Genomic DNA, 144,179 nt, shown 5'->3' with positions numbered 1-144,179 from the left:
ATATGTTCTAAAGCGCTTTTTGGCGTTCATTAGTGGCAAAAAAATATATATTACTTGCCGTTCTGCGGTGCAGTTATATGTTCTAAAGCCCTTTTTGGCGTATATTAGTGTAAAACAAAATATATATTATTTGCCGTTCAGTGGTGCAGTTATATGTTATAAAGCCCTTCTTGGCGTGTATTAGTGGCAAAAAAATATCTATTATTTGCTGTTCAGTGGTGCAGTTATATGTTCTAAAGCCCTTTTTGGCGTATATTAGTGTAAAAAATATATATATTATTTGCCGTTCTGCGGTACAGTTATATGTTCTAAAGCCCTTTATGGCGTGTATAAGTGGAAAAAAGTAAGGACCTATTTGCCTTCAGCGGTGCAGTTATATGTTCTAAAGCCTTTTGTGGTGTATATAAGTGGAGAAAAGTAATGGCCTATTTGACATTCAGCGGTGCAGTGATATGTTATAAAGCCCTTTTTTGTCGTGTATTAGTGGCAAAATATTTTAGCTTTATAAGACGCATCGGATAAGACGCACCTAGGGTTTTGAGGAGAACAATAAGGAAAAAAATATTTTGAACCAAAAGGTGTGCTTTTGGTGGGTTTTGAACTAATGGTGGTTTGTGGATGACACTATTACAGGGGTCTGTAAATGACACTGTTATGGAGGGGATCTGTGGATGATGCACTGTTATGCGGGCATCTGTGGATGACGCATTGTTATGGGGGGGCTGTGGATGACACACTGTTATGGGGGATCTGTGGATGATGCACTGCTATGAGGGCATCTGTGGATGACACTGTTATGGGGGATCTGTGGATGACACACTGATATGGGTGGAGCTGTGGATAGCACTGTTATAGGGGATCTGTGGATGAAACTGTTATGGGGGATCTGTGGCTGACATTGTTATGGGGGGATCTGTGGATGACACTGTTATGAAGGGGATCTGTGGTTGATACACTGTTATGGGGGAATCTGTGGATGACACTGTTATGGGGGGATCTGTGGATGACACATAGCATCTTATAGTGACCTCGTTACACCAGGCCCCACTCACAGCAGTCTTACATGTAAAGTCTGTTTATTCAATCCTTAACCATTGGCTCTGGTTTGTTAAACTAGCATAATCTTCTGCAGTAGTATTCACTATCAAAGCGGCGGGCAGGCTGGCAGCATAACCTCACTCACTCATTCATGCTCCTCCCACTTCATGAATGGAACAGGAGGAGCGTGAATGAATGAGTGACGTTGCACTGCCGGCCTGCCCGCCTCTTTGATAGTGAGTACTACTACAGACGATTACCTAGTTTAACAAACCAGAGCCACTGGTTGAGGATCCTCAACCAATGGCTCACCTGATATATGTGAGAATCCCTATAACTTCCTGTCGTCTGTCGTTACAGATGCAGTGTGGGGTAAGGCTGGGGTCTCAGCTGTCCTTCTCAGAGCCGGGATGATGAAGAGGATGCTCCAGCTGGACGCGAACGGTGTGGAGAACACAGTGGCTGGTAGCGAGCAGTGCACAGACCCTCTCCTCCTCCTCTCGCCCCCCACTCCTGCCCATTATCACAATGCGCCTGGTAGTGATGGACGAACATCAGCCGGGACGATTCTCGAATGTGATCAAATGTTCGCGAACCGCAAGTTCACAGCGGACCCCATTCACTTTAACTGCAGGTGAACCTGAAAGATCTTCAGTTCATATTTGCAACCACCAAATACTTACAAGAAGTGCGCAAATCGTCCCACAACAGGGACAGTGACATACCAGAGGGGAATCAATGGCAAAAATTCCCCCAAAAAATATGTATTTTAATCAAGGGCCATTTTTATGTGTCTTAAAGGGAAATTCTCAGAAAAGTGCCCTGATGGAGCCTATGAAAATTTTATTTTAGGCCACAGGAGTACGGTCCTTAAAAATTTGGTATTCACCTGACATAAAATAAATTCTGCTTATGTGGCTCGAGGTACATTATGCGGTCAATGGATACAATTTTTAATGTAGGCCACTGGAGTACAAGCTCCAAACATTAGGCATTCCCCGGACAGAAAAGAACAAGTAATTATGTGGCTGGAGGTATATTAGACGGTCATTAGATTTAAATTAAATCTAAAATTTAAATTTTACTGCAGGCCAGTACAAATAGATGTCAAATACATATGTTTAAAAGAACAAAAAATATAAAATTGAATTAAAATCCCCCCTCTTGAAAAAAACCCAAATGATAATAGTTGAAATTTGATAACACGTGGTCGTCACAGGTGTTGAATTCCTCCGAGGTCCCAAACATTAGGCATTCACCCGACAGAAAAGAAACAAGTAATTATGTGGCTGGAGGTATATTAGAAGGTCATTCAATATCAATTTTACTGCAGGCCAGTGTACTACAGGCCCCAAAAATTATTCATTTACTGTACAGAAAAGAACAATTGATAATGTGGCTGGAGGTACATTAGGTGGTCACCGTATAACAATTTTACTGTTGGCCAGTTAGATTACAGGCCCCAAAAATTATGCGTTCAATGTACATAAATGATCAAGTGATTATGTGGCCAGAGGTATTTTAGACGGTCAATGGATATCAATTTTACAGCAGGCCAGTGGACTACAGGCCCAAAAAATTATTCATTTACCATACAGAAAAGAACAATTGATAATGTGGCTAGAGGTACATTAGGCGGTCACCGTATAACAATTTTACTGTTGGCCAGTGAGAATTCAGGCCCCAAAAATTATGCATTCAACGTACATAAATGATCAAGTGATTATGTGGCCATTATGTGGCTGGAGGTATATTAGACGGTCAATGGATATCAATTTTACTGCAGGCCAGTGGACTAAAGGCCCCAAAAATTATTCATTCACCGTACAGAAAAGAACATTTAATAATGTGGCTGGAGGTACATTAGACAGTCTCTGTATAACAATTTTAATGTTGGCCAGTTAGATTACAGGCCCCAAAAATTATGCATTCAATGTACATCAATGATCAAGTGATTATGTGGCTGGAGGTATATTAGACGGCCATTCAATATCAATTTTACTGCAGGCCAGTGTAGTATAGGCCGCAAACATTAGGCATTCACAGGACAGAAAAGAACAAGTAATTATGTGGCTGGAGGTATATTAGACAGTCATTGGATATCAATTTTACTGCAGGCCAGTACAAATAGATGTCAAATACATATGTTTAAAAGAACAAAAAATATAAAATTGGATTAAAAACATGTCTAGCAAAATGATAATAGTTGAAATTCGATATTCGAATCGGATTTTTGAGAAATTTGCTCATCTGTAGTTAGGATCTTAACTCTTTGGGAGTCTAGGGTGCTAGGCAAAAACTGGGATTTGACCGAAGTCTGAGATGATGTCTAAAGCAGTACATAAGGAGTTCTCTGGGTCAGTGAGTATACGAATCACATCATCAGCATAAAGACTTATAGAATGTGTACGATCACCAATATTAACACCTTGTATTCTATCATTTAGTCTAATGGCTTGGGCAAGGGGTTCTATAAATAAAATGAACATTAGGGGTGAAAAAGGGCAGCCCTGTCGGGTTCTATTTAGAAAGGGTTCTGATAAGGCCCCATTAACCCATACTCTTGGGGACAGACTGGAGTATAGGGCTTTGATTGAAGATAGGATGGGCCCTGAGAAACCCATTTGGGAAAGGAAGGAGAAGGGGAACGACCAATTAATGCTGTCGAACGCCTTCTCCGCATCTAATGTAATGAACACAGCTAGATCTCTCATTCTTTGCAGGTGGTCTAGTATGTTAAGGACCCTTCTAGAGTTTTCCTGTATTTATCGACCCTTGACAAAACCTACCTGGTCTTTGTTAACTAATAAGGGGGATCAATAGGGTTAGTCTGTTTGCTAAGGCTTTGGCGAATATTTTAATGTCAGTGTTTAAAAGGGAGATCGGACGGTAATTTTTAGGGTCATCCATAGGCTTATCCGGTTTTGGAATTGTAACAATAGTTGCTTCTAACATCTCCCATGGGAAATCTCCAGTAGTCATCGCGGAGTGAAAAGTCTGGATTAGGTGAGTGGAGAGTTGAGGAATGAAAGCTTTATAATAAATGTTAGATAGGCCATCTGTGCCAGGGGCCTTATGACAGGGGAGAGATTTAATAATGGATTCAATTTCCCGTACTGTGAAAGGGGCATTGATATCTTGCAATTGGGATTTAGAGATACTGGCTAGACTTAAAGGGTTTCTATCACTTCGTATGACATAATTAGCTGTCAGACACTAGCGATCTGCTAGTGTCTGCTCTGGCCAACCATCCTACTATAATCACTTGTGGGGCAGCGGTTTTGCTAAAAAACGAACTTTTATAAATATGCTAATGAGCCTCTAGGTGCTATGTGGGCGTCATTAGCACCTAGAGGCTCCGTCTACCTTCATACACAGCCGCCGCCCAGCGCGTCCCTCCAGCCCGCCCATGTCCTCCTCCGTGTGACGCAGCGGCCGAATTCTCGCGCATGCGCCGTGCGCGGCTGTATTCGGCGCATTTGAGATGTCTGAGCTCGGAGCGGTCAGACATTCAATGCGCATGCGCGGATGTATTCGGCGCATGCTCATTGAATGTCTGACCGCTCCGAGCTCACATCTCAAATGCGCCGAATACAGCCGCGCACGGCGCATGCGCGAGAATTCGGCCGCTGCGTCACACGGAGGAGGACATGGGCGGCGGCTGTGTATGAAGGTAGACGGAGCCTCTAGGTGCTAATGACGCCCACATAGCACCTAGAGGCTCATTAGCATATTTATAAAAGTTAGTTTTTTAGCAAAACCGCTGCCCCACAGGTGATTATAGTAGGATGGTTGGCCAGAGCAGACACTAGCAGATCGCTAGTGTCTGACAGCTAATTATGTCATACCAAGTGATAGAAACCCTTTAAGGTGTTTAGAAAGTTGGAGATGGCTTCTTGTGAGGGGGGTTACTTTATTTTGGAGTGCCAAATTGTATATTAAAGCATAGAATTCACCAAAGGAATTGGCTATGTCTTGTGGGGACATAATTCTGGAGCCAGAGCGTGGGTCAGTAATATGTGGAATTGTGTTTCAAGCGCTGTGCTAATAACCGCCCCGCTTTGTTGTCCTAAGAGTAGAAGTTGGCTTTAACAGCTTTCAAGAGAAATTCATGTTTGTGCAGTAAACATTCTCTAAGTAGAAGTCTGAGAGTTTCAATCTTTCTAAATGTGTCTGAGAAATTGAGTTCTTGGGATTCGAGAGCTCTTATTTCCTTCAATATATCATCTATTCTCTTATTTCTTTCTTTTTTGGTTCTGCACCCCAGTTTAATAATATGCCTCTCATAAAGGCTTTGTGGGCACACCAGAGCGGAAAGGGGTCAGAAATAGTGTTGAGCGTGAATATTCTAATCGTGAATTTTTATTGCGAATATCGGCACTTCGAGAATTCGCGAAGATCTAGAAAATAGTGCTATAGCTTCGTAATTGGGAATATTCTAGATTTTTTTTTAGCACTAGATATACCTATAATCTTTTTTCACTTATTGTATATAGCTTCTCTTCATCCTTATTATGCTATCTATCATCCATACTTTTTTTATAGTTATTATTCTACCTAATAATAGGTAATTAATAAACTTTTATTAGAAGTATTTTACTACCTATCATTAATAATTTCTTTTTATAGATGCTATATTATTTAACTTTTAAAATAAATCATTACTTATAACAACATATAACAATCATACAAAGGCCGTATGCCAAAAGTCGGGTATATGCAAACCAACAACCTATCCATGAGACAGGTACAGTCAGCATACCTTACAATGGCAGCCTTGGGACATTCAAGACCAGCTATTTTTTTTTTCTCAGTTAGGAATATTTATGATCTATCACTTATAAACATTCCATCCCATCATTATCAAACTTTATTGCATACTTTATCAAGTTCTATCACTCCTAAACGTTCCATCCCGTCTGAGGCATTCCAAACCAGCTCTCATCTGACTGAGAGCCAGTAAGCCTCATAGTTGCTTGATTTGAGTTGGATGGCTTAGTGGATCAACGCCCCAAGATCATTATCATTAGGGTGACAAAAATTTTAATTATTTTTTTTGGATGTCTCACTGCTTAGGAGGGATGCTTAAAAATTTTCAGTTTTCTAATTGTCCAAACATTTATATTCAATAACCTTTGTATACTGTTTTGCAATGTAAACTCATTTGCATAAACATAGGCATATGGGAAAAACATGCAAATAGTGTTTTAGCTGAAAAACAAGGAACATTCTGCTAATTTGCATGTCTTTCCCATATGCCCATGTTTATGTATGAGATTATTATGAGAAGAGTTAGCTGGCATCCAAAAAATAATAATGTAGAATTTTTGTCACTATAATGATAATGATCTAGGGGCACAGGTCCCCCAAGCCATCAAACTCTAATCAATCAACTTTGAGGCTTGCTGGCTTTCTCCTTTTTTTTGATAGAGAGCTGGCCTGGCTGCCTTTTGCCTAAGACTTCTGGGTTGACTGGACTTGGGCAAGGGGTTGTCAGAGCATCATAGTGATGACTTGGAAGGCGATTAGCCAGCTGAAGGATGGCAGCATATATGTCAAATGTCGGCTTCACAAATCAAGTTGAATTGAAGATCTGAAATTCCGTGCAGATTGAAAATTTTGATAGAAGAAGAAAAAGAGAAAGGTGAGCTATTTTTCTTTGTGAATAACATTCTACTAAAGACTTTGAATGTGAAGACACACATACAATCCCTTTGTTTCCTTATATGACTTTGAATTTTTTCTTTTACGATATTGTTTAACTTTGAAATCTGTCCGGAAGCTTATGACTAAAGTGGACTTATGGACCGGAAACTACAGTATAAATTTATTACATTTATTAAACTATTCAGACCTAAGGGAAAGTTGGACACAGGGCCCTTCATTGTGGTCTGGAGACAACAATAACAAAGCTGCTGGAGTTGGAATACTATTCAATGGAAATAGTTGCCAAATCATTTCATACATACAATTGATTCCAGGAAGAGCTTTATTAGTAAATATCAACTTTAATGGCAGAGGAATCAAATTACTAAGTGTATATGCTTCACCTAAACTTCATGAAAGAGCTGAGATGCTAGAGGACATACAACCTTTCTTAGCTGGTCAATCACTAGTGATCATGGCCAGAGACTTTAATTGTTCCCTAAAAGAGGAAGACAGAACTGGTGTCACGGCCTCGGTGTTATATGCTGTGACACCTTTGCCGTACATGCCGGTTGCCAGGGGCAACGCGTGGTTGTCTCCATGTGTGTTCTTTGTTCCTATTCTCCTGGTTCCTCCTCTATCTGGTGCTAGAAGGGTTAACTCCCTGGATGGGTGTGGTCACTTGGGTTTTATTACCTGTGGCTCTCTGGCTGGAGTCAGTTGTGCTCCAGCCGTCGTTAGTGCGGGAGCTCTGCTCCAGTCCAGGGTGTTCTGTCTGCCCAGTCCTTGAGGGCCACCTAGTGGGACATCGATGTCTCCTGCGATGTCTCTCTGTTGTCATCCCTCTGTCCTCCCTTCACTACCCTTGAATACGTTTGGTGATGTTTATGTATTGGTGGTTGTTGTCTTGTCTAGTGGTTGTTACATGTCTGGTCCCTTGGTGTTTGTAGTCCAGCATGTTTGCTAGACTTGTTCCTGTGTTGTGAACCTCTGGAAGGGGGCTGGTTTCCCAGAGAGGTGAACCATAAGCCTGTATGCAGCACTGCAGTATCTGGTGTGCTGGATACCTATGTGTGGGTGTTGTTGGTACGGTGTCCTGTTTGGTGTGTGGGCTCTTGTACTTATGCATGGGTTCCAGTTATGGTGGCTGTGGCAGGTAAGTGTGTTTCTGTTAACCTACCTGCCAATTTAGTTACTGTATACAGTCTCCTACTTTTCCTTGCAACTAGGCCATTTGAGACTCCTGTTCTTCCGTTTCTTGGAAGAACAGGTCGTCTCTCCCCTGCTCCTATGAAAGGGATTATAAGGGCGACTCAGGGCCAAAGGTATCCTGGGTATGAGCCGTCCTACCATCCAGGTCCGCTCATACTGTGACGAGTTAGGGCGAGGATTAGGGACGCTTTAGGAGGTGACCTGCTCTCTGATCCCGGCGTCCTGGCCTAGCTGCTTCCCCTTTATACCTGACATTGTACCGTGGGGGGTTTCCCCCACTCCCCACCATGACAACTGGTGAGCAAGTAAGAACAAGGAACAAAACAGTGCAGCAACTTAAAAATATGATTTTGGACTTTAATTTAATTGACATTTGGACAAATATAAAGGACAATGACCCAGGATATACATGGAGTAACTCTTTAGTTCAATCAAGACTGGAATTTTTCTTCATTTCAAAAGTCCTGAAGCCTGTGACAATGTCCCTGGAGGGTAATATCTTCTCTGATCATAAGTTGCTTTTAGCGCAAATTCAAGTAACTGAAGGTGGAAAAGGCAAAGGAGTATGGAGGGTCAATGTGGATCTATTGAATTATCAAGATGTAAAGAAGGTATTCGTTCAAAACTACAAAAAAAGGATTTGTTATAAAGAATAGTTCACGTCAATATTGCTATGTGGAAATATGTAAAAAAAAAAAAACTAACAAATTTTTCCTCAAAATTGGAATTAAAAAAGCAAAAGAGAAAAAACAGTGGTTCAAAAATCTTAATACCAAACTATAGACTTACCTGAAGATGAGAAATGGAGGCATCGATGTCTCAGACCTGATAGAGAAAACAAAAGGAGAAATTAAAGGCAATTTACCAGAAAGGCAAAGAAATAATATTTAATACCAAAGTGAAGCAGCTTGAAGCTGATGAAAAATGTTCAAGATTCTTCTTAAAAAAAAACAACTGGGCAAAAAACAGTAATATCAAATATCGGTAGTGAAACAAAGAAAGAAGAAATGCTTAAAAAAGTCAAACAATTCTATCAAGAGCTGTTTAATAAAAAACACATATATAAAACCTTTGTTGATGATGCCTTAAACTCAATAGAAAACAAGCTGGAGAGAGAGGAGCAAGAAATGCTCTGCAAGGACATCTCGCTAGAAGAATTGCATGCTGTCTTTAAAGGTTTCAAAAAAAACGCCAGGGTCTGATGGACTTACAGTAGAATTTTACTTAACATTCTGGAATGTGTTGAAAGGAGAACTGATGGCTATCTTCAAGGAAGCTTTAAATACAGAAGTGACGCCAGAATCTTGGAGGAAAGGTATTGTGACATTACTATACATGGATGTTGTCACAATCTTGTGTACAACAATACAGTAGGTGAACCCGATTTTGTGTCAATCTCGCTGTATTTCTCGGCGAGATTGAGCACATACGAGCCCCATCGCGGGAGCCAGCGCCGAGCTGGCTTGCCGCGATGGAGACAGAGCCGTCATAGAAGCGACGGGAGATCCGACTTGGATTCCCGCCAATTCTACACGTGTGCGGCGTTTGTTATGAATCCTGAGGGGGAAGTCCCCGCTGGATTTTAAATAAAAATCCGGCCTGGGTCCCGCCCTCAGGAGCATACCGGGCCCTTAGGTCTGTTATGGGTTGTAAGGAGAGCCCCCCCTACGCCGAAAAAAACGGCGTAGGGGGTCCCCCTACAATCCATACCAGACCCGTATCCAAAGCACGCTACCCGGCCAGCCAGGAAGGGAGTGGGGACGAGCGAGCGCCCCCCCCCCCTCCTGAGCCGTACCAGGCTGCATGCCCTCAACATGGGGGGTTGGGTGCTCTGGGGCAGGGGGCGCACTGCGGCCCCCCCACCTCAGAGCACCCTGTCCCCATGTTGATGAGGACAGGGCCCCTTCCCGACAACCCTGGCCGTTGGTTGTCGGGGTATGCGGGCGGGAGGCTTATCGGAATCTGGGAGCCCCCTTTAATAAGGGGGCCCCCAGATACCGGCCCCCCACCCTAAGTGAATGAGTATGGGGTACATCGTACCCCTACCCATTCACCTGCAAGAAAAGTGGTAAAAACACAAATAAACCACACAGTGTATTAAAATATTTTATTTTTCTGCTCCGGAGGCCGCCCCCTGTCTTCTTTATTAGCTCTTTTACCAGGGGGGGGCTCTTCTTCTTCCGATATCCCGACGGGTCTTCTCCGCTATCCGAGGGGGTCTTCTCAACTCTCCGGGGTTCTCCTTCTGTCTTCTTCTTCTGTCTTGTTGTCTCCTTCTGTCTTCTGTCTCCGGGGTTCTCCTTCTGTCTTCTCCGCTATCCGGGGGGGTCTTCTCAACTCTCCGGGGTTCTCCTTCTGTCTTCTCCTTCTGTCTTGTTGTCTCCTTCTGTCTTCTCCTTCTGTCTTGTTGTCTCCTTCTGTCTTCTGTCTCCGGGGTTCTCCTTCTGTTTTCGCCTCTCTCTGTTGTTGACTCGGCGCACCCCGATTCTTCGTCTCGCGAGACTCGGCGCACCCCGATTCTTCGTCTCGCGAGACGTCTCGCGAGACGTCTCGCGAGACGAAGAACCGGGGTGCGCCGAGTCAACAACAGAGAGAGGCGAAAACAGAAGGAGAACCCCGGAGACAGAAGACAGAAGGAGACAACAAGACAGAAGGAGAAGACAGAAGGAGACAACAAGACAGAAGGAGAAGACAGAAGGAGAACCCCGGAGAGTTGAGAAGACCCCCCGGATAGCGGAGAAGACCCGTCGGGATATCGGAAGAAGAAGAGCCCCCCCCTGGTAAAAGAGCTAATAAAGAAGACAGGGGGCGGCCTCCGGAGCAGAAAAATAAAATATTTTAATACACTGTGTGGTTTATTTGTGTTTTTACCACTTTTCTTGCAGGTGAATGGGTAGGGGTACGATGTACCCCATACTCATTCACTTAGGGTGGGGGGCCTGTATCTGGGGGCCCCCTTATTAAAGGGGGCTCCCAGATTCCGATAAGCCTCCCGCCCGCATACCCCGACAACCAACGGCCAGGGTTGTCGGGAAGGGGCCCTGTCCTCATCAACATGGGGACAGGGTGCTCTGAGGTGGGGGGGCCGCAGTGCGCCCCCTGCCCCAGAGCACCCAACCCCCCATGTTGAGGGCATGCAGCCTGGTACGGCTCAGGAGGGGGGGGGGGGCGCTCGCTCGTCCCCACTCCCTTCCTGGCTGGCCGGGTAGCGTGCTTTGGATACGGGTCTGGTATGGATTGTAGGGGGACCCCCTACGCCGTTTTTTTCGGCGTAGGGGGGGCTCTCCTTACAACCCATAACAGACCTAAGGGCCCGGTATGCTCCTGAGGGCGGGACCCAGGCCGGATTTTTATTTAAAATCCGGCGGGGACTTCCCCCTCAGGATTCATAACAAACGCCGCACACGTGTAGAATTGGCGGGAATCCAAGTCGGATCTCCCGTCGCTTCTATGACGCGCTTGCTGGGATGTGCTGTCACTATCCCAGTGAGTGCGAGATCTCGGCACCATGTTGCCGAGTATCAGCGCGACGCTGTCGTGCTAAAAACACAATGTCAGAAACACCTACTGTACCTGCATTGAGAAGAGCTGTACAAATTACAGAATTATTTTGCCAAGCTTCTGCCTTTCGTCTTATTAGAACAAAGTGTGATTGCTTTGCCATAGGAGACTGGAGAGAAGCAAATATCCCGGATCTAAAAATACAAAAAGAGCAGATAAAAATACTTGGAGAAATTTTTTATGACATTAACAACGGTCACAAGAGAGAAAGTCAAAGCAAAAGTCCAAAAGAAAGTGTAGCTTTGGAAGCTGCGCAAATTAACAATAAAAGGAAAAAAATTGATCATTAAAGCCCTAATAATCCCAATTATACTGTACTTGAATGTAGTCTTCCCTCTAAGTGAACAGTGTCTGAAATATCTTCAGAGAGTAATCTTTCAGTGTATTTGGAGCTCAAAAAAGGAGAAAGTCAACAGGGAGACAATGTATAAACAAAAAAGTTTGAAGGCAAAAAGATACCTAATATTAAGAAAATTCTGTACCTGCATTTATTTTCCCCGTGCTTCAGGATGATTAAAAGAACTGAGAAAACCTGGTCCTTTTTCCTATAGTATGCAGCAGGACATTTGTTCCGGAAACGCCAAAGGATGCAAATTCTTTTAACAGTACCAGTGTTGCTTGTCCCACCAAGGCAATATGTATTAATTGAGAAAATCATTTGACAGTACTCCCTAGAGAATTGTGAAAGAGACTGTTTGGATAATGTTAAAAAAAATAATACATCTGAATAATAAGGAACAAGTCAGTCAGTCTCAAATTATACAGAAGCCAAGTCTTTGGAATGTTGGAAGCTGTGAAATTGTGCTTACCCCTCGAACTGTTTAAAAGACTTAGCCTGGATGGTAATGCAGGATTATCTACCGACAAGAGCCTTTCAGCACAGGATGGACTAGTGTCAACGGCAAAGTGTCCAAGAAGTGATTGTGTTATGGATGAAACCTCTTTCCACGTAATGTGGAAGTATGCACAGAACTTATGGAGGAGGGTGGGTGTGTTGCTGAAGCATACTTGTGATTTGGGCTTCTTGAATCACGAACTAGGAATGTATGGACTTTGTACTGTGCCGCAGACAGGTATGAAGCAGGTATTATGAACTATGGTGTCCTAAGTGTCATATCTTTAGTGTTGTCCCATTAAAATATATAATAAAATATTTACAAAAATGTGAGGGGTGTACTTACTTTTGTGCGATACTGTATTTCCAAGGTAGACTATGCACACATACCTGGATGCCTACATTCCCATTTTAGAGGCCTTCAGTGGTCGACAGGGGTAAGCATGGTGACTTTGATCGGTGTACAGCTACATAGCCCCATATACAACAAGATGTGTTGCAGAGATCTCCCCATTCATTGCTCTGCTAGATTTATATCAAGCTGAAAGCTCAAGGGAGTGTCTTTTCTGCTGCAGATAAGGGGGCTTTCTCAGCTCTCCCTATCACAACTCAGGAGGCAGTTGAAGGATGAAAACGGGCATATGTCAGTGAGCAGGTAAAAAAAATAATAATAATAACAAACAGCAGGTGGCGCTGTACAGATACACTTTATTAAATAAGTCAGTGGCTATGTTAAATTTTTAATTACATACAATTACAATATTGAGATCCAGGTATGATTTGAAAACTGTACAATATGTTTCACGGGGCAACCCCTAAACTTTATACAAGCCCTCAGAGCTGATAGGACAGAAATGCAGAACATCTTGAACTCCAGTCTTGAACAAATATCTCAGCAATTCTCTTCAAACGAGCAGAGATCTGTAGTAGGGTAGAATTAGTCCCAACCTCAAAAAAAATTATAGCCAGTAAAGTCAGCTGCTGGTACTTCAGGAAGAGGAACTTTACTCTGGGCACTTAACAGAACTGGATTCACTAGCACAATATTGGTAGGACTGAAGATGTGTTGAGACAGCACCTCCTGATCGGCTGGGTCAACAGCTTTTCTTATAATACCTCTCTTAACATTTCCTCAGACATGCTCAGACTTAGTTTAAGTTTCAGGCACAGATGGAGAGTAAACTCAACCCTGGGGTGGAGTGGTACCCAGGACCAGATCAAAAGTACAATCAGTGGGATGATGTGGAGGCAGGTTTTTAAACATTTTCCTGATGAAGACATCAGTAAATATAACAGGCATATGCAGAAGGCAGATCTTGCAGTTGTTGAGGTTCAGGTGGATTTTGGACAGGCTGTCGGGCATCAGGAGTGATAGGCAGAACACCAACAAAGAATCTGCCCACTGTTGCATTTGAGAACCAGACTGTATAAACAGAGCCAAGACAGTCCCAGCAGGAATGGACAGCTAGACATAGGTAGAGCACACAGGGAAATGTTTTCTGATTGAAGCATACCCACTTGAAGCTTTTCAGAGGTACCCATTAAGGGATTTTCAGCAGCTCAAAGGGTATATAGTACTGGTTCATCAATGCCTTAATGGTAAACTGCATACCACCCCAAGACAAATATACTGGTAAAGTCAATTTTTGATAGAGCTGGTCTTCACCTAGGGCAGGCATGGCCAACCTGCGGCTCTCCAGCTGTTGTAAAACTACAACTCCCACAATGCCCTGCTGTAAGCTGATAGCTGCTGGCAGTCTGGGAATGATGGGAGTTGTAGTTTTGCAACAGCTGGAGAGCCTCAGGTTGGCCATCCCTGACCTAGGGCCATATCTACTATGGTCACTAGGCTCATGAGCGCCACCTTGTGAGGACAAGTGCAGACATATTGGGTCATTTATCAAACGTGTAAAGTAAAACTGGCTTATGTGCCCATAGCAACCAATCAGATTCCAACTTTCATGTTTGACAGCTCCTTTGGAATATGAAAAGTGGAATCTAATTGGTTGCTGTGGGCAACTAGGCCAGTTCTACTTTGCACCATTTTGATAAATGACCTCAATAGTGTTTATGGACACTGAAATACAGGCATAAATCTATGCAGATGTCTATGTCTACGCAGATGTTCCCTTTCAGACAATTTTATTCTATCCACTTGCATGGGTTCTGGTGCAGGTGGAAGGAGAAGTAATTAGGGATCCCTGGAAAGAAGACACCAACTGAGTAAGTCTTTTCTCAATGACTGCCTTGGCACGTTCTTGGAACTGGAAATCGAGTAGAAAGAGAAATCAAGCCCTCCAGACTAACCGGGACTTCACGACCTGCCAGTACATCCTTAATATGAACTTATAGACACTCCCAGAATACTGCTACTAAAGCCTCATTGTTCCAGGCCACCTCGGAAGACAGAGTGTGGAATTGTATAGCATATTGCCCAACTGAAAGATTGCCTTTGTGAAGTTGGAAAAAAGGAGATGGCAGCAGAAGAGATGCAAAAAGGAATAGGCGGTTTTCTTACAGATGATTCTCGGCATATTTGCCAGAATGCGGCCGGATCCCCAATGATCCCCATTATAATGAACGAGGCCAGACGTAACCTTGCAAACCTTCCGGCAATTCCGGAGTGCACAGAGGTCCGGAAAGCTGTTCCTTCTCGGAACAGCCTATCGGATCTCTGACACTAGTATGCAAATAGCCTTAACTGGTGAAGGACTGCCCACTGCATATACTGTATACAGCAGGCAGTCCAGATCTCTAAAGCCCAAGACATAGCATATCTATGGGGCTGACTTTTGCTGGCAGCTTCAGTGATTCGGTAGCAAAATGTATCCCCCACTATCACAGACTGCATTGGACCCACGATAGAAGACAGATACAGTTTTCAGAGAATCAGTCTTCTCTATTTTCACCTTCACAGTGTTTAGCACATTGTATAGAATAGAGGCAGTAGCTGCGGTCCACTGAATAGTTACATAATCACCAGGACTACCTAGACCCGGTAAAATCCTAACAGTGTCAGTTGTCACTACAACTGGGCAGAGCACCAGATATAGCCTGCAGTTTTGCTGTAAAAAATATGAAATTGTAGAGTCAATGGTCTTTTCTGAAACCCCCCAACTGAAGGGACAATAAAAAAGTTTCAGTAAAAAAAAAAGTGTACCAACTAAAGAAAACAGTACAGGGTGAGGCAAAAGTCCGGATACAAACTTTTAAATGGTACATTTTGTAGAAAATTGATATGTCAAAGTATTTATTGGGAGGATGGCTGCATTATTTGGTGGTGGAAAAAGATTGCGGCCACCATTTTGACATGTTTCAGCATTTAAGATGAGCTAAATTGCGCAATATGGCTCACTTGAAATGGCATATCCTACAGTGCTGTGAAGAAGTATCACCTGTAGTTATATCACATGACCCCCTTCCCATTAGAAAAAAAACCTGAGCTGAATTCAGTATGGTGGATTTCAAAATGGCGGCCGGAAATGTTTCTTCCACCAAATAAAGCAACCTCCCTCCAAATTAATAATTTCACACATTGGAAGTCAATGAAAGGGTGTTATTGGGAGTGTCAAGACTTTTGCCTCACCCTTTCTTTGTACAAAGCAAACCATAACCTCATGTAATTTATTAAGAGTAGGCAAAACAATAAAGTTGCCAATTTAAAATACGATATGGAACTATAGATTTTGGGTTTTCTGAAATGGTTTTGGCCCCAGAGTGGTTACACTAGAGCGATGGAACATTGAAAAGGTGTAAGGGTTTATTTCTTTATTTCATACCTCCGCCTGCTATGTGCTAAGATTTTAAATAAAGTTCATAACACATACATAATTCCGCAAGCTAAAATACAAACCAGACAAAGATTTGGAGAGACAGCCTGCTATATTATCTTATTTTTTTTTAGAACTTGTTTTGTCATTAAGAAAAGCAAACAATGGAAATCGATGTAGATTTGGCAACACATTGGATAATAAATATTCACTGTTTAAAAAACAATTATATAGTTCATTTACAAAGCTCTAATTGTTTTTCTTTTATGCTACATAAAATACTATTTTGCTCAATTCCGCTCACAGGTTATTCATAGTGATAAATGTGACTGTTTCATCTTTATACAGAACATGTCTCAGCCAATTTGCTTCTGTAGAATAGGATACGTTAAAAGGGCTGAAAATATCCTGCTTGGCTTATTAAAGCTAATCATTTGCAATAAAAAACACGAAGAAAGTAACAGCTTTAAGACTCAATGCCAGATGAACCATGTCATACAGTTTAAGATGATTTCATGTGTATTGTAAGCTGGCCTTCCCATTTATGTCTATATCACTTCATTTTGCCTTGAATGAGAGGGATTTTCATACTCCGCACATACCCAGGCAGTTCATTAAAGCTATTCTCCCTCTATTTTGCCATGCAAGCTAAACATATAGCCGTAATGTGCAGCGTTCAATAATATTCAGAAACAAAACTGCAGTGGGATCAGTAATCGATTTTCTTGTCAAATTTCTCGATATTGTAAGAAACACCAACAAGGCAGTGTAAGGGAGCAATGCAAACTGGTGCCGAGAACTGTCTAGACAGAGACAGATGGGATTACCTTCAGCCAATGTCATTCAGACCCGATGTGTAGAAAAGCCTCTCAGTTCAAGCTAAAGTCAAAATCCCAATCAGGATGCTAAAGCCTGTGCAGTTCAGTCCTATTCCCTCGGGATTGTGTTGAGGTAATAAACGATTTATGACCCAGAACACATTTCAAGTGTTCAGGGTTCTAGTTGCTTCAATTGCTGAGGCTATAATTGTATTCATACTGTACAAACATAATCTGATTTGTTAGGAACTGTAATCAGAAAATTCCCCCTACTTTGTTCTGGCAGAATATCTTGTCACACATCCCACACTCCAAAGTAACCTATACGCTTTGTTAGAACAGAGTCAGAAAGACATTCATATTTTATTTCTCCTTTCAAGAAGAGATAATTGAATCAATTCCCACTTGTCTCCTACATGTATTTTTTTGTCTTCTGGAAAGAACAACCACATGCAACTTTTAATTTTCTAATGCTGGTGCCTTGTGCAATATAGACGGGGCACAGATTACTTCTTTCTCAATTCCCTTTCTACTCTCCTGCACAAACCATATCACATAAAATGTTTTATGTAAGTAAGCAGCTGCAGATCAGGGTTCATCGATGTGCACTGTGCATAATATTAAACTGCTCTGTGCTTACAGTGAATCAGGCTCAATGTGTATGCATTAGAACAATTTTAGAGGTGAGCTATTGTCTTGAATCATTGCACTCCGGTTGACTGCGCATATTTCATTACAGAACAATTTAAGCAAATATATGTAACCCATGCCTTTCAGTGTCCTTAAAAAAAAAATCAATGGCTAAATTTGCATCCTGCTGTGCAAATTCGTTCCTCTGCATGAGGTGAACAATTTTCACAATATTTAGTCCATGATTGCACCTGAAATTTAGATAATTGTGGTCAATACTTGGAGAAGTGAACATAAAAATGACATAAAATATGTATATATGGATCAGAGGTCACAAATGATATAAAGCTATGTGTCATTTTATTTTTAATTCTTAAACATATGACTCAATGTAATAATTTTTTCTATAAAATTTACATGCTAATAATCTTTAGATACATTTTGTTTCTTAAATTGACCATCCTATAGACATGGCTGCTTTCTGATTAACTTATTGGTAGGTGAATTTTATTAAAGACTAGCTGAAGGACCCGGTTTTGCTCGGGTATATTTAATCTATTTCATTTAATATTTGTGTGTGTCATTAAAAGATATCAACACTATCCACTATAACAGTGACATCTACAGCACCCCTCCCCTTAACAGTGACCTCCACAGCCCCCACCGCTTAACAATGACCCCCCCCCCACAGTGCCTTGTCTTTTTAAAATGGGACCTCCACAGCAGCCCTTAACTTTGACCTTTAAAGCAGCCTGCCCCTTTAACAGTGAGATCCACAGAACCCCACCCCCTTGACACTGACCTCCACCATTCCCGGCCTTAACAGAGACCTCCACAGCGACTGCCCCTTTAACAGTGACTGCCACAGTATCCCGCTCCCTTAATAGTGAAACACTCGGTAACACTGACATGGAAAAGGATCTAGGAATTTTAATAAACAGCAAACTAAGCTGCAAAAAACAGTGTCAGGCAGCTGCTGCCAAGGCCAATAAGATAATGGGTTGCATCAAAAGGGGCATAGATGCCCGTGATGAGAACATATTCCTACTACTTTACAAATCATTAGTCAGACCACACATGGAGTACTGTGTACAGTTCTGGGCTCCAGTGAACAAGGCAGACATAGCAGAGCTGGAGAGGGTCCAGAGGAGGGCAACTAAAGTAATAACTGGAATGGGGCAACTACAGTACCCTGAAAGATTATCAAAATTAGGGTTATTCACGTTAGAAAAATGACGACTGAGGGGAGATCTAATTACTATGTATAAATATATCAGGGGTCAGTACAGAGATCTATCCCGTCATCTATTTATCCCCTTAATAGTAACGGCCACTGTACCCCGCTAGCTTAAAAGTGAACTCACAGTACCCTGGTGCCTCAACAGTGACCCCACAGTACAGGGTGGGCCATTTATATGGATGCACCTTAATAAAATGGGAATGGTTGGTGATATTAACTTCCTGTTTGTGGCACATTAGTATATGTGAGGGGAGAAACTTTTCAAGATGGGTGGTGACCATGGCGGCCATTTTGAAGTCGGCCATTTTGAATCCAACTTTTGTTTTTTCAATAGGAAGAGGGTCATGTGACACATCAAACTTATTGGGAATTTCACACAAAAAACAATGGTGTGCTTGGTTTTAACATAACTTTATTCTTTCATGAGTTATTTACAAGTTTCTCTTTGTTTACAGCCATTGACATGTCGCCGAGGTTAACACGTGAGGAGCGGATAGAAATTGTGTTCATGTCTGGTGAACGCAGTAACCGGGTCATTGCAGCAGATTTCAATGCAAGACACCCTACGAGACCACCCATCTCCCATGCTACAGTTAGCAAACTGCTTGCTAAGTTTCGTGAAACTGGTTCAGTGTTTGATTTGCCAAAATGTGGACTCATGAAATCTGTCTCTAATGAAGAAACATCAGTGGCTGTCCTAGCTTCATTCAGCAAGAGCCCACAGCGTAGCACTCGCCGCATGTCACTGGAGAGTGGCATTAGTCGAACATTAGTAAAACACTAGGTAACACTGACATGGAAAAGGATCTAGGAATTTTTATAAACAGCAAACTAAGCTGCAAAAAACAGTGTCAGGCAGCTGCTGCCAAGGCCAATAAGATAATGGGTTGCATCAAAAGGGGCATAGATGCCCGTGATGAGAACATATTCCTACTTCTTTACAAATCATTAGTCAGACCACACATGGAGTACTGTGTACAGTTCTGGGCTCCAGTGAACAAGGCAGACATAGCAGAGCTGGAGAGGGTCCAGAGGAGGGCAACTAAAGTAATAACTGGAATGGGGCAACTACAGTACCCTGAAAGATTATCAAAATTAGGGTTATTCACTTTAGAAAAATGACGACTGAGGGGAGATCTAATTACTATGTATAAATATATCAGGGGTCAGTACAGAGATCTATCCCGTCATCTATTTATCCCCAGGACTGTAACTGTGACGAGGGGACATCCTCTGCGTTTGGAGGAAAGAAGGTTTGTACACAAACATAGAAAAGGATTCTTTACGGTAAGAGCAGTGAGACTATGGAACTCTCTGCCTGAGGAGGTGGTGATGGTGAGTACAATAAAGGAATTCAAGAGGGGCCTGGATGTATTTCTGGAGTGTAATAATATTACAGGATATAGCTACTAGAAAGGGGTCGTTGATCCAGGGAGATATTCTGATTGCCTGATTGGAGTCGGGAAGGAATTTTTTATTCCCCTAAAGTGAGGAAAATTGGCTTCTACCTCACAGGGTTTTTTTGCCTTCCTCTGGCTCAACTTGCAGTATGACAGGCCGAACTGGATGGACAAATGTATTTTTTCGGCCTTATGTACTATGTTACTATCCCTTCGGCGGATATTAGCTACTCACAAATGGCACCCTTACAAACTCCAGCTACTGCAGCATCTCAATGAGGATGACCCAGATCGGCGCACTGAATTTGCAGAATGGGCAAAACAAAAATTGGAACAGGACCCTCAGTTTACGCAGAAGATTTTGTTCAGTGATGAGGCAAACTTTTATGTGAATGGTGAAGTTAACAAACAAAACCACCGCTATTGGTCTGACACTAACCCACATTGGATAGATCCTTCCAAGACTGTTGGAACAAAAAAATTGATGGTATGGTGTGGTATATGGGGTACAAAGATAGTGGCGCTATTCTTCATCAATGGAAACCTCAAGGCCACTGGATATGCAAAATTGCTACATGATGATGTGTTTCCCTCTTTATGCACTGAAGCTGGCACGTTCCCTGAGTTTTTCCAGCAAGATGGTGCACCACCACATTATGGGTGTCAGGTCCGAGCATTCCTAGATGAACAGTTTCCTGGAAAGTGGATTGGTCGTTGTGGGCCAGTTGAATGGCCCCCAAGGTCTCCCGATCTGACCCCCTTAGACTTTTATCTTTGGGGTCATCTGAAGGCAATTGTCTATGCTGTGAAGATACGAGATGTGCAGCACCTGAAACTACGGATACTGGAAGCCTGTGCTAGCATTTCTCCTGTGGTGTTGCTATCAGTGTGTGAAGAGTGGGAGAAGAGGGTTGCATTGACAATCCAACACAATGGGCAGAACATTGAACACATTTTATAAGTGGTCATAAACTTGTAAATAACTCATGAAAGAATAAAGTTACGTTAAAACCAAGCACACCATTGTTTTTCTTGTGAAATTCCCAATAAGTTTGATGTTTCACATGACCCTCTTCCTATTGAAAAAACAAAAGTTGGATTCAAAATGGCTGACTTCAAAATGGCCGCCATGGTCACCACTCATCTTGAAAAGTTTCCCCCCTCACATATACTAATGTGCCACATACAGGAAGTTAATATCACCAACCATTCCCATTTTATTAAGGTGTATCCAGATAAATGGCCCACCCTGTACTCCGCTGCCCCTTTAATAGTGGCCTCCACAGTCCCTTCCTCCCTTAACAGTGACCTCCACAGCGGCCTGCCCCCTTAACAGTAGAATCCACAGCTCCCTCCCTTTTTAACAGTGACCTCCACAGCGGCCACCACTTTATTAGTGACCTCCACAGTACCCAGTTTTGTTAAAATTGATTTCCACAATAACCAGCCCCTTTAACAGTGACCTCCACAGAGCTCCATTCCCTTAAAATGTGACTTCACAACACCACACCCCCTTAACAGTGACCTCTACAGCACCCCGCCCCTTAACACTGACCTCCATATCGGACCATCCCCTTAACTGTGACCACCACCGTTCCCTGCCCCCTTAACAGAGACCTCCACAGTGCCCACTTATTTAACAGTGACCTCCACAGCAGCCAGCCCCCTTAACAGTGACCTCCACAGTGGCCATCCCATTATTAGTGACCTCCACAGTACCCCGTCTCCTTAACAGTGATTTCCACAACACCCCGCCCCCTTAACACTGACCTCCATAGCGGACAGTCCTCTTAACGTGACCTCCACAGCTTGTGATTTATGGACATTATTTATATGGACTCATATCGTGTAGCTGTTTATGCAATGTGTTGGATAAAGTTTGAATGCTGAAAAAGACTACAGTATTTCGATACTGGGGCGTTTTTTTCTACTTTAACAATATCAATCATCCAGGTGACTACAGCACTGATCAGACGCGATCAGTGTAAGAATAAACATTTCCACTTAGAGACTTACAGGTGACGCCTCCATCCGATTCAGACCGATTCAGACCACGATCAGACATTCTCCCAGACATACAGTAACTTGTCTCTGCAGATTTTGCAAACCAGGTCTCTTTAGGTTCTCTCTTTCCCAACACATCAGTACCCTATATACTAAAACAAACTCCTCTTAGTGCCACATGCTGTGACCTGAATATAATAGCAACATACACTGTGCCCCTGAATGTCACATATGTTCTCCAAAAATAAAGTCACACATGCAGTGCCCCAATGGTATTGCCAGACGCACTGTGTCCTCTGTGCATGCTTGGTGTTCCATGTAGATAGTGCCACACACTCTGTGAAGCTCATATATAGTGCCTCAAGCTATGTGTTGCCTGTATATCATCTGTATGCATCTTATCTGTGCCCTATATATATATATATATATATATATATATATATATATATATATATATATACATACATACATACATACATACATACATATACATATACATTTACATATACATACATACATATACATATATATATATATATACATATATACATACATACATACATACATATACATATACACATACACATATATACATACATATATACACTGAACAAAAATATAAACGCAACACTTTTGGTTTTGCTCCCATTTTGCATGAGCTGAATTAAAAAATCTGAAACATTTTCTACATACACAAAAGACTCAGTTTGTGCAGAAATTATTTGGTTATGAAAACCGATTGTTGCTGCAGCTGTCCGGGTGTCTGGTCTCAGACAATCATGGAGGTGAACATGCTGGAAGTGGAGGTCCTGGGCTGGTGTGGTTACACATGGGCTTCGGTTGTGAGGCCGGTTGTATGTACTGCCAAATTCTCTGAAACGCCTTTGAAGACGGCTTATGATAGAGAAATGAACATTAATTGCACAGGCAACAGCTCTGGTAGACATTCCTGCAGTCAGCATGCCAATTGCACGCTCCCTCAAACGTTGCGACATCTATGGCATTGTGCTGTGTGATCAAACTGCACATTTCAGAATGGCATTTTATTGTGGGCAGTCTAAGGCACAACTGTGCAATGTTCATGCTGTCTAATCAGCACCTTGATATGCCACACCTGTGAGGTGGGATGGATTATCTCGGCAAAGGAGAAGTGCTCACTAACACAGATTTAGACAGATTTGTGAACAATATTTGAGAGTAATGGGTCTTTTGTGTATGTAGAAAATATTTCAGATCTTCAAGTTTAGCTCATGCACAATGGGAGCAAAACCAAAAGTGTTGTGTTTATATTTTTGTTCAGAGTGTATATATATATATATATATATGTATATATATATATACAGTACAGACCAAAAGTTTGGACACACCTTCTCATTCAAAGAGTTTTCTTTATTTTCATGACTACGAAGGCATCAAAACTATGTGGAATTATATACATAACGAACAAGTGTGAAACAACTGAAAATATGTCATATTCTAGGTTCTTCAAAGTAGCCACCTTTTGCTTTGATTACTGCTTTGCACACTCTTGGCATTCTCTTGATGAGCTTCAAGAGGTAGTCCCCTGAAATGGTCTTCCAACCGTCTTGAATGTGTTCCCAGAGATGCTTAGCACTTGTTGGCCCTTTTGCCTTCACTCTGCGGTCCAGCTCACCCCAAACCATCTCGATTGGGTTCAGGTCCGGTGACTGTGGAGGCCAGGTCATCTGGCGCAGCACCCCATCACTCTCCTTCATGGTCAAATAGCCCTTACTTTCAAAGTTTTCCCAATTTTTCGGCTGACTGACTGACCTTCATTTCTTAAAGTAATGATGGCCACTTGTTTTTCTTTACTTAGCTGCTTTTTTCTTGCCATAATACAAATTCTAACAGTCTATTCAGTAGGACTATCAGCTGTGTATCCACCTGACTTCTCCTCAACGCAACTGATGGTCCCAACTCCATTTATAAGGCAAGAAATCCCACTTATTAAACCTGACAGGGCACACCTGTGAAGTGAAAACCATTTCAGGGGACTACCTCTTGAAGCTCATCAAGAGAATGCCAAGAGTGTGCAAAGCAGTAATCAAAGCAAAATGTGGTTACTTTGAAGTACCTAAAATATGACATATTTTCAGTTGTTTCACACTTGTTTGTTATGTATATAATTCCACATGTGTTAATTCATAGTTTTGATGCCTTCAGTGTGAATCTACAATTTTCATAGTCATGAAAATAAAGAAAACTCTTTGAGGTGTGTCCAAACTTTTGGTCTGTACTGTATATATATATATATTACCCCTGAATGTGCTAACCTTATGTACATAGTACTTCTGACTATGCCCCCTTATATACTGTATATATAGTGCCTCTGAATGTGCCCCTTATATATAGTACCTCTGACTGTGCCCCTTATATATAGCACCTCTGACTGTGCCCCTTTATGTATATAGTACCTCTGACTATGCCCCTTTCTATATATATTACCTCTGACTGTGCCCCCTTATATGTAGTACCTTCTTATATATAGCACCTCTTCTATATGCCCGCTTATATATAATTCCATCTTGTCTGTGCCCTTTATATATAATGTAAACTTGTCTGAACCCCTTTATGTATAATGCAACTTTTTCTGTGCCCTTAAGTGTAACAACTCTTCTGTGGGCCCCCTTTATAGTGCAGTCTCCATATACTCAGTGTTCTATGTCTCTTTGCAGTGGGTTCAGCTGCCAGTCTTGTCAGTAGCTGCCTCCTGCAGGACTGGTCCTTGCTGGCTTTGGCCTCTTCCTTTTACTCATTGGGCGCACATACATGTTCCTTACTGCTCTGAAAGGGCCAGTGCGTACCCTAATTCTCTCCAGTCTATGGCTGCCACTTCAGGGTATTTAAGGCACCATTCCTAGTGGGATGGTGCCTTAGCAATAGTTACCTGTCTTGCTAGCTCCTGCAAAGGTGTGCTGAATCTGTTTGTCTGCCCAAGTGCTGACTTCTGCCACTGCCTGACCAGACCTATGCTTAACCTCCTTTTTTACTTAAAGGGTGAATACTAGGGAACTGTCAGCATAAAGCCCTTAGGATTAGCCTTAATTCAAATCTGTTGGTTGACGCATTGGTTCCTGCCATAACACTTATCAAAAGAGAACTTAAAGAGAAAGTACAGTAATTTGTATGGCCAAGAGGAAAGAAGGGAAGAGAGCAGCATGATCAAAACCTTTAAACACATTAATGGCTTAAGTAAGCTTCAGGAGAGATGTGTTTTAATAAGAAATTAAACCTGAGAAGGAGGCACAATTTGAAATTAGTTGGGGGAAATCAGAAGCAATGTCAGAAAATATTATTTTACTGAAAGAATATTGGAACAAACTTCCCACAGATATGGATTAAAAATCAATAGTAAATTAATTTAAACATGCATGAGATAAACATTGTGACACAGTAAAGAGAGTTGTATAGGGAGGCAGGTATTTTCCTCCCAGTGTGTGCTGCTGGACTGATAAGTGGCCAGGAGGACTGGACTCATGTGCAGGTCTGGGTTTTGACAACACCTAGCTGCCTTTAAAAGACATCAGGGATCAGCAGAAAGGATCTCTGTATTGGGATCTGAGGCTTGTGCTGGGCTTGAAGGTCTGAGACCAGTGTGAGGGGAAACAGGCCGCCTAGAATCTGTTCATGGACTCTTTGAGGCATAACTGCCAGCTGGGTGTAAACTAATAGAGATGGCCTTGGGGTTAGCCCGGCGGTTGGTTTGCGGCAAACTTTGTGGACAAACACTATTGGAACAAATCATTTCTACTGGTGTGATTTACCAGTTGCCCCCTAAAAAACCTGATTAAGGGAGGGGTGTTATTTACCAATAATATACGTTCTATATAGTGCATTTAGGTAGTGCAGCATTTGTCTGCGGTTTTGCTGCGTTACCGCATCTACACAGAGTGAAAAACACAATTTGAAGAAATAATTTCTACTGGTGTGATTTACCAGTTGCCCCCCCCCCCCCCAAAAATGATTGAAGCAGGGATTTTATATACCAATAATATACGTTCTATATAGTGCATTTAGGTAGCGCAGCATTTGTCTGCGGTTTTGCTGCATTACCGCATCTACACAGAGTGACAAACACTATTTGAAGAAATAATTTCTACTGGTGTGATTTACCAGTTGCCCCCCAAAAAACTGATTGAAGCAGGGATTTTATATACCAAAAATATACATTCTATATAGTGCATTTAGGTAGATCAGCATTTGTCTGCGGTTTTGCTGCGTTTTACCACATCTACACAGAGTTAAAAACAATATTTGAAGAAATAATTTCTACGGGTGTGATTTACCAGTTGCCCCCCCAAAAAACTGATTGAAGCAGGGATTTTATATACCAATAAACTTTGAGGCAGGGGTGTGATATACCTTCTTCCAAAAATACTGCTCTTCTATAAGTACTTTTGTTACAGGGTCATTTTGAAAATGACAAGCAGAGGAAGAGGCAGGCCATTCCGCAGGGGTGGTAGGGGTCGGGTAGGTGCACCAGGCCGGAGCCTGAATAGGAAGTTGCAAAAGGTGCGTGCGATTACGTCAAATGACGCACCAGACTTGGTTGAGTGGCTCACTCAGCCTTCCGCTTCTGCACCCTCTTCACTCTCTGTTGTGTCCACCCCCAAAGACACCACCACCATATCCCCTCCGCTCGAGTCAGAGGTATTATTTTCCCATACATTCCAATACCTTACTGATGCGCAGCCATTCTTGGCATCGGATCAGGAAGAGGAGGTATCAACGGTCGCCACCCAGAAGACTGACAACAGTACCCAGATCAGCCCAAAGAGGGTGGTCCCCGCTGTTGCTGCCTACTCCGAGATCTCTAATGTCAGTGGTGGTAAAGGTGACAAATCCGATGATGAAGTGTAGATGGACATCACGTGGGAGCCCACAAGAGAGGAAGAGGAGGGGAGTTCAGAGGGAGAGACGGAGCAGCAGATAGGGAGGAGAATCAGGCAGAACTTACAGTGCACAGGAGGCAAAAATCAGACTGCTAATGTATCTGCAAAAAAACATCTACCATGCATGGTCACATCTGGCGCTCCCAGAATGCTGGCACCTGGCTTCGAAGTGTGGGCTTTTTTAATGTGTCCGCTGCTGACAATAGTGTTGCCATCTGCAGCCTGTGCTGTCAACGCATAAGTCGCAGTAAGCCCAACACTCACCTAGGGACGACCGCCTTAAGAAGGTACCTGGCCTCCCATAACCGAGACCAGTGGGAGCAACACCGTCAGAACCCACAAAGCCACACTCCCGGCGCTCACCGTCCTGCCTCTTCTCCTTCTCCTCTCTCCTCCCAGTTATCCTCCACTCCACCTTCCACCGTGCCGTTGTCGCGTTCATCTAGCAAAAGGCAGACTTCCTTGCTCCAAATGTTCGAGCGAAAAAAGATGATGACGACGGATAACCCTCTTGCCCAACGGCTGACGTCTGGCTTGTCAGAACCACTAGCCCGCCAACTACTGCTATGTAAACTGGTGGACTCGGAGGCCTTTAGAAAATTTGTGGCCATTGGAACACCGCAATGGAAGGTCCTCGGAAGGAAATATTTCTCCCAGATGGGCATCCCAGAGCTATATGGCCATGTTCAGCGGCAAGTGAATGTATCTCTGGCACACAGTGTCGGTGCCAAGATACATTGACCATAGACACATGGTCTAGCAAACACGGGCAAGGAAGGTACATAACTTTTACTGACCACTGGGTGAACCTTCTGACGGCCGTCAAGCATGCAACCCGTGGCACCCGTGTAGATTTGGTGTTACTGCCACGGATTTCATGCAGGCCTGCATCTTCTTCTACTCCTCCTACTCCATCCTCCCTCTCCTCCTCAGCTGACTCCTCCTTTTCCGCTGCTACCGTCTCTTCCGCTGCGCCCCCCAAGCTCCCCAGAACCTATTTGACGTGCCATATGAGACGTTGCCATGCTGTGCTATGTCTGTTATGCCTGGAAGCCAAGAGCCACACCGGTCCTGCACTCCTTTCAGCTTTGCTTTTACAGGCAGATCAGTGGCTAACCCCGCTCAATTTGACAGTTGGTAAAGTGGTGTGCGACAACAGTGCCAATCTGCTGAGCGTGCTGAAACAGGGCAAAATTACACACGTGCCGTATATGGCACACGTCCTGAACTTAGTTGTTCAGCGATTTGTTGCCAAATACCCCGGGGTCCAGGACGTCTTGCCACAGGCCAGGAAAATCTCTTGCCATTTTAGAAGATCTTACACGGCCATGGCTCGCCTTGCTGACGTTCAGCGGCGACACCACTTGCCCGTAAGACGTCTGATTTGTGACTGCCTGACGCGATGGAACTCCACCTTGTATATGCTTGATAAGATGCTCCACCAGAAATGTGCAGTTAATGACTACCTGTACAAACTCTGTGGCAGGACAGGTTCTGGGAGCTTGTTTTTTGTTCACCGCGCCAGTGACTGCTCATGCGCGACATATGCAGACTTCTGCGGCCAATTGATGAGATCACCAAACTGGCAGCCAGGGCGCCATCAGTGACATCGTACCTTACGCCTTCTTTCTGGAGCATGCATTGCGTTGTGTCATTGATCAAGCTATCAAGGAGCTGGAGCAGGAAGATGAGGAAGTCGCATTGCTGGATGAATTCCCAGGGGGGCTACTCTATCTGAGACAAGTCAACAACAGGAGTTTGAAGAGGAGTCAGAGGAGGATGGTGTCAGGGAGGAGGAGGAGCAAGAAGAGCATGCTTTAAACGTTTCTGGGATCCCTGGTGTTGTCCGTGGATGGGGGGAGGAGAACGAGGACGACATTATCTTGGATGATGAGCAGGAGCCAGGCCACTCCACCACTTCCAGTTTAGTGCAAATGGGGGCCTTCATGCTCCAGTGTTTGAAGAGGGACCCCCGTACAAAAACATAAAGGGCAAGGACCATTACTGGGTGGCAACGTACTTAGACCCCCGGTACAAACACAAAATGACGGAAATGTTACCACCATCACAGAGGGCTGTCAGAATGTAGCACTTCCAGCCCTTGCTTCGAGAAATGCTGCATTCTGCTTTTGCGGGCGCTGGCAAAGGAATTTCCACTCACAGAGAAACAGTTGCGGGTACCAATCCAACAGCGCATCGAAGAAGAGGAGGGTTTAAAGATGTTTTGGTCACTTCGAATATGAGATCATTCTTGCAACCAACCAATCGACAGCCTTCCTCCGGGTCCGACAGGTGTCTGACAACATCGGGTTAACTGCCGATGTGGACGCTCTAAGAAGTGATGAAGCATGTATTTAGTATATTGGGCAGACTGGATGGGCCAAATGGTTCTTATCTGCCGACACATTCTATGTTTCTATGTTTCTAACCCCTGGACTACTGGATGTGCAGGCTTGACCTGTGGCCAGAGCTGTCACAATTTGCCATGGAACTGCTGGCTTGCCACTCGTCCAGTGACCACAGCAGGGGGGATCGTGACCGATAAGCACACTCACCTAGCTCACGACAGTTCGCCTATTGGCAAATTTTTGGGGCCTGTACTGGCCGACAGTTACATATTTATCCTGTGACCGCCTAATGTACCTCCAGACAGAGAATCCAAAGTTCTTTGCTGTCAGGTGAATGCCTATTGGCTAATTTTTGGGGCCTGTACTGGCCTACAATTACTTATATATCCTGTGAACGCCTAATGTACCCCCAGCCACAGAATCCAAAGTTCTTTGCTGTCAGGTGAATGCCTATTGGCAATTTTTGGGGCCTGTACTGGCCGACAGTTACATATTTATCCTGTAACCGCCTAATGTACCTCCAGCCAGAGAATCTAAAGTTCTTTGCTGTCAGGTGAATGCCTATTGGCTAATTTTTGGGGCCTGTACTGGCCTACAATTACTTATATATCCTGTGAACGCCTAATGTACCTCCAGCCACAGAATACAAAGTTCTTTGCTGTCAGGTGAACGCCTATTGGCAATTTTTGGGGCCTGTACTGGCCGACAGTTACATATTTATCCTGTGAACGCCTAATGTACATCCAGCCATAGAATCCAAAGTTCTTTGCTGTCAGGTGAATGCCTATTGGCTAAATTTTGGGGCCTGTGCTGGCCGACAGTTACATATTTATCCTGTTACCGCCTAATGTACCTCCAGCCACAGAATCCAAAGTTCTTTGCTGTCAGGTGAATGCCTATTGGCTAATTTTGGGGCCTGTACTGGAGTGGCAAGTTCTCACAACAATATTTAGTGCACCAATCACCAATATCTCATGAGACCTTATAAAAAAATTGCATGGCCCTGTCTCAACTTTTTCGTGATGTGTTGCTGCCATCAAGTTCTAATTGAATACATTTTCTTCATGAAATGGTAAAATGTCTCACTTTCAACATCTGATCTGTGTTCTATGATCTACTGTATTATGAATGAAATCTGGGTCTCTGAGATTTACAAACCATTGCATTCTGTTTTTATTTACATTTTACACAGCGGCCCAACTTTTTTAAAATTGGGGTTGTAATATGAACACAAAGAAGATAGACCATATGGTTTTATTCTATAGTCATTCTTCTGTGTTTCTATGCTTCTGTAATGAGAATGAATTGAAGTTCCAGCATAATTTTCTGACATTCAATTGTTTAGTAGTCTCAGTACTTTTTTCACTTGCCATCTTGATGAATACAGTATATAGAATGAGGTCCTATAAAATATGTGTGTATCCCCCTCATATTTCGAATTCTGCATTTTGTGACTGAACCCATGTCATGTCCTTCTGATCAACAAGTTACTGCAGGTGTACTTAGCAATCCATTTCCTGTGTGTGAATCATGAATCCGTCTGTCATCACCCATTTCCAGTTGTCATTATTTTGAAGTCACTACATTTTCTGTTAGCTCAAAATGTATTCTTGCTTCCACTAGATACAGGGAGTGCAGAATTATTAGGCAAGTTGTATTTTTGAGGATTAATTTTATTATTGAACAACAACCATGTTCTCAATGAACCCAAAAAACTCATTAATATCAAAGCTGAATATTTTTGGAAGTAGATTTTAGTTTGTTTTTAGTTTTAGCTATTTTAGGGGGATATCTGTGTGTGCAGGTGACTATTACTGTGCATAATTATTAGGCAACTTAACAAAAAACAAATATATACCCATTTCAATTATTTATTTTTACCAGTGAAACCAATATAACATCTCAACATTCACAAATATACATTTCTGACATTCAAAAACAAAACAAAAACAAATCAGTGACCAATATAGCCACCTTTCTTTGCAAGGACACTCAAAAGCCTGCCATCCATGGATTCTGTCAGTGTTTTGATCTGTTCACCATCAACATTGCGTGCAGCAGCAACCACAGCCTCCCAGACACTGTTCAGAGAGGTGTACTGTTTTCCCTCCTTGTAAATCTCACATTTGATGATGGACCACAGGTTCTCAATGGGGTTCAGATCAGGTGAACAAGGAGGCCATGTCATTAGATTTTCTTCTTTTATACCCTTTCTTTTCAGCCACGCTGTGGAGTACTTGGACGCGTGTGATGGAGCATTGTCCTGCATGAAAATCATGTTTTTCTTGAAGGATGCAGACTTCTTCCTGTACCACTGCTTGAAGAAGGTGTCTTCCAGAAACTGGCAGTAAAACTGGGAGTTGAGCTTGACTCCATCCTCAACCCGAAAAGGCCCCACAAGCTCATCTTTGATGATACCAGCCCAAACCAGTACTCCACCTCCACCTTGCTGGCGTCTGAGTCGGACTGGAGCTCTCTGCCCTTTACCAATCCAGCCACGGGCCCATCCATCTGGCCCATCAAGACTCACTCTCATTTCATCAGTCCATAAAACCTTAGAAAAATCAGTCTTGAGATATTTCTTGGCCCAGTCTTGACGTTTCAGCTTGTGAGTCTTGTTCAGTGGTGGTCGTCTTTCAGCCTTTCTTACCTTGGCCATGTCTCTGAGTATTGCACACCTTGTGCTTTTGGGCACTCCAGTGATGTTGCAGCTCTGAAATATGGCCAAACTGGTGGCAAGTGGCATCTTGGCAGCTGCACGCTTGACTTTTCTCAGTTCATGGGCAGTTTTTTTGCACCTTGGTTTTTCCACACGCTTCTTGCGACCCTGTTGACTATTTTGAATGAAACGCTTGATTGTTCGATGATCACGCTTCAGAAGCTTTGCAATTTTAAGAGTGCTGCATCCCTCTGCAAGATATCTCACTATTTTTGACTTTTCTGAGCCTGTCAAGTCCTTCTTTTGACCCATTTTGCCAAAGGAAAGGAAGTTGCCTAATAATTATGCACACCTAATATAGGGTGTTGATGTCATTAGACCACACCCCTTCTCATTACAGAGATGCACATCACCTAATATGCTTAATTGGTAGTAGGCTTTCGAGCCTATACAGCTTGGAGTAAGACAACATGCATAAAGAGGATGATGTGGTCAAAATACTCATTTGCCTAATAATTCTGCACGCAGTGTATATACAGTATGATTTGTCCTGTATGCAATTAGCAGGACTGGGTATGGCTTGTTATTAATGAATACCTGTGATTACACACAAATGCATAAGCGGACTTTTCTGGTCAAACTAAGCAGTAAATATCATTACTCTCTTAATACTAAATATCCTATGTGAAATGCCATATATATAGGGAAAGCTTGACATTTTAGTCTGTAATCTTATATGTCCAACATGCTTTAAATTGTGTCAAATCACTATTAGTCCAAATTACAAACCAAATTTTTCCATTTCTTTAACCCGTTCATCTTGATTTTCTCTCCTCCTCTTGGTTTCACACAGATTTTTCTATTCTTTGCTCCTACAGAATTGTGTAGAAAATACACTTTTGAAAGTACAAGATTAATCTTTGTTTGGTGTAGTATCCTGTGTCTAATACTAGGAGTGAATTTATTAACGTTCTATGATTAATGTTTACTGTGAGTGGTAAATTGCAATGGTTCTGTAGTTTATTACACCTGTTTGCTTTACTTTTGTGTCTTTAAAATCCTTTGAATTAGTGTTGAGCGATTCAGGTTTGGATTACTGTATCTGAACCTGATTTGTTTGAAAACTTTGTTAACAATATAGCCTCCGTCCTACCGTAAAATGTATGGGCTCCGCAGATGTCTTTGCGAACTTGCAGCAAATATCACAAGACTTGCTTTGTCTCACGTCTATGACGTGGCACTTTGTTTACTCGCATAAATTACAGTTTCCAAATCCAAAGCTGAAGTAGGCTTTATTAATGAGGCAGGAAGCCGAGTTCAGCTTTGGATTTTGACACTGTCATTTATGTGAATAAACAAAGTGTCACGTGATAGAAGCGAGACGAAGCAAGTCTTGCGATATTGCCGCAAGTTCGCAAAGACCTCAGCGGAGACCATACATGTTACGGTAGGACGTAGGCTACATTGTTAACAAAGTTTACAAATGAATTGGGTCCGAATACAGCAATCCAAACCTGATTCGCTAAGCACTATTCTGAATCATGAAAGCTTAAGCATGGTTGAATACTATGGGCAACATAGCTGATTTTCAAAATCACAAGCAGCAATATACAAAACTATCATATAGGAACAATATAAGAAAGATTATTGCATTGCTGGTCAAGAAAATCACTGCTGTCAATATCAATCTCATAACTGGAGAATCAAGGAGTGGACAATGAGTGGACAATGAGAAAGGAATGACCAAAAGGCAGTTTTCTTTTTACTCTGAGAAAGTTTTGATACATGAAGCTTAAAGAGTCGCTGTACTTTCACATAAAATAATGTGTAATTAGCAAATTTCAAAATTGCTTCATTTAAAAAATCTGCCTGCAAACCCATGAAACAAGGCTGTAAAATCATGGGATCTCACTTCTACCTACTTTGCAGTCCACTGTTTGTTGTTAGCCAAAGTCTGTCTCCAGCAACAGAGAGGTAGGAGCCCTGATAGATTCACTACCTCATCATAGCTGTTCAAGAACAGAGGAGCATCCTGTCTTTCTATGTGTTCTCCCTCCCCTCTTTTGCTGTGTGTGCTCCCTAGATGAAAAGAAACATGGTGGGAAGGAAGGAAATGGAAGTCACTGTCAGTATAGTATTGGCAGATAGTGATGGACGAACATTGGCCGTGACGGTTCGCGAACGCGATTGCGTGAACAAATGTTCGCAAACCGCAAGTTTGCGGCAGGCTCCATTCACTTTAATGGCAGGCGAACCTGAAAAACTATCAGATCATATTTGCAGCCACCAAATACTTAGTAGAAGTGTACAAATAGTCCCACAACATGGACAGTGACATACTAGAGTGGGATCAATGACAAAAATTCCAACAAAAAATATGTATCTTAATCAGCGGACATTTTTATACGTCTTAAAGGGAAATTCTCTGAAATGTGCCCTGTTGGAGCCTAGAAAATTTTTATTTTAGGCCATGGGAGTACGGGCCTTAAAAATTAGGCATTCACCTGACATAAAAGAAATTCTGATTATGTGGCTCGAGGTACATTATGCGGTCAATGGATAAAATTTTTACTGTAGGCCACTGGACTACAGGCTCCAAACATTAGGCATTGACCGCACAGAAAAGATCAAGTGATTATGTGGTGGAGGTATATTACACGGTCAATGGATATCAATTATACTGCAGGCCAGTACAAATACAGGTCAAATACATAAGTTTAAAAGAACTAAAAATATAAAATTGGATTAAAAACATGGCTAACGAAATCCTCCCTCTTGAAAAAAACCCTAATGATAATAGTTGCAATTCGATAACACGTGGTCGTCCCTGGTGTTGAATTCCTCCGAGGACACAACAATTATTCATTCACCGTACAGAAAAGAACAAGTAAGTAAGTAGCTAGAGGAAGATTACATGGTCATTGGATATCAATTTTACAGCAGGCCAGTGTACTACAGGCCCCAACAATTATGCATTCACCGTACAGAAAAGAACACATAAGCATGTTGCTGGAGGTAGATTACATGGTCATTGGATATACACTTTACAGCAGGCCAGTGTACTACAGGACCCAAAAATTATGCATTCAGCGTAAATAAAAGAACAAGTAAGTGTGTGGCTGGAGGTCTATTAGACGGTCAATGGATATCAATTTTACTGAAGGCCAGTACAAATACAGGTCAAATACAGTTTAAATACAGGTTTAAAAGAACTAAAAATAAAAAAATTGGATAAAAAACATGGCTAACGAAATCCCCCCTCTTGAAAAAAACCCTAATGATAATAGTTGAATCAAGTGGTCATCACAAGTGTTGAATTCCTCCGAGGCCCAAAAAATTAGGCATTCAGCGGGCAGAAAAGGCCTTTTATGCCGTTGTATTTACCTAAAACAGGGACCATTATTTGTTCAGAAGTCTGCATGCATCGCGCATGAGCTGCCACTGGCTCGGTGAAAAAAAATAAAGCTCCCAGAACCTGTCCTGCCGCAGAGTTCGTATAGGAAGTCGCTAACTGCACTTTTCTGCTGGAGCAGCCTATCAAGCATATACAAAGTGGAGTTCCATTGCGTCGGGCAGTCACAAATCAGACGTCTGACGGACAGGTGGAGTCATCGCTGAACGTCAGCAAGGCGAGCCATGGCCGTGTAAGATCTTCTAAAATGGTCAGAGATTTTCCTGGCCTGCCGCAAGATGTCCTAGACCCCGGGGTATTTTGCAACGAATCGCTGCAAGACTTAGTTCAGGACGTGTGCCATACATGGCACATGGCGTTAATTTGCCCTGTTTCAGTTCGCTCAGCAGATTGGCACCGTTGTCGCACACCACTTTACCAACTGTAAAATTGAGTGTGGTTAGCCACTGATTGGCCTGTGACCGCAAAGCTGAAAGGAATGCAGGATCGGTGTGGCTCTTGGGTTCCAGGCACAACAGCCGCAGCACAGCATGGTAACGTCTCCTAAAGGAATTAAGTAATGTCATAGCCAGACCCTTATTTCTGATATTTGCAGACTCTATACTGACAGGGAATGTCCCACAGGATTGGCGCGTGGCATATGTGGTGCCAATATTCAAAAAGGGGCCAAAAACAGAGCCTGGAAACTATAGGCCGGTAAGTTTAACATCTGTTGTGGGTAAACTGTTTGAAGGTTTTCTGAGAGATACTATATTAGAGCATCTCAACGGAAATAAGCAAATAACACCATATCAGCATGGCTTCGTGAGGGATCGGTCATGTCAGACTAATTTAATCAGTTTCTATGAGGAGGTAAGTTCCAGACTTTTCAGCGGCGAATCAATGGATGTCGTATATCTGGACTTCTCCAAAGCATTTGACACTGTACCACATAAAAGGTTAGTATATAAAATGAGAATGCTCGGACTGGGAGAAAACATCTGTATGTGGGTAAGTAACTGGCTGAGTGATAGAAAACAGAGGGTGGTTATTAACGGTGCACACTCAGATTGGGTCACTGTTACTAGTGGAGTACCTCAGGGGTCAGTATTGGGCCCTATTCTCTTCAATATATTTATTAATGATCTTGTAGAAGGCTTGCATAGTAAAGTATCAATTTTCGCAGATGACACTAAACTGTGTAAAGTAATTTACACTGATGAGGACAGTATACTACTACAGAGGGATCTGGATAGATTGGAGGCTTGGGCAGATAAGTGGCAGATGAGGTTTAACACTGATAAATGTAAAGTTATGCACATGGGAAGGAAAAATGCAAGTCACCCGTACATACTAAATGATAAAACACTCGGTAACACTGACATGGAAAAGGATCTAGGAATTTTAATAAACAGCAAACTAAGCAGCAAAAACCAGTGTCAGGCAGCTGCTGCCAAGGCCAACAAGATAATGGGTTGCATCAGAAGGGGCATAGATTCCCGTCATATGAACATAGTCCTACCACTTTACAAATCGCTAGTCAGACCACACATGGAGTACTGTGTACAGTTCTGGGCTCCTGTAAACAAGGCAGACATAGCAGAGCTGGAGAGGGTCCAGAGGAGGGCAACTAAAGTAATAACTGGAATGGGGCAACTACAGTACCCTCAAAGATTATCAAAATTAGGGTTATTCACTTTAGAAAAAAGACGACTGAGGGGAGATCTAATTAATATGTATAAATATATCAGGGGTCAGTACAGAGATCTATCCCATCAGCTATTTATCCCCAGGACTGTAACTGTGACGAGGGGACATCCTCTGCGTCTGGAGGAAAGAAAGTTTGTACACAAACATAGAAGAGGATTCTTTACGGTAAGAGCAGTGAGACTATGGAACTCTCTGCCTGAGGAGGTGATGATGGTGAGTACAATAAAGGAATTCAAGAGGGGCCTGGACGTATTTCTGGAGCTTAATAATATTACAGGCTATAGCTACTAGAGAGGGGTCGTTGATCCAGGGAGTTATTCTGATTGCATGATTGGAGTCGGAAAGGAATTTTTTATTCCCCTAAAGTGGAGAAAATTGGCTTCTACCTCACAGGGTTTTTTGCCTTCCTCTGGATCAACTTGCAGGATAACAGGCCGAACTGGATGGACAAATGTCTTTTTTCGGCCTTATGTACTATGTTACTATGTTACTATGTTACTATGTCTCACCTGGCAAGTCAAATAGGTTCTGGGGAGCTTGGGTTGCACAGCGGAAGAGGCAGTGGAAAAGGAGGAGTCACCCTAGGAGGAGATGGAGTAGGAGGAGGAGAAGAAGAGGCAGGCCTGCATGCAATCCGTGGCGATAACACAAAATCTACACGGGTGCCACGGGTTGCATGCTTGACGGCCATCAGAAGGTTCACCCAGTGGGCAGTAAAAGTTATGTACCTTTTTTGCCGTGTTTGCTAGACCACGTGTCTGTGGTCAGATGTATCTTGGCACCGACACTGTGTGCCAGAGATACATTCACTTGCCGCTGAACGTGGCCATATAGCTCTGGCATGCCCTTCTGGGAGAAATATTTCCTTCCTGGGACCTTCCATTGTGGCGTTCCAATGGCCACAAATTTTCTAAAGGCCTTCGAGTCCACCAGTTTATATGGCAGTAGTTGGCGGGCTAGCAGTTCTGACAAGCCAGCAGTCAGCCGTTGGGCAAGAGGATTATCCGGCGTCATCATCTTTCTTTGCTCAAACATTTGGGCCACGGAAGCCTGCCTTTTGCCAGATGAATGCGGTGACGGTGGAAGGTGGAGTGGAGGACAAATGGGAGGAGAGAGGAGAAGGAGAAGAGGCAGGACGTGGAGCACCGGGAGTGTGGCTTTGTGGGTTCTGATGGCGTTGCTCTCACTGGGCTCGGTGATGGGAGGCCAGGTGCCTTCTTAAGGCTGTCGTCCCTAGGTGAGTGTTGGGCTTACCGCGACTTATGCGTTGACAGCGCAGGCTGCAGATGGCAAAACTATTGTCAGCAGCGGACACATTAAAAAAGCCCACACTTCGGAGCCATGTGTCGTCGTCCTGGGAGCGCCAGATGTGGCTGTGCATGGTGGATGTCTCGTTCCAGATACATTAGCAGTCTGCTTTTTGCCTCCTGTGCACTGTAAGTTCTGCCTGCTTCTCCTCCTTCTTCTCCCTATCTGCTGCTCCGTCTCTCCCTCTGAACTCCCCTCCTCTTCCTTTCTTGGGGGTACCCACGTGAAGTCCATTGACACGTTAACATCGTCACATTCACCACCACTGACATTAGAGATCTCAGAGTAAGCAGCAACAGCGGGGACCACCCTCCTTGGGCTGATCTTGGTATTGTCGTCAGACTGCTGGGCGGTGACTGTTGCTATCTCCTCTTCCTGATTCGATGCCAAGAATGGCTGCACATCAGTAAGGTCTGGGAATGGATGGGAAGATAATTCCTCTGACTCAAGCGGAGGAGATATGGTGGTGGTGGTGGTGTCTTTGGGGGTGCACACAGCAGAGAGCAAAGAGGGTGCAGATAGAGAGAATGAGGAGGGTGCAGAAGCGGAAGGCTAAGTGAGCCACTCAACCAAGTCTGGTGTGTCATTTGATTTAATCGCACGCACCTTCTGCAACTTCGCACTTAGGCTCCGATTTGGTGCAACTGCCCAACCCCTACCACCCCTGTGGATTGGCCTGCCTCTTCCTCTGCCTGTCATTTTCAAAATGACCCTCTAACAAAAGTCCCCATAGACGATCAGTATTTGTGGAAGAAGGTATATCACACGCCTGCCTCAATTCGTTTTTTGGGGGGCAACTGGTATATCACACCAGTAGAAATTATTTGTTCCAATAGCGCTTGTCACTCTAGTAGATGCGGTAACGCAGCAAAACCGCAAACAAATGCTGCACTACCCAAATGCACTATATAGAAAGAATAATATTGGTATATCAAACCCCTGCTTCAATCACTTTTTGGGGGCAACTGGTATATCACACCAGTAGAAATTATTTGTTCCAATAGCGTTTGTCACTCTGTGTAGCTTCGGTATCGCAGCAGAACCACAAACAAATGCTGCACTACTCAAATCTATATATATAAAAAAAGACGTATGTATGTATGTATGTATGTATGTATGTATGTATGTATGTATGTTCCGCGAAAACTCAAAAATGCAACCATCCATTTCAACGAAACTTGGTATACACATCCATTGCTACCTGGAAAGAAATCTTGCGGGGGTTTCAGCTCTCTAGGACGTACCGTTCCCGAGATATTCCCCCAAAAATTACCTGCATTATCCCATACAAGCCTGCCAGCCTTTCAATTAAATCCTAACTGCCATACACACGGTCATATGTCCCTTATCAGCCAATAGAAGCTCACAGGTCCTACTCCAGGTTGCCATAACAACTGAACACAGGTTTTAGCAGTTCGCAGGTCCTGAAATATTCAGTCATATGAAGTATGACGGCACAACTACACTGCTACATGCATGGGGGGAAAGGGGCCACTGTTAAAAGGGCGGTCACTGTTAAAGGGGAGGCCACTGTACAAGTCACTGTTAAAGGGGCGGTCACTGTGAAAGTCACTGTTAAAGGGACGGTCACTGTGAAATTCACTGTTAAAGGGGCGGTCACTGTGAAAGTCACTGTTAAAGGGGCGGTCACTGTTAAATGGGCGGTCACTTTGAAAGTCACTGTTAAAGGGGCGGTCACTGTGAAAGTCATTGTTAAAGGGGTGGTCACTGTGAAAGTCACTGTTAAAGGGCAGTCACTGTGAAAGTCACTGTTAAAGGGGCGGTCACTGTTAAAGGGGAGGCCACTGTAAAAGTCACTGTTAAAGGTGCGGTCACTGAGAAAGTCACTGTTAAAGGGGCGGTCACTGTGAAAGTCACTGTTAAAGGGACGGTCACTGTGAAATTCACTGCTAAAGGGGCGGTCACTGTTAAAGGGACGTTCACTGTGAAAGTCACTGTTAAAGGGGTGGTCACTGTGAAAGTCACTGTTAAAGGGGTGGTCACTGTTAAAGGGGAGGTCACTGTGAAAGTCACTGTTAAAGGGCAGTCACTGTGAAAGTCACTGTTAACCACCTCAGCCCCCAGTGCTTAAACACCCTGAAAGACCAGGCCACTTTTTACACTTCTGACCTACACTACTTTCACCGTTTATTGCTCGGTCATGCAACTTACCACCCAAATTAATTTTACCTCCTTTTCTTCTCACTAATAGAGCTTTCATTTGGTGGTATTTCATTGCTGCTGACATTTTTACTTTTTTTGTTATTAATCGAAATTTAACGATTTTTTTGCAAAAAAATGACATTTTTCACTTTCAGTTGTAAAATTTTGCAAAAAAAACGACATCCATATATAAATTTTGCTCTAAATTTATTGTTCTACATGTCTTTGATAAAAAAAAAATATTTGGGTAAAAAAAAAATGGTTTGGGTAAAAGTTATAGCGTTTACAAACTATGGTACAAAAATGTGAATTTCCGCTTTTTGAAGCAGCTCTGACTTTCTGAGCACCTGTCATGTTTCCTGAGGTTCTACAATGCCCAGACAGTACAAACACCCCACAAATGACCCCATTTCGGAAAGTACACACCCTAAGGTATTCGCTGATGGGCATAGTGAGTTCATAGAACTTTTTATTTTTTGTCACAAGTTAGCGGAAAATTATGATTTTTTTTTTTTTCTTACAAAGTCTCATATTCCACTAACTTGTGACAAAAAATAAAAAGTTCTATGAACTCACTATGCCCATCACGAAATACCTTGGGGTCTCTTCTTTCCAAAATGGGGTCACTTGTGGGGTAGTTATACTGCCCTGGCATTCTAGGGGCCCAAATGTGTGGTAAGGAGTTTGAAATCAAATTCAGTAAAAAATGACCTGTGAAATCCGAAAGGTGCTCTTTGGAATGTGGGCCCCTTTGCCCACCTAGGCTGCAAAAAAGTGTCACACATCTGGTATCTCTGTATTCAGGAGAAGTTGAGGAATGTGTTTTGGGGTGTCTTTTTTCATATACCCATGCTGGGTGAGATAAATATCTTGGTCAAATGCCAACTTTGTATAAAAAAATGGGAAAAGTTGTATTTTGCCAAGATATTTCTCTCACCCAGCATGGGTATATGTAAAATGACACCCCAAAACACATTCCCCACCTTCTCCTGAGTACGGAGATACCAGACGTGTGACACTTTTTTGCAGCCTAGGTGGGCAAAGGGGCCCATATTCCAAAGAGCACCTTTCGGATTTCACAGGTCATTTTTTACAGAATTTGATTTCAAACTCCTTACCACACATTTGGGCCCCTAGAATGCCAGGGCAGTATAACTACCCCACAAGTGACCCCATTTTGGAAAGAAGAGACCCCAAGGTATTCGCTGATGGGCATAGTGAGTTCATGGAAGTTTTTATTTTTTGTCACAAGTTAGTGGAATATGAGACTTTGTATGAAAAAAAAAAATCATCATTTTCCACTAACTTGTGACAAAAAATAAAAAATTCTAGGAACTTGCCATGCCCCTCACGGAATACCTTGGGGTGTCTTCTTTCCAAAATGGGGTCACTTGTGGGGTAGTTATACTGCCCTGGCATTTTCCAGGGGCCCTAATGTGTGGTAAGTAGGTAAATGACCTGGGAAATCCGAAAGGTGCTCTTTGGAATGTGGCCCCCTTTGCCCACCTAGGCTGCAAAAAAGTGTCACACATCTGGTATCTCCGTACTCAGGAGAAGGTGGGGAATGTGTTTTGTGGTGTCATTTTACATATACCCATGCTGGGTGAGAGAAATATCTTGGCAAAAGACAACTTTTCCCATTTTTTTTATACAAAGTTGGCATTTGACCAAGATATTTATCTCACCCAGCATGGGTATATGTAAAAAGACACCCCAAAACACATTCCTCAACTTCTCCTGAATACAGAGATACCAGATGTGTGACACTTTTTTGCAGCCTAGGTGGGCAAAGGTGCCCAAATTCCTTTTAGGAGGGCATTTTTAGACATTTGGATACCAGACTTCTTCTCACACTTTGGGGCCCCTAAAATGCCAGGGCAGTATAAATACCCCACATGTGATCTCATTTTGGAAAGAAGACACCCCAAGGTATTCAATGAGGGGCATGGCGAGTTCATAGAAAAAAATAATTTTTGGCACAAGTTAGCGGAAATTGATTTTTTTTTATTTTGTTCTCACAAAGTCTCCCTTTCCGCTAACTTGGGGCAAAAATTTCAATCTTTCATGGACTCAATATGCCCCTCAGCGAATACCTTGGGGTGTCTTCTTTCCAAAATGGTGTTATTTGTGGGGTGTTTGTACTGCCCTGGCATTTGAGGGTCTCCACAATCATTACATGTATGCCCAGCATTAGGAGTTTCTGCTATTCTCCTTATATTGAGCATACAGGTAATGAGATTTTTTTTTTCCGTTCAGCCTCTGGGCTGAAAGAAAAAATGAACGGCACAGATTTCTTCATTCGCATCGATCAATGTGGATGAAAAAATCTCTGCCAAGAAAAGAAAAAGGAGGGGAAAGGCGTCTGCCAGGACATAGGAGCTCCGCCCAACATCCATACCCACTTAGCTCGTATGCCCTGGCAAACCCGATTTCTCCATTCACATCAATCGATGTGGATGAATAAATCATTGCCGGGATTTTTTTTTTTATATATACAAAGTGTTTGCCAAAGTATATGAACACCGCCACCTCCTCAGCTCATATGCCTCGGCAAACGTATCTTTTACTGCAGAGGAGAAATCTCGTCTTGCAGCGCCGCATACACCGACTTGCGTGTAATCTGACAGCAGCGCAATGCTTCTGTCCGAATGCACATCAGTGCTGCAGCTAGTCGATCGGTTGGTCCACCTGAAAGGTAAAAAAAACAAAACAAAAAAGAAAAAACCAGGCCGCAACGCAATAACTTTATTAACTTTAGAACAGAACATATTAACTTTTTTTAAACTTTTTAAACTTTTTTACTTACCGGTAATTTTTTTTTTGTTTAGTTTTTTTTACCTTTATAGAACAAACCTCTCCTTCCCCATGGGACAATGTGCAAAGCGCAAATCGCCCAAAGATGTGGCGAAGTACGTTATGCACTTTATCCCAGGTGAAAGGAGAGGTTTGCAGCAGCTGTGAGTAAAAGGGCCCTAATAGCCCTGTGTGCCTGTCCTGTGAGATGCAATCCCTATGCTAGGTGTACCTGTGTGTGGTACTTCCGGAAACACTCACCTAAGCATAGGGCAGGGTGGTCAGGGCAGTCAGGACAGAAATAGCGGGTGTCACGCCTTATTCCACTCCTGCTACAGACACGACATTTTTTTCGGGGTGGCGGTTGGGTTGAGGTACCAGCAACGACACTGGGGAAATGTCGCTCGTGTAGACGGCTAACTACACTGGTGGATGGGGCCACGGAACCTCCTGGGTAAAGGAGGTTCGCGATGATCTCTTCCTGGAATTTGAGGAAGGATCCTGTTCTCCCAGCCTTACTGTAGAGAACAAAACTATTATACAGCGCCAATTGAATTAAATATACAGACACCTTCTTATACCAGCGTCTGGTTCTGGAAACTAAATAGTGAGCCAACATCTGGTCATTGAAGTCCACCCCTCCCATGAGCGCATTATAGTCGTGGACTGAGAGGGGCTTTTCAATGACACGGGTTGCCCTTTCAATTTGGATTGTCGTGTCTGCGTGAATGGAGGAGAGCATGTAAACGTCACGCTTGTCTCTCCATTATACCACGAGCAGTTCTTCGTTACACAAGGTGTCACACACACAAAAAAGTGTCACACATCTTGTATCTCTGTATTCAGGAGAAGTTGAGGAATGTGTTTTGGGGTGTCTTTTTACATATACCCATGCTGGGTGAGATAAATATCTTGGTCAAATGCCAACTTTGTATAAAAAAATGGGAAAAGCTGTCTTTTGCCAAGATATTTCTCTCACCCAGCATGGGTATATGTAAAATGACACCCCAAAACACATTCCCCACCTTCTCCTGAGTACGGAGATACCAGATGTGTGACACTTTTTTGCAGCCTAGGTGGGCAAAGGGGCCCATATTCCAAAGAGCACCTTTCGGATTTCACAGGTCATTTTTTACAGAATTTGATTTCAAACTCCTTACCACACATTTGGGCCCCTAGAATGCCAGGGCAGTATAACTACCCCACAAGTGACCCCATTTTGGAAAGAAGACACCCCAAGGTATTCCGTGAGGGGCATGGCGTGTTCCTAGAATTTTTTATTTTTTGTCACAAGTTAGTGGAAAATGATGATTTATTTTTTTTTATTTTTTTTCATACAAAGTCTCATATTCCACTAACTTGTGACAAAAAATAAAAACTTCCATGAACTCACTATGCCCATCAGCGAATACCTTGGGGTCTCTTCTTTCCAAAATGGGGTCACTTGTGGGGTAGTTATACTGCCCTGGCATTCTAGGGGCCCAAATGTGTGGTAAGGAGTTTGAAATCAAATTCAGTAAAAAATGACCTGTGAAATCCGAAAGGTGCTCTTTGGAATGTGGGCCCCTTTGCCCACCTAGGCTGCAAAAAAGTGTCACACATCTGGTATCTCTGTATTCAGGAGAAGTTGAGGAATGTGTTTTGGGGTGTCTTTTTTCATATACCCATGCTGGGTGAGATAAATATCTTGGTCAAATGCCAACTTTGTATAAAAAAATGGGAAAAGTTGTCTTTTGCCAAGATATTTCTCTTACCCAGCATGGGTATATGTAAAATGACACCCCAAAACACATTCCCCACCTTCTCCTGAGTACGGAGATACCAGATGTGTGACACTTTTTTGCAGCCTAGGTGGGCAAAGGGGCCCATATTCCAAAGAGCACCTTTCGGATTTCACAGGTCATTTTTTACAGAATTTGATTTCAAACTCCTTACCACACATTTGGGCCCCTAGAATGCCAGGGCAGTATAACTACCCCACAAGTGACCCCATTTTGGAAAGAAGAGACCTCAAGGTATTCGCTGATGTGCATAGTGAGTTCATGGAAGTTTTTATTTTTTGTCACAAGTTAGTGGAATATGAGACTTTGTATGAAAAAAAAAAAATCATCATTTTCCACTAACTTGTGACAAAAAATAAAAATTCTAGGAACTTGCCATGCCCCTCACGAAATACCTTGGGGTGTCTTCTTTCCAAAATGGGGTCACTTGTGGGGTAGTTATACTGCCCTGGCATTATTTTCCAGGGGCCCTAATGTGTGGTAAGTAGGTAAATGACCTGTGAAATCCGAAAGGTGCTCTTTGGAATGTGGCCCCCTTTGCCCACCTAGGCTGCAAAAAAGTGTCACACATCTGGTATCTCCGTACTCAGGAGAAGGTGGGGAATGTGTTTTGTGGTGTCATTTTACATATACCCATGCTGGGTGAGAGAAATATCTTGGCAAAAGACAACTTTTCCCATTTTTTTTATACAAAGTTGGCATTTGACCAAGATATTTATCTCACCCAGCATGGGTATATGTAAAAAGACACCCCAAAACACATTCCTCAACTTCTCCTGAATACAGAGATACCAGATGTGTGACACTTTTTTGCAGCCTAGGTGGGCAAAGGTGCCCAAATTCCTTTTAGGAGGGCATTTTTAGACATTTGGATACCAGACTTCTTCTCACACTTTGGGGCCCCTAAAATGCCAGGGCAGTATAAATACCCCACATGTGACCCCATTTTGGAAAGAAGACACCCCAAGGTATTTAATGAGGGGCATGGCGAGTTCATAAAAAAAAAAAATTTTTTGGCACAAGTTAGCGGAAATAGATTTTTTTGATTTTGTTCTCACAAAGTCTCCCTTTCCGCTAACTTGGGACAAAAATTTCAATCTTTCATGGACTCAATATGCCCCTCAGCGAATACCTTGGGGTGTCTTCTTTCCAAAATGGTGTTATTTGTGGGGTGTTTGTACTGCCCTGGCATTTGAGGGTCTCCACAATCATTACATGTATGCCCAGCATTAGGAGTTTCTGCTATTCTCCTTATATTGAGCATACAGGTAATGAGATTTTTTTTTTCCGTTCAGCCTCTGGGCTGAAAGAAAAAATGAACGGCACAGATTTCTTCATTCGCATCGATCAATGTGGATGAAAAAATCTCTGCCAAAAAAAGAAAAAGGAGGGGAAAGGCGTCTGCCAGGACATAGGAGCTCCGCCCAACATCCATACCCACTTAGCTCGTATGCCCTGGCAAACCCGATTTCTCCATTCACATCAATCGATGTGGATGAATAAATCATTGCCGGGATTTTTTTTTTTATATATACAAAGTGTTTGCCAAAGTATATGAACACCGCCACCTCCTCAGCTCATATGCCTCGGCAAACGTATCTTTTACTGCAGAGGAGAAATCTCATCTTGCAGCGCCGCATACACCGACTTGCGTGTAATCTGACAGCAGCGCAATGCTTCTGTCCGAATGCACATCAGTGCTGCAGCTAGTCGATCGGTTGGTCCACCTGAAAGGTAAAAAAAACAAAACAAAAAAGAAAAGAAAAAACCAGGCCGCAACGCAATAACTTTATTAACTTTAGAACAGAACATATTAACTTTTTTTAAACTTTTTAAACTTTTTTACTTACCGGTAATTTTTTTTTTGTTTAGTTTTTTTTACCTTTATAGAACAAACCTCTCCTTCCCCATGGGACAATGTGCAAAGCGCAAATCGCCCAAAGATGTGGCGAAGTACGTTATGCACTTTATCCCAGGTGAAAGGAGAGGTTTGCAGCAGCTGTGAGTAAAAGGGCCCTAATAGCCCTGTGTGCCTGTCCTGTGAGATGCAATCCCTATGCTAGGTGTACCTGTGTGTGGTACTTCCGGAAACACTCACCTAAGCATAGGGCAGGGTGGTCAGGGCAGTCAGGACAGAAATAGCGGGTGTCACGCCTTATTCCACTCCTGCTACAGACACGACATTTTTTTCGGGGTGGCGGTTGGGTTGAGGTACCAGCAACGACACTGGGGAAATGTCGCTCGTGTAGACGGCTAACTACACTGGTGGATGGGGCCACGGAACCTCCTGGGTAAAGGAGGTTCGCGATGATCTCTTCCTGGAATTTGAGGAAGGATCCTGTTCTCCCAGCCTTACTGTAGAGAACAAAACTATTATACAGCGCCAATTGAATTAAATATACAGACACCTTCTTATACCAGCGTCTGGTTCTGCGGGAAACTAAATAGGGAGCCAACATCTGGTCATTGAAGTCCACCCCTCCCATGAGCGCATTATAGTCGTGGACTGAGAGGGGCTTTTCAATGACACGGGTTGCCCTTTCAATTTGGATTGTCGTGTCTGCATGAATGGAGGAGAGCATGTAAACGTCACGCTTGTCTCTCCATTTCACCACGAGCAGTTCTTCGTTACACAAGGCAGCCCTCTCCCCCCTTGCAAGACGGGTGGTTACAAGCCGTTGGGGGAAGCCCACGCGACTAGTTCGCGCGGTGCCACAGGCGCAAATCCGTTCTAGAAACAAATGCCTAAAGAGGGCCACACTTGTGTAAAAATTGTCCACATAAAGATGGTACCCCTTGCCAAATAAGGGTGACACCAAGTCCCAGACTGTCTTCCCACTGCTCCCCAGGTAGTCAGGGCAACCGACCGGCTCCAGGGTCTGATCTTTTCCCTCATAGATCCGAAATTTGTGGGTATAGCCTGTGGCCGTTTCACAGAGCTTATACAATTTGACCCCATACCGGGCACGCTTGCTTGGGATGTATTGTTTGAAGCCAAGGCGCCCGGTAAAATGTATTAGGGACTCGTCTACGCAGACGTTTTGCTCAGGGGTATACAAATCTGCAAATTTCTGGTTGAAATGGTCTATGAGGGGCCGAATTTTGTGGAGCCGGTCAAAAGCTGGGTGGCCTCTGGGACGGGAGGTGGTGTTGTCGCTAAAATGCAGAAAACGCAGGATGGTCTCAAATCGTGTCCTGGACATAGCAGCAGAGAACATGGGCATGTGATGAATTGGGTTCGTGGACCAATATGACCGCAATTCATGCTTTTTTGTCAGGCCCATGTTGAGGAGAAGGCCCAGAAAAATTTTAAGTTCGGAAACTTGGACTGGTTTCCACCGGAAAGGCTGGGCATAATAGCTTTCCGGGTTTGCGGTTATAAATTGTGTGGCATACCGGTTTGTCTCTGCCACGACTAAGTCCAAGAGCTCCGCAGTCAAGAACAGCTCAAAAAATCCCAGGGCCGAACCGATTTGAGCCGTCTCAACCCGAACTCCAGACTGGGCGGTGAAAGGGGGAACTACAGGTGCGGCTGAAGTTGGTGACTGCCAATCAGGGTTTGCCAGCACCTCAGGGATTCTAGGGGCTCTACGGGCCTGTCTGCGCGGTGGCTGCGACGGGGTAACTACTGCACGTGCCACCGTACCAGCTTCAACTGCCCTTCTGGTGCTCGCTACTTCACCAGGTTGTACGGCAGTGCTGGTACTAGGTCCAGGAAGGGCTGCGCTGCTGGTGTATGCCTCACCACGTGATCCGGCAGCGACAGCCCCACTCTGCTGCTCTTGAAGCGGATCCTGCGTAACCTGTGGTCTAGCGACACGGGGCCGGGTACGCTTGGTGCTGCCAGGGACCTCCAGCTCCTCGTCCGAACTTTGGGTCAGAGAGCCACTGCTTTCCACAGGTTCATATTCTGACCCGCTAGATTCGTCAGATGAGGGTTCCCACTCCTCATCCGACTGGGTCAGAATCCTGTAGGCCTCTTCAGAAGAATACCCCCTGTTTGACATTTTGGACTACTAAATTTAGGGGTATTCCCTGAGACTACCCAAGAAAAAAAGCAAGCCTGTCTTACAAAGGGGAGGCTAGCGAAGTACCGGAGGCCGCTGCGGTTGATAAAAAATATCAAAACTGATTTTTTTATCGCCGCAGTGCGTGTAAAGTGAATGTGCAGTGATCAAAAAATAATAATTTTTTGTCACTGCGGTGGGGCGGGCGTGGGTGAACGCACGTGTGGGCGACCGATCAGGCCTGATCGGGCAAACACTGCGTTTTGGGTGGAGGGCGAACTAAAGTGACACTAATACTATTATAGATCTGACCGTGATCAGTTTTGATCACTTACAGATACTATAAAAGTACAAATGCTGATTAGCGATACGCTAATCAGCGAATAAAAGTGACTGCGGTGCAGTGGGGTGGACGCTAACTGACGCTAACTACCTAACCAAGGGGCCTAAACTATCCCTAAAACCTAACAGTCAATACCAGTGAAAAAAAAAAAGTGACAGTTTACACCGATCACTTTTTTTCCTTTCACTAGTGATTGACAGGGGCGATCAAAGGGGTGATCAAAGGGTTAATTGGGGTGCAGGGGGGTGATCTGGGGCTAAGGTGTAGTGTTTGGTGTACTCACAGTTCAGTCTGCTCCTGTGCTGGATCCAACCGACGAAAAGGACCAGCACAGGAGCAGACAAGCCATATAACAGATCATATTTACTAATTTGATCTGTTATATGGCTTGTGATTCGATTTTTTAAAAATCAGCAAGCTGCCAGCGACGATCATTGGCTGGCAGGTTGCTGATGCAATTCTCCTCGAACTTTTGCCGGCCCGCGATGCGCATGCGCGGGCCGGCTGTGACCGAAATCTCGCGTCTCGCGAGAGGACGCGCCGGCGCGTCCACTCGGAATGAAACAACCACCTCCAGGACGCGTCTGTGCGTACAGCGGTCCGGAGGTGGTTAAAGGGGCAGTCTCTGTGAGAGTCACAGTTCAAGGGGCGGTCACTGTGAAAGTCACAGTTAAGGGGGTGGTCACAGTGAAATTCACTGTTAAAGGGGCCGTCACTGTGAAAGTCACTGTTAAAGGGGCGATCACTGTAAAATTCACTGTTAAAGGGGCGGTCAATGTGAAAATCACTGTTAAAGGGGCAGTTTCTGTTAAAAGGGCAGTCACTGTTAAAGTCACTGTTAAAGAGGAGGTTGCTGTTAAAGGGGCAGCCACTGTGAAAGTCACTGTTAAAGGTGCGGTCACTGTGAAAGTCACTGTTAAATCGGCAGTCACTGTTAAAGGAGCGGTCACTGTTAAAGGGGCAGCCACTGTGAAAGTCACTGTTAAAGTGGCGGCCACTGAGAAAGTCACTGTTAAAGAGGCGGTCACTATTAATGGGGCGGCCACTGTGAAAGTCACTGTTAAAGTCACTGTTAAAATGGCGGTCACTGTTAAAGGGGCAGTCACTGTGAAATTCACGGTTAAAGGGGCGGTCACCGTTAATGAGGCTGTCATTGTGAAAGTCACTGTTACTTAATATAAAATTGCAATAAATAAATACCCGAGCAACGCCAGGTCATCAGCTAGTGCACTATATAGAAAGTATATTATTTGTATATAACACCCCTGCTTCTATAAGTGTTTTGGGGGGGCAACTGGTACATCACACAAGTAGAAATTGTTTGTTCCAATGGCATTTTTCACTCTGTGTAGCTGCGGTAACGCAGCAAAACCGCAAACAAATGCTGCACTACCCAAATGCAATATATAGAAAGTATATTATTGGTATATCACACCCCTGCTTCATACATTTTTTTGGGGGGAAACTGGTATTTCACACCAGTAGAAATTATTTGTTCCAATAGCATTTGTCACTCTGTGAGCTGAGGCAATGCAGCAAAACCGCAAACAAATGCTGCACTACCTAAATGCACTATATAGAAAGTATATAATTAGTATAGCACACCCCTGCTTCAATCCGTTTTTTTGGGGGGCAACTGGTATATCACACCAGTAGAAATTATTTGTTTCAATAGCATTTGTCACTCTGTGTAGCTGCAGTAACTCAGCAAAACCGCAAACAAATGCTGCTCTACCCAAATGCACTATATAGAAAGTATATTATTGATATATCACACCCCTGCTTCAAATAGTTTTTTTGGGGGGAAACTAGTATATTACACCAGTAGAAATTATTTGTTCCAATAGCATTTGGCACTCTGTGTAGCTGCAGTATGTCACACCTATCGATAACACACCTATTCCAGTCTTTAAAAGGACTTTTGTGGCCCTATTAGCTAGCGTTTGGGGTCCTTAACAGTCTGTCTCTGCTCCACACAGCAACCTCTCCCTACACTGGCAAAAGACTGAATGTAAAATGGCGGCCAGATCAGGTTTATTTATAAGGTAGGGGGTATGTCCATGTGCTGAAATGTCTCAATTGGCTGTCCTGTACCACCTGATGGATGTGTCATGGGTCAAAGTTCTTCACAATGCAAAAGAATATGGAGCCGGCGGACATCGCCATATGTTCGCCCACTCGGCGAACCGCAAACGAGCAAAGTTCGCCGCAAAACCACTGCCGGGCGAACCGCAAGGCCATCCCTGTTGGCAGACTTCCACAGAAGAGGTGCGACGCCAACTGCTTCTAAGACAAATGCATTTGGCTGTGCAGGTGAAGCAGGGAATTACTTGACCCAGGAAGACATTAGGGAAGCGGAAAAAAAATGACCTACTCCTTCACAGCTATGATTGTACAATAAAGCACAGCCATCTTGCATATTATTATTATTTTTTTTTTAAAGACAGGTACACATGAAATGAGCACAAGTTATATATGACTGATCTGCATCTATAGAAAGCCTGTACTGTAGTTGGATGTTAGATGTTTGTTAATGCCTATTCCTGGTCGTATATACAGGGACATAGCTGGTGGGGCCATTTTGCCTGGACCAGAGTATCTAGATATATAGTTGGGGCACTGAACTGAACTTTTTCCCTGGGGGAAGGAAAGCCTAGCTACAGCTGTGATTATATATACAGGTTATTAATAACTAAAGTTGAAAGAATTGTTATATGAAGAGTGTTTTTCTGTTTTCTATTCAGCCGTGCATGCATATGTCCTGAATAGAGAGAGGTGAGAAAGCAGCTGCCAGGCACCTTCCTGAGAACTACAGAATAGGATATATTGGGGAAGAATTGCATAGATATTTGGCTGGTCCTGCTGAAATAGGCAGGTTCGGCTAACATTAATCTAATTTGTACGGCCATCTTAAAGTGGTTGTCTCATTTCAGCAAATGGTATTTATCATGTAGATAAGGTTAATACAAGGCACTTACTAATGTATTGTGATTGTCAATGTAGCCTCCTTTGCTGGGTGGATTCATTTTGCCATCTTATTATACACTGCTCGTTTCCATGGTTACGACCCCCCTGCAATCCAACAGCAGTGGCCGTGCTTAAACACTATAGGAAAAGGTGACGGCCTCTCTGGTGGACGAGACAGCTGGAGGCACACAGGCCGGTGCTTTTTCCTAGTGTACAGGCACAGCCACCGCTGCTGGACTGCAGGCTGGTCAAAACCCCTGGAAACCAGCAGTGTATAATGTGATGGAAAAATGAATCCAGCCAGCAAAGGAAGCAATATGGACAATCACAGTACATTAGTAAGTGTCTTGTATTAACTTTGTCTGCATGATACATGCCACTTGCTGAAGTGAGGAAACCCCATTTGATGCCTCTTTCACACAGTCAGTGTTCGATTAGTGATTTCCGTCAGTCATTGTGAACCACAACCAGAAGTAGATTCTGTACAGAGATGGGGTATAATGGAAAGCTTTGCATCTGTACTTTGTTGTTTGATCCGTTCCTGGTTTTAGCTCAGAATAACTGATGGAAATCACTGATCAAACACTGACTGTGTGAAAGCAGCCTAACAGGCAAAAGAGATAAAGATGTGAGTATAGGAACTATATTCACAAGATTGACTAATAGGAGTAAAGGGGGTGAGAGAAAGTAGAAGAATTAGAACTAGTGTCTGCATTTGTTTATGTCGAGCTGCATGACTAAGTGAATAGTTGGCACTGGTTGAAATTTAAGGTCCGTTAGTTATAGTAGGATGAACAGCTCTGAAGAGCAAGATGCTGCTCTAAAAAGCTAAAAAGTGAAATACTGTGAAGATGTTAAGAAGGAACATTAATTGTGTTTCGTAATGCTTTTTAAGAGGAACATTCACCAATGTACAATATATATATATATGATTTGATGTATAAAAGGAACAATTAAAGAGATGTCTCAAAATAAACTGAAATCACAAAAGTCTTTTCTCCAGATGTTATGTCTTTGTAAATAATTCAAAGACAAATAGTAAAATATTCATGTAAGTTGGAATTATAAACATACTCTTTGTAAAGAGGTTTAACTGCACTGAAACTCCTCTTATTGTATTATTTACTTATGTCTTTTGTATTTATTGCACATAGGTTAATTTTTAAGTCCTACTCACACATACACAGACATTTAATTGCGTCTATGTAATTACAGGAAATTTAAAAGCATTACATATTTAATTTTTTCCCTTCACATTAGCTGAGTTTGTACATCCAAATATCCTGGACACTGCACAATTTTTATTGTCAGACTTCCCTCTTGCTACCTTAAGCCAATTACCCTCACAGAAATATGCCTTATTACTGTATACAAGACCCACTGGGGTATATTACTTAATACATGAAAGTCATCATCATTTGTTAATACTCATTCATGTAAATGAATATTAATGACTGTATATTAGCAATTATGGTTTAATAAATGGGCCCCATTGACTAATGTATTGCTGCACCACAGTTTGCATGTATCACACGATTCAAAAGGTTATGACTTGCAAATTGTATGTTGTGATGCACAAAGCGACAAAATTATTATAATAATACATTTATTGGCTAACTAGAAAAATGATGTATCTAAGCTGTCAGAACACAGAGGTCCCTTCATCAAACAAGATTACAACCATTTCTTTATGTATCTGTGCTCTTACATCTTACAAATATATATTTTTTTATCTTTTTTCTTGCTAACATGGTACACACTGTGTCTGTATATCACAATTTGTATCTTCAGGATGTAAAAACTCTCCCAAATACTGTACTAATCTATTAAACATTAGAATCATTGTGATATGTACTTATTAGTAATAGAAACTGAAGCTGGTTGTTACTCATATTGAATACATTTTGTAGGCCTAGGCACTGGAGAAAGAGATGAGCCTCCTGTTGTTTAAAGGTAAAGTGAACGTTATGTTTCAAGGTGCTCTGTACATTATAAGTTCTTAACACTACAGGGAATAATACTGTAAAACTGTGGTGTGTTAGAGGGCTGCACCGGCTAAATTGCCAAAATGATGCACCTTTCTCTTACATCATTTACTTCGAAAATATATTCCGAAGTTGCTCCTCATAGACTTCCTGTTCCAAACCTATCTGAAAGTAAGGCGAAAGGAATGTTGCCAAGATGTTCTGTAGAGAACAGCAAAGTTTTGAAACATTTAATTTGGCCGATTCACCGAAGTTAGCCAAGAAATTTGATTAGTTCTGAATTAATATGTACTGAAAAAAGTGATCTGTAGTTACTTAATAATAAAACTTAGCTTTTAACAGTTGCCTTCTAATAAAATAATTGGCCCTAAAATAGTTACTGATAATACATATACTCAAACAAAGTACAATATATGGAACTACTGTCAAACTAAGTCCCCACTATTTAATCAAATCCTGGAAGACAAAATCACTTCGTGGAGTAGGAATATAAGTGCATGGCGGCATTTTGGATGGAAAACCATTTGTCCTACCGCTCCGTAGATTGGTTCCTGTGTGCAGCAGTTTCTTCTCAGAGACTTGATGTGAATAATCCTCGGGAAAGTGGAATTGCTGCAAAAGTATAGGGGTCCGGACTAGATCTCCTTAATAATGCCCTACAGGGGGGTGCTATACTGGCCCTGATAGCCTAACCACAGAGCACCCGCCCTGACAAGAGCGACCCCGTCCGGAACCTAACCGTGGAATTGATTGACCCTGGTTAGCCCTCTCCTACTGGATGCAGTAGTGATCCAGAAGTGATTTTGTCCTCCAGGATTTGATTATATAGTGGGGACTGACTTCGACAGTAGCTCCATATATTGTACTTTGTTTGAGTATATGTATTATCAGTAACTATTTTAGGGCCAATTATTTTATTAGAAGGCAACTATTAAAAGCTAAGTTAATAAAGCTATTAAGTAACTACAGATCACTTTTTTCTGTATATTTTGAGTAAGACTGGTGATCTATTGAAAATATTTGCTTCCTTACTTTCATTCTTTGAATTAATATGTCACAAATAACTATAAATCAGATATACCCATATGTCATGGTGGCAAAGGAAATGTATGGAGTGGGCTGTTGCAGTGAGACCTCTCCATACACGGCGGGTGACGGCTGTATCGTACAGCAGACATCCCGCCACAATGATGGGAAATGACGATCCCCGCTGAACCCCACCATTTAACCCCTCAGATGCCGCGAGCAACACTGACCGCAGCATCTGTGAGGTAAGGCAGAGAGATTGCGGCTCCCTCTGCCTTCCGATCAGAGCCCCCGCAGTGAAATCACGGGGCTCCAGTCAGTTACCATTGCAGCATGGACACTTTTGAAGCTTCCTATGGCTGCCATGGTCCTGTCGACAGGACTGTTTTTTCCGTCTTACATAACAGAACAAAACAGAGACATTCTTTGTGCCCATAGATGGATCAAAATAGAATCTCTAACGGTTTGTGTTTTGGATTCTGTCCTTAAATTCTGTTATATTCCGTTATACCCTGTTATTACGGAACAATAAAATGGAATATACAAAGCATATGTGAACCCACCCTAAAGAATTTTTTTTTTTCCATTTTCCAATAACAGACATGGTAAATTGAGTTGCTTAAATAGTACAACTTATCCCCCAGAAATGATGCTGTCATATGGCTATATGAATGGAAAAAATGGAAATAGTTATGACTATTGAAAAATTGGGAGAAAAAAACAAAAATGCAAAACAAAAAATGGGCCCCGTACTATAATACAAAGAATGAAGAACTGAGAATAACAAAAAATATGTACAGCTGGATTGTTGGTCAATTTAACCATGGTCTAATACTGATGCTATGTAATGCAACTAGAGATGAGCGAATCGAAGTTGATGAAGTGGAATTCGATACGAATTTCAGGTTTTATTCGATGTGCACCCGAATCCAAATTTCCTCGTGATTTGTGGTAACAGATCACATTTTTTTACTAAAATGGCTGCTGCACGTGTGAGGACATGGAGCATGGAATTCTGGGAAGGTGGGATCACCTATAATGCCATGCATGCAGCCAATCAGCAGCCAGCCCTGTGATGTCACAGCCCTATAAATAGCCTCAGCCATCTTGGATTCTTCCAGTGCACTTAGTGCAGGTAGAGACGTCAGCAGGCGCTAGGGAAAGTGCTAGGAAAGACTTCATTGTGCTAAAAAAGTGATTTAAAAGTGCAGGGAAAGATTATTCAAGGTGTAGGGAAAGGATAGGGAGGGATCATTACACAGCATTTATGTTGAACAGGGTTCAGTAGGGGAGGTTACAGTCTGAGTAATAGGAACAATCCTATTACACCTTGCTGCACTGACTGGGGACCCAAATTGCCATTATACAGCTCTGTAATTCCAGCAAACCGTTCTTGTTATTGGGGTGTTACAGCCATTAACAGGGTTTATTACAAGGAAATATTTCTACGTCTTAGTTGCTCTTGTGTGGTGCAATTATATGTTCTAAAGCATTTTTTGGCTTGTATTAGTGGGACAAAAAGGGCTCATTAGCCATTGTGTGGTGAAGTGCTACAATTACAGCCCTTTTTGTCGTGTATTAGTGGCAACAGTAAAATATATTTGCCATTCAGCGGTGCAGTTATATGTTCTAAAGCCTTTTGTGGCGTGTATTAGTGAAAAAAGAAAAAATATATTTGCCATTCAGCTGTGCAGTTATACAGTTAGGTCCATATATATTTGGACATAGACAACATTTTTCAAATTTTTGTTCTGTACATTACCAAAATGGATTTTGAACCAAACAATTCAGATGCAGTTGAAGTTCAGACTTTCAGCTTTAATTCAGCGGGTTGAACAAAATGATTGCATAAAAATGTGAGGAAGTATAGCATTTTTTAAACTCAATCCCTTCATTTCAGAGGGTAACAAGTAATTGGACAAATTAAATAATTGTAAATAAAATGTTAAGTTCTTATACTTGGTTGAAAACCTTTTGTTGGCAATGAATGTCTGAAGTCTTGAACTCATGGATATCACCAGACGCTGTGTTTCCTCCTTTTTAATGCTCTGCCAGGCCTTCCACTTCTTTGCTTTAATAAACTCCTGGGTTGCTTTGGCTTTATGTTTTGGGTCATTGTCCATCTGTATTATGAAACGCCGACCAATCAGTTTGGCTGCATTTGGCTGGATTTGAGCAAACAGTATGTCTCTGAAAACCCCAGAATTCATAAACACTAGGGACCCAGTACCACTGGCAGCCATGCATGCCCAAGCCATCACACTGCCTCCACCATGTTTTACAGATGATGTGGTATGCTTTGGATCATGAGCTGTACCATGCATTCGCCATACTTTTTTCTTTCCATAATTCTGGTAGAGGTTGATCTTGGTTTAATCTGTCCAAAGAATGTTCTTCTAGAAGTGTGCTGGTTTTTAAGATGTTTTTTTAGCAAATTCCAATCTAGCCTTCTTATTCTTGAGGCTTATGAGTGGCTTGCACCGTGCATTGAACCCTCTGTATTTTCTTTCATGCAGTCTTCTCTTTATGGTAGATTTGGATATTGATACGCCTATATCCTGGAGAGTGTTGTTCACTTGGTTAGCTGTTCTGAAGGGATTTCTCTTCACCATGGTAATTATTCTGAGATCATACACCACTGTTGTCTTCCGTGGGCGTCCATGTCTTTTTGCATTGTTGAGGTCACCAGTGCTTTCTTTCTTTCTCGGGATGTACCAAACTGTAGATTTTTCCACTCCTAATAGTGATGGACAAACATCGGCCGGGACGATTCGCGAATGCGAGTTCGCGATCAAATGTTCGCGAACCGTGTGTTTGCGGCGGGCCCAGTTGACTTTAAGCAGGAACTTGGCACTTGGCAGACGAACATTTACTTTTAGCAGGGACTTGGCACTTGGCAGGCGAACCTGAAAAACCTTCAGGTCATATTTGCAGCCCTCAAACACTTACTAGAAGTACACAAATAGTCCCACAACATGGACAGTGATATACCAGAGGGGAATCATTGGCAAAAATTCCCACAAAAATATGTATTTTAATCAGGGGCCATTTTTATGCGTCTTAAAGGGAACTCTCAAAAATGTGCCTTGCTGGAGCCTAGAAAAAATGTATTTCCTATCGGTCTGATGTATACAAATGTGCAACACATTATATTTGTAAATATGATTTGTTAAATGGCTTCTCTGCTGGTCCTTTTCGTCGGTTGGTTCCAGCAGAGGAGCAGACTTCACAGTGAGTACACACAACAGTACACTTAGCCCCAGATCACCCCCCATCACCCCAATTAACCCCTTGATCACCCCTTGCTCACCCCTGTCAATCACTTACTGAAAGGAAAAAAGTGATCAGTGTAAACTGTCACTTTTTTTTTTCACTGGTATTGACTGATAGGTTTTAGAATAGTTTAGGTCCCTTGGTTAGGTAGTTTAGCGTCAGTTAGCGCCCAGCCCACCGCACCACAGTCACTGATTCGCTGATTAGCGTATCGCTAATCAGCATTTGTACATTTATAGTATCTGTAAGTGATCAAAACTGATCACAGTCAGATCTATAATTGTATTAGTGTCACCTTAGCTCGCCCTCCACCCAAAACGCAGTGTTTGCCCGATCAGGCCTGATCGGTCGCCCACACGTGCGTTCACCCACGACCGCCCCGTCGCAGTGACAAAAATATATATTTTTTTGATCACTGCACAATCACTTTCCAAGCGCTGCGGCGATAAAAAAAAATCAGTTTTGATATTTTTTATCAATCGCAGCGGCCTCCGGTACTTCGCTAGCCTCCCATTTGTAAGACAGGCTTGCTTTTTTTCTTGGGTAGTCTCAGGGAATACCCCTAAATTTAGTAGTCTAAATGTCAAACAGGGGGTATTCTTCTGAAGAGGCCTACAGGATTCTGACCCAGTCGGATGAGGAATGGGAACCCTCATCTGACGAATCTAGCGGGTCAGAATATGAACCTGTAGAAAGCAGTGGCAGTCTGACCCAAAGTTCGGACGAGGAGGTTGAGGTCCCTGATAGCACCAGGCGTACCCGGCCCCGTGTCGCTAGACCACAGGTTGCGCAGGATCTGCTTCAAGAGCAGCAGAGTGGGGCTGGCGCTGTCGGATCACGTGGTGAGGCACACACCAGCAGCGCAGCCCTCCCTGGACCTAGTACCAGCACTGCCGTACAACATGGTGAAGTGGCGAGCACCAGAAGGGCAGTTGAAGCTGGTATGGTGGCACGTGCAATAGTTACCCGTCGCAGCCACCGCACAGACAGGCCCGTAGACCCCCTAGAGTCCCTGAGGTGCTGGCAAATCCTGATTGTCAGTCCCCAACTTCAGCCACACCTGTAGTTCCCCCTTTCACCGCCCAGTCTGGAGTTCGGGTTGAGACAGCTCAGATCGGTTCGGCCCTGGGATTTTTTGAGCTGTTCTTGACTGCGGAGCTCTTGGACTTAGTCGTGGCAGAAACAAATCGGTATGCCACTCAATTTATATCCGCCAACCCGGGAAGCTTTTATGCCCAGCCTTTCCGGTGGAAACCAGTCCAAGTTTCCGAATTAAAAAAATTTCTGGGCCTTCTCCTCAACATGGGTCTAACCAAAAAGCATGAATTGCGTTCATATTGGCCCACGAACCCGATTCATCACATGCCCATGTTCTCTGCTGCTATGTCCAGGGCACGATTTGAGGCCATCCTGCGTTTCCTGCACTTTAGCGACAACACCACCTCCCGTCCCAGAGGCCACCCAGCTTTTGACTGGCTCCACAAAATTCGGCCCCTCATAGACCACTTCAACCAGAAATTTGCAGATTTGTATACCCCTGAGCAAAACATCTGCGTAGACGAGTCCCTAATACATTTTACCGGGTGCCTTGGCTTCAAACAATACATCCCAAGCAAGCGCGCACGGTATGGGGTCAAATTGTATAAGCTCTGTGAAAGGGCCACAGGCTATACCCACAAATTTCGGATCTATGAGGGAAAAGATCAGATCCTGGACCCGGTCGGTTGCCCTGACTACCTGGGGAGCAGTGGGAAGACAGTCTGGGACTTGGTGTCACCCTTATTTGGCAAGGGGTACCATCTTTATGTGGACAATTTCTACACAAGTGTGGCCCTCTTCAGGCATTTGTTCCTAGAACAGATTGGCTGCTGTGGCACCGCGCAAACTAGTCGCGTGGCCTTCCCCCAACGGCTCGTTACCACCCGTCTTGCAAGGGGGGAGAGGGCTGCCTTGTGTAACGAAGAACTGCTCGGGTGAAATTGAGAGACAAGCGTGACGTTTACATGCTCTCCTCCATTCACGCAGACACAACAATACAAATTGAGCGAGCAACCCGTGTCATTGAAAAGCCCCTCTGTGTCCACGACTATAATTTGCTCATGGGAGGGGTGGACTTCAATGACCAGATGTTGTCTCCGTATTTAGTTTCCCGACGCACCAGACGCTGGTATAAGAAGGTGTCTGTATATTTAATTCAATTGGCTGCATATAATAGTTTTGTTCTCTACAGTAAGGTTGGGAGAACACGATCCTTCCTCAAATTTCAGGAAGAGATCATCGAGAACCTCCTGTATCCAGGAGGTTCCATGGCCCCATCCACCAGTGTAGTTAGCCGTCTACACGAGCGACATTTGCCCAATGTCGTTGCCGGTACCTCAACCCAACCGTCACCCCGAAAAAGATGTTGTGTCTGTAGCAGGAGTGGAATAAGGCGTGACACCCGCTATTTCTGTCCTGACTGCCCTGACCACCCTGCCCTATGCTTTGGAGAGTGTTTCCGGAAGTACCACACACAGGTACACTTAGCATAGGGATTGCATCTCACAGGACAGGCACACAGGGCTATTAGGTCCCTTTCACTCACAGCTGCTGCAAACCTCTCCTTTCACCTGGGATAAAGTGCATAATGTACTTTTACAAACTAAGAAGACAGGTTGGCATTAGCAGGAGGTGCTTCAAACCCACATGCAGTTGTGCATATATATAGGGGAGCAGATCCTGCACTTGTGGCCCGTTGCTAATGGCAATCCCCAGCAAAATGCATACAATGGAGGATGCCCGCAGCGAACCACAAGTACCACAATAGACATCCTACACAAGGTAACAAGTGCGGATGTAATAATTAATATAACAATATAACAAAACAATAACAAACACAGGTGCACTCTGCAGTATTACTAAATCCTCAAACTGTTTTTAAAATTGAGAGATTAGTCAACATGTCCTACGGTGTAGAACATGTCTAAGCCCGGACACCGCGACAAGGTTTCTCAAGTAGCCCGGGACCCTACACTCTCCTACCTGAGCCATATGGGCGATACCAGGAGCCAGTGGGCAAATTACAGGAGCATAAGGCCGACTCACAAACAACTCACCAGTTACCTCCAGCATGTGGCCATGCTTGCAATGGGAGGAGGGAGGAGTCTGTGAGTCCCACTCAAGACTTGCTGATATGTCCCAGGCCTCACAGGTGCACCTTAATGTGACCTGTAGATGGAAAACAGGCACATTTAAATAGGAGTTTATACACCTCCAGAAATCTATATATACAAACTAAGAAGACAGGTTGGCATTAGCAGGAGGTGCTTCAAACCCACATGCAGTTGTGCATATATATAGGGGAGTATAATGTACTTTGCCACATCTTTGGGCGATTTGCGCTTTGCACATTGTCCCATGGGGAAGGAGAGGTTTGTCCTATAAAAGGTAAAAAAAACAAAAACAAAAAAAAAACACCAGTAAGCAAAAAAGTTAACGTTCAGTTCAAAAAGTTAAAAAAAAGTTTATATGTTCTGTTCAAAAGTTATTATAAAGTTAATAAAACTTATTGCGTTGCGGCCTGGTTTTTTCTTTTTTGTTTTGTTTTTTTTATCTTCCAGGTGGACCAACCGATCGACTAGCTGCAGCACTGATGTGCATTCTGACAGAAGCATTGCGCTGCTGTCAGATTACACACAAGTCGGTGTATGCGGAGCTGCAAGACGAGATTTCTCCTCTGCAGTAAAAGATACGTTTGCTGAGGCATATGAGCTGAGGAGGCGGCGGTGTTCCTATACTTTGGCAAACACTTTGTATATAAAAAAAAAAATCCCGGCAATGATTTATTCATTCACATCGATTGATGTGAATGGAGAAATCGGGTTTCCAGGGCATACGATCTAAGTGGGTATGGATGTTGGGCGGAGCTCCTATGTCCTGGCAGACGCCTTTCCTCTCCTTTTTTTTTTTTGGCAGAGAGTTTTTCATCCACATTTATCGATGCGAATGAAGAAATCTGTGCCGTTCATTTTTTCCTTCAGCCCAGAGGCTAAACGAAAAAAATAAATCTCATTACCCGTATGCTCAATATTTTGGAAAGAAGACACCCCAAGGTATACACTGAGGGGCATATTGAGTCCATGAAAGATTGAAATTTTTGTCTCAAGTTAGCGGAAAGGGAGACTTTGTGAGAAAAAAAAATCAATTTCCGCTAACTTGTGCCAAATTTTTTTTTTTCTATGAACTCGCCATGCCCCTCATTGAATACCTTGGGGTGTCTTATTTCTAAAATGGGGTCACATGTGGGGTATTTATACTGCCCTGGCTTTTTAGGGGCCCTAAAGCGTGAGAAGAAGTCTGGGATCCAAATGTCTAAAAATGCCCTCCTAAAAGGAATTTGGGCCCCTTTGCCCACCTAGGCTGCAAAAAAGTGTCACACATGTGGTATCACCGTACTCAGGAGAAGTTGGGGAATGTGTTTTGGGGTGTCATTTTACATATACCCATGCTGGGTGAGATAAATATCTTGGTCAAATGCCAACTTTGTATAAAAAAATGGGAAAAGTTGTCTTTTGCCAAGATATTTCTCTCACCCAGCATGGGTATATGTAAAATGACACCCCAAAACACATTTCCCAACTTCTCCTGAGTACGGCAATACCACATGTGTGACACTTTTTTGCAGCCTAGGTGGGCAAAGGGGCCCACATTCCAAAGAGCACCTTTAGGATTTCACCGGCCATTTTTTACAGATTTTGATTTCAAACTACTTACCACACATTAGGGCCCCTAGAATGCCAGGGCAGTATAACTACCCCACAAGTGACCCCATTTTGGAAAGAAGACATCCCAAGGTATTTCGTGATGGGCATAGTGAGTTCATGGAAGTTTTTATTTTTTTGTCACAAGTTAGTGGAATATGAGACTTTGTAAGAAAAAAATAAAAAAAATAAAAAATCATTTTCCGCTAACTTGTGACAAAAAATTAAAAGTTCTATGAACTCACTATGCCCATCAGCGAATACCTTAGGGTGTCTACTTTCCGAAATGGGGTCATTTGTGAGGTGTTTATACTGTCTGGCCATTGTAGAACCTCAGGAAACATGACAGGTGCTCAGAAAGTCAGAACTGCTTCAAAAAGTGGAAATTTACATTTTTGTACCATAGTTTGTAAACGCTATAACTTTTACCCAAACCATTTTTTTTTTACCCAAACATTTTTTTTTAATCAAAGACATGTAGAACAATAAATTTAGAGAAAAATGTATATATGGATGTAGTTTTTTTTGCAAGATTTTACAACTGAAATTGAAAAATGTCATTTTTTTGCAAAAAAATAGTTAAATTTCGATTAATAGCAAAAAATGTAAAAATGTCAGCAGCAATGAAATACCACCAAATTGAAGCTCTATTAGTGAGAAGAAAAGGAGGTAAAATTCATTTGGGTGGTAAGTTGCATGACCGAGCAATAAACGGTGAAAGTAGTGTAGTGCAAAAGTGTAAAAGTGGCCTGGTCATTAAGGGTGTTTAAGCTAGGGGGGCTGAGGTGGTTAAAAAAATGCACATGTTAATGCAAAAAAATTTTCTACCATGGAACTGTATGGTGAACGGACAACACTGTACAGCATCAGTCTGAGGCATCTGTTAACGCATACATTTTTGGTATGCATTAAATGGATGGCAAAAATAGGATGTGAATCCAGCCCTAATATCAGAATAAGCACCAGTACACAGCGGAGCAGCATGGCGGAGAGGGGAGGCTGCCATGTACTGACAGAGCGCTACCTGATACTGGTGGTTAGGGATGAGGACTGTGTTTCCCAAGGATTATTTTCTACTGCGAAATATAGGGCACAGTATAATACACTAGAATCTATATAATATAAAGATATTAGCCCTACCTCCGAATAATAATACAATTAGGTGGTCATTTATTATCTAGAAATATGTTAGGCGTATTTCTGACACAGATTGTGGCGCAAAGGTCCTTAGGACCGCAATCTTCATATTTTTCCCGCTCATGCCAGGTCTAAAAAAAGATGGAGTGGGCAGGGAAAGGGAAACAGTTATGGCCATCCAGTTGTTGGATATCACCGCCATACATTGACCGGATAACACCTCTGTACAGTGACCAGATAATACCGCCATACCGTGACCAGATAAGAGGGCACAGTACATAAAATGACTAGGGGCACTGCACAGGGTATGGTAAGAGGGCACAATGCAGGGTATAAGGGGGCACAGTATGGGGTGAGGGCAGTCACATGACCCTGTGACATTATAAGGTCCTTATGGTGAATGCGGTTCATATGCCACCATAATGAGAGGCAAAGGAGTGAGACAAGGGTGTAATTATGTGGCTAGAGATAAAAAAAAAAATACTATAGGCCAGTACAGGCCCCAAAAAATAGCCAATAGGCATTTACCTGACATCAGAGAACTTTGGATTCTGTGGCTGGAGGTACATTAGGCAGTCACAGGTATAAAAATGTAACTGTCGGCCAGTACAGACCCCAAAAATTAGGCAATAGGTATTCACCTGACAGTAAAGAACTTTGGATTCTGTGGCTAGAGGTACATTAGGCGGTCACAGGATAAATATGTAACTGTCGGCCAGTATAGGCCCCAAAAATTAAACAATAGGCATTCACCTGACAGCAAAGAACTTTGGATTCTGTGGCTGGAGGCTCATTAGGCGGTCACAGGATAAATATGTAACTGTCGGCCAGTACAGGCCCCAAAAATTAGTCATTCACCTGACATAAAAAGCCTTTTATGCAGCTGTATATCCATAAGGCAAGGACCATTCTTTGTTCTGGGTGGTGGCGGATATGTGTGGGCTGGCATGACGAAATTGAATTACACGTGGTCATCACAGGTGTTGAATTCCTCCGAGATCCATGCCTCATTAATTTAAAAAAATGTGAGGTAGTCGTGACTGTCGTGAGCTAGGCAAGTGCGCTTATCGTTCACGATCCACCCTGCTGTGCTGAACGTCCCTCCGGACAGGACACTGGACGAGGGGCAAGTCAAGAGTTCCATGGCAAATTGTGCCAACTCTGGCCACAGGTCAAGCCTGCACATCCAGTGGTCAAGGGGTTCTTCGCTTCTCAGAGCATCCACATCGGCCATTAACCAGATGTAGTCGGACACCTGTCGGTCTAGTCATTCCCTGAGGCTGGATCCGGAGGGCGGCTGTCGATGGGTTGGCTGGAAGAATGATCTCATATCCGAAGTGACCAACACATCTTCAAACCCCCCTCTTTTTGAATACGAAGTAGGATTGGTACCCACACCTGTTTTGCTGTTGGTGGGAATTCCTCTGCCAGTACCTGCAACAGCAGAATGCAGCATCTCTCGCAGCAAGGCCTGGAAATGCTGCATTCTGACAGCCCTCTGTGATGCTGGTAATATGTCTGCCATTTTTTTTGTACCGGGGGTCTAAGTACGTTGCCACCCAGTACAGGTCCTTGACCTTTATGCTTTTTATACAGGGGTCCCTCTTCAAACACTGGAGCTTAAATGCCCCCATTTGCACTAAATTGCAAGAGAATGTCGTCCTCGGTCTCCTCCCCCCAGCCACGGACAACACCAGGGATCCACGAAAAGTTTAAAGCCTGCTCTTCTTGCTCCTCCTCCCCCTAGCCAACATCCTCTGACTCCTCTTCAGACTCCTGTTGACTTGTCTCAGATGGAGTAGCCACCCTGGGAATTCATTCAGCATTGCAACTTCCTCATCTTCTTGCTCCATCTCCTTGACGGCTTGATCAATGACACGACGCAATGCACGCCACAGAAAGAAGGTGTAAGGTACGATGTCACTGATGGTGCCCTGGCTGCAACTGACCAGTTTGGTGATCTCATCAAATGACCGCAGGAGTCTCCATACGTCTCGCATGAGCAGCCACTGGCGCGGTGAAAAGAAACCAAGCTCCCCAGAACCAGTCCTGCTGCAAAGTTTGTACAGGTAGTCGTTAACGGCACGTTTCTGCTGGAGCAGCTTATCAAGCATATGCTTGGGGGTGCAGGGGAAGAGGCGGTAGCAGTGGAAAAGGAGGAGTCAGCCAAGGAGGAGACAGAGAATGAAGTAGGAGAAGGAGAAGAAGAGGCCGGCCTGAATGCAATCCGTGGCGGTAACACCAAATCCACACGGGTGCCACGGGTTACATGCTTAATGGCCGACAGAAGGTTTACCCAGTGGGCAGTAAAAGTTATGTACCTTCCCTGCCCGTGTTTACTAGACCACGTGTCTGTGGTCAGATGTATCTTGGTACCAACACTGTGTGACAGAGATATATTAACTTGCCGCTGAACGTGGCCATATAGATCAGGGATGCCCTTCTGAGAGAAATATTACAGGTCTGTGCTATAAGCAATGCGCCGCACAGACCTTTCACTTACAAGTAGGAGGAGCTCCCGGCCGGTCACAGACATCGCAGCTCGCAGATAAGTATAATGCTTCTATTTATTGCTAAGTAACCATGGCAGCCAAGACTGCAATAGCGTCTTGGCTGCCATGGTAACCGATCGGAGCCCCAGCGATTAAACTGGGACTCCGATCGGAACTCTCCGCTGCCACCAATGATGGGGGGGTGATTTTAATTAGGTGGGGGGGAAGAGGGGAGGCCGCACTGGTCACATTTAATACTGGGAATCCGCACTGGCCACCAATGAATATGGAGGGAGGGGGGCTGCACTGGTCACATTTAATACTGGGGAGGGAGGGAGGCGGGGCCGCACTGGCCACCAATGAATATAGAGGGAAGGGGGCCGCACTGGTCACATTTAATACTGGGGAGGGGGGGCCGCACTGGCCAGCAATGAATATAGAGGCAGGGGGGCCGCACTGGTCACATTTAATACTGGGGAGGGAGGGGGGCCGCACTGGCCACTAATGAGTTAAATACAGGGGGGAGGGGGGGTCTGCCCCCTGCTGCCTGGCAGCACCTGCCAGGCAGCAGGGGGCAGTCATGTACACAGTTCTCACTATATTCTAACTTGAAGCGTCCCCATCACCATGGGAACGCCTCTGTGTTAGAATATACTGTCGGATCTGAGTTTCACGATCTAACTCAAATCCGATGGTATATTCTAACATAGAGGTGCTCCCATGGTGATGGGGACGCTTCAAGTTAAAATATACCATCGGATTGGAGAAAACTCTGATCTGATGGTATATTAATAGGGGACTCCTGACTTTACATTGAAAGTCAATGGGGGACGGATCCGTTTGAAATTGCACCATATTGTGTCAACGTCAAATGGATCCGTCCCCATTGACTTGCATTGTAAGTCTGGACGGATCCGTTTGGCTCCGCACGGCCAGGCGGACACAAAAACGCTGCAAGCTGCGTTCGGGTGTCCGCCTGCTGAGCGGAACGGAGGCCAAACGGTGCCAAACTGATGCATTCTGAGCGGATCCGCATCCACTCAGAATGCATTGGGGCTGTACGGATCCGTTCGGAGACGCTTTTGAGAGCCTTCAAATGGAACTCACAAGCGGAACCCCGAACGCAAGTGTGAAAGTAGCCTTAGTTGAAGCAGGTATTTCAAAACCCGCAATCTATATTTTGTGGACGCAGGTATATGGAAAACCTCTATCACTATTTTGTGGAAGCTGATATATGGAAGGCCTCAATCAGTTGTTAGTTGAAGCTGGTATATCACCCTCAAGCAGAAATTTTGTGGATGCAAGTATATGGAAAACTTGTATCACTATTTTGTCGAAGCTGATATATGGCAGGCCTCAATCAGTTGTTAGTTGAAGCAGGTATATCAAAACCAGCAATCTGTATTTTGTGGACGCAGATATATGGAAAACCTCTATCACTATTTTGTGGAAGCTGATATATGGAAGGCCTCAATCAGTTGTTAGTTGAAGCTGGTATATCACCCTCAAGCAGTCATTTTGTAAACGCAGGTATATGAAAAACCTCAATCACTATTTTGTGGAAGCTGATATATGGCAGGCCTCAATCAGTTTTTAGTTGAAGCTGGTATATCACCCTCAAGCAGTAATTTTGTGGACGCAGGTACAGTATATGGAAAACCTCTATCACTATTTTGTGGAAGCTGATATATGGAAGGCCTCAATCAGTTGTTAGTTGAAGCAGGTATATCAAAACCTGCAATCTGTATTTCGTGGATGCAGGTATATGGAAAACCTCTATCACTATTTTGTGGAAGCTGATATATGGCAGGCCTCAATCAGTTGTTAGTTGAAGCAGGTATATCACCCTCAAGCAGTAATTTTGTGGATGCAGGCTTATGGAAAACCTCAATTACTATTTTGTGGTGATATATGTCAGGCCTCAATCAGTATTTTCTGGAAGCATAGAAATGCACTATAATATACTTTCTATGTTAGAAAGTATATAAGTATATCACACCACTCTGTGTATCACACATATTGATAGCACAATGTTACCAGTCCTTAAAAGGACTTTTGTGGCCCTATTAGCTAGCGTTTGGTGTCCCTAACAGCCTGTCCCTGCTCCAAAATACAACATCTCCCTACACTGGCAAAACACATAATGTAAATTGGCTGCCAGATCGGGTTCTGTTATAGGCTTGGGAGTGTGTCCATGTGCTGAAACGTCTCAATTTTCTGTCCTGTCCCACCTGATGGATGTGTCATGGATCAAAGTTCGGCACAATGCAAAAGAATATGGCGCACGCGGACATTGCCATATGTTAGCATGTTTGGCGGATCGTGAACACGCAGAGTTCGCAACGAAATGACCGCCAGGCAAACCCCAAGGCCATCACTAACTACTAATAGTGTAGCAATTTCTCGAATGTTTTTTTTCAGTTTTCGCAGATGAAGGATGGCTTGTTTCACCTGCATGGAGAGCTCCTTTGACTGCATGTTTACTTCTCAGCAAAATCTTCAAAATGCAAGCACCACACCTCAAATCAACTCCAAGCCTTTTATGTGCTTAATTGAGAATGAAACAATGAAGGAATTGCCCACACCTGCCCATGAAACAGCCTTTGAGCCAATTGTCCAGTTACTTTTGGCCTACTATTGGCATGGCTGTGATTGGCCAACTGCAGCATGTGACCCAGCCTCTATTTAAGCTGAAGTCACGTAACGTCGCCCGTCACTCTGCTCGGATTAGTGTAGGGAGAGGCTGCAGCTGCTGTGAGGGAGAGATATGGGAGAAATCTTATCAAGAACTGTTTTTTGTACTCAGCGATCTACAGCAAAAGTGTTTTGTGGGTGCAGTGCACAATTTTTTTAAGCCTGCCCTGAGCCAACTACTGCTGAAGACAAACTTTTTATTCTTCAGTTAGTCAATATCAATAAATGATCGGCAGCCATTTTATGTAACGATAGTGCACCAGCACAGGCTATCTGCATGTCTGCAAGTACAGAAATACAGCTTTTTGCTTACTGGGGTTAAAAAAATACATCTGTTAAATATAGTGCACATCTGGGATTACACGTGCATAAGTGACTGTCACATTTAGGCCAGAAATACAGCTTTTTGGTTACTGGGGTGAAAAAGGCTCTAAAATACTGCACATCTGGGATTACACGTGCATAAGTGACTGTCACAGTTAGGCCACAAATACGGCGTTTTGGTTAATGGGGTGAAAAAAGCCTCTAATATATTGCACATCTGGGATTACACGTGCATAAGTGACTGTCACATTTAGGCCATAAATACGACTTTGGCATACTGGGGTGAAAAAAGCCTCTGATATACTGCACATCTGGGATTACATGTGCATCAGTGACTGTCACATTTAGGCCAGAAATACGGCTTTTTGGTTACTGGGGTGAGAAAACCCTCTAATATACTGCACATCTGGGATTACACCTGCATAAGTGACTGTCACATTTAGGCCACAAATACGGCTTTTTGGTTACTGGGGTGAAAAAACCCTCTAATATACTGCACATCTGGGATTAGACAAGCATAAGTGACTGTCACATTTAGGCCAGAAATACGGCTTTTTGGTTACTGGGGTGAAAAAAGCCTCTGATATACTGCACATCTGTGATTACATGTGCATAGGTGACTGTCACATTTAGGCCACAAATACGGTTATTAGGTTACTGTTAAAAAAAATCCTTTTTTTCATATACTGCACATCTGCGATTACACATGCATAGGTGACTGTCACATTTTGGCCACAATTAAGGCTTTTAGGATACTGTGGTGAAAAATCCCTCTGATATACTGCACATCTGGGATTACACTTGCATAGGTGACTGTCACATTTAGGCCACAAATACGGCTATTAGGTTACTGTTGTTAAAAGAAACCTTTTTTTCATATACTGCACATCTGTGATTACACGTGCATAGGTGACTGTCACATTTAGGCCACAAATAAGGCTTTTAGGATACTGTGGTGAAAAATCCCTCTGATATACTGCACTTCTGTGATTACACAAGCATAGGTGACTGTCACATTTAGGCCACAAATATGGCTTTTAGGATACTGTGGTAAAAAAAAAACAACTTTTTTTTCATATACTGCACATCTGTGATTACACGTGCATAGGTGACTGTCACATTTAGGCCACAAATAAGGCTTTTAGGATACTGTGGTGAAAAATCCCTCTGATATACTTCACTTGTGGGATTACACTTGCATATGTGACTGTCACATTTAGGCCACAAATAAGGCTTATAGGATACTGTGGTGAAAAAACCCTCTGATATAGTGCATATCTGTGATTACACGTGCATAGGTGACTGTCACATTTAGGCCACAAATATGGCTATTAGGTTACTGTTGTTAAAAGAAACCTTTTTTTCATATACTACACATCTGTGATAACACGTGCATAGGTGACTGTGACATTTAGGCCACAAATAAGGCTTTTAGGATACTGTGGTGAAAAAAACTTTTTTTTTCATATACTGCACTTCTGTGATTACACTTGCATAGGTGACTGTGACATATAGGCCACAAATATGGCTTTTAGGATACTGTGGTGAAAAAAAAAACCTTTTTTTCATATACTGCACATCTGTGATTACACTTGTATAGGTGACTGTCACATTTAGGCCACAAATACCACTGTCTTATAGAGTTTAAAAAAAAAATTGAGTGCAATACCCTACATCAGGGTTTTTATTGGCGGTTAATTATTTTTAACAGACTTAACCACTTTTTACTTTGCTTTGTGAACGCTAACTATGAGGCAAACATCTAATAAGGGACGCGGTCATGGTCGTGGTGGTGGTGTTGGTAAAGCCTCTGGTGCAGGGAGAGGACGTGGCCGTTCTGCCACAGCTACATGTCCTACTGAACCTACTACCTCAGGTCCCAGTAGCCGCCAGAATCTACAGCGATATTTGGTCGGGCCTAATGCCGTTCTAAGGATGGTAAGGCCTGAGCAAGTACAGGCGCTAGTCAATTGGGTGGCCGACAGTGGATCCAGCACGTTCACATTATTTCCCACCCAGTCTTCTGCATAAAGCGCACAGGTGGCGCCTGAAACCCATGCCCATCAGTCTGTCACATCACCCCCGTGCATATCGGGGAACCTGTCTGAGCCTCAAGTCATGCAGCAGTCTCTTATGCTGTTTGAAGACTCTGCTGGCAGGGTTTCCCAAGGGCATCCACCTAGCCCTTCCCCAGGGGTGGAAGACATAGAATGCACTGACGCACAACCACTTATGTTTCCTGAGGAGGACATGGGAATACCATTTCAGCACGTCTCTGATGATGACGAAACACAGGTGCCAACTGCTGCATCTTTCTGCAGTGTGCAGACTGAAAAGGAGGTCAGGGAGGAAGACTGGGTGGAAGATGGTGCACGGGACGGTGAGGTCCTAGACCCCACATGGAATGAAGGTTGTGCCACTGCCTTTCAGAGTTCAGCGGAAGAGGCAGTGGTGAGACCGAGCCAACAGCGTAGCAAAAGCTGGAGCAGGGTGCAAAAGCAGAGCAGCCGTCGCCAAACCAGTTTGCCTGCTACTGGCCACCGTCAACAGGGACCGAGCACACCAAAGGCAGCTTCAAGGAGTTCCTTGGCATGGCACTTCTTCACACAATGTGCTGACGATCCAAATGGTTTGCACGCTGTGCCATCAGAGCCTGAAGCGAGGCATTAACGTTCTAAACCTTAGCACAACCTGCATGACCAGGCATCTACATGCGAGACACGGGCTGCAGTGTAGTAAGCACCTTCAAAACCAAGAAAGGGCTCAGGCCTCACCTGCTCCCTCTTCTGCTGCTGCCTCGGCCTCTTCCCCCGACTCTGGAGGAACGTTGGCACCTGCCGCCCAGCAAACAGAGGATGTGCCACCAACAACACCACCTCCGTCACCAAGCATATCCATCATGTCACACGGAAGCGTTCAGCTCTCCATCTCACAAACCTTTGAGAGAAAGCGTAAATTCACACCTAGCCACCCTCGATCCCTGGCCCTGAATGCCAACATTTCTAAACTACTGGCCTTTGAAATGCTGTCATTCAGGCTGGTGGAATCGGACAGCTTCAAACAACTCATGTCGCTTGCTGTCCCACAGTACGTCGTTCCCAGCCACCACTACTTCTCCAGGAGAGCCGTGCCCTCCCTGCACAACCAAGTATCAGATAAAATCAAGTGTGCACTGAGCAACACCATCTGTGGCAAGGTCCACCTAACCACAGATACGTGGACCAGTAAGCACGGCCAGGGATCTCCCTAACTGCACACTGGGTAAATGTAGTGGCGGCTGGGCCCAAGGCGCAGAGCTGTTTGGCGCACGTCCTTCCGCCGCCAAGGATCGCAGGGCATCATTCTTTGCCTCCTGTTGCCTCCTCCCCCTCTTCTACCACCTCCTCATCCGGTCAGCGACAGACCTTCACCAACAACTTCAGCACAGCCAGGGGTAAACGTCAGCAGGCCGTTCTGAAACTAATGTGTTTGGGTAACAGGCCCCACACCGCGCAGGAGTTGTGGCGGGGTATAGAACAACAGACCGACAAGTGGTTGCTGCCAGTGAGCCTCAAGCCCGGCCTGGTGGTGTGCGATAATGGGCGAAATCTCGTTGAAGCTCTGGGACTAGCCGGTTTGACGCACATCCCTTGCCTGGCGCATTTACTGAATTTGGTGGTGCAGGAATTCATTCACAACTACCCCGACATGTCTGAGCTGATGCATAAAGTGCGGGAAGTCTGTGCGCGCTTCCGGCGTTCTCATCCTGCCGCCGCTCGGCTGTCTGCTCTACAGCGTAACTTCGGCCTTCCCGCTCACCGCCTCATATGCAACGTGCCCACCAGATGGAACTCCACCTTGCACATGCTGGAGAGACTGTGCGAGCAGCAGCAGGCCATAGTGGAGTTTCAGCTGCAGCACGCACGGGTGAGTCGCACTGCGGAACAGCACCACTTCACCACCAATGAATGGGCCTCCATGCGAGACCTGTGTGCCCTGTTACGCTGTTTCGAGTACGCCACCAACATGGCCAGTGGCGATGACGCCATTATCAGCGCTACAATACCACTTCTATGTCTCCTTGAGAAAACACTTAGGGCGATGATGGAAGAGGATGTGGCCCAGAACGAGGAGGAGGTCATATCTAACACTTTCAGGCCAGTCTTTTAGAAGTGGCTCAGAAAGAGGATTTTTGCAACAGCAGAGGCCAGATATAAATTTGGCCAGCCAGGGTCCACTACTGGAGATCGAGGAGGATGAGGAGGAGGAGGAGAATGGGGATGAAGCATGTTCACAGCGGGGTGGCATCCAACGCAGCTCAGGCCCATCACTGGTGCGTGGCTGGGGGTATACGGAGGACGCAGACAATACGCCTCCCAAAGAGGACAGCTTGTCCTTACCTCTGGGCAGCCTGGCACACATGAGCGACTACATGCTGCAGTGCCTGCGCAACGACTGCAGAGTTGCCCACATTTTAACGTGTGCTGACTACTGGGTGGCCACCTTGCTGGATCCCCGTTACAAAGACAATGTGCCGTCCTTAGTTCCCTCACTGGAGCGTGATCAGAAGATGCGCGACTACAGTCGCACGCTGGTAGACGCGCTCCTGAGAGCATTCCCGACTGACGCCGGGGGACAAGTTGAAGCACAAGGCGAAGGCAGGGGAGGAGGAAGAGGTTGCCAACTCAGCTGTGTCAGCGCCAGCACCTCAGAAGGCAGGGTTAGCATGGCCGACATGTGGAAAAGCTTTGTCACCAACTGCTGATATGGAGCATGTTAGCAGGAGGCAGCATTTGAACAAAATGGTGGAACAGTACCTGTGCACACGCCTACAAGTACTGACTGATGGTTCTGCCCCATTCAACTTCTGGGTCTCCAAATTGTCCACATGGCCAGAGCTTGCCCTGTATGCCTTGGAGGTGCTGGCCTGCCCTGCAGCCAGTGTACTCTCTGAACGTGTATTTAGCACGCAGGAGGCCTCATTACAGACAGACGCAGCCGCCTGTCCACAGCCATCGTGGACAAGCTGACGTTCATTAAAATGAACCAGGCTTGGATCCCACAAGACTTGTCTGTACCTTGTGCAGAATAGACATTTATACCACCATCAAACATACATTCTTGTACTCAAGTCAAGTGCAATGATTCTTTGTTTTCTTTTTATTTTTATTTGTCCCAATATTTTGGGGGCTACCAACCCCAATAAAAAATAAAAAAAAACATTGTTGGCTACCTCCTCCTCCTCCATTGCTGCCTCCACCTACAAAACCACCTTAACCGCCTCCTCAACCTCTGACTCCATATCCACCTCCTTCTCAGAGTTGCAGGTTAATAATTTGTAATTTTTAGCTATTTTATTTCATTTTAAGTTATTTCCCTATCCACATTTGTTTGCAGAGCAGTTGCCATGCTCTGAAGCACATTTTACTGCCCTTTACATCCCTCTAGCCTTTTCAAGGACTATTTTAGAGCCATTTTAATTTAAAAAAGTGCTTAATTTTGTGCCCTAAATTGAAAAAAATCTTATTTTCAATTGTTGGGTGACATTTTACCATTTTTGGCGTATACAAACCGCTGCTGTGCCTGGGTGACAGGTGCCTAAATCTCTCAAAATCGTCTGTTGTATTGCTGGGTGACAAGAACCCCCTTTTGCCGTGAATGAATCCCTGCTGTGCCTGGGTGACAGGGGCCTAAATCTCTCAAAATCCTCTGTTCTATTGCTGGGTGACAAGATCCCCCTTTTGCCGTGAATGAACCCCTGCTGTGCCTGGGTGACAGGGGCCTAAATCTCTCAAAATAATCTGTTCTATTGCTGGGTGACATGAACCCCCTTTTGCCGTGAATGAACCCCTGCTGTGCCTGGGTGACAGGGGCCTAAATCTCTCAAAATCCTCTGTTCTATTGCTGGGTGACATCAACCCCCTTTTGCCGTGAATGAACCCCTGCTCTGCATTGCTGACAAGGAACTAAATTTAGTGAAAACATCTGTTACTGATCGGAAGATGCGCGACTACAAGCGCACGCAGCTGATGGCATTCCCATCTGACAGCGGGGGCACAGTGGAAGCACAAGATGAAGCATGGCCCAAATGTGGAAAAGCTTTGTCAGCCTTGGAGGTGCTGACCTGCCCTGCAGCCAGTGTATAGTGTGAACGTGTGTTTAGCACGGCAGAGAGCATTATCATAGGCCGCAGCCAATGTGGACAAGCTTACGTTTATTAAAATGAACCAGGCATGGATCCCACAGGACTTGTCCGTACCTTATGCAGAATAGACATTTATACCAGCCTCAACCATCCATTCTTGTACTCAAGTGCACTTATTCTTTGTTTTATTTTGTTATATGTCCCAATATTTTGGGGGATACCCCAATTTAAAAATAAAAAATAACACAAATCAGTATTGGCTACCTATTCCTCCTTCACCGCCGCTTCCACCTACACCGCCACGTCAACCTACACCGCCACATCCACCCATTTACCGCCTCCTCAACCTCCTACTCCTAGATCCAGATTTTTATTTTTTATTTTTCTGTATTTTATGTTATTTTAAGTCATTTCCCTATCCACATTTGTTTGCAGAACAATTGCCATGCTCTTAAGCACATTTTGATGCCTTTTGCAGCCCTCTAGCCCTTTCCAGGACTATTTTAGAGCCATTTTAGTGGCCAAAAGTTCGGGTCCCCATTGACTTCAATGGGGTTCGGGGTCAAGTTCGGGTCAAGTTCGGGTCCCGAACCCGAACTTTCTTTTCAAGTTCGGCCGAACTTGCCGAACCCGAACATTAAGGTGTCCGCTCAACTCTAATTGTAATCTGATGGTCATTAATGTTAAGATCCATTCAATTTTTTTGTAAAATCCAAAAGAGGAATCTGTTCCACCCATAATAAAGTGCCAATTTTAGTGCTCTAAATTGAAAAAATTCTTATTTTCAATTGTCGGGTGACATTTTACTATTATTGGCGTATACAAACCCCTGCTGTGCCTGGGTGACAGGGGCCTAAATCTCTCAAAATACTCTGTTGTATTGCTGGGTGACAAGATCCTCCTTTTGCCGTGAATGAACCACTGCTGTGCCTGGGTGACAGGGGCCTAAATCTCTCAAAATCCTCTGTTCTATTGCTGGGTGACATTAACCCCCTTTTTCCGTGAATGTCCCAATATTTTGGGGGATACCCCAATAAAAAAAAATAATAATAACACAAATCAGTGTTGGCTACCTATTCCTCCTTCACCGCCACTTCCACCTACACCACCACGTGAACCTACACCGCCACATTCACCCATCCACCGCCTCCTCAACCTCCTACTCCTAGATCCAGATTGTTATTTTGAATTTTTCTGTATTTTATGTTATTTCCAGGACTATTTTAGAGCCATTTTAGTGGCCAAAAGTTCGGGTCCCCGGGTTCGGGGTCAAGTTCGGGTCAGGTTCGCGTCCCGAACCCAAACTTTTTTCCCGAACCTGCCGAACTCGAACATCCAGGTTCTAGTAAACAGGTAATAAAAACAAAATTTGTGTCCGTGTCAAAATATATATGGACCTAACTGTATGTTCTAAACCCTTATATGGCATTTAATAATGGCAAAACAAAAATATATTTGCCGTTAAACGGTGCAGTTATGTGTTCTAAAGCCCTTTTTGTTGTGTAATATTGGCAAAATAAAAATATATTTGCCGTTCAGCGGTGCAGTTATATGTTCTAAAGCCATTTTTGTTGCTTAATAGTGGCAAAATAAAAATATATTTGCCGCTCAGCTGTTCATTTACATGTCCTAAAGCCCTTTTTGTCATGTAATAGTGGCAAAATAAAAATATATTTGTCATTTAGTGGTGCAGTTATATGTTCTGAAGCCTTTTGTGGCGTGTATAAGTGGAAAAACAAAAAAAATATGTTTGCTGTTCAGCGATGCAGTTATATGTTCTAAAGTGTTTTGTGGCGTGTATTAGTGGCAAAATAAAAATATATTTGCCGTTCAGCGGTGCAGTTATATTTTCTAAAGCAGTGATGGCTAACCTTGGCACTCCAGCTGTGGTGAAACTACGACTCCCAGCATGCTCCGTTTATTTCTACAGAGTTCTGAGAGCAGCCAAGCAAGGGGGGCATCTTGGGAGTTGTAGTTTTACCACAGCTGGAGTGCCAAGGTTAGCCATCATTGTTCTAAAGCCTTTTGTGGCGTGTATTAGTGGAAAAAGAAAATATATATTTGCCGTTCAGTGGTGCAGTTATATAATATAGTAACATAGTTTATAAGGCCGAAAAAAGACATCTGTCCATTTAGTTAAGCCTGTTATCCTGCAAGTTGATCCAGAGGAAAGCAAAAAAAATCCCTGTGAGGTAGAAGCCAATTTTCCCCACTTAAAAAATTCCTTCCTGACTCCAATCAGGCAATCAGAAAAACTCCCTGTATCCCTGTGAACTCACCATCACCACATCCTCAGGCAGAGAGTTCCATAGTCTCACTGCTTTTCTGTAAAGAATCCTCTTCTATGTTTGTGTACAAACCTTCTTTCCTCCAGACGCAGAGGATGTCCCCTCGTCACAGTCACAGTCCTGGGGTTAAATAGATGATGGGAGAGATCTCTGTACTGACCCCTGATATATTTATACAGTCAGGTCCATAAATACTGGGACATCAACACAATTCTAACATTTTTGACTCTATACACCACCACAATGGATTTGAAATGAAACAAACAAGATGTGCTTTAACTGCAGACTGTCAGCTTTAATTTAAGGGTATTTACATCCAAATCAGGTGAACGGTGTAGTAATTACAACAGTTTGCATATGTGCCTCCTACTTGTTAAGGAACCAAAAGTAATGGGACAGAATAATAATCATAAATCAAACTTTCTCCTTTTAATACTTGGTTGCAAATCCTTTGCAGTCAATTACAGCATGAAGTCTGGAACGCATAGACATCACCAGACGCTGGGTTTCATCCCTGGTGATGCTCTGCCAGGCCTCTACTGCAACTGTCTTCAGTTCCTGCTTGTTCTTGGGGCATTTTCCCTTCAGTTTTGTCTTCAGCAAGTGAAATGCATGCTCAATCGGATTCAGGTCAGGTGATTGACTTGGCCATTGCATAACTTTCCACTTCTTTCCCTTAAAAAACTCCTTGGTTGCTTTTGCAGTATGCTTTGGGTCATTGTCCATCTGCACTGTGAAGCGCCGTCCAATGAGTTCTGAAGCATTTGGCTGAATATGAGCAGATAATATTGCCGAAACACTTCAGAATTCATTCTGCTGCTTTTGTCAGCAGTCACATTATCAATAAATACTAGAGAACCTGTTCCATTGGCAGCCATACATGCCCACACCATGACACTACCACCACCATGCTTCACTGATGAGGTGGTATGCTTAGGATCATGAACAGTTCCTTTCCTTCTCCATACTCTTCTCTTCCCATCACTCTAGTACAAGTTGATCTTGGTCTCATCTGTCCATAGGATGTTGTTCCAGAACTGTGAAGGCTTTTTTAGATGTCGTTTGGCAAACTCTAATCTGGCCTTCCTGTTTTTGAGGCTCACCAATGGTTTACATCTTTTGGTGAACCCTCTGTATTCACTCTGGTGAAGTCTTCTCTTGATTGTTGACTTTGACACACATACACCTACCTCCTGGAGAGTGTTTGTCATCTGGCCAACTGTTGTGAAGGGTGTTTTCTTCACCAGGGAAATAATTCTCCGGTCATCCACCACAGTTGTTTTCTGTGGTCTTCCGGGTCTTTTGGTGTTGCCGAGGTCACCAGTGCATTCCTTCTTTTTAAGAATGTTCCAAACAGTTGTTTTGGCCATGCCTAATGTTTTTGCTATCTCTCTGATGGGTTTGTTGTGTTTTTTTTCAGCCTAATGATGGCTTGCTTCACTGATAGTGACAGCTCTTTGGATCTCATCTTGAGAGTTGACAGGAACAGATTCCAAATGCAAATAGCACACTTGAAATGAACTCTGGACCTTTTATCTGCTCATTGTAATTGGGATAATGAGGGAATAACACACACCTGGCCATGGAACAGCTGAGAAGCCAATTGTCCCATTACTTTTGGTTCCTTAACAAGTGGGAGGCACATATGCAAACTGTTGCAATTCCTACACCGTTCACCTGATTTGGATGTAAATACCCTCAAATTAAAGCTGACAGTCTGCAGTTAAAGCACATCTTGTTTGTTTCATTACAAATCCTTTGTGGTGGTGTATAGAGCCAAAAATGTTAGAATTGTGTCGATGTCCCAATATTTATGGACCTGGCTGTACATAGTTATTAGATCTCCCTTCAGTCGTCTTTTTTCTAAAGTGAATAACCCCTTATTTGATAATCCTTCAGTTTACTGTGGTCCATCCATTCCAGTTATTACTTTAGTTGCCCTACTCTGAACCCTCTGCAGCTCCGCTATGTCTGCTTTGTTCACAGGATCCCAGAACTGAACACAGTACTCCATGTGTGGTCTGACTAATGATTTGTTGAGTGGTTGCACTATGTTCTCATCATGGACATTTATTCTCCGTTTTGATGCAACCCATTATCTTATTGGCCTTGGCAGCAGCGGCCTGATACTGGTTTCTACAGCTTAGTTTGCTGTTCACCAAAATTCCTAAATCTCTCAAAATCGTCTATTGTATTGCTGGGTGACAAGAACCCCCTTTTGCCGTGAATGAATCCCTGCTGTGCCTGGGTGACAGGGGCCTAAATCTCTCAAAATCCTCTGTTCTATTGCTGGGTGACAAGATCCCCCTTTTGCCGTGAATGAACCCCTGCTGTGCCTGGGTGACAGGGGCCTAAATCTCTCAAAATAATCTGTTCTATTGCTGGGTGACATGAACCCCCTTTTGCCGTGAATGAACCCCTGCTGTGCCTGGGTGACAGGGGCCTAAATCTCTCAAAATCCTCTGTTCTATTGCTGGGTGACATCAACCCCCTTTTGCCGTGAATGAACCCCTGCTCTGCATTGCTGACAAGGAACTAAATTTAGTGAAAACATCTGTTACTGATCGGAAGATGCGCGACTACAAGCGCACGCAGCTGATGGCATTCCCACCTGACAGCGGGGGCACAGTGGAAGCACAAGACGAAGCATGGCCCAAATGTGGAAAAGCTTTGTCAGCCTTGGAGGTGCTGACCTGCCCTGCAGCCAGTGTATAGTGTGAACGTGTGTTTAGCACGGCAGAGAGCATTATCATAGGCCGCAGCCAATGTGGACAAGCTTACGTTTATTAAAATGAACCAGGCATGGATCCCACAGGACTTGTCCGTACCTTATGCAGAATAGACATTTATACCAGCCTCAACCATCCATTCTTGTACTCAAGTGCACTTATTCTTTGTTTTATTTTGTTATATGTCCCAATATTTTGGGGGATACCCCAATTTAAAAATAAAAAATAACACAAATCAGTATTGGCTACCTATTCCTCCTTCACCGCCGCTTCCACCTACACCGCCACGTCAACCTACACCGCCACATCCACCCATTTACCGCCTCCTCAACCTCCTACTCCTAGATCCAGATTTTTATTTTTTATTTTTCTGTATTTTATGTTATTTTAAGTCATTTCCCTATCCACATTTGTTTGCAGAACAATTGCCATGCTCTTAAGCACATTTTGATGCCTTTTGCAGCCCTCTAGCCCTTTCCAGGACTATTTTAGAGCCATTTTAGTGGCCAAAAGTTCGGGTCCCCATTGACTTCAATGGGGTTCGGGGTCAAGTTCGGGTCAAGTTCGGGTCCCGAACCCGAACTTTCTTTTCAAGTTCGGCCGAACTTGCCGAACCCGAACATTAAGGTGTCCGCTCAACTCTAATTGTAATCTGATGGTCATTAATGTTAAGATCCATTCAATTTTTTTGTAAAATCCAAAAGAGGAATCTGTTCCACCCATAATAAAGTGCCAATTTTAGTGCTCTAAATTGAAAAAATTCTTATTTTCAATTGTCGGGTGACATTTTACTATTATTGGCGTATACAAACCCCTGCTGTGCCTGGGTGACAGGGGCCTAAATCTCTCAAAATACTCTGTTGTATTGCTGGGTGACAAGATCCTCCTTTTGCCGTGAATGAACCACTGCTGTGCCTGGGTGACAGGGGCCTAAATCTCTCAAAATCCTCTGTTCTATTGCTGGGTGACATTAACCCCCTTTTTCCGTGAATGTCCCAATATTTTGGGGGATACCCCAATAAAAAAAAATAATAATAACACAAATCAGTGTTGGCTACCTATTCCTCCTTCACCGCCACTTCCACCTACACCACCACGTGAACCTACACCGCCACATTCACCCATCCACCGCCTCCTCAACCTCCTACTCTTAGATCCAGATTGTTATTTTGAATTTTTCTGTATTTTATGTTATTTCCAGGACTATTTTAGAGCCATTTTAGTGGCCAAAAGTTCGGGTCCCCGGGTTCGGGGTCAAGTTCGGGTCAGGTTCGCGTCCCGAACCCAAACTTTTTTCCCGAACCTGCCGAACTCGAACATCCAGGTTCTAGTAAACAGGTAATAAAAACAAAATTTGTGTCCGTGTCCAAATATATATGGACCTAACTGTATGTTCTAAACCCTTATATGGCATTTAATAATGGCAAAACAAAAATATATTTGCCGTTAAACGGTGCAGTTATGTGTTCTAAAGCCCTTTTTGTTGTGTAATATTGGCAAAATAAAAATATATTTGCCGTTCAGCGGTGCAGTTATATGTTCTAAAGCCATTTTTGTTGCTTAATAGTGGCAAAATAAAAATATATTTGCCGCTCAGCTGTTCATTTACATGTCCTAAAGCCCTTTTTGTCATGTAATAGTGGCAAAATAAAAATATATTTGTCATTTAGTGGTGCAGTTATATGTTCTGAAGCCTTTTGTGGCGTGTATAAGTGGAAAAACAAAAAAAATATGTTTGCTGTTCAGCGATGCAGTTATATGTTCTAAAGTGTTTTGTGGCGTGTATTAGTGGCAAAATAAAAATATATTTGCCGTTCAGCGGTGCAGTTATATTTTCTAAAGCAGTGATGGCTAACCTTGGCACTCCAGCTGTGGTGAAACTACGACTCCCAGCATGCTCCGTTTATTTCTACAGAGTTCTGAGAGCAGCCAAGCAAGGGGGGCATCTTGGGAGTTGTAGTTTTACCACAGCTGGAGTGCCAAGGTTAGCCATCATTGTTCTAAAGCCTTTTGTGGCGTGTATTAGTGGAAAAAGAAAATATATATTTGCCGTTCAGTGGTGCAGTTATATAATATAGTAACATAGTTTATAAGGCCGAAAAAAGACATCTGTCCATTTAGTTAAGCCTGTTATCCTGCAAGTTGATCCAGAGGAAAGCAAAAAAAATCCCTGTGAGGTAGAAGCCAATTTTCCCCACTTAAAAAAATCCTTCCTGACTCCAATCAGGCAATCAGAAAAACTCCCTGTATCCCTGTGAACTCACCATCACCACATCCTCAGGCAGAGAGTTCCATAGTCTCACTGCTTTTCTGTAAAGAATCCTCTTCTATGTTTGTGTACAAACCTTCTTTCCTCCAGACGCAGAGGATGTCCCCTCGTCACAGTCACAGTCCTGGGGTTAAATAGATGATGGGAGAGATCTCTGTACTGACCCCTGATATATTTATACAGTCAGGTCCATAAATACTGGGACATCAACACAATTCTAACATTTTTGACTCTATACACCACCACAATGGATTTGAAATGAAACGAACAAGATGTGCTTTAACTGCAGACTGTCAGCTTTAATTTAAGGGTATTTACATCCAAATCAGGTGAACGGTGTAGTAATTACAACAGTTTGCATATGTGCCTCCTACTTGTTAAGGAACCAAAAGTAATGGGACAGAATAATAATCATAAATCAAACTTTCTCTTTTTAATACTTGGTTGCAAATCCTTTGCAGTCAATTACAGCATGAAGTCTGGAACGCATAGACATCACCAGACGCTGGGTTTCATCCCTGGTGATGCTCTGCCAGGCCTCTACTGCAACTGTCTTCAGTTCCTGCTTGTTCTTGGGGCATTTTCCCTTCAGTTTTGTCTTCAGCAAGTGAAATGCATGCTCAATCGGATTCAGGTCAGGTGATTGACTTGGCCATTGCATAACTTTCCACTTCTTTCCCTTAAAAAACTCCTTGGTTGCTTTTGCAGTATGCTTTGGGTCATTGTCCATCTGCACTGTGAAGCGCCGTCCAATGAGTTCTGTAGCATTTGGCTGAATATGAGCAGATAATATTGCCCGAAACACTTCAGAATTCATTCTGCTGCTTTTGTCAGCAGTCACATTATCAATAAATACTAGAGAACCTGTTCCATTGGCAGCCATACATGCCCACACAATGACACTACCACCACCATGCTTCACTGATGAGGTGGTATGCTTAGGATCATGAACAGTTCCTTTCCTTCTCCATACTCTTCTCTTCCCATCACTCTAGTACAAGTTGATCTTGGTCTCATCTGTCCATAGGATGTTGTTCCAGAACTGTGAAGGCTTTTTTAGATGTCGTTTGGCAAACTCTAATCTGGCCTTCCTGTTTTTGAGGCTCACCAATGGTTTACATCTTTTGGTGAACCCTCTGTATTGACTCTGGTGAAGTCTTCTCTTGATTGTTGACTTTGACACACATACACCTACCTCCTGGAGAGTGTTTGTCATCTGGCCAACTGTTGTGAAGGGTGTTTTCTTCACCAGGGAAATAATTCTCCGGTCATCCACCACAGTTGTTTTCTGTGGTCTTCCGGGTCTTTTGGTGTTGCCGAGGTCACCAGTGCATTCCTTCTTTTTAAGAATGTTCCAAACAGTTGTTTTGGCCATGCCTAATGTTTTTGCTATCTCTCTGATGGGTTTGTTGTGTTTTTTTTCAGCCTAATGATGGCTTGCTTCACTGATAGTGACAGCTCTTTGGATCTCATCTTGAGAGTTGACAGGAACAGATTCCAAATGCAAATAGCACACTTGAAATGAACTCTGGACCTTTTATCTGCTCATTGTAATTGGGATAATGAGGGAATAACACACACCTGGCCATGGAACAGCTGAGAAGCCAATGGTCCCATTACTTTTGGTTCCTTAACAAGTGGGAGGCACATATGCAAACTGTTGCAATTCCTACACCTTTCACCTGATTTGGATGTAAATACCCTCAAATTAAAGCTGACAGTCTGCAGTTAAAGCACATCTTGTTTGTTTCATTACAAATCCTTTGTGGTGGTGTATAGAGCCAAAAATGTTAGAATTGTGTCGATGTCCCAATATTTATGGACCTGGCTGTACATAGTTATTAGATCTCCCTTCAGTCGTCTTTTTTCTAAAGTGAATAACCCCTTATTTGATAATCCTTCAGTTTACTGTGGTCCATCCATTCCAGTTATTACTTTAGTTGCCCTACTCTGAACCCTCTGCAGCTCCGCTATGTCTGCTTTGTTCACAGGATCCCAGAACTGAACACAGTACTCCATGTGTGGTCTGACTAATGATTTGTAGAGTGGTTGCACTATGTTCTCATCATGGACATTTATTCTCCGTTTTGATGCAACCCATTATCTTATTGGCCTTGGCAGCAGCGGCCTGACACTGGTTTCTACAGCTTAGTTTGCTGTTCACCAAAATTCCTAGGTCCTTTTCCATGTCAGTGTTACCCAGTGTTTTACCATTTAGTATGTACTGGTAACTAGTGTTGGGTGCGAATATTTAGTCACTCATACACCACAAAACACACCCTCCTTGAGCTGCAGCGGCAGAACGGCATCCCCCAACATAGGCTGATATGAAACGTTTCCACCCATTCGAATTCCACCCTCCATATGTTGGACCGACTATATGAACAGAGAAAGGCCCTAAACGATTTCTTGATGATCCAAGCAGACAGGAGCACTCCCCTGTGTAACTTCGATGTCAGCCAATGGCAACTCATGTGTGACACCTGCCTTTTGCTCAGGCTGGTAAATCTGACTGGTCAGGGGACTGAAGACATGGCACCTATCTCACGGCCACATGACCCCTGTGGCGGCTGAACTGGAGAAGGAGGAGGAGGACATTGGAGCACAAGCAATGTGTAGAGAAATGGGTGGCTTTTCTACAAAGGTGACAGGAGAGGAGAAGCAGGAGCAGGCAGAGGAGCTACAGGGCAATGAGGAAGATGAGGCAGAGGGCCCAGACATACCATGGCAGTATGCAGTGGAGATGGAGGCAGGGAGTCCCTCCGAGTCACATGCGCAAATGGACCTATGCATGCTCTTTTGCTTGCGCAGTGACAGCTGAATTGTCACCATTCGGCAGTGGGATGACTCCTTGCTCTCCACCTTGTTGGACCCTTGCTATGGGTCCAAATTGGGGGTCTTTTTTTACACCCACTGAGAGGGAGGACAAATTGAACAACTATAGAGACATCTTATGTAGTCAGTTGGCCTCTGCCTATGTGCGCCATCGCCCATCCTCACTCAGGTCTGACCGGGGGGGGGGGGGGGGGGGCCCTCTGCACTCACGTTCCACTGCCATGGCTGCTGGAAGGGAGTGGGGGGCAGGAGCAGTACCAGCTCCATCAGCAGCAACTTAAGTCTAGAGTGGCTGATGCGCAGTTTTCTTCACCCGCCTACTGAAGAAACTACTTACCAGCAGCAGGTAGACATAGAGCAGAACCTGAAACAGCAGGTGGTGGCATAATTGGACAGCACCCTGCCACCCCATGCTGAAGTTACGCTGGACTACTTGGCAGCCAACCTGGATTTGTGGCCACAACTGGCAGAGTTTGCCCTGGAAAAGACATCCTGCCCAGCCAGTAGTGTGGCATCAGAGAGGGTGTTTAGTGCAGCGAGGGCCATTCGTACCCCAAGAAGAATTTGCCTGACCAAAATGTGGAGAGAATGACTTTTGACAAGATGAATCAGGCGTGGATCAGCCAGGATTTCCACCCACCAATGCCTGATCCATCAGACTAGATCATCAATGGTGCCACACCAACACTTTGACAAAAGAGACCGGTTTCTTCTGGCTACCTGCCTCAGCTACTTTTCTGATGCTGCGTATCGCCTGATGCCACACATCTGATGCCAAGTGCTCCTTCTTTCACCCACCATCTTCAGTGGGTACTGGTATCGCCACCCACCTCCACATTATGTCTCTATGGTCTCCTCATGCTGCTGCCACCTCGACACTATGTCACCTTGCCACTCTGTGGTCTTCTGATGCTGCTGCAACCTCCACACTATGTCACATTTCACATTGCTACTCTGTAGTCTCCTGATGCTTCTGCCACCTCTACACTGTCACCTTGCCACTCTGGTCTCCTCATGCTGCTTCCACCTCCACACTGTGTCACCTTGCCACTCTGTAGTCTCCTCATGCTGCTGTCACCTCCACAATGTCACATTGCCACTCTGTGGTGATTTTTTGATGCTGCTGCCACCTCCACACTATGTTACCTTGCCACTCTGTGGTCTTCTGATGCTGCTGCCACCTCCACACTATGTCACCTTGCCACTCTGTGGTCTCCTCATGCTGCTGCTGCCACCTCCACACTGTGTCACCTTGCCACTCTGTGGTCTCCTCATGCTGCTGCTGCCACCTCCACACTGTGTCCTTGCCACTCTGTGGTCTCCTCATGCTGTTGCCACCTCCACACTATGTCACCTTACCACTCTGTTGTCTCCTCATGCTGCTGCCACCTCCACAATATGTTACCTTGCCACTCTGTGGTCTTCTGATGCTGCTGCCACCTCCACACTATGTCACCTTGCCACTCTGTGGTCTCCTCATGCTGCTGCTGCCACCTCCACACTGTGTCACCTTGCCACTCTGTGGTCTCCTCATGCTGCTGCTGCCACCTCCACACTGTGTCACCTTGCCACTCTGTGGTCTCCTCATGCTGCTGCTGCCACCTCCACACTGTGTCCTTGCCACTCTGTGGTCTCCTCATGCTGTTGCCACCTCCACACTATGTCACCTTACCACTCTGTGGTCTCCTCATGCTGCTGCCACCTCCACAATATGTTACCTTGACACTTTGTGGTCTTCTGATGCTGCTGTCACCTCTACACTATGTCACATTGCCACTCTGTTGTCTCCTGATGCTGTTGCCATCTCCACACTATATCACCTTGCCACTCTGTAGTCCCCTCATGCTGCATCCACCTCACCACTATGTCATAGGGCCACTCTGTGGACTTCTCATGCTATTCCCACCCTCCCCACTTCATGAATGGGCCGCTATTTTGCCTTTGGATCTGGCTGACATCATGATTTATTTGACCCTTCTGATCTGTCAGAAGGAAGGAAAAATGAGACGCACAACGGTTCCTGTCTGTGTATCAGCTGTAAGTCCTGTATGGTCCCATCAGAATTGGCTTATGATTTGGTAGCCAACAGCAGGAGTGGGTACAAAACACAGAAGACATGCAAATATTCCATTCACGTGGATCCGCTCCTGTTTTTTTTGTCATTAGCAATACTGATGGATTACTGACCAAATGCTGACCGAGTGAAGGTGGATGCTCAACAGACAGGATTTGTTTTTTGTGGGTTATTGTTCTGACAGATCAGAGGAAGAGCAAAATAATCAGTGACATCAACACAAACTTATTGCTGACACCCTCTCCACTCTGTCAGGGGGCTCTACTTGTATAGGCGTTTAATAGAACAGTTTCTGTAGAGATCTATGTGGAATCAGCTGACGACGGTGTAAAAGGAGTGCGCTTCTTCTTGGCGCTAACATCAACCTGTAAGGCTGAATTCATACGTGAGATATTTGATACGTGACTGCCCAAATAAGTGAAGTGTGCAGTGATTCTAAGAGCGACGCCTGTCATCTGCATGTCATACAGACTCACAGTACAATTTCACTACCACAGGAGACTCCCTATGCGTGTTACTGCAAGGCACAGTGTTCTACACCACTATAAAGGCTCTATGCAGTCAGGAAATAGCAATTTTTTTATGCAAATAAAATATTTCAATGTGGCGTCATACTGATGCTATGTAATGCAACAGAAGGCATTCGCTATGATACATTTTGCTACACTGCTCACATATACAGGGCAGAGTATTTAAAGGGGCACGGGAGCGCATCGGAGCATGAGATGCTCCGATGATAGCCTCAGGGGGGCTGTCTGGGTGAAAAAAAGGGTATGTCCGGTTTCAGCTCTGAACCCGGACATACCCTTTTTTTCACCCAGACAGCCCCCCTGAGGCTAGCATCGGAGCATCTCATGCTCCGATGTGCTCCCGTGCCCTGCGCTAAATCGCGCAGGGCACAGGCTTTTTTGTTTTCAATAACACACTGCCGGGCGGTAACTTCCGCCCGGCAGTGTGTTCGGTGACGTCACCGGCTCTGAGTGGCGGGCTTTAGCTCTGCCCTAGCCATTTTACTGGCTAGGGCAGAGCTAAATACCGCCCATCAGTGCCGGTGATGTCACCAGGGTTCCTGTCAGCCCCATGGAGAGCCCCGGTACGTCACCGGAACTCCTAAAAATGCCTTTGCCCTGTGCAATTTAGCGCAGGGCAAAGGAGAGCATCGGAGCATGAACTGCTCCGATGCTCATGTCAGGGGGGCTGCCGGGGTGAAAATGGAGGGATGTCCGGGTTCAGCTCTGAACCCAGACAACCCCTTTAACTGTGGCCTAATGCTGTTATTATGTAATGCAACAGCTAACAGAAAGCATTTGCTATAATCACATTTGCTTCACTGCGCTCATTTACAGGGCAAAAAATAAAATCATACCGTCCTGGAATACGTACGCAATGTAACTGTATCACAAAAATAAGGGATTAACTCTGAATGGGTGCACTAGAACATGATGCACACATTAATTAGACTCAACCTGCAGTCTCCCTACGCTCTCCCTACAGTCTTAAAACACTCTCCCTACAATCTCCCTGCACTTCCCCTCTCCAATATTCCTTCTTAAAACTGTTTTCAGCAACACTGTCCTTAGTGCATGTTGTGAGTAATTTAGAAATTTGGGAGAGCAGAAGATAGCCCCGATAATTCACCTGCTGGTTGCTAAATAGGAGTGCTACGGTATATCGGGGAGAACAGACACAGGAGACAGACATGGAGTCCTCCTGCCTTAGAGCAGTTCTCTGCTTGTAGGCAGAAATTCAGCTTTATTTATACTTCTAGTTATGTAACAAGTCATTAAACTAGTCAAACTAGTATAAACGGCTAGGGCAGCGCTAAAGCCCGCCCATCAGAGCCGGTGACGTCACCGAACACACTGCCGAATGGAAGTTTTCCGCCCGGCAGTGTGTTATTGAAAACAAAAGAGCTGAACCCGGAGATGCTCCGATGCTAGCCTCAAGGGGGCTGCTGGGTGAAAATAAGGGTATGTCCGGGTTCAGCTCTGAACCCGGACAACCCCTTTAAGGTGACTGGCAGCAACTGACCTGGTTGCTAAGTCTGCTGGGTTATGGTCAGTAGGTACAAAGTGCCATTGCTTTGGGAAAGTGGACCTCCTGATTCTTAACACTCGCCTAGTTTGGTTGTAAATGTAGCCCAGGACCACTTTACTGTCTGTATAAAACTCGGTGTCTCGAATATCTAGGTTTATCTCTGATGTAATTAATTCAGCTTGTTCAACGGCTAGTACAGCGGCACAGAGTTCTAGCCTGGGTATCGTATGTTCGAGAAGTGGTGGGAGTTTCGCTTTGCCCATGACAAACCCTGTGTGGCATTGACCTTTGTTGTCTACAGTTTTAAGATAAGCTACAGAGGCAATTGCTTTGACGGACGCGTCAGAGAATACGTAAAGTCTTTGTGTTTTTACTTCTGTGGATGGCACAGGAGCGTGAGAACGTGCAACATGGAGGCTAGATAAAGTCTTTAGGGAGTTTCTCCACTCTATCCATGTGTTTCTCTTTTCAGGGGAAAGTGGGTGATCCCAATCCAATGTCTCCTGAGTTAAGTCTCTAAGTAGTGTTTTACCCTGGATTGTAACGGGGGCCGTGAATCCTAAGGGATCATAAAGACTGTTTATGGCAGACAGGACACCTCTACGGGTAAAGGGCTTCTCTTCCTGGCTGACTTGGAAGGTAAACGTATCTGATTTTAGATCCCAGAGGAAACCAAGGCTACGTTTTATAGGAAGGGAGTCAGTCCCTAAGTATAAGCTCTGCAGGACATTTGAGTGGTCTTGAGAGGGAAATGCTTCTATCAGCTGCTTACTATTGGAGGCTATTTTGTGGAGTCTCAGGTTCGAGCATGCAAGCATTTCTTGAGCTCTATTAAGGAGACATTGCATCCTCATCAGTGGGTAGTGAATTTAGACAGTCATCTACATAAAAGTCTCTTTCTATGAATTGTCTGACGTTTGACCCATATTCTATTTTGCCTTCCTGAGCAGAGTGTCTGAGACCATAAGTTGCAACTGCAGGGGAGGGACTGTTACCAAAGATACAGTACAGACCAAAAGTTTAGACACACCTTCTCATTCAAAGAGTTTTCTTTATTTTCATGACTATAAAGGCATCAAAACTATGAATTAACACATGTAGAATTATATACATAAAAAACAAGTGTGAAACAACTGAAAATATGTCATATTCCAGGTTCTTCAAAGTAGCCACCTTTTGGTTTGATTACTGCTTTGCACACTCTTGGCATTCTCTTGATGAGCTTCAAGAGGTAGTCCCCTGAAATGGTCTTCCAACAGTCTTGAAGGAGTTCCCAGAGATGCTTAGCACTTGTTGGCCCTTTTGCCTTCACTCTGCAGTCCAGCTCACCCCAAACCATCTCGATTGGGTTCAGGTCCGGTGACTGTGGAGGCCAGGTCATCTGGCGCAGCACCCCATCACTCTCCTTCATGGTCAAATTGCCCTTACTTTCAAAGTTTTCCCAATTTTTCGGCTGACTGACTGACCATTTCTTAAAGTAATGATGGCCACTCGTTTTTCTTTACTTAGCTGCTTTTTTCTTGCCATAATACAAATTCTAACAGTCTATTCAGTAGGACTATCAGCTGTGTATCCACCTGACTTCTCCTCAACGCCACTGATGGTCCAAACCCCATTTATAAGGCAATAAATCCCACTTATTAAACCTGACAGGGCACACCTGTGAAGTGAAAACCATTTCAGGGGACTACCTCTTGAAGCTCATCAAGAGAATGCCAAGAGTGTGCAAAGCAGTAATCAAAGCAAAAGGTGGCTTCTTTGAAGAACCTAGAATATGACATATTTTCGGTTGTTTCACACTTGTTTGTTATGTATATAAATCCACATGTGTTAATTCATAGTTTTGATGCCTTCAGTGTGAATCTACAATTTTCATAGTCATGAAAATAAAGAAAACTCTTTGAATGAGAAGGTGTGTCCAAACTTTTGGTCTGTACTGTATGTACCAGCATGTGGTATTCTGCGATATCTTTTGTGGGGTCATTGTCAATAAACCAAAGAAATCTTAAAAAGTTTCTGTGTTCCTCTTTAACTAGAAAGCAATGAAACATCTGCCGAATGTCCGCCATGAAGGCAATAGAGTCTTTGCGAAAACGAAGCAGAACTCCTAGGAGTCTGTTGTTAAGATCTGGACTGGAGAGCAGGACGTTGTTTAAGGAGACGCCTTCATATTTTGCACTAGAGTCAAACACTACTCTAATTTGACCTGGTTTCTTTGGGTGGTAACCCCGAATATGGGTAAATACCAACATTCTTCTGAGTTTTTATGGGTGGGAGGTACCTTAGCATGACCATTCTCAAATATTTTCCTCATGAAAGTAAAGAAGTGATCTTTCATTTCTGGCTTCTTGTGGAAGCTACGTCTTAGAGAGACAAAACGTCTGTAGACTTGCTCTCTGTTGTCTGAAGGGAAGGGGTGCGACCCAACTATTTGTTTCATCCTTAGTGATTTTCCTTTGCATGGTCTCTAAAACCAATCTGTCTTCATGGGACATTGCTACCTGATTGTCCTCCTTGGTCCTTTGGAACACTGAGCAACCTAGGTGGTCTTTGTCACTGTCGCAAGCTATGTTGTGGTCTAAAGAGCCTACGAGAGAACAAGGTAGGTGAGTACTATGTGGCAATTCCTTTATGAGGAAGTTGTTTTGACATGGTTGGAAGATAGACGGACGCCCATTATCTAATGTGCTTGTAAGCATGCTATTAATGGAAGCTGGTTTGTGTATGCTTCCTAAGCAGACATCCCCTACTATGACCCATCCTAGGTCATGCCTTTGGGCATAAGGAGCATGATGTGGGCCATTCATTTGTTCTTTGGTTTTATGAACTTGTAAGATATCTCTACCTAGGAGTAGGATTATCTGAGCGTTAGGATCGAGTTCTGGTAAGAGATGGGCTATACACTCTAAATGGAGGTGATGCATGGCTACATCTGGTGTAGGGATCTCATGTCTATTATCAGGGATTTGGTTACATTCGATTTGGTTACATTCAGTAATAGTTGGCAAGGGAAGACACGTCTTATCATCTATGGACTCAATCAGGTAGCCACTAGCTCTCCTCCCCGCTGTTTCTACAGTACCTGCACAAGTCTTTAGAGAATAAGGAGTGTTGGGCCCTTTGATGTTGAAAATGTCAAATAAAGTAGATTTGGTTAGGGACGAATTACTTTGGTCATCTAGGATGGCGTGAACATTGATGGCTTTGTCTCTGCAGCCCTTTGGGTATACTTTTGCTAGGCAGATTTTTGAGCAGGACCTGCCACCTATGAGTCCTTTGCAGACTTCAGTGCATTGGGAAGTAACTGCTGGTGGGTTAGCTTGAGAGTTACTTTCCTCCCCGCCATGCTCTCTGGCACTGTTACTCTGTGATAAGGTCCTTGGGAAAGGCCCAGGATGTAGGGCCGTGTTTTGATCTGAGTTGTTGCATTCTGTTCATTTTACACTAACCTGACAGTCTTTGGCAATATGTGATGTTAATGAGCAGCACTTGTAGCAAATGCGGTTCTCCCTGAGGAAGGCTTTGCGATCTTCTATGGACATTTCTCTAAAGGCTCTGCACTTCAGAAGAGGGTGTGGCTTCTTGTGTCGAGGGCACTGCTTACCAGGATCTTTGACTGTTTCGGGGCTAGAGGAGCTGTAATATCTGCAAGAATCTGAAGGTGAAATGTTAGTTTTGTGCACTGCCACTGATCCTTTGTGTGGCCTGTTGTCATAGGGAGTGACACAAGACTGTGATAGATCAAAGCTAGGGTCATTACGAATATTAGCTTCTAGCCTTAAAAAGTTGACAAACACACTGAAGGGAGGGAATGGCACATTGTAGGTATGTTTGTACCTTGACCCGTAGGAGACCCATTTCTCCTGCATGTTGTGGGGAAGCTTTAATGCAATAGGCTTGACACCTATGGCAGTGTCGAGGAAAGCAAGCACCGGTAAATCCCCTTCGGCTTTGGCAACCTGTAGTTCCTTCAGTAGATCACTTAAATCCCTAAGTTTCTGGAAACCTTTGCTAGATATTTTAGGGAATTTGTCATTTCTTTTAAACAACAAATCCTCTATGATCTCTGCAGAACCATAACATTCATCAAGTCTATCCCAGATCATTTTTAGGCCAGTCTCTGGGTACCTTATATTAATATCCCTCATTCTCTTGGCATGTTCTACAGAGTCTTTTCCAAGCCGATCTACAAGAAAGTCTATCTCCTCACTACATGACATACCCAAGTCTTTTGTAATGTTATAAAAGGAGGCCCGCCATGCTCTATAGTTTTCAGGGTGATCACTGAACTTCGCCAGTCCCTTTGTAACCAGCTCTCGTCTAGTAAAGAACCTGGCAACGTCTGTTGCGCTCTGGTTACTACTAAGGTTGCTTGGAGGTGGGAAGTGACGGTGAGAGTGCAGTGGGTGATCATACCTGTATGGAGTCTCTGACTTAGGCCAGCCCATGTCATACCGTCTTGAGGGATAAGGTGGCTCTGCAGGCTGGACTGGAAGCTGGCTTCCTTGGTGTGCAGGGAAGTTAGCTTGAGTTTTGTCGCGTGGCTCTGTGCTCTCTTGTTTGTAGGACTGGTTTCCGAGCATGACTTCTTCTTTTGGATGGTATGATTCCTCTGTGGCATAGGTGACATCTTCGGTTCCTGGGAATGGATCAGCATTGCTGTTTGGTCTAGAGTGTTGACGGATGTACTCTGAAGTGCGTCGTACAGGATCTTGCTGGCCGAGTTCTGGACTAAGCACACTGCGGTGACTTTTGGTTTTTGGGTATTCCATTACTTCCAAGAACTCTGCTTCAGCTATGGCGGCTGCCGTTTGGTTCTCTACGGCGAGTTTCTCTATCTTTGCATCTAAGAGGACCTTTTGCATTTCTAGTGAAGCCTGTTGCTTTGCTTTCTCAGCCTCTAACTGTGCATTTTCTTCTTTCATCTTCATTTCTTGTTAGGCAAAGGCTGCTTTGACCTTCGCGGCTTCTGCCTTTGTGCAGGCAATTGCAGCCGCATTGCTAATTGAAGACGACTTGGAGGAACCATCCCTCTCTGATCTTGCCTTGTAGCTCGAAACTGTGCTTTGCGACATGGTGTGGGTGAAGACACTTAACTGCGTTGAGACTACTAGAGCGGTCACAGTATGCAATCAAATGTGTCTAGATTGTTTGAAGCAGCTATCCCCTTGTAGCACTGAACTGTGTAGAAGTCGCTGTGGTGTCCATTTGCAGATATTGCGTGGACCGTAACAGACTTCTGTGTAGTCAGGTGTGCCTCTCTCGCTAGAAGTCGTCGTTTACTGTCCTGTTCTCACAACATGTACCCCCGGGGTCTATATGCAGTTCAACAGGCAGATATCACCATTCTACTAGTTAATACATTGAGACTTGTTTCTGTAATCTGTGGATATATTAACCGGCAGAAGATAAGGTAAACTATAAGAAAAAATGAACATACAAGAACTGAATATACAGCACAATGTACAGTCGTGGTCAAAAGTTTTGAGAATGACACAAATATTAGTTTTCACAAAGTTTGCTGCTAAACTGCTTTTAGATCTTTGTTTCAGTTGTTTCTGTGATGTAGTGAAATATAATTACATGCACTTCATACGTTTCAAAGGCTTTTATCGACAATTACATGACATTTATGCAAAGAGTCAGTATTTGCCGTGTTGGCCCTTCTTTTTCAGTACCTCTGCAATTCGACTGGGCATGCTCTCAATCAACTTCTGGGCCAATTCCTGACTGATAGAAACCCATTCTTTCATAATCACTTCTTGGAGTTTGTCAGAATTAGTGGGTTTTTGTTTGTCCACCCGCCTCTTGAGGATTGACCACAAGTTCTCAATGGGATTAAGATCTGGGGAGTTTCCAGGCCATGGACCCAAAATGTCAACGTTTTGGTCCCCGAGCCACTTAGTTATCACTTTTGCTCCATCGTGCTGGAAAATGCATTGTTCTTCACCAAACTGTTGTTGGATTGTTGGAAGAAGTTGCTGTTGGAGGGTGTTTTGGTACCATTCTTTATTCATGGCTGTGTTTTTGGGCAAAATTGTGAGTGAGCCCACTCCCTTGGATGAGAAGTAACCCCACACATGAATGGTCTCAGGATGCTTTACTGTTGGCATGACACAGCAACCCCACACATGAATGGTCTCAGGATGCTTTACTGTTGGCATGACACAGGACTGATGGTAGCGCTCACCTTTTCTTCTCCGGACAAGCCTTTTTCCAGATGTCCCAAACAATCAGAAAGAGGCTTCATCGGAGAATATGAATTTGCCCCAGTCCTCAGCAGTCCATTCACCATACTTTCTGCAGAAGATCAATCTGTCCCTGATGTTTTTTTTTGGAGAGAAGTGGCTTCTTTGCTGCCCTTCTTGACACCAGGCCATCTTCCAAAGTCTTCGCCTCACTGTGCGTGCAGATGCGCTCACACCTGCCTGCTGCCATTCCTGAGCAAGCTCTGCACTGGTGGCACTCCGATCCCGCAGCTGAATCCTCTTTAGGAGACGATCCTGGCGCTTGATGGACTTTCTTGGATGCCCTGAAGCCTTCTTAACAAGAATTGAACCTCTTTCCTTGAAGTTCTTGATGATCCTATAAATTGTTGATTGAGGTGCAATCTTAGTAGCCACAATATCCTTGCCTGTGAAGCCATTTTTATGCAACGCAATGATGGCTGCACGCGTTTCTTTGCAGGTCACCATGGTTAACAATGGAAGAACAATGATTTCAAGCATCACCCTCCTTTTAACATGTCAAGTCTGCCATTTTAACCCAATCAGCCTGACATAATGATCTCCAGCCTTGTGCTCGTCAACATTCTCACCTTAGTTAACAAGATGATTACTGAAATGATCTCAGCAGGTCCTTTAATGACAGCAATGAAATGCAAACAAGGACTATGCAATTCATCTGATCACTCTTCATAACATTCTGAAGTATATGCAAATTGCTATTATAAAAACTTAAGCAGCAACTTTTCCAATTTCCAATATTTATGTAATTCTCAAAACTTTTGGCCACGACTGTACACAAAGTTTATAAGAAAACATTAAACCCTTACCGACGATGCTTAGTAAAGAGACACGCAATGTGTAGCTGCTCTTTCCAAGAGGTGAAGGAAAATGGCAGAAGGTGCTTGTCTCTATCCCACAAAGCCCTGCTAGCAGGAAGTCAGGTGACCTAATGAATATGCATAGCTTATAACAAGGCAAACAATGCGCTTACAGCTAAAGGTCACTAGGTGGCGCTGTAGGCACACATATGAACACACATTAACAAAAAACTATGCAATGGCTACTGAAGAGAAGACAGTACAATACATCATAATCAAAAGAAAAAGGAAAAAGTCTGGTACCGAATTCCGCTTTGAATGCTTTGCTGAGCACTAGTGCTCTGCACATATAGGTTCTTGAATACATGATATATACCTAACTTGTGAGCATATCTGAAACTTGAGGAACGGGACCTGGTAGAATGCTCTTATCTAAGCCTTGGAGAACAGGATCTGGCAGAGTGAGCTTATCTAACCCTTGTGAAGCTGGATTTTATTACCCAGAGTCAATAGAAGAAACATATGAGCAATCTTCTGTAACCCCTTAGCTACTCTTCAGCGCAGGAACGTTTGCCACGTTTCTCCCTGTGTCAGCTCACAGTGAAATGGCAGCAACTGTTCAGGATCAGGATTTTATAGCGCTGTGACATCACAGGGGGTGGCCATCTACGGATTGGATGGCTGCACGGCATTATGGGTGATCTTGCATTCCGGAGCCTCTTACTTCCTCTTTGTAACATGTGCAGTTACCATTTTAGGAAAATCTGATTCGTTACCACAAAACGGGAGGAAATTCGACTTTGTTGCGAATCAGTTTTCCTAAACTTTGGACCGAATTTCGCTTTGAATGCTTTGCTCAGCACTAGTGTTCTGCACATATAGGTTCTTGACTCTACAGGGAATAATAAAACTGCTGCATGGTAGAGGGCTGCACTGCAGAAGTTGTTGAAATGATACCTCCTTCTCTTATGTCATCTGCTTTGTAGTTGTATGCTGAAGTTGCAACTGAAAGTCTTCCTGCTTCCAAACTTCCAAACTTCTGCAAGCATCTTAAAGCCTGTGGAGTACTGCTGCATCTTAATGATTGTCTGTTAGCTTATCAATAGTTTTGGCATGTAAAAACATGGTTGAATGTTCTTAAGAGGAGTCTGTCGGGAAGTATGTGGCCAGTAATGCATTAATATTGACAGGTAGGGCGCTAAAATTCATGAAAAGATATACATTTGTAGCCACTAACTGACTTATTATTGCTGAGAAAAAGAAGTTTTATTCTTATATGCAAATAAGCTGGCAAGTGTCCTGAGGGTGATCCCCGATTCAGCAAGCACTCTGGCCCTCCTGGGTAAACACCACTGTAATCTGTTTCTTGGTCTTGGCTGACAGCTCCACTAATTTCCGATGTCACTGTACTGTATGTGGCTATGAAATCTGGCACATATGCTGTGCAGTTCCCAGGGGTAGACTGACAACTCATGGGGCAATAGGAGATTATGGGGCCCCTGTGTCCCCGCCCACCCTCAAGCCACACCCACACACAGCCCCACCCACATATCACGCCACCCACATCACCTACACTTGGTACAGAATTTCTCTTCACTATGTTCAAAATAAAAGTTAATTATAGTTAATGGGGCCGGTGGGCATTCTGTCTGCATCCATGCCTGTAGCCTCTCAGAGCAACGGGCAAGGGAGACGCCTCTCCCCTGCCCCCCACTGTTCATCTGGAGGACGGCGATACAGATGAATATAGACATTAGCACTTCCACAATGAAAGCGCTCATCTCTCCCTACAGCTGCCACCGCTGCCGGGCCCCCTAGTGGCCGCGGGCCCTTGGTCCAGGGCCGGCCTTTGGGGTGCGGCCGCACAGGGCGCCATGGCAACAGGGGCGCCCGGCGGCCGACACAGCTCGCAGTCGGTCTCTTACAGCAGGCCGGCCCGAGATTGTGTGAGGCGAGCCTGGCGTGCTGAGCCGCTGCAGCTGCCAGGTCAGGTTCTGGAGCGTGGAGGAGGAGCTTAGGGGCGCAGGGGCAGCGTTCAAGTGCTGTGCCTTCACAGAGAGCCGTGGAAGCATCCGCTCAATGTGTGAGGGCGGCGGCCGGTGCTCTGCAGACAGGGAGGGAGCAGAAGACTTCATTGTTTTTTCTTTGTTTTTTTTACCAAATATCTTTCATTAAATGGGGGCAGGGTCTAATTAAAGGGGGCACGGGACTGGATAAGGGTGACAGACACTGGTTATGATTAAGGGGGCAGGGGACTGGATAAGGGTGACACTGGGTATGATTAAGAGGCAGGGGACTGGCTTTGGTTGACACTGGGTATGATTAAGGGGGGCTGGGGACTGGGTAAAGTTGACAGGGTATGATTAAGGGGGGCAGGGGACTGGTTATGGGTGACACTGGGTATGATTAAGGGGGGCAGGGTCTAATTGAGGGGGCAGGGGACTGGGTAAGGGTGACACTGGGTATGATTAAGAAGGGCAGGGGAATGGGTAAAGGTGACAGGGTATGATTAAGGGGGGCAGGGGACTGGCTCTGGGTGACACTGGGTATGATTAAGGCCCTTAATCATACCCAGTGTCACCCATAGCCAGTCTCCTGCCCCCCTTAATCATACCCTGTCAACTTTGCCCAGTCCCCTGCCCCCCTTAATCATATCCAGTGTCACCCATAGCCAGTCTCCTGCCCCCCTCATCATACACTGTCACCTTTACCCAGTCCCCTGCCCTTCTTAATCATACCCAGTCCCCTGCCCCCTCAATTAGACCGTGCCCCCCTTAAATTAAGGGTGACAGACACTGGGTATGATTAGGGGGCAGGGGATTGGATAAGGGTGACACTGAGCTCGCACAAGATTAGCTCGCACAGGGCGCCTGAACACCTAAGGCCAGCCATGCCTCGGTCCATGACCGAGTGCCCAAATAGTCAGTCCGCCCCTGGCAGTTCCTAACCATCACATATGCAGTAGTCTCCCTACAGTAGTGAAAATGGTTTAATGTCCACATACTACCTGACAAAATGCCTTTAAAGGGGTTATCTCAAATCTATGACATTAGTAATCTATCCACAGGATTAAATAAATGATCACTGGGTCCCTCCTACAGGAACCTCCACTGATCACTAGAATAGGAGTCCTCACTACAAGAATTGCAGTAGGGAAGGGGCGGAGCTGGCTGCAGAGCTGAGCAGAAGCAAGGTGGTGGAGCTCTGCATACAGCCGGATTGAAAAAAGATTTTTCTCAGTTAAATCTGGACGTATTGTTCTAAAACCTACAGATTTAGATTCAAGACACCGACCAGAACCCAGGGATATCAAATTTATGGGTTTTCTGAGTGGCTGAAAAGTGCGACCTGCTGCACAGCCTGAGGCAGCGGACTTTATTTTAGCCCACAGCCAACTACCGGACCGTCTACTGGTGTTCCCCCGCACCATCACCGCTTGAAATATCAGCGGACAACTAAAGTGGTCCTGTACTGGGTGAAAACCCTTATTTATACGGCAATCGGATCCGCTGAAGTGACCGGGGACAGTTGAAGCTTGCGGCGCGACCTGGTTGAGCATTGATTTAAGCGCCCAACAACACCCGACTGCAGCCTGACGCGAACAGACCGGACTGTAAGTGAAGACTGCGCTCCATAATCGCTGTCCAGGAGACAGGCACCGCTGTACCCAGCGCTGAAGTCCCACTGTTGTAGTCCCGCCGCTTTAAGAAAGAGCCGCCGCGAAACTACCGCTCCGGGGACAGACTGAGGGCCTGCAAAAATAATCGCAGTGCGGAGGTGACGAATCACCACAAAGCTACTTACCGGGACCTAGAAGCTGCAGGTGCCAAGAACCAGAGTGCCGTTCTGAAGCTGCTGCCGGCCGGAGGAACAAGGGAGCCGCTGCGCTACACTGGCAGAACACTGCAGGCACCGGAGACTATATAAGGCACCCGAAAGAACAGAGAGCCGCCCGCTCCATATCTACATCCCACAGTGAGTACCGCTGGGTTTAAGAGTGGATGGGTCCTGTAACTGATGATTGCTAAGTTCGGCGCTGGACGCCGCAAGTACAGAGGGATCCCAGACCCATAGAGCGGTCACAAGCCAGCATATAAAGAGCAGGGTAGAAGATCGCAGCCTGCAGTGATTTAGGCAGGCAGAAACTGAAACGATTGCACAGCAGCGCTTCCAAAGCAGGGGTCAGTGACCCTAACCTCTGAGACAGAGGACTGCAACGCTGAATACTACAGCCAATTAAAGAGAGACAGCTTAAATAAAGATACACCGTGCTGCAGAAGCTCCTCTTGTCCAAAATTGATGTTTTTCACAGAGAACCCAATACATTATGTGCCTCTAACCGCTATATGATGCACACCTTTGTATGCCACTCCTCAGTTATGCAGCTAAAGTAAAACATATAGTGTGTGCATACTACAACATACATTTCTCAATGCTATAGTAGTTCATCCAAATACAGCCACAGCATATTTAGCAAAAATGGTCAAGGGACACCAGCTTGAAAAAGCGACAAAGGCTCCTAAAACTCCAAAGAAATTGTCAGACCCACAAAAACCTGCTCGTTCTTATCAAATGGAGCAAGACAAATCGTCAAAGCAGAAAGAAAAAAGAAACATGGCTTCTAACGCTGCAGAATGGACTGACAGTGAAGAAGAAGAGGATGCGTCCTCTGAAACTGAGAACATCCAATCCCTCATTAAATCACTACCATCAGCAGAATGCATTAAAGATATGCTTAAGGAGTTTACAACAACCATTAAAGAAGAAATTACAGAATTGAGGTCAGACATGAGACAAGTCTCGTCCAGAATGTCACAGGTGGAGGAGTCTACCTCGGCACTTTCCACTCATGCCAGCTTTCTTTCTAAAAAATTAAAGGAACAGCAGAAAGAGACATATTCGCTCAGATTACATCTAGATGATCTAGAGAATAGATCTAGAAGAAACAACCTGATGATTAAAGGCTTAACAGAAAAAGTCCCAGATGCAGAACTGACAACAGTTGTCTCTCAGATCTTTTGTGAACTTCTAGGAAAAGAAGACTCCTTTGATTTGGGTTTCCAGAGAATCCATAGAGTATACAGACCAAGAAACTCTGACAATGATACCCCAAGAGATATACTCTGCTGCCTTCTGGATTTCAAAGTAAAGGAAGAGGTTTTACAGAAAGCTAGAGCAAAAAAAATTGAATATGAAGATAAAGAGATTCGCATCTTCCAGGACATTTCTAGACAAATGTTAGAACTAAGGCGTAATCTCCAACCTCTTACTATGGCACTAAGGGAAAGAGGACTAAAATACAAGTGCCTTTTTCCGTTTGGGCTCCTAGTTACCCATAATGGAAAACCTTTGGTCATCAGAGAACCCAAAGACATACCCTTTGTCACCAAAAAATTAAACCTTCAGGAACTGTCTATCAAAGACTGGATTATAGGTGACACACAAGATTCTGAACCACCTGTTCCAGAGATACCCCAATGGACATTGGTAACAACACCAAAGACAAAGAAAACTAAAACCTCAGAGGGATTACCTGTGCCTAAAGTCCCGCAGAAGATACAACGAACGCCAGCTGGGGACTGAAATAAGTGACGACACTCCGTGGTAAAACGCACTCACACCACACTTCAACACATAGTCATCATATGTGTATGTTCTTACTCATGTTTATCACATAAGTAATTTGCACACTCCTAGAGTCGATAAAACCGAATTATTATTGATCTACCTGTAAACAACTTTTTCTTCTTTAGGTTATTTTTTTTATGTTACACAAATTAAATGATTTCATTGAGACTGAGGAGCAGTACAATTCCACCTGTGCTGCTCTCAACCAAGGTGCCATTCTGTTGAGGCCTGATCAGGGCTTAACTGAATTGACACCTTTTCCACTCCTCCCCCCCACCCCACTTCCACCCGCATTAACATCTACGGAGGAAGTCAATCCTAATAGATAGGACCCTGGGCACCATACTGACATGGGTGCCATAACAGACAGGACTAATTGTTCTCTTTAGTACTCATATTCACGTTGGAATATGTACTACTTTTGTATTAGTGATGTATTATGTTTTACAGTTCCCCTAACCCACCCTCTGCTTCAATATCAGGGACTCAATATCAAGATAAGTCACAAACCTACTCTAAAATATCATGGTCATGGCTGATTTAATCTGTGCATCATATAATGTGAATGGCCTAAACATTCCCAAGAAACGATCCAAAATTTTGATGTACTTAAAAAAAGAGAAAGTGAGCGTAGCATTTTTTCAGGAAACGCATTTAAAAAAAACATTCACACCCTTCTCTAAAACTTTGCATTACAATCAATGGTATAACTCTACCACTCCAACCCGCAAAAGAAAAGGTGTTTCCATAGTTTTTAGCAGAAATCTAGGTTTTCAGCATAAGAATACGTTGTCCGACCCCGAAGGTAGATACTTATTTGTTAAGGGATCTATATATGGTAAAATGTATACATTTGCCAATTTTTATGCCCCTAATGTACTACAACATAAGTTTATGGAGACAATTATCACCAGGTTAGAGGGATTTGTGGAAGGGATGCTGATCCTAGGAGGAGACCTAAATACCCCTCTAGAACCAACTGTAGACACCACAAAAGGAAAGGCGAGATTAGCTTGCAGCAACCTTAAAACCTTAAAAAAACTGCTACGCCAAAATAATTTAATAGACGCATGGAGAGTTTTAAACCCCACCTGCAGAGACTATTCCTTTTTTTCTTCTGCCCATGAAACATACTCCAGACTAGATTATTTCTTCGTACATCACAAAGATATCCAATTCTTGAAAAAAGCGGACTACAAATCCTTCCATCTTTCAGACCATGCCCCTTTATTGATGCATCTTTCCTTCAGAGACGATACAATTAAAAAATTTAAATGGTCACTAAATGAAAGCTTATTGAAACACCCTGACGATGTCACAGCTCTTGCAACTGATATAGATTCTTTTTTTTCTGAGAATATACAGGCAAGTAATTGTAACTCTTTGATATGGGAAACGCATAAAGCCGTTATTAGAGGCAGACTGATCAGACTTGAAGCTTACAAAAAAAAAAAAAACGAAAAGCAGATTTCAGATCTTGAATGATCTTACTTCTCTGAGATCTAAACTACTTGACCTTTTGGACCAGAAAAATCAGAAATATCTATACCTAGCGAAATTCAGCAAATACTTAGAAGATAATAGATGCGGTAAGAGACTGGCTAGACTCCTCAGAAAACAGAAAAATAAGTCATATATCACCAAAATTAGAGATCAAAAGAACTCCTTGAAACTTTCAACTCCGGATATTATGAAGGTATTTAGACAATACTATGAAGAACTATATAACCTCGGAAAAAGTTTACCTACCCCAACAGATCTAAAATCCAAAATAAGAGATTTCTTAGGTTCACTTCCCCTCCCTAAAATATCAGTAGCCCAGCAGACTAAACTAACCAGACCTTTCTCGCAGGAAGAAATAGGATCCGTAATAAAATCTTTGCCAAACGGAAAGAACCCAGGCCCAGATGGACTGACGGCCACATATTATAAAAATATTTCTGAAAAACCTTTCCCCACACTTAGACACTTATTTTAATGGTATAGCGACTGGTGACTCATTTCGCGCAGAGTCCCTACTAGCTCATATCACAGTAATACCAAAAGAAGGTAAAGATAACTCCATTTGCTCCAATTATAGACCAATATCATTGTTAAATGTCGACATAAAAATTTACGCCAAGCTTATAGCCATGAGACTTCAGCACATCCTCCCTGGTATACTACATCCTGATCAAGTTGGATTCACAGAAGGCAGAGAATCCAAGGATAATATCTATAGGGTTCTTCACGCCATACAATTTGCACAATCTAAAAACTTTCCTTTATCATTTGTCACAACTGATGCTGAAAAGGCATTTGACAGGATAAGTTGGAGTTACTTGGAGGAGGTGCTGAACAATTTTGGTTTCCCACAACCGTTCATATAAAAAATACTTGCTATGTACAGTCGTGGCCAAAAGTTTTGAGAATTACATAAATATTGGAAATTGGAAAAGTTGTTGCTTAAGTTTTTATAATAGCAATTTGCATATACTCCAGAATGTTATGAAGAGTGATCAGATGAATTGCATAGTCCTTCTTTGCCATGAAAATTAACTTAATCCCAAAAAAAACTTTCCACTGCATTTCATTGCTGTCATTAAAGGACCTGCTGAGATCATTTCAGTAATCGTCTTGTTAACTCAGGTGAGAATGTTGACTAGCACAAGGCTGGAGATCATTATGTCAGGCTGATTGGGTTAAAATGGCAGACTTGACATGTTAAAAGGAGGGTGATGCTTGAAATCATTGTTCTTCCATTGTTAACCATGGTGACCTGCAAAGAAACACGTGCAGCCATCATTGCATTGCATAAAAATGGCTTCACAGGCAAGGATATTGTGGCTACTAAGATTGCACCTCAATCAACAATTTATAGGATCATCAAGAACTTCAAGGAAAGAGGTTCAATTCTTGTTAAGAAGGCTTCAGGGCATCCAAGAAAGTCCAGCAAGCGACAGGATCGTCTCCTAAAGAGGATTCAGCTGCGGGATCAGAGTGCCACCAGTGCAGAGCTTGCTCAGGAATGGCAGCAGGCAGGTGTGAGCGCATCTGCACGCACAGTGAGGCGAAGACTTTTGGAAGATGGCCTGGTGTCAAGAAGGGCAGCAAAGAAGCCCCTTCTCTCCAAAAAAAACATCAGGGACAGATTGATCTTCTGCAGAAAGTATAGTGAATGGAATGCTGAGGACTGGGGCAAAGTCATATTCTCCGATGAAGCCTCTTTACGATTGTTTGGGGCATCTGGAAAAAGGCTTGTCCGGAGAAGAAAAGGTGAGCGCTACCAGCAGTCCTGTGTCACGCCAACAGTAAAGCTTTCTGAGACCATTCATGTGTGGGGTTGCTTCTCATCCAAGGGAGTGGGCTCACTCACAATTTTGCCCAAAAACACAGCCATGAATAAAGAATGGTACCAAAACACCCTCCAACAGCAACTTCTTCCAACAATCCAACAACAGTTTGGTGAAGAACAATGCATTTTCCAGCACGATGGAGCACAGTGCAATAAGGCAAAACGTTGACATTTTGGGTCCATGGCCTGGAAACTCCCCAGATCTTAATCCCATTGAGAACTTGTGGTCAATCCTCAAGAGGCGGGTGGACAAACAAAAACCCACTAATTCTGACAAACTCCAAGAAGTGATTATGAAAGAATGGGTTGCTATCAGTCAGGAATTGATTGAGAGCATGCCCAGTCGAATTGCAGAGGTCCTGAAAAAGAAGGGCCAACACTGCAAATACTGACTCTTTGCATAAATGTCATGTAATTGTCAATAAAAGCCTTTGAAATGTATGAAGTGCGTGTAATTATATTTCACTACATCACAGAAACAACTGAAACAAAGATCTAAAAGCAGTTTAGCAGCAAACTTTTTGAAAACTAATATTTTTGTCATTCTCAAAACTTTTGGCCACAACTGTATATGTAATTCCATAAATATCGAGAATCATAAAACACTTTAGAGAAAAGTGCCTCAGCAAACTATACTTTGCTGAAAGTACCCAACTATCCTGGATTCTTTTACCTTACCCATCTCACCTATAATGCCAGGAAAAGAGATTAAGGATCATTATATTTCTCCACAATTCCTCTCATATATCGTTGAGGCTCCAGGAGGTATATATTTCTTCAGGGAATGCAGAATGTGACATAAAGAATCCATGAGACCGCTAAGTATTCATAGCAATGAGTAGTTTTCTAAGGGCTATGGTAAGTACTGTTTTCTGGACTAAATATTTATGGAATGATGGGCAGGTTGGTAGTGGGGCCTATGATTTCTTTCTTGGCTAGTGAAAATTTTTATTAACACAACTCCTGCTCGAGACTGAGCTATTTAGGCTCAAGGTGTACAATAGAGAAAGAAATTCATCTTGGGAGAAAGAACCCGTCTGAAGAGACTGCAACTGAGATTGCTAAATTCAGACTGGACATTTACTCCTGGTGTGAGGTACTCACGTAAATGTAACTTTGTTTGAGTGGTGGGTACAAAGCCACTTGTATAGTCATGGAAACATGTATATTTAGAGTTTAACCAAGCAGTGTTTGATTTGTGTTTCGAGCCTGAATGTAAAGGTTATATGTTAATTTTGTGCTAGAGAATAAAGGACATGCAGACAAAGCTCTATTTGAAATTGACTTTTGCATTTGATCCCATTTTGCCTATCATTACAGAGAATATATATGTATATGTATAGTGTTGATCGAGCACCGTAGTGCTCGGGTGCTCGAGGGCTCGGGGTCGAACACATCATGATGTTCGGGTGCTCGACCGAGCACCCGAGTATAATGGAAGTCAATGGGAGAACCCGAGCATTAAACCAGGTACCCCCTGCTCTGAAGAGGGGAGGGTGCCTGGTTCATAGAAAAATGTCAGACATTGATGGAAAAACCACCGAAATGGTTCGGGAACAGCATGGAGAGGATGTCTGGATGCATCTTGAACTCCCAGGTCGCTGCTGGGAACGATGTTGTCCGATTCGTACGCCACTTTTACAGACTGACAATAATACGCACAAAACCGAATATGATAATCGACTTTAGAGGAAAATTTGTTATGAAACATTATTCCCTGTATATTAACTTGTATATAAAGTGCAAGCTCAGGCAACAATTTTGTTGATTTTCGGAACTGGGGCCAGTGGCATCCGTATTGCGCCGCCAGAGGGGAAATTTGTGGACCGGTGCAAGACGAACCGCAGTGAAAGCATTTGCCAAGAATGTTTTCATTAGTCAACAATGAAAGTCGGAGGTTCGAAGACGATCTGACAGGCGATCCGGCTGCGTTATTCCCATGACCCGCCGAGCAGCTTCCGGGAAACCAAAGTCTTTGGGTTCCGGGAGGAGTATGGTTGCAAATCTGAAACTTAAACTAATTGACAGAAGGGCACCACCAGAAGTGGAGCCTGCGTCTTAATTTGACTCAACACAGCAAACCTCACCCGGCCCGGAAACGGATAGGATTCTGTGGGTGGTGATGCATGGCCGTTCTGAGTTGGTGGAGCGATTTGTCTGGATAATTCCGATAACCAACAAGACTTTTCCGTGCTAATTAGTTAGGTGACCCCCGACGGTGAGGATTGTGTTGACCAGACTCTTATGGGAGAGTGCCTGCTGCTTACCTGACCATCGAAAAATTAAGAGAATGCCAAGAGTGTGCAAAGCAGTAATCAAAGCAAAAGGTGGCTACTTTGAAGAACCTAGAATATGACATATTTTCAGTTGTTTCACACTTGTTTGTTATGTATATAATTCCACATATGTTAATTCATAGTTTTGATGCCTTCATAGTCATGAAAATAAAGAAAAGTCTTTGAATGAGAAGGTGTGTCCAAACTTTTGGTCTGTACTGTGTATATATATATATATATATATATATATACAGTAAGGTCCATAAATATTGGAACATCGACAAAATTCTAACATTTTTGGCTCTATACACCACCACAATGGATTTGAAATGAAACGAACAACATGTGCTTTAACTGCAGACTGTCAGCTTTAATTTGAGGGTATTTACATCCACATCAGGTGAACGGTGTAGGAATTACAACAGTTTGCATATGTGCCTCCCACTTGTTAAGGGACCAAAAGTAATGGGACAGAATAATCATAAATCAAACTTTCACTTTTGATTACTTGGTTGCAAATCCTTTGCAGTCAATTACAGCCTGAAATCTGGAACGCATAGTCATCACCAGACGCTGGGTTTCATCCCTGGTGATGCTCTGCCAGGCCTCTACTGCAACTGTCTTTAGTTCCTGCTTGTTCTTGGGGCATTTTCCCTTCTGTTTTGTCTTCAGCAAGTGAAATGCATGCTCAATTTAAATCAGGTCAGGTGATTGACTTGGCCATTGCATAACATTCAAATTCTTTCCCTTAAAAAACTCTTTGGTTGCTTTTGCAGTATACTTTGGGTCATTGCCCAAGTTCTGAAGCATTTGGCTGAATATGAGCAAATAATATTGCCCTAAACACTTCAGAATTCATCCTGCTGCTTTTGTCAGCAGTCACATCATCAATAAATACAAAAGAACCAGTTTTATTGGCAGCCATACATGCCCACGCCATGACACTACCATCACCATCGCCATGACACTACCATCACGGAAACATGGCTGCATGATGACATCCCGGACAACGCTCTCCATCTCCACGGATTTAACTTTGTTTGTGCGGACCGCGTACCATCCCTTTCGGGGAAGTCCAAAGGCGGCGGCATCTGCTTCTACATCAGCGCTACCTGGTGCCCTAGTGTCTCCCTCTTAGAACGGATATGCACTGCGAACCTTGAGGCGCTCCTCATCAACTGCAGGCCGGCCTACTCACCAAGGGAGTTCTCTTCGTACATGCTGGTGGGTGTTTGCATCCCCCCGACGCTGACACCGGTAATGCCCTGCAGGCCCTCAGCGATACCATCACAAACTGGGAGTCGGCCCTTCCTGGCTCACTGTTCATCGTGTTGGGTGATTTTAATAAAGCGGACCTCTGTCGTGTCCTACCACGCTACTCCCAGCACATTGATTGTCCCACGAGACTCTCGAACACCTTGGATCATTGTTACACGCCTCTAAGGAAAGCGTACAAAGCCATCCCGAGAGCCGCATTAGGCTCATCCGACCACTGCCTTGTCCATCTGGTCCCCTCCTACAGACGTCGCCTAGAGTCATCGAAACCGATCTGTAGAACTTCCAGAGTGTGGTCCGAGGAGGCCAAGCTACAATTACAGGCCTGTTTTGACTGCACAGACTGGGGAGCCCTAGAAGAGAATGACCTGGACACCTGCGCGGATGTTGTCTCCTCGTACATCAGTTTCTGCGAAGACTCCTGCGTCCCCTCAAGATCTTACACGATTTACCCAAATGAAAAACCGTGGTTTACAAACAAGCTCAAGCAACTACGCAGGAAACCGCGCATAAATCCGGTAATCAAATAGAATACAGACTGGCCAAAAACTGCCTTAATCGGGAACTGCGTGCGGCGAAACGGGCATACGCGGAACGCATCCACCATTCTATGCGCTCAAACCACCATTCTTTGCGTTTCTGATCTAAACAACTTCCGGCCCGTGGCTCTGACTTCGGTGGTCATGAAGACCCTAGAGAAGTTGGTCCTCTCCATCCTGAAGACCGCCACTCTGGACCGGCTGGACCCTCTGCAATTCGCCTACAGGGCAAACAGATCCACTGACGATGCGATTAACATGTGCCTAGAATACGTCACTGAACACCTCGACAAACCCAACACATACGCGAGAATCCTCCTTTTAGACTTCAGCTCGGCTTTTAATACCATCTCCCCCAGCATCCTGCAGAGGAACCTTACAGCGCTTGATGTCCACCCAACACTACGACATTGGATCATGGACTTTCTCACTAACAGAACCCAGGTCGTCAGATTAGGCAATCTGACCTCCAAACCGAGGGTCACCAACACTGGCGCCCCTCAGGGATGTGTACTATCGCCGTTCCTGTTCTCTCTGTACACGAACGAGTGCAGATCGGAGGAGGCCTCAGTTAAAGTCATCAAGTTTGCAGATGACACCACACTCGTGGGCCTGATTAGCGACAGCGATGAGCAGGCCTACCGTAAGGAAATCGACAGGGCTACTGGTGCGGCGTGCACAATATGGTCCTAAACGCCACAAAGACGGTCGAGCTGGTCGTCGACTTCAGGAAGGGAAGGGTAGTCCCCCCCCCGACCTTTATTGACGGATGTGAAGTCGCAAGGGTACCCAGTGCCCGCCTCCTAGGCACGACAATCTCTGAGGACCTATCCTGGCATCCCAACATCTCGTCCATCATAAAGAAGGCTCACGAGCGGCTCTATTTCCTTCGACAACTGAGGAAGTTCGGCATGGCTCAGGACCTACTGAAGTCCTTCTACTCCTGTACCATCGAGTCGGTACTGTGCTCGTCCCTTCTGGTGTGGTATGCCGGCTCATCAGCCAGTGACAAGAGCAAACTACAAAGGGTCATCAACTCGGCGGAGAGAACTACTTGACTGCCACTACCACCCCTTGACTCTATCTTCTCCAACAGACTGCGCTCCGGGGCTCTGAAAATATTCAATGACCACTCCCATCCGGGCCATCATCTCTTCAGACGTCTAAAGTCCGGCCGCAGGTATCAGGCCATCCCTGCAAAGACATAGAGGAGGCTGAACACTTTCTTCCTAACGGCCGTCAGACTGCTGAACTCATCACACCCCATCTCCCGCCCATAATCCCTCGCCCCGGATGTGCCCATTGCATAACCCCCCCCTTCCACCCCCTAGTACTATGCCTGTACCTGTGCCTAACCCAATTACGAGCACGAATAAAGCTAATTCTGATTCTGACCATGCTTCACTGATGAGGTGGTATGCTTAGGATCATGAGCAGTTCCTTTCCTTCTCCAAACTCTTCTCTTCCCATCACTCTGGTACAGGGTAATATTGGTCTCATCTATCCATAGGATGTTGTTCCAGAACTGTGAAGGCTTTTTTAGATGTCATTTGGCAAACTCTAATCTGGCCTTCCTGTTTTTGAGGCTCACCAATGGTTTACATCTTGTGGTGAAACCTCTGTATTCACTCTGGTGAAGTCTTCTCTTGGTTGTTGACTTTGACACACATACACCTACTTCTTGGAGAGTGTTCATCTGGCCAACTGTTGTGAAGGGTGTTTTCATTCACCAGGGAAAGAATTCTTCTGTCATCCACCACAATTGTTTTCCGTGGTCTTCCGGGTCTTTTGGTGTTGCTGAGCTCACCGATGCGTTCCTTCTTTTTAAGAATGTACCAAACAGTTGTTTGGGCCATGCCTATGTTTTTGATATCTCTCTGATGGGATTGTTTTGTTTTTTCAGACTAATGATGGGTTGCTTCACTGATAGTGATGGCTCCTTGGATCTCATCATAAAAGTTGACAGCAACAGATTCCAAATGCAAATAGCACACTTAAAATGAACTTTGGACCTTTTATCTGCTCATTGTAATTGGGATAATGAGGGAATAACACAAACTTGACCATGGAACAGCTGAAAAGCCAATTGTCCCATTACTTTTGGTCCCTTAACAAGTGGGAGGCACATATGCAAACTGTTGTAATTCCTACACCGTTCACCTGATTTGGATGTAAATACCCTCAAATTAAAACAGTCTGCAGTTAAAGCACATGTTGCTCGTTTCATTTCAAATCCATTGTGGTGGTGTATAGAGTCAAAAATGTTAGAATTGTGTCGATGTCTCGATATTTATGGACCGACTGTATATATACTGTATATATATATATATATATATATATAGACAACGTAGAATCAGGGCAGCACGCCTGGTGGTAGATAGATGGGTGCCAGCGGTGGAAACACCTTACCAAGGTGTATAATGTAGAAAAAGAAAAGACACCGCAGCACATCCGTAGGTGAAAAATGTGGATCTTTATTCACCCTTGCGACGTTTCAGTCCACTTGCTGGGATTATTATCATCGCTTGATAATAGTCCCAGCAAGTGGACTGAAACGTCGCAAGGGTGAATAAAGATCCACATTTTTCACCTACGGATGTGCTGCAGTGTCTTTTCTTTAACTTTTTCTATATATATATATATATATATATATATATATATATATATATATATATATTAGCTGATGACCCGGGGTTGCTCGGGTATTTATTTATTGCAATTTTTAATTAAATAACATTGACTTTCACAATGGCCGCCCCTTTAATGGTGACTGCCCCTTTAACTGTAACTTTCACAGTGGCCACCTCTTTAACGGTGACCGCCCCGTTAACAGTGACTTTCACAGTGGCCGCCCCTTTAACGGTGACCACCCCTTTAACAGTGACTTTCACAGTGGCAGCCCATTTAACGGTGAATGCCCCGTTAATAGTGACTTTTACAGTGGCCGCCCTTTTAACAGTGACTTTCACAGTGGCCGCCCCTTTGACAGTGACCGCCCCTTTAACAGTGACTTTCACAGTGGCTGCCCCTTTAACAGTGACAGCCTAACAGTGAATTTCACGTTGGCCGTCCCTTTAACAGTGACTTTCACAGTGGCCGCCCCTTTAACGGTGACCGCTCCTCTAATGTTGACCGCCCCTTTAACAGTGACTTTTTCTTAGTAAAAGCCAAAAATGGAAGAGACAACTGTGGTACTCAGCAGAAGTGGCCAAAATCATTAAAAACAAAAAGATAGCATTTAGTAATTATAAAAAAAATAAAAAATGAAGATTAGGCAGAGGGAGGCTAAACAAGTTATAAGAGCTTCTAAAGCACAGGCAGAAGAGAAATTAGCTCAGTCAGTGAAAAAAGGTGATAAGACATTTTTCAGATACATAAATGAAAAATGGAAACTAAAACAAGGATTTACCAAATTAAAAACGAAAGAAGGAAGGTATATGGAAGAAGATAAAGAACTAGCTGACTGCCTAAATGAATACTTCTGTTCAGTTTTTACAAAGGAAAATAAAGGAAAAGGACCTCAGTTAGGAAGGAAGACTAATGAATCTTTTGATGCATGTGTCTTTACAGAGGAAGAGGTTCTAAGTCAGCTTAGCGGTGAACTAGCTAAACCATTAACAGATTTATTTAACCAATCACTGGTAACAGGAGTCATCCCAGAAGATTGGAAATTAGCAAATGTTGTGCCCATTCACAAGAAAGGTAGTATGGAGGAATCGGGCAACTATAGCCCAGTAAGCCTGACATCAATAGTGGGGAAATTAATGGAAACCGTACTTAAGGAGAGGATTGTGGAACATCTAAAATCCCATGGATTGAAAGATAAAAAACAGCATGGGTTTACTTCAGGGAGATCATGTCAAACTAATCTTATTGATTTTTTTTAGTGGGTGACTAAAATAATAGATGACGGAGTTGCAGTAGACATCGCTTATCTAGACTTTAGTAAGGCTTTTGATACTGTCCCACATAGAAGCAGTGTCGGACTGGGGTACCTAGGGCCCACCAATAAAATTTATTTTGGGGGCCCACAATACGGATACATTCAAATATAATAAATAATTTAACAAGTTTTTTATATGAACATAGGCTGGTTGAGGTGCTGTACATTGAATATATGTATGTAGTGCAGTAAATCTAATGTGTTATGTGCCACTTGTGCAGGGGGTGAGAGACTAGTGGCCCACCTTGCTCAGGGGCCCACCGGGGAATTCACCTGTACCCCTGTAGGCCAGTCCGAGTCTGCATAGAATGTTTATCAATAAATTTAAGTCTTTGTGCTTGGACCCTGCACTGAAAAACTATAAGGAAAAAAATAGAACATGTAAAAAACAAATAAAAGCGGCCAAACTAGAGACCGAGAGATTAATTGCCAAAGAGAGTAAAACTAACCCTAAAATGTTCTTTAATTATATAAATGTTAAAAAGTATAAATCTGAAGGTGTCGGCCCTTTAAAGAGTAATAAGGGGGGAGTCGCAGAGAGCGACGAGGAGAAAACAAAGCTGTTAAATATTATTTTTTCCTCCAATGTATTCACTGAGGAAAATAAACTGTCAGATGAAATGCTGAATGTAAAAATAAATTCCACATTAAAGTGTCCTGTCTGACCCAGGAAGAAGTACAACAGCGACTTAAAAAGATTAAAATAGACAAATCGCCAGGACCGGATGACATACACCCCGTATCCTAAGGGAATTAAGTAATGTCATAGCCAGACCCTTATTTCTGATATTTGCGGACTATATACTGACAGGGAATGTCCCACAGGATTGGCGCATGGCAAATGTGTTGCCAATATTCAAAAAGTGTCCAAAAACAGAGCCTGGAAACTATAGGCCGGTAAGTTTAACATCTGTTGTGGGTAAACTGTTTGAAGGTTTTCTGAGAGATGCTATCTTAAACTCTGAGATATGCATGCGCGGCTGTGGTGTTACTTCCAGCAATTTGGCCAGGTAGGAATTAAGCTTGCATACCTTTTAATTGCTGGGCATGTAGAGTTGTTTCATACCCACACATTCCTTTATCAATTGCTGATGATGGCAGGGGGCAGGAGGAGGAGAAGTAGTATGAGCAGAAGAAGCAGTAGGTGATGGTGACAAAAAGGACATTGTACTTCATGTAGATGCCACCAAGTAGATTGGCAGAAGGAGGACACTCTTGTTGCTCTAGCCAGTGCACACCACAGTAACTGGTGATGTTCTGGTGATGTTCTGCTTGAACTACCATGGCTTATTGTAATCATGAAGATCTTGCACGCATCAATGCTTTTTTTTTTTCCAGCACTGTGGAGAAAAGCTGCCAGAGAGTAGAACGCAGACTGTGCTTAGATGTAGTGACAACCAAGCTTTGTCTGGCATGTTTTGGGCCTGCACCCACAGTATAAGTGGCATCATCAGTTCCCGAGGCACATCTGGTCTTGGCACTTTCTGGCTGTATGTTGCCTCTGCTATTTATTGCTGCCACAGTCACCACCATCATGTTATCTCCTCCTCAGCACCCTGATACGGCTCCCAGGTCCTCTCCAACACACAATTCTCACCACTTTTTTCAGACTGTGATATGTCATTGTGAGCTTCCTATTCCCTGCTATGTATTTGCCCGGAGTGCTGCTGTTGCTACCATTGCCCCTACTTCCACCGCCGTGATTATGGCTACCAGTACTACCACCACCAACAACAGAGCTATCCTCAGGGCAGTGCAAACAATGACTATTCTTACACAAGTCATCATCAGGGAGATTCTCTTGACTATGTTACATTGTGTGTGGAGGGGATTTTTTTTCTCTTCTTTGAAAAAAGTAGGCAGTCCACTAGCAGGAGGCAGTGATGACAGAGAGGATGAAACTGAAAGGCTTTTTTGGGGTTGGGACAAGGAGGAGCAGGAGGAATGCTGGCTCTAAGGTATGGTTTCAGAATAAGAGATGATCTCCACATTATCTTGCTGTGACTGAGATAAGGATGTGCCATCCAGTCCATGGTCTCCTCCTTTGTCCTCAATAATAGTGTTGCACCTTTTGGAAACCACGGAGAACTGTGACCTACTACTGCTACTGGATGAATGGCTGGTGCTGCCACCTACATTCTGATTCTGGAAGAACAAGGCATGGATGTTTTGTTTTGTACTATAAATGCTATAAAATTTAAGTTTTTGGTTCGGTACACACATATTATTAAAAAGTACTAGCAAGACTGCAAGTACTTTTTCAGTATTTTAAAGGCAGAGGTGAAAGTAAACGTCTCGAATACCTCCTGGGACTCTCTTTCCTGATTACACCCTTTAACCACCTCAGCCCCCAGTGCTTAAACACCCTGAAAGACCAGGCCACTTTTTACACTTCTGCACTACACTACTTTCACCATTTATTGCTCGGTCATGCAACTTACCACCCAAATGAATTTTACCTCCTTTTCTTCTCGCTAATAGAGCTTTCATTTGGTGGTATTTTATTGCTGCTGACATTTTTACTTTTTTTGTTATTAATCGAAATTTAACGATTTTTTTGCAAAAAAATGTCATTTTTCACTTTCAGTTGTAAAATTTTGCAAAAAAAACGAGATCCATATATAAATTATGCTCTAAATTTATTGTTCTACATGTCTTTGATAAAAAAAAAATGTTTGGGTAAAAAAAAAAAATGGTTTGGGTAAAAGTTATAGCGTTTACAGGGGCTTGGCCTGAGAGCGCATGGAGTAGGTCGCACCGCACTGAGCTCCTGCAGACATCCTGATTTTAGAGTGGTAGCAACCCCTTATATCGCAGATCCTAGCCTACCTGGTGGTTGAGAGGAGACAGGAGAGTGTGGTGCTGATCTTTTGAGTCCCGACATGCCTAGAAAGTCCGGTAAAGGGCCGCGCTGTGACAGGCCAGAGGAGAGTCGGCATGGCGCCGAGGAAGAAGAGGGGCCGGCCTTACAGCCCAAGACGAGACAGACGGCTGCCGCAAAGCTGAGCAGGTTTGCTCGCACGGAGAGTGCTGGGGGAGACTGGGCTGAGGAGAAGGAGATGGACGCTCAGGTTTCCTCTGGACAAGAGGATGAATCCACCGACGGGGAGACCCTGGACGCGGTAAATTGGCCGCCATTAACCCCTGCACGGCCGGCAAAAGACGCGGTAAGCCCTAAAGTTGTGGATGGAGCAGAGCCTACTCTAAAAGATATTATGGCCGCTGTGGCCAGTTGTAACAGCACACTGAAGGTGCTTACAGTACAGGTTGGCAGTCTGAGGTCAGACGTGTCTTTAATTAGGCATGACTTACATAAAATCACAGAACGCACCTCTGAATTGGAGAAGAGGGTGTCCACTATTGAGGACGTTATCCAGCCTTTGCAAATGGCGGCAAAATCATCTGCTAAAGATATAGCGGCGTTATACGCCAAAACAGATGACCTGGAGAACAGGTCCAGAAGGAATAACCTGCGGATTGTGGGTGTGCCAGAGAAGACGGAGGGGGATAATGCCACCGAATTTGTGGAAAAATGGCTGCACCAATTATTTCATGAAAAAGGTCTATCCTCATTATATGCGGTGGAGCGGGCGCACAGAGTCCCCATGCGGCCGCTTCCGCCTGGCAGACCTCCCCGTCCCATACTGGCGAAGATACTCCATTTTAAAGACCGGGACACTATCCTGCGACAATCTAGGGACAATGAGGAGATGGTCCTGAATGGGGTGAAAGTATCCATATTTCCGGATTATTCCAACGAAGTGCAGCGGAGGAGAAGTAGATTTATGGACATAAAGAAAAGGCTGAGAGCTCTACAAGTCCAGTACACTATGCTGTTTCCTGCTAAACTGCGTGTGGTGGCATTGGGATCCACCAGATTTTTTGAAGATCCGGAGGAGGCGACGCAGTGGCTGGACGTCCACGAGCGACAATTGAGAAGTGGTGCCCTGGACACTTGAAGGAGGCAGATATACGTTTCTTATGTTCAAGTTATATATGCATTTACACTCTAGGATTGCTTTAAATGTTGCACCAGTTAGGGAGTGTATTATGTAATGCTACCAAATGGTAGTTCCTGAGGAGGGAGCAGGCGGTAATGATAGTAAAATGTATTTCTCAGTTGTGGGGAGGATTCTCTACCTGAGGAAAAGTGTTATAAATTGTTATGCTTATTGTAGGTTAAAGGGATGGTTGCTCTCGGATTGCCCTGTTTTAATGTGGGAAGTGGATACTGAGGGGAAAGGTATCCCCAGCTACAGTAACCTGAGTACGAGAGGGAGGGAGGGGGGTGGGGGGGTAGGGAAAAGGTTGGGGGGGAAGGTTAAGGTCTTGAACTATGAGCGAGTGTTATCTGAATGGGGTGTGAGATTCAAATATGGTTTAAAGTTTTACCATGTCACAGGCGATTAGAATCTTAAGCTGGAATGTGAGAGGGATGGCTGAAGCACGGAAAAGACAGTGTATTTTTCAGTATCTGGGGCGGTTTCAGCCGGCTATATGTTGTCTTCAGGAAACGCATTTGACAGGAGAAAATTTACACTGGATGAATAAAAATTGGGTAATCCATGCGTTACATTCAACTCATTCCTCTCATTCTAGAGGTGTAAGTATGATTGTGCATAGGAGTATCAGGTATGAACATATGCAGGAGTGTGTGGATGCTGAGGGCAGGTATGTGTGTGTGGTGTGTAAGGTGGATGGAATACAGATGGTGCTGGTGTCTGTGTATATACCTCCACCGTTTGCTTCTCCGTTAATAAGAGAGATCATGGGCTTTGTGGCGGACTTCCCTGGGCTGCCGTGGCTATTGGTTGGGGACTTTAATTGCACGATGAATGACTCCCTAGATAGATGCCGGGTGGAGGGAGCAGTACATGCCTCTACAATGACTCCCTAGATAGATGCCGGGTGTTGATGTAGAAGTACATGCCTCTACAATCAGAAAGAGACTGTACAAGTTTAACTTGCATGGGAGGTGTGCAAGGAGGAAACCTTTGCTTTCCAAGAGAAACATCGAGGCCAGACTGACATTTGCCAGCGATAAAGTTGACAAAGACCAGGACTTCTGGAATAATGTTCTTTGGACAGATGAGTCCAAAATTGAATTATTTGGACACAACAGCAGAGGACATGTTTGGCGTAAACCAAACACAGCATTCCAAGAAAAGAACCTCATACCAACTGTGAAGCATGGAGGTGGAAGTGTCATGGTTTGGGGCTGCTTTGCTGCAGCAGGACCTGGTCAGCTCACCATCATAGAATCCACGATGAATTCTACTGTGTATCAGAAGGTGCTTGAAGAACATGTGAGACCATCAGTTAGAAAATTAAAGCTGAAGCGGAACTGGACCATGCAACATGACAATGACCCAAAACATACTAGTAAATCAACCAAAGATTGGCTGAAAAAGAAGAAATGGAGAGTCCTGGAATGGCCAAGTCAAAGTCCAGATTTGAATCCCATTGAGATGCTGTGGGGTGACTTGAAAAGGGCTGTACGTGCAAGAAACCCCTCAAACATCTCACAGCTGAAAAAGTTCTGCATTGAGGAGTGGGGTAAAATTTCCTCAGACCGATGTCGAAGACTGGTAGATGGCTACAAGAACCGTCTCACTGCAGTTATTTCAGCCAAAGGAGGTAACACTCGCTATTAGGGGCAAGGGTGTCCTATCTTTTTCCTCAGTTAGAATAGGCATTTTTGTAGAATGACATTTACAGAAGATCTTGAAAAGACTTTTCTTCAGTTTTCTTTGTTTAGTCGGATTACTTTAATCTCTCTGTATTGTTGAAACGGAGATGAAATAACCATTTATTAAAAATGTTACAAAAAACCACATGCTTTCAAAGGGTGTCCTAATTTTTTCACAAGACTGTATGTGTCTGAAATTGGAGGGAATGAACCGGTCAAGGTAGCTGCGGGGAGATTGCTATATGTGGCCAGGAAACTGATTGCTATGAGGTGGATCCAGGGAAGTCCGCCCACACTGAGTGAGTTTGAACGGAAGGTGCATGACATGCTGGTACTTGAAAAAGGGGTGTTTGTGAAGAGAGGGTGCCCTCAGAAGTTCGAAAAAATGTGGACTGAATGGTTATCTAATACCCACGTGGTTATATAGACATGTGATGGTCAAGACCAATGTTAGGGTTGGGGGGTTAGGGTAGGGTAAGGGGGGGAGGGAGTTTGGAAAGGTCAAGTTTCTGGTAATTTTTTGCCCATAATATGTTTTAGCAAAGGTATATGTATTGTATGGATTCATGATAATACTGAGTGGTGATATACATATGAGTAATGTTGTTCACTGAATCCGCATTGTGGATAATGTAAAGAAAGAAAAAGTCAACGTATTGTATTATGTTATAATATGTATTTATTGTTTAATAAAAACGATTTGATTCAAAAAAAAAAGTTATAGCGTTTACAAACTATGGTACAAAAATGGGAATTTCCGCTTTTTGAAGCAGCTCTGACTTTCTGAGCACCTGTCATGTTTCCTGAGGTTCTACAATGGCCAGACAGTACAAACACCCCACAAATGACCCCATTTCGGAAAGTACACACCCTAAGGTATTCGCTGATGGGCATAGTGAGTTCATAGAACTTTTTATTTTTTGTCACAAGTTAGCGGAAAATGATGATTTTTTTTTTTTTTTTTTTTCTTACAAAGTCTCATATTCCACTAACTTGTGACAAAAAATAAAAAGTTCTATGAACTCACTATGCCCATCACGAAATACCTTGGGGTCGTTTCTTTCCAAAATGGGGTCACTTGTGGGGTAGTTATACTGCCCTGGCATTCTAGGGGCCCAAATGTGTGGTAAGGAGTTTGAAATCAAATTCTGTAAAAACTGACCAGTGAAATCCGAAAGGTGCTCTTTGGAATATGGGCCCCTTTGCCCACCTAGGCTGCAAAAAAGTGTCACACATCTGGTATCTCCGTACTCAGGAGAAGTTGGGGAATGTGTTTTGGGGTGTCATTTTACATATACCCATGCTGGGTGAGAGAAATATCTTGGCAAAAGACAACTTTTCCCATTTTTTTATACAAAGTTGGAATTTGACCAAGATATTTATCTCACCCAGCATGGGTATATGTAAAATGACACCCCAAAACACATTCCTCAACTTCTCCTGAATACAGAGATACCAGATGTGTCAAACTTTTTTGCAGCCTAGGTGGGCAAAGGGGCCCATATTCCAAAGAGCACCTTTCGGATTTCACAGGTCATTTTTTACAGAATTTGATTTCAAACTCCTTACCACACATTTGGGCCCCTAGAATGCCAGGGCAGTATAACTACCCCACAAGTGACCCCATTTTGGAAAGAAGAGACCCCAAGGTATTCGCTGATGGGCATAGTGAGTTCATGGAAGTTTTTATTTTTTGTCACAAGTTAGTGGAATATGAGACTTTGTATGAAAAAAAAAAAAATCATCATTTTCCACTAACTTGTGACAAAAAATAAAAAATTCTAGGAACTCGCCATGCCCCTCACGGAATACTTTGGGGTGTCTTCTTTCCAAAATGGGGTCACTTGTGGGGTAGTTATACTGCCCTGGCATTCTAGGGGCCCAAATGTGTGGTAAGGAGTTTGAAATCAAATTCTGTAAAAAATGACCAGTGAAATCTGAAAGGTGCTCTTTGGAATATGGGCCCCTTTGCCCACCTAGGCTGCAAAAAAGTGTCACACATCTGGTATCTCTGTATTCAGGAGAAGTTGAGGAATGTGTTTTGGGGTGTCTTTTTACATATACCCATGCTGGGTGAGATAAAGATCTTGGTCAAATGACAACTTTGTATAAAAAAAATGGGAAAAGTTGTCTTTTGCCAAGATATTTCTCTCACCCAGCATGGGTATATGTAAAATGACACCCTAAAACACATTCCCCAACTTCTCCTGAGTACGTAGATACCAGATGTGTGACACTTTTTTGCAGCCTAGGTGGGCAAAGGGGCCCATATTCCAAAGAGCACCTTTCGGATTTCACTGGTCAGTTTTTACAGAATTTGATTTAAAACTCCTTACCACACATTTGGGCTCCTAGAATGCCAGGGCAGTATAACTACCCCACAAGTGACCCCATTTTGGAAAGAAGAGACCCCAAGGTATTCGCTGATGGGCATAGTGAGTTCATGGAAGTTTTTATTTTTTGTCACAAGTTAGTGGAATATGAGACTTTGTATGAAAAAAAAAAAAAAATCATCATTTTCCACTAACTTGTGACAAAAAACAAGAAAATTCTAGGAACTCGCCATGCCCCTCACGGAATACCTTGGGGTGTCTTCTTTCCAAAATGGGGTCACTTGTGGGGTAGTTATACTGCCCTGGCATTCTAGGGGCCCAAATGTGTGGTAAGGAGTTTGAAATCAAATTCTGTAAAAACTGACCAGTGAAATCCGAAAGGTGCTCTTTGTAATATGGGCCCCTTTGCCCACCTAGGCTGCAAAAAAATGTCACACATCTGGTATCTCCGTACTCAGGAGAAGTTGGGGAATGTGTTTTGGGGTGTCATTTTACATATACCCATGCTGGGTGAGAGAAATATCTTGGCAAAAGACAACTTTTCCCATTTTTTTATACAAAGTTGGAATTTGACCAAGATATTTCTCTCACCCAGCATGGGTATATGTAAAAAGACACCCCAAAACACATTCCTCAACTTCTCCTGAATACAGAGATACCAGATGTGTGACACTTTTTTGCAGCCTAGGTGGGTAAAGGGGCCCATATTCCAAAGAGCACCTTTCGGATTTCACAGGCCATTTTTTACAGAATTTGATTTCAAACTCCTTACCACACATTTGGGCACCTAGAATGCCAGGGCAGTATAACTACCCCACAAGTGACCCCATTTTGGAAAGAAGAGACCCCAAGGTATTCGCTGATGGGCATAGTGAGTTCATGGAATTTTTTATTTTTTGTCACAAGTTAGTGGAATATGAGACTTTGTATGAAAAAAAAAATCAAAAAAAAAATCATCATTTTCCACTAACTTGTGACAAAAAATAAAAACTTCCATGAACTCACTATGCCCATCAGCGAATACCTTGGGGTCTCTTCTTTCCAAAATGGGGTCACTTGTGGGGTAGTTATACTGCCCTGGCATTTTCCAGGGGCCCTAATGTGTGGTAAGTAGGTAAATGACCTGTGAAATCCGAAAGGTGCTCTTTGGAATGTGGGCCCCTTTGCCCACCTAGGCTGCAAAAAAGTGTCACACATGTGGTATCGCCGTATTCAGGAGAAGTTGGGGAATGTGTTTTATGGTGTCATTTTACATATACCCATGCTGGGTGAGAGAAATATCTTGGCAAAAGACAACTTTTCCCATTTTTTTATACAAAGTTGGCATTTGACCAAGATATTTATCTCACCCAGCATGGGTATATGCAAAATGACACCCCAAAACACATTCTACAACTTCTCCTGAATACGGAGATACCACATGTGTGACACTTTTTTGCAGCCTAGGTGGGCAAAGGGGCCCAAATTCCTTTTAGGAGGGCATTTTTAGACATTTGGATACCAGACTTCTTCTCACGCTTTGGGGCCCCTAAAATGCCAGGGCAGTATAAATACCCCACATGTGACCCCATTTTGGAAAGAAGACACCCCAAGGTATTCAATGAGGGGCATGGCGAGTTCATAGTAAAAAAAATTTTTGGCACAAGTTAGCGGAAATTGATTTTTTTGATTTTTTTTCTCACAAAGTCTCCCTTTCCGCTAACTTGGGACAAAAATTTCAATCTTTCATGGACTCAATATGCCCCTCAGCGAATACCTTGGGGTGTCTTCTTTCCAAAATGGTGTTATTTGTGGGGTGTTTGTACTGCCCTGGCATTTGAGGGTCTCCGCAATCATTACATGTATGGTCAGCATTAGGAGTTTCTGCTATTCTCCTTATATTGAGCATACGAGTAATGAGATTTTTTTTTTCCGTTCAGCCTCTGGGCTGAAAGAAAAAAATGAACGGCACAGATTTCTTCATTCGCATCGATCAATGTGGATGAAAAAATCTCTGCCAAAAAAAGAAAAAGGAGGGGAAAGGCGTCTGCCAGGACATAGGAGCTCCGCCCAACATCCATACCCACTTAGCTCGTATGCCCTGGCAAACCAGATTTCTCCATTCACATCAATCGATGTGGATGAATAAATCCTTGCCAGGATTTTTTTTATATACAAAGTGTTTGCCAAAGCATAGGAACACCGACACCTCCTCAGCTCATATGCCTCGGCAAACGTATCTTTTACTGCAGAGGAGAAATCTCGTCTTGCAGCGCCGCATACACCGACTTGCGTGTAATCTGACAGCAGCGCAATGCTTCTGTCCGAATGCACATCAGTGCTGCAGCTAGTCGATCGGTTGGTCCACCTGGAAGGTAAAAAAAAATAAAAAAAAAATGAAAAAACCAGGCCGCAACACAATAATTTTATTAACTTTGGAAGAGAACATATTAACTTTAACTTTTTGAACTAAACATTAACCTTTTTGCTTACTGGTGTTTTTTTTTTTTTTTGTTTTTTTTTACCTTTATAGAACAAACCTCTCCTTCCCCATTGGACAATGTGCAAAGCGCAAATCGCCCAAAGATGTGGCGAAGTACGTTATGCACTTTATCCCAGGTGAAAGGAGAGGTTTGCAGCAGCTGTGAGAGAAAGGGCCCTAATAGCCCTGTGTGCCTGTCCTGGTGAGATGTGATCCCTATGCTAGGTGTACCTGTGTGTGGTACTTCCGGAAACACTCTCCTAAGCATAGGGCAGGGTGGTCCGGACAGTCAGGACAGAAATAGCGGGTGTCACGCCTTATTCCACTCCTGCTACAGACACGACATTTTTTTCGGGGTGGCGGTTGGGTTGAGGTACCAGCAACGACACTGGGGAAATGTCGCTTGTGTAGACGGCTAACTACACTGGTGGATGGGGCCACGGAACCTCCTGGATAAAGGAGGTTCTCGATGATCTCTTCCTGGAATTTGAGGAAGGATCGTGTTCTCCCAGCCTTACTGTAGAGAACAAAACTATTATACAGCGCCAATTGAATTAAATATACAGACACCTTCTTATACCAGCGTCTGGTTCTGCGGGAAACTAAATAGGGAGCCAACATCTGGTCATTGAAGTCCACCCCTCCCATGAGCGCATTATAGTCGTGGACTGAGAGGGGCTTTTCAATGACACGGGTTGCCCTTTCAATTTGGATTGTCGTGTCTGCGTGAATGGAGGAGAGCATGTAAACGTCACGCTTGTCTCTCCATTTCACCGCGAGCAGTTCTTCGTTACACAAGGCAGCCCTCTCCCCCCTTGCAAGACGGGTGGTTACAAGCTGTTGGGGGAAGCCCACGCGACTAGTTCGCGCGGTGCCACAGGCGCAAATCCGTTCTATAAACAAATGCCTAAAGAGGGCCACACTTGTGTAAAAATTGTCCACATAAAGATGGTACCCCTTGCCAAATAAGGGTGACACCAAGTCCCAGACTGTCTTCCCACTGCTCCCCAGGTAGTCAGGGCAACCGACCGGCTCCAGGGTCTGATCTTTTCCCTCATAGATCCGAAATTTGTGGGTATAGCCTGTGGCCCTTTCACAGAGCTTATACAATTTGACCCCATACCGGGCACGCTTGCTTGGGATGTATTGTTTGAAGCCAAGGCGCCCGGTAAAATGTATTAGGGACTCGTCTACGCAGATGTTTTGCTCAGGGGTATACAAATCTGCAAATTTCTGGTTGAAATGGTCTATGAGGGGCCGAATTTTGTGGAGCCGGTCAAAAGCTGGGTGGCCTCTGGGACGGGAGGTGGTGTTGTCGCTAAAGTGCAGGAAACGGAGGATGGCCTCAAATCGTGCCCTGGACATAGCAGCAGAGAACATGGGCATGTGATGAATCGGGTTCGTGGACCAATATGACCGCAATTCATGCTTTTTGGTTAGACCCATGTTGAGGAGAAGGCCCAGAAAAATTTTAAGTTCGGAAACTTGGACTGGTTTCCACTGGAAAGGCTGGGCATAAAAGCTTCCCGGGTTTGCGGTTATAAATTGTGTGGCATACCGGTTTGTCTCTGCCACGACTACGTCCAAGAGCTCCGCAGTCAAGAACAGCTCAAAAAATCCCAGGACCGTACTGATCTGAGCCGTCTCAACCCGAACTCCAGACTGGGCGGTGAAAGGGGGAACTAATGGTGCGGCTGAAGTTGGTGACTGCCAATCAGGGTTTGCCAGCACCTCAGGGATTCTAGGGGCTCTACGGGCCTGTCTGTGCGGTGGCTGCGACGGGGTAACTAGTGCACGTGCCACCGTACCAGCTTCAACTGCCCTTCTGGTGCTCGCTACTTCACCATGTTGTACGGCAGTGCTGGTACTAGGTCCAGGGAGGGCTGCGCTGCTGGTGTATGCCTCACCACGTGATCCGGCAGCGACAGCCCCACTCTGCTGCTCTTGAAGCGGATCCTGCACAACCTGTGGTCTAGCGACACGGGGCCGGGTACGCCTGGTGCTGCCAGGGACCTCAACCTCCTCGTCCGAACTTTGGGTCAGAGAGCCACTGCTTTCTACAGGTTCATATTCTGACCCGCTAGATTCGTCAGATGAGGGTTACCATTCCTCATCCGACTGGGTCAGAATCCTGTAGGCCTCTTCAGAAGAATACCCCCTGTTTGACATTTTGGACTATTAAATTTAGGGGTATTCCCTGAGACTACCCAAGAAAAAAAGCAAGCCTGTCTTACAAAGGGGAGGCTAGCGAAGTACCGGAGGCCGCTGCGGTTGATAAAAAATATCAAAACTGATTTTTTTATCGCCGCAGAGCGTGTAAAGTGATTGTGCAGTGATCAAAAAAATTAATTTTTTGTCACTGCGGTGGGGCGGGCGTGGGTGAACGCACGTGTGGGCGACCGATCAGGCCTGATCGGGCAAACACTGCGTTTTGGGTGGAGGGCGAGCTAAGGTGACACTAATACTATTATAGATCTGACCGTGATCAGTTTTGATCACTTACAGATACTATAAAAGTACAAATGCTGATTAGCGATACGCTAAACAGCGAATAAAAGTGACTGCGGTGCGGTGGGCTGGGCGCTAACTGATCCCTAAACTACCTAACCAAGGGGCCTAAACTAATCCTAAACCTAACAGCCAATACTAGTGAAAAAAAAAAGTGTCAGTTTACACTGATCACTTTTTGTCTTTCACTAAGTGATTGACAGGGGGCGATCAAGGGGTTAATTTGGATGATGGGGGTGATGGATGGTGATCAGGGGCTAAGGGTAGTGTTTTGTGTGTACTCACAGTGATGTCTGCTCCTCTGCTGGATCCAACCGACGAAAAGGACCAGCAGAGAAGCAGAGAAGCCATATAACAGATCATATTTACTAATATGATCTGTTATCTGGCTTGTGATTCGATTTTTTAAAAATCAGCAACCTGCCAGCGACGATCATTGGCTGGCAGGTTGCTGATGCAATAGTCCTTTAACTTTGCCGGCCCGCGATGCGCATGCGCGGGCCGGCTGTGACCGAAATCTCGCGTCTCGCGAGAGGACGCGCCGGCGCGTCCAGGAGGAATGAAACAACCACCTCCAGGACGCGTCTGTGCGTACAGCGGTCCGGAGGTGATTAATATCCTGAGGATGGCGATAAAGTTGAATGTGGAGAGGCACTAGCAGCCAGCAATGAAACATGCTGGATGCTAAGGCAATCCCACATACCCACTCACCCTGTAGCGCATACCACAAGGGTGTACCACAAGTTAAGAAACAGTGTTGTAGATGTTATAATCATTCATACTCTCTGTGAATATCAAACCTAACATCTTGTGATAATCTCTGTGTTGCACTTTCCTAATGAGCAAACTAATAAGTGCATAATCCAGTTTCTATGCATATATACACTATATGGACAATGGTATTGGGACACCTACACATTACACCTAGAGGAGCTTTTATAACATCACATTCTAAATCCATAAACAATAATATGGAGTTGGTCCCCCATTTTGGCTAAAATAGCTTCTGCTCTTCTGGGAAGACTTTCTACAAGAGCTTCAGACACTGATGATGGACAAGAGGACCTGGCTCGCAATATTTTTTCTAGTTCATCCCATAGATATCTAATGGGTTTGAGGTCTGGGTTCTCTATTAGGGCTGTCTCACACGAGGGCTGTCTCACACGAGCAGATGCCGTGCGTGACATCCACTCCGTGAATGACAGCCAAGACCCGATGCAGACTGCAGAAGCACGGAGCATTAACATGATTGATAATGCTCCGTGCCTCTCTGTGATCTCTTTACTACGAAATCACAGTGAGATAAAGTTGTCACTGTGATTTCGTAGTCAAGAGATCACAGAGAGGCACAGAGCATTATCAATCATGTTAATGCTCCGTGCTTCTGCAGTCTTCATCGGGTCTTGGCTGTTATTCACGGAGCGGATGTCACGCACGGCATCCGCTCGTGTGAAACAGCCCTTAGCCATACAAGTTCTTACGCAGAAAACTCACCTAACTATGTCTCTATAGACATTGCTTTGCACACTGGGGCACAATCACTGTTCCCACAAGGTTAGAAGCATGCAATTGCTAAAAATGACTTCTTATGCTGAAGAATTAAGATTTACCTCCACTTGAATTAAGGGCCTAGGCCAACCACTGAAAAATAACCCCAGGACATTATCTCTCCTCCACCAACTTTACAGTTGTCACAAAGCAGTTTGGCAGCTAATGTTCCACTGGAACTCTCCAAACCCAGACTCATAAACCAGACTTATAGATAGAGAAACAAGTTTCATCACTCCACAGGACATGTTTCCACTGCTCCATGGTCCAGTGGTGGTGTTTGTTACTAGTATTGAGCGCGAATATTCGAAAAGCTATTTTTTTTCTTGCGAATATCGGCATTTCGAGAATTTGCAAATATTTAGAATATAGTGCTATATATTCGTAATGACGAATATATATATATATATATATATTTTTTTTTTATACAATACATATCAGGTGATCTTCCCTCCCTTCTTCTAGCTTGTGTGCCAATGAGAAGGCTTTGTCACATCTTAGCAACATCCCTAGCAACCAATAGAAAAGTTGCCTACCCCACTCCGGTATTTCGCACGCATTACGCGAATAATACATTGCCGATTTTCGCAATAAAGACTATAATCTCGAATTCGCGAATTTACAAATATATGACGAATATTGAACAAAATATTCGGGAAATATGGCGAATTCAAATTTTGCCCCTGCCATTCATCACTATTCATTACACCAGTCCATCAGACAGTTGGCATTGTGCTTAGTGATGTAAGGCTTGCATGTAGCTGCTCAGCCAAGGAAACCCATCACTTGTAACCCAGCTACACAGATTTTGTGCTGATGTTAATGCCAGAGGAGTTTTGGAACTTTGCAGTTATTATTATTATTATTATTACTTGGCTTCCCACTTTATTGCTGAGTAGCTGTGGTTCATAAATGCTTCAGCTTTGCAATAATATCACTCACAGTTGAAGGTGGAATAACGAGGATGGAAGGCATTTCACATACTGACTGCTTGAAGTTGTGGAATCTTATAACAGTACCACACTTGAATTCAGCAAGCTCTTTAGACAATCCATTCCTTTACAAATGTTTGTAAAGGCTGTCTGTATGGCTAGGGGCCGGATTTTGTACAGCTTTTGCAATGGGACTGAATAAACAACCTGAATCCGATGATTGAGAGGTTTGTATTGGTACTTTTAGCCATATATTGCATGTTTCTGCACTAATTATGGAAGATTTGTTAGCTTTCCTGACATGTCTGTTGTGGAAAATATGTGTATTCCCCATAAAATAACCATTCTAGGGCATCTTTTCTTAGAACTCTGTATTGTACGGTTACTCTGTTATTCCTCCATGTAAATAGAAGAAACACAATGGTGCTCCCTAGTGTAAAACTCAAGTAATGTAAGGAGACACACAGCTAGCACACGTTCTTACCAGAAATACCTGTAGTTGTGCATCAAAAGGCACGGCTCTAGTGAAGACAAATCCAGTACTGGGTCAGGATAGCTGCAGCTTTTCTCCCTTGAGACTAAACCACTTTCTCGAGCAGTATAGGATAAATAAAAAAGGAAATTCTTAACTAGTATAAAATGTATTAAAAAGTGTAGATAAAAAATTACAGTAAAGTGCAATGTATTACAGAAGCATTTTGCTTCCTTCTTCAGATACATGGTGAACTTTCCAAACATACTGGAATATCTGGGCAGTAGCAGGAAATGACATGTCAATAACTCCTTACTGGATAACAATCCAAATAAAAAAATGTGTACAATAATAAAAGCACAATAGCCTCAAATGAAAAAAATACATATACAAAATGGAAAAATATTTGTGCAAACCAATTGAATTGTAAACCATGACTAGGTAAAAGCATAGTGTTTCGATCAGTGCTTTTTATGTGTTATTCTGTGTTATTCCTCCTACAAATGTATGAATACAACTGGTTGCTATCAGTTAGAGTATGTCCCTACACAGTTTCCAATCAGGACACTCGTTCTTCATACATTTCTAGAATGAATAATGTCACGGCACAGCATCTCAAAATCTTGTGCATATACTCTGTGCTACAAACAGCAGGGATCCATGGGAAGTTAGGGGAGGAGACAAAAGGTGGGAAAAGCGACGTGCTTGGGCAAGTCAAACAGCAATGCTGACCCAGCGTGGGTACTTGGAACAGCAAAGCCTACCCAGCTGGGCAATTGGGAGCCATTTTTATGCAGAATAAAACTGCTTTTCCTGGACATGAAATAAAGATACAAAGTACATACAGGTATATTTGGAATGTGTTCGCAGTCTTCTGCAGGGCAATGCTGTTAGTTTTATACAGTAGAGGTGAAAATGACGTGACAGATTCCCTCCAGTTAAGGAATTCCCATACTCATTTGACATCTTAAAGCAACAGATAATGATTTTAGGGGGGAATAAATCTGTAATACAACATTTGATGAGGCCTAGATATTGGAGCAATGTAAGAAGACTTCAGTTCACTACCGAGTTGAATCTGGAACAGAACATTATGGTAGGTATGCAGCATGATAATATGGCAGGCAGATAGCAGCAGTGGCAAAATAGAGCACCATCAGCAAGGCCAGATCTATTCAGCCGGAAGAGTGGGAGACTCCTCCTTTGGGAGAATCCATGGCCTTTTCATTTTGACAAAAGTGGTGTTTTGTACACTGGAGGATAATAACTTGGGTTAGGATAACCTTAGGTGTTATTATGCTGCCTGTGGCACTAATAAACATCCCTAAGATGACACAGGAGAATGGGCAAGAGAGAGCGAGCATACTAGGCAAGTTAGGACTACTGTTCCAGCCTGATATCCAGAAGTCCATGGGAAACTTGTCATCACAAGTGTCATCATACTTTGCCCTGTCAAGTGGTGAGGGCATGGCAGAGAGAAGAGAGCCTCCAGGGCGAACGGCAATGCGTACATTGCTCCTAGAGGCTTATTTACATATTTACAACGCAGGCAGATATGAACATGAGACCAACACAGATGCCTTCAGCTGCCAAGTGCACAAGCAACAGGTCAGTCAGTTTGCTAGGTACAAATCTACTGACAGATACCCTTTAAAGCTTGACTAAGAAGACCTTTTACACCCTGTTTTCTCATACAAAGAAGCATCTAATAAAGTATATTGCAAAAATGTTTAACATCCCCATCCTATTTAAAAATAAACTGAAAAAACAGGTAGGCTTTAAGTAATATACACTAGCCAGTTACTGTAAGTATTCAAATGGTTGAAATCTAGAATATTTTTGTCATCCATGTCCACTTGTACACGCAATAACCTTTAAATTGACTTTCTTAATTCAGGATCTAACCTGAATTTAATGGTACTATGACTGATGAGGTTTATGCAGTGTAAAACACAAAGTATTCATGAAATTGATGTTATCACAGAATTACAATTTTAAGACACAGCAACACAGTCAATCAAACAAAAAACTTTACATTATAGTAACCTACAGGCTTTTCTAAAAGCCTTATTTTGACTTTGTCTTCTATATCTCTTGAACGAGAAGACATAAAAGAACACATCCTCAAAAAGGCAATGTAATAATTAGACTCCGCAGAGCAGGAAGATGTGTCAGTAGTGTTTGGATACAATTACTTCTAATTTTGAAAATCAAGTTACTGCATTGTCAGATTAAATAAGAGTATTACTTGCTCAGTATGGATTGTGCCAAGAATTACAGACTTCTTTGTACATTCACAAATTATACAGGGTAATGAGTAATCTGGTCCAGGATTCTCTGATGTACAGTTAAATAGTGTCAGAAACTGAGGTCTACTAATTTGGGTTATAAAAAAAGATACTAAAACTAAAAACTTATTTCGATTTTGTGCCAGAAAAAAGTATTTATGCTCAGTCCTGCCATTATCTCTCTGATCCCCGGCGTGGTGAACCAGCTGCTCCTGACACATCTTCTCCTTTAAGAAGCAGAGAAGACACCACAACTTCAGAAGCAGCAAGTTTGTCTCACCAGGGACCCCACACACACCTGTTGGAGCAGAGAGAGAGAGAGAAGTAAGACAGAGGTAAGACTGAGTATGCGTGTCCACCTCAGCATAGTTACTGAGGTGGACACAGAAAGGCTGTTCAATAGACACAACTAGTGGCACTATTCTAACATTATTTCTGGAATATATCTGGGGATATAATGACTTTTAATTAGGGTTGAGCGAACCCGAACTGTAAAGGGTTTGTACCGGACTTTAGGATTTTTGGACCCCGGACCCGAACCCGAACATTTCCGTAAAAGTTCGGGTTCGTTGTTTGGCGCTTTCTTGGCGCTTTTTGAAAGGCTGCACAGCAGCCAATCAACAAGCGTCATACTACTTGCCCCAAGAGGCCATCACAGCCTTGCCTACTAATGGCATGGCTGTGATTGGCCAGAGCAGCATGTGACCCAGGCTCTATATAAGCTTGAGTCACGTAGCGCCGCACGTCACTGTGCTGTTACAAGTGTAGGGAGAGGATGCTGCTGGACTTGTGATTTCAGGGAGAGAATAGGAGAGAATCTAACTCAGGGATCTACCTATAAAAAGTTGTGTGGGTGCAGGACACTATCGTTTTACCCTGCCCTGAGGCAATTGACCAAAAAAAAAATACCTTTTATAATTCTGTTAGTTAGGTGGGTGGCGGCGGCGGCCATTTTATGCATGCTCAGTGCACCAGCACTGCATCTGAGCTTTTGGGACATTGCAAATCACCATTTTTTTGGGGCAAACTACAACATCTGGATTAGTCAGTGTGCAATTTAAGGTAGAAATACACCCATCATTTTCTGGGGTTTGAAAAACACACTTTTTTTTTCAAAAAACAGTATTTTCCAGATCTGCAAGTGTTAATTTCAAGTTTAATATATACAGCATTCATATTCTGTTAGCAAAAAAAAAGACTTTTGGGCAATCTACAACATCTGCATCTGTATTAGTCAGTGTCCAATTTAAGCTCGAAATACACATCATTTTCTGGGGTTAGAAAAACACACTTTTTTGACCAAAAACACTATTTTCAGGACTTGCAGCATCAGCACGTGTGAAATTACAGGCTTATATACTGCTGTCAAATTCAGTTGTTAAACAAACAGTTGTTTGGGCACAAAAAATTTAGTTGGCAGCCTTTGATGCAGATGTCATTGTGAGATACACCCTTAATACATTTGTGTTACATTCAGAGATTTTAAATACCGCTATTTGTTCCACCTCTACATACAGGGGTTTGAATTAGGCATTTAAAATACAGCCATTTGAAATGCCGCCTTTTTGTGCAAAGATATATTTACTTCAGGCCTACACTGATTCAGGGCGTGTGTGATCCCCCTATACATACAGAGGTTTGAATTAGGCCTTTGAAATACAGCCATTTGAAATACAGCCTTTTTGTGCAAAGATATACACTGCTCAAAAAAATAAAGGGAACACTTAAACAACACAATGTAACTCCAAGTCAATCACACTTCTGTGAACTCAAACTGTCCACTTAGGAAGCAACACTGAGTGACAATCAATTTCACATGCTGTTGTGCAAATGGGATAGGAGTCTACAACCCACACAAGTGGCTCAGGTAGTGCAGCTTATCCAGGATGGCACATCAATGCGAGCTGTGGCAAGAAGGTTTGCTGTGTCTGTCAGCGTAGTGTCCAGAGCATGGAGGCGCTACCAGGAGACAGGCCAGTACTTTAGGAGACATGGAGGAGGCCGTAGGAGGGCAACAACCCAGAAGCAGGACCGCTACCTCTGCCTTTGTGCAAGGAGGAACAGGAGGAGCACTGCCAGAGCCCTGCAAAATGGCCTCCAGCAGGCCACAAATGTGCATGTGTCTGCTCGGTCAGAATAGAAACAGACTCCATGAGGGGGATATGAGGGCCCGACGTCCACAGGTGGGGGTTGCGCTTACAGCCCAACACCATGCAGGACGTTTGGCATTTGCCAGAGAACACCAAGATTGGCAAATTCGCCACTGGCACCCTGTGCTCTTCACAGATGAAAGCAGGTTCACACTGAGCACATGTGACAGACGTGACAGAGTATTGAGATGCCGTGGAGAATGTTCTGCTGCCTGCAACATCCTCCAGCATGACCGGTTTGGCATTGGGTCAGTAATGGTGTGGGGTGGCATTTCTTTGGAGGGCCGCACAGCCCTCCATGTGCTCGCCAGAGGTAGCCTGACTGCCATTAGGTACCGAGATGAGATCCTCAGACCCCTTGTGATACCATATGCTGGTGCGGTTGGCCCTGGGTTCCTCCTAATGCAAGACAATGCTAGACTTCATGTGGCTGGAGTGTGTCAGCAGTTCCTGCAAGACGAAGGCATTGATGCTATGGACTGGCCCGCCCGTTCCCCAGACCTGAATCCAATTGAGCACATCTGGGTCATCATGTCTCGCTCTATCCACCAACGTCACGTTGCACCACAGACTGTCCAGGAGTTGGCAGATGCTTTAGTCCAGGTCTGGGAGGAGATCCCTCAGGAGACCGTCCGCCACCTCATCAGGAGCATGCACAGGCGTTGTAGGGAGGTCATACAGGCACGTGGAGGCCACACACACTACTGAGCCTCATTTTGACTTGTTTTAAGGACATTACATCAAAGTTGGTTCAGCCTGTAGTGTGTTTTTCCACTTTAATTTTGAGTGTGACTCCAAATCCAGACCTCCATGGGTTGAAAAATTTGATTTCCATTTTTTTATTTTTGTGTGATTTTGTTGTCAGCACATTCAACTATGTAAAGAACTAAGTATTTCAGAAAAATATTTAATTAATTCAGATCTAGGATGTGTTATTTTTGTGTTCCCTTTATTTTTTTGAGCAGTGTATTTACTTCAGGCCTACACTGATTCAGGGCGTGTGAGATCTCCCCTATACATACAGGGGTTTGATTCAGCCATTTGAAATACAGCCATTTGAAATACAGCCATTTTGTGCAAAGAAATATTTACTTCAGGCCTACACTGTTTCAGGGCGTGTGAGATCCCCCCTATACATACAGGGGTTTGAATTAGGCATTTGAAATACAGCCTTTTTGTGCAAAGATATATTTACTTCAGGCCTACACTGATTCAGGGCGTGTGAGATCCCCCTATACATACAGGTGTTTGATTCATCTATTTGAAATACAGCCATTTTGTGCAAATAAATATTTTATTGAGACCTAGTCTGGTTCAGGCCGTGTGAAATACACCCTTTACATACTGTCGTTCTATTCTACTATTAATTAAACACCCATTTAGGGCAAGATCCTAAATTTAAAAAAATATGAGGAGAGTGTCAAATAATGGAGCTCCTGTTGCAGGGACAGGACGTGGTCGATCTGTGCCAGTTACACGCACAAGTGAAACCCCTTCCTTAGGTGTGAGTAGACGACAAAACCTGCAGCGGTATTTGGTCGGGCCTAATGCTGCTCTGCGAATGGTGAGGCCTGAACAAGTACAGGCGATAGTAGATTGGGTTGCTGACAGTGGATCCAGTTCCTTCACATTGTCTCCCACCCAGTCTCCTGCTGAAAGACCACAGTTGGCACCTGCAGCCGATGTCCATCAGTCTTTCACCTCACCTCCTTGCAAATCAGCCAAGCAGTCTTAGCCCCAAGTCATGCAGCAGTCTCTTCTGCTTTTTGATGACTCTGTTAGCAGTGTTTTCCAGGGCCATCCACCTAGCCCTGCCCCAGAAGTGAAAGAGATTGAGTGCACCGATGCCCAACCACTTATTTTTCAAGATGAGTACATGGGAGGACCATCGCAGCACGTCTCGGATGATGACGAAACACAGGTGCCAAACTGCTGGGGCTTTCGCAAGTGTGCAGACCGACAAGGAAGTCAGGGGTGAAGACTGGGTGGAAGATGATGTGGAGGACGATGAGGTCCTCGACCCCAGATGGAATCAAGGTCATGCGAGTGACCGATGTAGTTCGGAGGAAGAGGCGGTGGTCGCACAGAGCCACCAGCACAGCAGAAGAGGGAGCAGGGTGCAAAAGCGGAGCGGCCGTCCTGTAGACAGTACGCCTTCTACTTCCCACTGCAGCAAGGCACCGAGCACACCAAAGCCAGCTCCAAGGAGTTCCCTGGCGTGGCAGTTCTTCAGACAATGTGCTGACGACAAGACACGAGTGGTTTGCATGCTGTGCAATCAGAGCCTGAAGCGAGGCATAAACATTCTCAACCTGAGCACAACCTGCATGACCAGGCATTTAAGTGCAAAGCACGAGCTGCAGTGGAGTAGACACCTCAAAAACCAAGAAAGGTCTCTGGCTCCTTCTGATTCCTTTTCTGCTGCAGTCGTGGCCTTTTCATCCACCTCTGGAGTGACAGTGCCACCTGGCACCCCACAAACAGAGGATCTGCCAGCAACACCAACACCTGGGTCACCAAGCATCTCCACAATGTCACACGGAAGTGTTCAGCTCTCCATATCCGAAACGCTGGAGACGAAGAGGAAGTACCCCCCTACCCACCCGCGATCCCTAGCCCTGAATGCCAGCATTTCTAAATTACTTGCCTTTTAAATTCTGTCATTCCGTCTGGTGGAGATGGATTGTTTTAAAGGCCTTATGGCGGTGGGTGTCCCACAGTACGTTGTGCCCAGCCGCCACTACTTTTCAAGGCGAGCCATCCCTTCCCTTTACAACCAAGTAGGGGACAAAATCAGGTGTGCACTGCGCAACGCCATCTGTGGCAAGGTGCACCTGACTACGGATACGTGAACCAGTAAGCACGGTCAGGGCCGTTATATCTCCATAACAGCACACTTGGTAAATGCAGTGGAGGCTGGGCCTGAGGCGGATAGCAGTTTGGCGCATGTCCTTCGTCCACCGAGGATTGCAGGGCGCTTCAGTTTGCCTACTGTTGCTTCCTCCTCCTACTCCGCTTCTGTAACGACCGGCGTCACGCACAGGGAGGGAAAAGGGAAAGCCCTGCCCAAGGGAGAGGGAAAGGTGGTGACCCCTGACTCACCTTGCGGCTGGCACCTGACTGCCCTGACGTCCCTAGACGGGTTCCTCACCCATGCGGCCATCAAGTGCCTAAACCCTGGCTTTCCCTAAAATGAGCCCTAGATAGTGAACGGGCCGGTGGGATCGCTAGTCTGCACCACTGACACTAAGAGGGAAACACCAGGGAGAGGACAGACAATACAGGCAAACACATATACCCAGGTGGGCGACCACAGCAGACCACAAAGGTCCAACAGGGATCCGGAGGGTAGTGTTCTGGACCAACAACCAGAGAACGCAGCAACACAGCTCCAGAGGGTCAGAATAGATGTCCAGGCAGGAAGCTCTATATCAGGCAACCAGAGAAGTGTGAGAGGGGAATATAAGGAGGTTGGGAGGGCTGGACAAGGAACAGCTGAGGAGAAAGAGCTACGGATCCCTGAGTGAGACAAAAGGGTTGCAAAGCAAACCCAGAAAGCTACCATTAGGAAACAGCCCTATCTTACATTGAGCGCGCAGCCAACCGCTGCGACTTCCTGACCCCGGGTATAACGGAGTCAGGCGTGGTTCTTGACACCCTCGTGACAGTACCCCCCTCTCTACGAGGGGCCTCCGGACACTCAGGACCAGGTCTCTCAGGATGAGAGGCATGAAAAACCCGAACTAGCCTGTCTGCGTTTACCTCAGACGCAGGAACCCACATTCTTTCCTTGGGACCGTAACCTCTCCAATGCACCAGATATTGAAGAGAGCGGCGGACCCGACGAGAATTAACAATTTTGGATATCTGAAATTCTAGATTACCATCCACAACAACAGGAGGAGGTGGCAGCGGTGACGGTTCTAGAGGTGGAACATATTTTTTTAAGTAACGACTTATGAAAAACATTATGGATTTTAAAAGTCTGAGGTAACTCCAGGCGAAAAGCCACGGGGTTGATGATGGCTAAAATTTTGTAAGGACCAATAAACTTAGGACCCAGTTTCCAAGAGGGAACCTTCAATTTAATATTCCTAGTAGACAACCACACATAGTCATTCACTCCTAGGTCCGGACCTGGCGATCGTCTCTTATCAGCCATGCATTTGTATTTACCTCCCATATTTTTCAAGTTAGCTTGCACCTTCCACCATACCGATGAAAGAGATGACGAAAACCGTTCCTCTTCGGGAACCCCAGAAGACCCTTCCTCTTTGAAAGTACTGAATTGGGGATGAAAACCATATGCACCAAGAAATGGTGACTTGCCAGTGGACTCCTGACGACGATTATTTATGGCAAACTAAGCTAACGGTAAATATGATGACCACAACTCTTGGTTTTCAGACACAAAACATCTTAGATATGTCTCCAGGTTTTGGTTGGTACGCTCAGTCTGTCCATTCGACTGAGGATGGAAAGCTGAGGAAAAGGACAAGTGTACCCCCAAACGGGAACAAAAAGCTTTCCAAAATTTAGAAATAAACTGGGTACCCCGATCCGAAACAACATCGGAGGGGACCCCGTGAAGCTTCACGATTTCACTGACGAATACCTGAGCAAGAGTCCTAGCATTAGGTAGTGAGGGTAACGCAATGAAGTGTACCATTTTGCTAAACCTGTCCACTACTACCAAAATAACTGTTTTACCCACAGACAAAGGTAAGTCAGTAATAAAATCCATAGACAGATGTGTCCATGGTCTATTGGGAATGACGAGTGGTAATAGAGACCCTGCAGGACGTGTATGTGAAACTTTTGCGCGCGCACAGGTAGAACAAGAAGACACAAAATCCAATACATCCTGACACAACCTTGGCCACCAAAAATGACGAGACAATAGCTCCAGGGTTGCTTTACTACCCGGGTGCCCAGCAAATGCCGAATTATGATGTTCCTTTCATAACTCGAAACGCAGGTTCAACGGTACAAACAATTTCTCTGAGGGGCAAGAGACCGGGGCGTCCCCCTGGGCCTCTAACACCTTCCCCTCCAGAACAGAGTGTTCCGCAGAAACAACCACTCCTCTTTGAAGAATGGGCACCGGATCACTCACATTACCCCCTCCAGGGAAACAACGAGATAGTGCATCAGCCTTGGTATTCTTTGCCCCAGGACGATAGGTAATCACAAAGTTAAACCTGGTAAAAAATAGCGACCACCTAGCTTGTCTAGGGGTGAGACGCTCAGCTGATTCAAGGTACAGAAGATTTTTGTGGTCCGTAATCACAGTGACGGGGTGGACTGCCCCCTCCAAAAAGTGACGCCATTCTTCAAACGCTAGTTTAATAGCTAATAGTTCCCTATTGCCAATATCGTAGTTCTTTTCTGCTGCAGATAGTTTTTTTAGAAAAGAAAGCACAAGGACGCCATTTGCCAGGAGACGGACCCTGAGACAGCAACGCCCCCACTCCCACCTATGACACATCGACTTCAACAATAAAAGGCTGAGAGACATCAGGTTGGACTAGTACAGGTGCTGAGGTAAACCTCTCTTTTAGAGAGGAAAAAGCAACTTTAGCGGCGTCAGACCATTTAGAAAAATCAGTCCCCTTCCTAGTCATGTCAGTAAGGGGTTTTACAATAAGTGAATAATTTTTTATAAATTTCCTATAGAAATTTGCGAAGCCCAAGAACCGTTGCAGTGCTTTGAGGTTCTCAGGAAGATCCCAATCTAAAATTGCTGGACCTTCCTGGGATCCATACGGAAACCTGAAGCAGATAAAAAATAACCTAGGAATTGTATCTCCTGAACGGCGAAGACACATTTTTCAATTTTAGCATATAATTTATTCGTCCGTAAGACCTGCAGTACCTGTCTGACATGCACCTCATGTGTTTTCAGATCCGACGAATAAATTAAAATATCATCTAGGTATATTACCACAAACCTGCCGATCAGATGACTAAAAATGTCATTAACGAAATGTTGAAAGACGGCAGGAGCATTGGTCAGACCGAAAGGCATAACTAGATTTTCATAATGCCCCTCAGGGGTGTTAAAAGCTGTCTTCCACTCATCCCCCTCCTTAATACAAATTAGATTGTAGGCCCCCCTAAGATCAAGTTTGGAGAACCACCTAGCACCCGCAATCTGGTTAAATAGGTCAGGAATGAGAGGAAGAGGGTATGGGTCTCGGATGGTTATCCGATTTAATCCGCGAAAATCTAGGCAAGGACGCAGGCCCCCATCTTTCTTTTTAACGAAGAAAAACCCTGCAGCCACGGGTGAAGAAGAGGGTCTGATGTGTCCCTTAGCCAAGCTCTCGGAGATATAATCTTTCATGGCTTGTCTCTCTGGACCTGAAAGATTATATAACCTGGTCTTGGGTAATTTTGCGCCGGGAATAAGGTTAACCGGGCAATCATAAGGATGATGAGGTGGTAACTTCTGACAACCCTTTTCAGAAAAAGCGTCCTCAAAATCCGAAATAAATGTAGGTAGGGTAGTTATGGAGGCGACTAAGCAATTGCTATTTAAGCAATTTTCTCTGCACTGCTCACTCCACTCCAATATCTCCCTGGCCTGCCAATCCACCACTGGATTGTGCGCTACCAACCAGGGAAGACCCAGCACTACCGGAGTGGGAAGCCCCTCCAGAACATAACATTAAAGCATCTCGTTATGGTGGTCCCCTACCCGAAGGTGTAAATTATAAACAATGTGGGTGAGGTTTCTCTGAGACAGAGGAGCAGAATCAATAGCGAATATGGGAATAGGTCTCTGTAGCGTACAGAGAGACAAACCCATAGTGCGGGCAAAATGGGCATCTATCAAATTTACCCCTGCTCCACTGTCTAGAAAGAAAGAAATAGTCTCAGTCTTATCACCAAAAACAATAACCGCTGGCAACACAAATTGCATGTACGTATGGAGGAAACGTATACCCCCCGGCTGACATCCTCCACACAGCCTGGGGTTAGTAGTTTTCCGACGGTCTTTTGTTTCTGAGGAGAGAAGGACAGACATTAATGAAATGACCCCTCGCCCCACCAAAAAAAAAAAACCCACGCCTACGGCGAGCCTCAGGAGGACGGGCCTGACGAGTAGTTCCTCCTAGCTGCATAGGCTCGTCTAAGTCCGTACAGACTAACTGCTGCTTGGGAGGGGTTACCAATTGCTCCGGTTTTTTCAACCTGTCCCTAAGGTGTCTATCTATTCGGATAGAAAGGGACATAACCGCGTCAAGGGAAAAGGGGGTCTCATATAATGCAAGCGCATCCTTAACCCTTTCGGATTACCCAGAGCAGAACTGACTCCTGAGAGCCGGGTCATTCCATTGGGTATCCGTAGCCCACCTACGGAAGTCAGAGCAATACTCCTCTACCGGCCACTCTCCTTGTAGGAGTCTCCGTAATCTTGATTCAGCCAGTGCGACTCGGTCAGGGTCGTCATATATGAGACCCAAGGCCCCGAAAAACTCATCCACTGACCGAAGAGCCTGGGAATCAGTAGGTAAAGAGAACGCCCAAGACTGCGGGTCCCCCTGCAGCAGGGAAATAACAACCCCCACCCGCTGTTCTTCATTACCAGAGGAGTAAGAACGCAGATTAAAATATAATTTACAGGCCTCACGGAATGTCAAAAACTTGTCCCTTCCCCCAGAAAATCTGTCAGGGAGAGGGACCTTGGGTTCCGCAACAACCTGGTTACCAGTAGCAACCGCTGGGCTTGCGGTCTGTTGTAATTGCTGCTGTTGCTGGAGGACCGACGCCTTCAATCCTGCCACCTCCAAAGACAGGCCATGAAATTGTTTGGTCAGAGCAGCAATTTGATCCATACTGGATTCTAAGTAGGTTAAAAAAAAAAAAAAAAAAAAAAAATATTTTTTAACCTACACAAAATAAGGGCCAGATATAATGTAATGACCGGCGTCACGCACAGGGAGGGAAAGGGGAAAGCCCTGCCCAAGGGAGAGGGAAAGGTGGTGACCCCTGACTCACCTTGCGGCTGGCACCTGACTGCCCTGACGTCCCTAGACGGGTTCCTCACCCGTGCGGCGATCACGTGCCTAAACCCTGGCTTTCCCTAAAATGAGCCCTAGATAGTGAACGGGCCGGTGGGATCGCTAGTCCGCACCACTGACACTAAGAGGGAAACACCAGGGAGAGGACAGACAATACAGGCAAACACATACACCCAGGTGGGCGACCACAGCAGACCACAAAGGTCCAACAGGGATCCGGAGGGTAGTGTTCTGGACCAACAACCAGAGAACGCAGCAACACAGCTCCAGAGGGTCAGAATAGATGTCCAGGCAGGAAGCTCTATATCAGGCAACCAGAGAAGTGTGAGAGGGGAAAATAAGGAGGTTGGGAGTGCTGGACAAGGAACAGCTGAGGAGAAAGAGCTACGGATCCCTGAGTGAGCCAAAAGGGTTGCAAAGCAAACCCAGAAAGCTACCATAAGGAAACAGCCCTATCTTACATAGAGCGCGCAGCCAACCGCTGCGACTTCCTGACCCTGGGTATAACGGAGTCAGGCGTGGTTCTTGACACCCTCGTGACAGCTTCCTCATCCTCTACCAGCTCCTCATCCGGTCAGCGTAACACCTTCACCACCAACTTCAGCACAGCCAGGGGTAAACGACAGCAGGCAGTTTTAAAACTTATCTGTTTGGGGGACAAACCCCACACCGCGCAGGATCTGTGGACGGGCCTTGAACAACAGACCGATGAGTGGTTTGTGCCAGTCAGCCTCAAGCCCGGCCTGGTGGTGTGCGATAATGGGCGAAATCTCGTTGCAGCTCTGGGACTAGCCGGTTAGACGCACATCCCTTGCCTGGCGCATGTGCTGAATTTGGTGGTGCAGAGATTCCTTAAAAATTACCCCGACATGTCACAGCTGCTGCATAAAGTGCGGGCCGTCTGTGCGCGCTTTCGGCGTTCTCACCCTGCTGCTGCTCGTCTGTCAGCGCTGCAGCGTAACTTCGGCCTTCACGCTCACCGCCTCATATGCGACGTGCCCACAAGGTGGAACTCCACCTTGCACATGTTGGCCAGACTGTGCGAGCAGCAGCAGGTGATAGTGGAGTTTCAGCTGCAGCACGCACGGGTGAGTCGCTCGGCTGAGCAGCACCACTTCACCACCAATAACTGGGCCTCCATGCGAGACCTGTGTTCCTTGTTGCGCTG

Source organism: Bufo bufo, chromosome 3, assembly GCF_905171765.1.
Source record: "Bufo bufo chromosome 3, aBufBuf1.1, whole genome shotgun sequence".
NCBI lineage: Eukaryota > Metazoa > Chordata > Amphibia > Anura > Bufonidae > Bufo > Bufo bufo.
Note: the sequence above shows the minus strand (reverse complement) of the source record.